Below are 144,179 nucleotides of genomic sequence, written 5' to 3'. Positions count from 1 at the left end.
AACGCTCTGCCATCTGCTTCGTCAACGTCCTGCTGCGCGATCAAAACTATTATTCGCAGGGCAATGCATGGACGGGCTTATATGGCGACCAAATTGTGCCTCGTGGAAGAGAGGAACCCCAAGAGCTGCTCAGTTATTTGCATCCCCAACAGCACATCTCAGGGGAACAATCGTATCAGTCCTCCCCAAGAAATACCATCGCCTCCAAAACAGGTCCTTCTTTGCTTCCGTACCTGTTTTTAGGTGAGCATGTTATGATGAATCGAGGAACAAGGTCTTCAAGGCGGTATTACTCGTAAATTAGATGTACTTCCAAACCTGATCAGGGCTAAAAACACATCGGTCATTTTATTATCATTGCTGTAGCTACGAATAAATGATAGGCGCGGGGTGTTAGAATAACAGCCGTAAAAAATAAAAGGAAATGCTCTTATGAAGTACTACCGAGCGTTTATTTAAGTCCTTAATGGTTCGGGGGAAAAACGAATTCCCATATCTATCCGTTCGGCAAAATATCTCTCTCAATTTATCGCTTCTGTCGGACCTGGAAATATAGTGGGGCTCTAATATCATGTTCTCCGTGTCGCTCTTAAAGATATGTATTCCCAATGGTTCAAGCAATCTAAGCTTAACACGCAGCATTCGAGTATCTAGGGACCCCCAGTCTAATTCGCTTAACATCTGGGTAAACGCTTTCTCCGCGCCCGTATTAGGAGTTTTTCCTTGTATTTCATTAACTTTCTGGAATAAAACTTCCTGCACCGTTCATCCCATTGGTTCATCTCACATGTTGCACATTCAAGGTGTGTTCGGATGAGTGCAAAATAGCACCTCTCTAATTTTGGATCCCCACGATAGTTCGAAATTATCGTAACTCCCACATGCTTCATTTATTGAGTATGGCCAACGTAAGGAACAGGATTTAAAAATTGGTTTTATTCGTAAGCTGTAAGTACGTGTACTGCCATACCTGATTACAAATGAGCACGGCATCTTTGATAGAACTGCCTGCATCGCATCTCGAATGAAGGAAACAGCCAAGAATCTCTCCGCGCTTAAAGGCAAATAGAGAAAAATTGCTACTGCTTTTTTGCAACTGATTGAAGGTTGTGCATGCCAGTGAAATTACATTAACAAATTTTGGGTAATTCATGCGTCTCCTTCATATAGAATAACGTTTCTCTCCCTATGCTTGCGGCTTCTTCAGGGTAACGCGTTTATTATAACTGCGTCAGTTATGGCGGAAACATTGATAAGGGGTGTGACTCTTGAAACGAGGAGTGTTCAAAATTCACTTTTGGCCGAAGAGCACAAAATTTTGTGTACATAGTTCACCTACCAAATGATAATAGTCGGCGGGGCGCAATCATTTTCAATTCGTCATGCGCGAAAGTTTTTTGGATTTTTCATGCATCGCGAAATGAACTGGAAATTTTACATCATAATTTTCTAGGAAAGAAATTTTGTGCAGGTAGCTGGTAAATTTTTGTGATAGGCTTACTCTTTATGCCCAAAACATTTCGGTATGATGTCATAAGTTTTGACCGTAAAAATTCCTTACAAAAAAGACAAAAAGCGACTGGTCAATAGGCAGTGATGCGATGACTGCATAAGTTTGAACGAGCGATATTGCTTATTGATTTAAATGCTTTCATTGCATATATCCGTGGTCTTTCTAAGCTGCATGGCTTGCCAGATACTCCAACACATTCTTGCATATCAAGGCATTAAATATGGATATAATTTATTGTTCATATTTCATTAAAAATGAAAATAATAATGATACTAAGTATTGCAAATAATACCAATTAAAAGTATTACAAATCGATAAATACAGAAAAAATTAAAAGGGGCAGGAAAATGTAAATGATGCAATAAAATTATAAGGGATTATAAATAATTTATTTCGCCTAATAACTATTTTTTCCTTACTGCTGCCTAGCCTTTCAAATGACAAAGTGCTCGGCATACAGTAAATAGCATTAGGTAGAAAACATTCGGGCAACCTTCTTTATCCTTCCTTTTCAATAAAGCTTACCTATATGCTCGTCAAATAAAATCTGTAATAGTACCTGTTTGCAATGAAATATATATTGACTAATGGAAATGCGATCAAGCGCAATTATTTTTTTAAGGAATCGAGCAGACACCGCCTGCCACACATCTTAAGAAAGAATCCGGAGGGGGGCGTTGCATCCCCACCTCACCCTCCCGATCTCGAAAGGGCTCTCTCCACCGCCTACCCTCCTGTCATTGTCCGTCGCCCGTGACGACGACTCCTCCTCCAAACTGCATCACCTCCTTTTCCCACAGCGACACTTCCCTGTGGCCGCTACCCCTGAACACACATTCCACTTCACGCCAACATCCCCTGTTTTTTTTCCTCCCTGCGTCCTCGCAACAATCCAGAAAACCCTCCCCAAGGATCAAGGGGTGAGTTTAAAAAAACGCACCACAGTCCATCCCTGGATGGTTTTATAAGAGGATGCTGAAGCCACCGACGTTGGTCTGGAGTTGAAGAGAAGAGACGAAGTGCATTCTGAAACCATGACACAATTTAGGATAACAATTTTAAGACAGAGCCTCCAAGGCAGATCTCAAATACACTAACATTTTTCTTTCTAGATTGCGTTATAAGAGACTGAAATTCTTTACCCGATGAACTGTTGGAGCACTTCCCAATTAATACTCAGATTTTTACACCGAGGCTGATGAAAATTGAAATGTTTTTGTATTTAGGATTTCCTATTTTGTGTTCTGTACTTTACATATTTTACCACCCGGAAAACTGGCCAGCTTACAACAATTTGTGTAATAAGAATAATGGGGATAAACTTGGGGAGGTGAAGGAGCTCTGCTACTTGGATAGTCAAGTGACTAACGGTGGGCGAAGCAAGAAGGATATAGCAAGTAGAATAGCCCAAACGAAGAACGTTCCCAAAAAAGTCTTGTAACTGATGAAAATGACATGCATTGATGACACAAGTACTTTGAAGACAGGAAGAAATATATTTGGACTCACATCCTGTATTATTGTGAAGCATGGACGATGACAGCATCGGAGAATTTAACATTGAAAACTTTCGAAATGTGGTGTCATAGAAGAATGATGAAGATCTTTGACGTACTACTTGTTTAAAACTTAAAATATCATCTTCAAATTGGCTAGTTCAGCAATTTTTTTCGATTTTGTTTGTGATATAAAAACTAAGAAATATTTTTTATTAAGAAATATCTTAAAAAATTACTATATTACCCCATTCTTATTCTCGATTCGCGATTCTCCACGAAAAACCGATGGCATCGCAGATTTGCCACCAACTCGCTCATTTTCCATCGGACACACTGTGAAGACAAATTTACTCACTCCGATTTATCACTGCATATTGCGTAGAAGTTTTTGATTAGTCTCTCTTGTGGGTTGGTTGACAGAGGAGCATATTAGGTATATGCCTACGTTTCGACCATTGCATTATCATCCTCAAGGCCTGGAATTCAATAATAAAACTGCGAGGCATAAATCTACCATTTATTATTTGCGAAATTATCAATAAATACATAAATTAAATTAGTTTTATCTACTGCTACAGGCTACCCTGACAGCCATCTCGAGAGGCACTTGGCGGGGGGTGTGAGGACGTCATGAAGGAATAAAAAGGAAATGATTTAACGAAGTTCCGTCAAGCATTTATTAAATTGGTTAATTTTTCAGGAAAAAACGATTTCCTTAGCCTATTATTTTGGCGTAGTATTTCTCTTCAATTAATAGCTACCCTTTTGAGACTTCTTTCAAGTCAAGTGACTAAAATTGGACGGAGCTGGAAGGAATAAGTAGAATAGCCCCGTAGAAACATTGTGAGGTTCTAAGATGAAATGCAAGTGTCGCTCTGAAAGATATCTTTCCTCAATAGGGTGGTTTCCTATTATTTTTTTATTGCCTAAATCGAAAGATTATTACTCCTGGAGTACGCATTTCAATTCACTCTGTTTATTATTGAAAGTGTTCTAGCAGTTAAGATCGGTGTACATGGAGCATTTGGGGAAGCGCTTCTGCATTCCTCCCCTCTCCAAATAGAACTATCATCGTTAATAAGATTTTTGTCGAAGCCCTTCATTCATTCTCCCGTCAGATTATCTTATCACATATTCGCCTTTCTTCAATTTCACATCCTTCTTTACCTGTTCCATCTTCCATATTTTTTCTACTGTATAGATACATTTTTCTCAACTTATACGCAACCAAACTCTACAAATGAAGTACCAAAATGCACAGAATTTATGAGAAAACATGCGACGGCATACCTTACTTCCTAAATATTGCTATTGTTTCCTAAAATTGGTTTTTAAATAACAAAAGAAAACGGTAAATATTCCTGACGTCAACGACGCACAAACTGGTACATTTGTTCATTTACAACAATATCTCGCATTCTTTAAATAACTTTTATCAAAATGCGGCTGATTCCACATTCAAGTCTCCTGTTGATACGTAAGTATGAGTCATCATGTGCGTTTAACAGAGGATAGTGTAATTACTTCCAATGTTGTGTTTAAAGAGGTCCTCTGACCTCAATTTGTACATGAACATTCCAATTAAATTTGGACATAAGACCCTGCCTTTTTTTCTGCATTTTATAATTAGAAACGCGCCTATCCCTCTGTGGACCTGCATTGAAAAGAGCGGGGGAAGCACGCTGGGAGCGGGCGCATCACGCTCGTATATTTTATTCGAGGTCTTACTTTTCCATTCTTGCCATCCACTTATTCCTCGACGATTATCTTCATCAGGCCATCATGTCTCAAGATATGTGGTTGTTCCGTCTTCGTATTAAGGTTTTCATTAGCCTTCTCTTCTCTCATGCTCTTGTTAGGACTTCTTCATTCGGCCGATCTATTTGATCGTCATCATTTTATCTATAGTACCAATAACTACTGTCAAAAATACCGTGATGAAACCCCTTCGGCTTCACCGTTTTAGTTGGTATTAACTTTTGAACGGGTCCTGTCATGCCTTGGAAACCATTTATAAATAAAGAAAAAGCAAATTAGCGTCATATTAATGTCTAGCCTTGATACTTGTGAAATACATTTTTACGTAAAATAACTACTGTCAACTCAACTGACTTTGCTGATTGGCTTTACCATTCTAATAGCTATTAACTTTGGTATGGACCGTGGTTTGCCTTGAAAACTATTATATCTATACATGTATAAGTGCCCAAAGAAAGTTGCAATCACCCGCTTTGGGCCTGTATAATCCACAATTTTCGTAAAATACTCAAAACAACAAACCCATCTTCCAGTCAGTTAAATCCATTCTCAGTTACTGTTATTTAAAATGATGGCAGTTCCAAATAATTGAAAACCACGTGCAATTACGGGGGAAATCTTACCTATAATGATTTATGTGGTCACTAAAAAGCTGAGTAAAAGTTTAAGGGAATGTCTCGGAGGTCGCTGGAACTGACCTAGTGCATCTCCGTACGTTTGCAATATCTCGTTATATTCATCTCATAATGAATGTCACGTACATTTTTGTGACTTAAAATACAATAAATATTTATTATATTACGGTAATTTCTAATATATCCAACTACACTAATGCGATCGATAGTTACTACAGTATCTTTGTCACCCACACTGACGAATTGCGCTGGTGATGCGAAGGATTAATCAGCAAGAACTACCATCACAAGAAATGAGCGCGCAAACTTTTCTTTTTATCAGCATCAAGAGGTTTGTAACGTTCACTTTCAATTAAAAAAATCAAATGAACACATTTTACAGACACACACGTCCAGGAAAAGTACTCACGAAGAAAATCGAGAGCATCGACACACACTGTTACTTCGCAAATCTAATAAACACTAATTGCAAATACACTTGTCCAGGAATAGTACACACGAAGAAAATCGGGAGCGACAACACGTACTGTAACTTCAAAAATCAAATGACACGATAAGCTACACTGAAATATCAATGACATTTAAGAAACTCAAGTTCCCGGCTTTGCAACTGTCTACTGAGTGTGTCTGGAACAGTTGGCGTCACAAGTATTAACAATTTATGGTTATGTCATGGGTAGAGATACGTGAAAATCGCACTTTCATTTTTATTTTATCGCACTTTCAATAACAGTTTATCGCATTTTGTAGCGTCTATTTTTTTATTTTCATAATGAGGTAGGTGACGATAAAATGTAGTTAAACACAGTTATATGGCAAAATACAGAATATTTTAAATAATTATGTTGTGGAACAATAATAAATTAAGCAATAAGACATATAGTGGCGGAGGTGTAGTTTGCCCGCGCCCACTTGTAGGTGGCGGCCACGTAGAGTCCCAGCCAACTATTAGCTGGCCAGTTGCTCACATGCGATGTGTCGGCGGAGCATTTAAACTGCGCTCGGCACAAAATGTACGAATTTTTACCGTCGAAAAGGCAAATTTGCGTAAAGATATCATAAAAGTCCAGTCATCGCATCTATGTCGCATTTATTTGCGCACATCGCATCTATATCGCATTTATCGCATTTGCGATTTTCACGCATCTCTAGTCATGGCATAGTATCAGTTATGATTAGATGGGGGTCGGAATTGATGAATTTACTCTTTACCACCCAGCTTGGTGCCTTTTCGGCGTGCGGGGCCTGGGGAATCGGCCAGCTTTCCGCGGCGGTAGATCCGAAGCCAGCCGGCAATCATCGGCGATCGGCACTAGTCGACACACTTGGTACACGTCGCGAGTTTTCTGAGCACGCAGATTCGTCAGCATGTATCAACAGGTACTCAAATATAACTTTGCCAATTTTTAGGGGCACTTATCACACAACGAATGGAACCAGATTCCCAGAAGAAACTTGAGGGGCCGGGAAAAAATCCCATGGAACGGAGAATAAATTCCGTGTGAGATATCGCTCCTCCGAAGGCACCATGTTTCCATGAACGCTATTGAGAAAGAGAAATTTTATTAGCAATTTCTGTTTCCATGAACGCTATTGAGAAAGAGAAATTTTATCAGCAATTTCCATTCACATTTGAAGAATATGACAAAAAATTCTTGCAAAAATTTGACATATAATGACATACTAATGTGCTTACCTTCGTCACGCCGTCGTGCCGATTAAATTCGACTTCCACCTCCTTCCATGCCGTAGTCTTTAAAGAAAGACCCACACCATCGGTTTTCTTGCACTCCAACACAGCTTTCCTATCAATAACTAATTTTAAAATCAAGTTGTTCTCCTGCACCGAAATTCTTCTTCCATCCCGTTTCCATTTTGCTTACAAACAAAGTCACGTTGAGACATCCGTTATTCAATTATCGCCCTCATTTGCTCCCGATGTCCGCATTTAGGGGCACATAATGTCGCTACATTCGTCTACGCCATCAATGTAGCCCAAAATCAATGTGGCAACATTGCCCACCACCAATTTGGAGCGATTTGGAGTAGCGGAGTTTCGGGATATAGCATGTTCAGCGCGGTTTCTGGATGCGGCCCTTAGGCTAGGAGCCGCTAGAGACTTGGAAGCTGCGCGCTAGACTTATAAGATTGCTTGAACAATGAGAATATATATAATTAACAGCGGTACTGAGGCAAAAATCATCTGAGAGCCTCACTATATTTCCAAGTCCGACACAAGCGATAAATTAAGAGAGATATATTGCCGAACGGATATATATGCGAATTCCTTTTTCCCCGGAACCATAAAAGACTTTAATAAATGCCAGTCCTAATTTTGCCCTAGATTTTTATACGTAAACTGCTGATGTCCTAACACCCCTTGTCACACGCCTTTTAGGCGGCTTTCGGGATAGTATGAAGATGTAGTTGTAAAAGCTTATTTAACAAAATCTATGCAATGCATTTAAGAGGGATGTTTAATATAATCTCATCCCTTATATGATAAGATTGATTCCATGGACTCTATTATTATTCCTTAATGACGAGGAACGTGTCGGACGTTGGATAAAATGGACACTCTCACCTGGATGAACACCCGAGAAAACCTAATTTAGTCTAATCGCTTGGAAAGCACCATATCTTTCTTCGAGTATGTGATACTTGAGTAGAGCAAAATTTTGAGCGGTATCTTTTCTTCGATTTTGCTCAGATCACTCAAATCGCTTAGTCACTCAGCTAATGCTGCGGTGGCTGTATGTCAGTTGTCATATATTACCTCACCGAAGCCTGTTAATTCATTAGTGAGTGTAGATGGTGTGTTCAGTTCCCTCATATTAAAGAATGCTTCATTAACTTGATGACGGAGAGTTATTTTGGGAAGTTTGTTAGCTTGATTTTGAGATGGAAATGTAATGAATGGAAGAGAGAGGATTTAATGAACAGAATGACAGAATGATTTAACAAATGGATTCGCTGCATCAGGATTTGTTTCGATGGAATATTTGTTTAGTGAACGCAAGTGACCATTCCAATATGCATTATGGACTTCCTCCTGATTAATGAATGCTTCAATTTGTCAAATAGAGCTGCTCGTTCAAGGTTTAACTGCCTGCTGAACTAAAATATGAAACATGCATCGTAGTTTTAATACATAATTTTCCCCCTTGTTTAATGGAAAAAATTGACCAAAGCGTTTTGAAGCTAGTGTGATAAAGTATCTCTGCACTTTCAAGTAATGCTATAATTACGATTAGTACAGTACCTACCATAGTGGCTTTGTCTAAAAATAATTGAGAATATGTAACCGTGAATTGGAATAAATGGTTTTCGATGAAAGATAACGTGTCTGCCTTTGCGGTCTGGAAAATGAGGCCAAGTAAACAAAACGATAAAAGTGAATCACCTAATTAACTTACTTACATGGCTTACTTTACTTTAATTTTAACGTTTCGTTCGTAATTAAATTAGGTAAATACACTTGCATCTGAATCCTGGATTGGAGTATGAGATGCAAATTTATAAACTTAATTTGTAATTGATTCGTTTTGATTTATTGTAAGTGTACGGCTGCGTCACTGTACGAGCACTTTGGTTTTCTGTAGTGACGTTCCGGTTTGCTGATTTAATTCTTGAATTAGTACTTAGTAATTAGTACGTGGTGCATACTAAGGAGGTATGCTTGGATTGATATTAGCTCCATGTAATCATGGCAATAATGATGGTAATAAAATGAAAAATGGTGGCAAAAATAATATATGTCTTTATTTAATTCATTTACATAGTTTATAGCATTCAAAATAATCATCAACTACAATAGAATGGAATTAGGCAGCTCAGAAGAGCACTCACTATCTTGGTGGGGTTGCCGTCTGATGATACATTTGGAAATTCAGACAAGCAAAAATATAAGCATCAAGCCAAGTTTGTGCACAGGAAAGTGCTGATTATTGCAAAAATATCGAAATCAGTGCACGGTGACAACAAAATAGAAATCATTATGAGAAAATATTTTATGAATACATACTTAAATTGCTTGTGTATCCGCTCCGTATAAGTTCGCTGCCTAAGCTTGTTGTGTGTCCCACGGCCGCTGTTCGTTATGCAGCCCCTCAGGAGGGACGAAAGAGAACTATTCTCATTCAGCGCAGGCCTCACTCTTTTGTCATCCATCCCTATGGTCTACCCCGCTTGTGCTGTACAGCTGGGATCTCCTTTCTTGCCCCGTCCTCTCCTTGGCACCTCGGCCAGAATTGTCCTCTCGAATCTTCGCCCTCTGCTTCTCCTTTAAGATGCCGAAGGATATCTTCCCACCCCTCCCTCTCAATCCACGCGAAAGGTGCACACTCTCTCGGTAAGCAGTGGAACTCATTTTTGAAAACGGGTGTGAACGCAGTCCTAAGGGGGGTTGCTAGGCAGCCCAGTGCAACAATGCCTTTCTCCTCCTCCGGAAGGCATTCTCTCCTCTCTCAATTTTTTTCCCTTTCGAGTCCGTCGCCTTGGTGCCGGTAAAAAGGAGAATATTTGGGCCCGTTGTTTGTGCAAACAAGGTTTCTATTTGGCCTCGGAGCAAGTTCCAACGTGTCACTCGTGATGGGCCCGCGATTGTGCGACCGAGCACAAAGGCCTTGCGGTGATGAAGGCGGCTCGCACCCCCTGCCACAGCCCAAAAGGAGAGCAGCCCAGAGAGAGAGAGAGAGAGAGAGAGAGAAGACTATTTACCAGTCAGGTACCTACACGGTATCCGAGGGTGCAGTACGAGACAGAAAAATACATTAGAAATTCCATATCCGTAGTATATGATCGTGCTGAAAAGACCCTTATTTTTCCGTTTTTAATTAATTTATTTTCCATCAATCCAAACACAGTCAAGCAGACATTTTTCATTGGAACCATAAACAAAGAGTTAAATAAAAATCGGGACATGGAAAAAAAAAACAAATTAAATTGATAAAATAAACTCAGCTATCACGTATAATTTTCCATATATGACTGCCTAATCTGCTCTTTTTATAATGTAGGGAGAAAGGGGAAAAGGAGGAAGAGGAGGAAGAGAAGGGGAAAAGGAGGAGGTTTTTAGGGTGGAACTGCCTTCTGATGGCGGTAGTAAATGATTGAGTTGATTATGTTATATGAACAGAAGGAGGTTTGATGGAATTGTGGGTAAGGAGAGGTAGCCGGCAGGGGCGCAGCTAGGAATCAAGGCTGGGGGGAGGGGGTTTAGGCGCAACTAATACTTACGGGTGTGGGGTATTGCATACCCACCAGGGTAAGTGGGAGTTGCGGGGGCCTCCTCCAGAAAATTTTAAGATTAATGGTTCAGAATGACTAGTTTTACCGCTTTATGAGAGATAGTTGATTAATTCTAACACTATTCTGTAAGCAATACTAATCCATTAAGTAAAATGGAAAGTAAACTTAAAAATATCTTTGAGCACTGGGGTGGGTTTTATCCCCCAAAACCCCCCCTCGCTGCGCCACTGGCAGCCGACATGGAAGGGGTCTCTGAGTCACAGATGAACGGTGGCGAGATGGATGGAAAGAAAACGAACGAGTTCCGTGTTTTACGGGAAGGGAGGGAGAACATTTGGAGTCCTGAAGAGACCATTCATGGTTCGGTGGAAAAACCACTATGTGCTCGATGTCGTTGTGAAACCGTTAATGTCACAAGTATGCTGACGCCTTATGTTTTGTCATAGCTTCATAAAATGTGACAATCAGAATGATAAGAATGCGATAATTGTACTCAAGTCACACTAATAAAAAATTCAAAATTACACCAAATTATTTTCCATTTGCAGCCAGCTTCCCATCTGAAACGCTTTAAGCTTACAGAGAACTTAATAATAGGGCAAGTAATGTGAACCTCATGAGTCACGAGTGACCAAAAATCCCGCCTAAGAGAACTTTTCGGATTTTTAAGAAATCTAATAATGAAATTCCGGCCGAAACTCTTTTAAAAAGCTAAAAAAAGTATTACATCATGTAAATGGACAAGAAACCGTAGGGTAGGCTGACACAGGGACAGTATTAGTGGTAAGTATTTAAGAGGAGAAGCTTTTATAAGTTCAACAGATTCAGGGCTCAACTGGTGGAAATGAAACATATTTGCATAAATAAATATTGTAGCACTTTTCCACAATTTTTTCACTGCGTACAACGCGCTTCGGCTCACAGAGCCATCATCTGGTACGAGAGTTCATTTACATGAAAGTGTGGCTCAGTGAGCCGAAACGCGTTGTACGCAGTGAAAAAATTGTGGAAAAGTGCTACAATCTTTTATTTATTTAAAAAAAAGAAGATTTTGTGTTTGAAAGAGTAAGCGAATTTAATTATTTGGGTGTGAATGTTGACCAATCAAACCAAAGGGTGACTGAAATCAACACTAGAAAAACAAATGAAAATCGCGTGAAATATGCTTCTTGGACTTCTGAGGGCTTCTTCTCTGAAGGATTTAAAAAACAAAAATACTCTTAGTCAACATCAAAATACCGGTCTATAAAACCATTCTATCATCCCGTTGTCTTGTATGCGTCAGAAATATGGGCAATGGAGAATCCGAAACAACAACTAACTGCGAGAGATATGTAAAGACCTGGACATAGTAGCACAATTTAAAAGCAGGAGGGCAGGATATGCACAGCACGGAAACGACAGCCACTTGTTTATATAAACAGAGGAGATGGATGTTGGTATATGGAGCTATAAACATGATAAATCATTAAATAACAAATAAATGTGAATATTAAATACATCCAGCTGCTTTTGTTGCCATATAAACTTGTGAATGTCGTTTTCGTGCTCTTCAAATTGACACATGGAGGTCTCTTTTTGTGGTCCCATGCTATTGACATCATGCTAATGTCTATATAAAGTTTCTCCTTATATTTCCACTTACTATAAGTGATGGAGAATTCATCCATTTTTTGAAGTAGCAATAATTACACACTCATCGAGCAAATTTAAAGGTTATTATCCTTCTGAAAATATTTATCGATTGCGTTAAACAGGCAATTGCGATAAATAGAAATTTCGCCCTCGTATGATTCTTTCTTTGCTGGTAGCCCTGAAGATGGAATTCACTTGATTCCGAAGAGTTGAAAAATGAAGATTCTTTATTCAACCAAACTGAAGCCCTACGATCGATATTTTGAATCGATATATAAAAGAATAGGTCGAGAAGAAAGAGTTTGTAATATCAAAAATATTTTTTAAAAACTGCCATAGTCTCAAGTACTTATTGGATACCTCTACCTTCGGATCGTTAAGGACTCGTGCTTGTGTCCTTGTGAGTTGGGGGTAAAAAACGCATTCGCTCAAATCGTTTGGTGATTTAGAAATTGCATTTACATCCGACCACTCCAGAGACATCTCTTGTCAGCAAAATAAGCCGGGAATAATCGCCGATGCCGAAAAGATCGTAAATGTTAGGAGACCTTGGAAACGATATCACATGAGCCATCGATTCCTCTCCTTGCCACTTGATGGCACTCATAACAGTGCAAGTCCAAGGCTTATTTCGAGGAAGAGTCGCATCGAGGAAGAATCCTTCACTTAGACGGAGAAGGTTACACTGGTCCCTTATACACTTGTTTTGTCATAATTGTCCCGCGCACGCACTTTACTCACCGGCAGCAGGACTATCCACGGCTATATAAGCCGGTAATTTTTGATCGTCGTCGAGGAAGAATCTGCCAACTTTGAACGGCCGCCATTTTCGCGCCTAAAAATTTAATCATTTTAATTTTTCATTTTTGACCACCTTTCCGGCTGACATTTTTGACCACCCTTTCCACTTGCCGGCCTCGGTGGCGCCGGGGTAAAGCCCCCGACTGCTAACCTAGAGGTCGCGGGTTCGAATCCCACCTGGGCGGATTGACCACCATCCATGGCATGGATGTTTGTGATTGTCAATCAAGTTAATTGTAACAGAGGACAATGTCGTCCTAAATTCGCTTAAAAATAAAATTTATTATTATTTCCATCCGACCCCACACGATCGTGCGGGTTCGTTTAAAAATTTCCCCTGGTCAACTCAGATTACTCTTGTGCGTCGAACCGAACTGCAATGATGATCGTGTCAAGTTCGTGCAAGTTCCGGTCTACGATCCTATCTTTTTTTCGTCTCGCTGAGTGACCTACAGATGGTAGCAGCATCATGTGAACATCGGTATTTCGGGGAGCAGGAAACAAAAGTTCAGGGTGGAAAGGGTTAAATTTTATTAATTTACCTAGGTACCTTAAATGGACCAATATTACGTCAATTTGGATATAAAAATTTTATTCCGGGAGGAATCGTAATATATCGATGGCTAAATTCTAACAACACGTACCTTACCTCAAATTCGGCCGGTTTGGGACAGATATCTTAAACAAAGTGTAATAATATTAAAAAAGTAAAATAAAAGCAAAAAACAACTCTTTATTTGCAAATGAATGCTTCTTTTTCAATTCATGAACTTTTGGTTTTCATTTTCAGTGTAAAAGTAAAAAAAATAATCGTTTTTTTTCCTCTCCTGAAAATTGTCTTTTTTTGAGATACGTGTTGTTACAAGTTAGCCATCGATATTGGAAATATAAAACTATTGGCAATTTACTTATTATACTTTATTTTTTTTACACGACCGCTGTCAATACATTTCGTGTAATCGAAACCTGTCGATAATACGGAATGTATTGTAATCGGTTTGGTGAATAAAAGTGTTTGTGGAAAATTGCTAGTAAGTTTTAATTTACGCCAGGCAAATTTGACTAGGAAAATTTTATATAAGGTTAGACTGCAATCTATTTTCAATCAACGTTCATCAACGATTCTCCAAAGCGAGCTGTTTAAATTCAACGCCAAAGATGAAAAATTAGAGAGAATTTCTACGCCCCAAAAGCTCTCGTTTCTTGGTGACCCTTCTTAGCTGCCGGAACCTTTCTCCAATGTTGCCATGGTCTAGCGTTTAAATCAACTTCTGCGTTCCGTTCTATTAAAGTAGCTCTCTCTGGTTTAACCCGCTATTCCGCACACTTACTTATTCTTTTCTTATGATCACATTGCATGAATGTTTTTTTTTTGCTATTTCGAGAGATATCGAATGTTATTTCCTATTCGTACATATGAAAATGAGGAAAATATGGACCTTTTGACCTTTGGACATGTCCTAAGTTTTTCGTGACTGATTACTCGTTGAAAATTATGTGGTATCACCAAGAAATTACGTAGATGTCTGTAAAGTAAAACCTTTTCCATAAAATGCATTCATAAACTATAATTGCGATTTCACGCCTCAAACTATCCATTTTATATTCACATAGTTGGAGGTTAGGTGCCTATTTTTGGGGTACCAGGAAGCCTATTCACTTAAATTGCCTAGGTAAAAATTAAATATTAGAGTATAGGTAGCTGTATCTCCTTCAGTGTGGCTTTCACCATTAAGAGTAATTGGTCTTCATAAAACGATTTTTATTATTGACAGTCATCTCGCATGTGTTAAATGTGTGATTCTGTATGATTTATTGGTTCAGTTACATATTAATGCCGTGTATTTCTTCGTGAAAAGTGGATATCGATAACTGTTAGCGCCGCGAGTGACTATTTTGAAATCTGATTTTAATACGCGCGGAGCGACAACAATGCTAGCGGCGGACTTGAGAATCCTGTAATGTATTATTCGTGGATAATATCCTGAAAACTAAGACTCATTGGATACTTTAGCAAAAACATTTTATCTTTAAATTTCCTAAAACACTGCGATATGGTGGTGAACCTCGGGTACTTTCCCTGCTAAGCTGCCGAAACCCTGGCCGTTTCATATTTAAGTAATTGCCTAATATTAATATCATGTTTCAAAATGAAAATTCCATGATGGCATGCATTAAACTATTATTTTTCCCCCTCAAATGCTTTGGTTTGGAATATTTCGGTAACGTCTTCCTGTCTTCTATCACTTACAGTCTTGTGCTAGTCTCTCCCAAACAGAACATTCGCTTTTGTCTAGGCTCCGCATTTATTTTTTATTTTTAATCGGAGGATACACGGGTACACTCACAAATCACGAAAGATAATGGCACATTGCACCTGTGCGACAATTTCCGTCATCAATTCACCAAAAGGAGCTGTTGAAATTGAAGGCTTTAAGCAGAACAAATAGAAAGCATAAATCAACCATTTGCACCAAAATGTCGACTGTTCAAAGTTTTCAGTGCCTTTTTGTAAGAATGGCCATGGTTTGGGGTTTAAATCAATTTATCCTTCTTGATCAGTTTATATGATCGTGATTTATACCACTATATCGTACGCTAATGATGTAGGGAACGCTAGTTTGCATGCAGTGCTTGCCGTGTTCAAAACTTTCGAAAGAACTTTCCTCTAAAAATAATGAAAATGAATTTAAGGTAACACATCAGTTCCTCTCCATTTTAACTAAATGGAGAGGGACTGATACGTCACCTTATCAATCGTATATATTCTTTTTTCACGACAAACCACTTGTTTCAAACTTGCTTATAACCATTTTGAAATTTCCATGGTGCCTATTTATGAAATTTTTTGAAACTTTCATGTTATAAGGTGTCATATCAAGACAAGAGAAAAAAAAGAAAATCTAGTAATAAGGCGAACACGCACTCGTCAAAAAGTAGTTTTCGATATATTTTTTTTAGCTTTTAGTTATTATACATGAAAAGATAATAAGGTCAAATTCTCAATGCTATGTACCAGCAAATGTGTATATATCCATGTTATATTATCGTATTGTAGCGATAGAATTAACTAACTTATCACTACTTTTTTCTTTAATTTATTTATTCTTCCTCTTTTTCTTTCGTACAAAAGATTACGCGAACTTCCGTGGACTCCTCTCTGTCTAAACATAAACAACCACCCATTATTGGTTATTTTCCATGACGACTTGGGTGGAGTTATTAAGGGTTTTCTATAACATTAAAACATACACGTCACTGTTTATGCTGGAAATTACATAATGAAAGCCTACGTTTTCAATTAGTAATCCGCATGCGAAAATTACCGTTAGATTGAGATTGATGCTCCCTTTTAATAAATTAAGCCACGTATTGTTTTCGTTTGCATTATTGGTAATTCAAGGGGATATGACGTGCTTTTTGACAATGTTTCCTGTTTTTTCTCCTTCGTCTGCGCTGCTTTTGAATATCTCGCCTTCCTCCTATTCCATCCTATTCTCTACAGCCTTGAGCGAGTCATAACAGAACGATCGCTTTCGTCTCCTCTTTTGTTTTTTTTCCTCTATTTGTGTGCGCGCGATACTTTACGCCGTGTTACGCTACTGGTGCTTGTGGTGGTCGTCCGGGGAATATGTCCGCGCGCGCCGTATACGTCAGCGAAAGTTACGTTTAGCCGATGATGTAGTGGTGCCCTAATCCGAGACTCGCTCTCTCTGTTAACGGTATACACGGCGGCTGCCCCACACCCCTCCCCTAATCCCCGTCGCAAATCCCACCCCATCGCAAACACCCCCTTCCACCCTATTTCAAACCCAAACCAGGCGTGCCAACTTCAAAACAATCTCATTTCTCTCCCTTAACCTCACCCTTTGGTCGTTCACCAGGCCTGCCACATTGTGTGTGAACACGCGCTCGATAAAAAATAGTTTTCGATATATTTTATAGAAAAGAATACTATTTTTTTAGCTTTTAGCTACCTAAGATGAAAATATCCCGATATATTTTATAGGAAAAAGTTGTAACGTACTTTTTCTTTTAGCTGGCTTAGGATAAAAATGGTTCTGATATATTCCAAATAAAAAAATTAATGACGTTTTATAGCTTTTATTTAGCTTTTTTTCAAATAAAGTTTTTTTTCACGTATTATATATTTCGAGAGTCGTATTTTCTTTTAGAAAAACTCGTTAACTTTTTTTTTAAGTTTTGGGATATTGCTTTTAAAAATACATTTTTATTTCGTGATTTGGATCTTTCTCAATAAAAAATATGATTTTTTATTTTTTATGGATCGAAGTTAAATTTTTGGGTTGGCTTAAAAAGTTTTGTTTCCCATTTAGTTTTATTCGAGTCGAATAAAAAACGGATATATTTTTTTCATTTTTATGGGTTTAAGGGCGTTTTACCCATCCACCTTCATTCTTAATCCGTTCTCATTTCAAGTCATCTTTCCACAAGGATCGGTGGCATGTTATGGGTGCTAACAAGTCTGAAATAAAAAAACTACTCTACTCTTAAAATGATGGGACGCTGTCGGATACTTATTTTAAACCTTATTAGTAACCTTGAATTCGCCGTTTGCTATCTCATCTGGCCGTGTTCTGCGGTGTGAGTTTCTGATCTAATGATACGATCCATGTGAACGCTAGCAATTTGCATTATTGTATGGGAGTACATTCTGTGTATCCCCTTATTTTGTCAGGTGTGTCGATGAAGCTTTCGTTGAAACAGTAAAACAATTGCAATTTTTTAAGAGAGGGCTTTTTTGGTTGTCCTTATTTGAAAAGTTTCCTGTTATAAAAACATGCTGTTCCTTTTAAATGCATAAAAGTTGCTCGTAAATAATTTCCCAAAACATTTAATGACGGGGTGCAGGCAAGTGCACCCCTTGCATCCGGAGCGCCATTTGACCACCATTACTGACTTTGACTGAAGGGTTAACTTTTCATTTGTTTCTTTGATAACCCCAATTTCCCAGCACTTACCTCGGTGACCTATGTTCACGTAAAATCCCTCTATGTCATCATGCAGTTAGGATTACCTGGCATGTTATGGATCGGTGGACCTTAGTTTTTAATTGAGCACCCTAAAAAAAACCCATTGTTGTCAAGCATACCTATTGATTGTCCCCGTGATCTGGTCAACTATTGGGAAATCTAAAGATAACTAAATCGCATTGTCTTTGGAACGTTTGACATTCACATTTGACTACCTATTGTGCTGGATGCCTATCTCAACTATCTTTGACCCCCACGTGAACCCTGGTGGTCAAATGGTTGCCGATGATATCTAAGGACATCTACATTGCCTAAATCGAAAGATTATTACTCCTGGAGTACGAATTTCTCACTTTTACATTTTTAAATGACGATATCTATTTTTCGCGATTAAACGAAAAGTGAAAAATTTCAAGCGCGCGAAAACGCGACGGCTAAGTAGGAATGATGGAAAAAAGTCCGTGTGACGTATTTCTGGTTCCCCCTGCCGCCTTGTGAGGTGACCTTGGGACGAGGCTTGAGCGCTGATGCGACGCAGGCTGCTAGCTGGTAGCTGAGTACCCTGCTTGCTGGTAGCGCTTGGCTTAACTAAGGATTATTATTCCCCTATCAAACGAAGGAAACTTTTCGAACTTAGGTATTTTTAATGTGCGATTATTGAGAGATGTTTCCCTGAGCTCTGTGCCTCACGAATGCATTAGTAATCTCAGGCGATGTAAAACTCCTATCCACTCGTATAAAAACTAGGTCCCTGTGACGATATGTGGAGTGGCATCGCAGGGCCGCCAATCTGGCCTTTTTCAAATGAGGAGAATATTGACCGTTGCCATTCATCTAAACTGGGATTTCTAAAACCAAATAATTTGTATATTATGAATACACTAATGGTGGGTAAGGAATCGCAATCAATGCCTTTCGTTTTCTTTGATGACGGAAACTACCCTATTGCTCAAGCAAATCTAAGCTTACGAGTCTCTAGTGGCTCCCAGCCTGATTCCTTTAGCATCTATGTAACGATTTAGGTATGCCGGTAGCTGTTGTTGACAAATCGCGCCGTTTTCTTTGGTGTTTTATTAATGTTCACGGATTAATTATATCTCCTCCGAGTCCCAGATGCTCGCTGCATATTCAAAGTGTGGTCGTACGATTGCGAAATAGTACATTTCTTTTACTCTTTCATCCGAAATACTTATCACAACACGCTTGAACAAATCATCAAGGCTCTGCCACAAATATTTATTACATGCGTGTGCCATAATCCCCCCCAAACGATATTGAGGAAACCTATGTATCATCATCACAGGTCAACAATCCTAGGATTGGTTTGATGCAGCTCTCCACTCAATTCTCCTATCAGCTAATCTTTTCACACCTACGTATTTCCTCTCTTTCACATCTCTCTTTACTTGTTCCATATATTTTGTTCGAGGTCTTCCTTTCCCGTTCTTGCCATCCACTTGTCCCTTGAAAACTGTCTTCATCAGGCCATCATGTCTCAAGATGTGGCCTATAAGGTTGTTCCGTCTTCTTGTTGAGTTTTTCATGAGGCTTCTCTTCTCTCCTACTCTTCTTAGGACTTCCTCGTAACTAACTCGGTCGATCCATTTGGTTTTCATCATTCTTCTGTAACACCACATTTCGAATGCCTCTATCCTTGCTTTCTCCGCTGCGGTCATTGTCCATGCCTCACTTCCGTATAGGAGCATACTCCAAATGTAGGTTCTTATAAATTGTTTCTTTACTTCCATATTTAAGTTTCCCGCTGTAAGCAGGTCTCTCTTTTGGTGGAATGCTCTCTTCGCCTGGGCTATTCTGCTGATGATTTCTTTCTTGCTTCTCCCGTCACTAGTTATCTTGCTTCCAAAATAACCGAATTCATCCACCTCCATCAGTTTTTGCTTCCCTATTTTAATGTTAGTCTTAACTTCTTCTCTTCTGCAGCATACTAATATCTTGGTTTTCTTAGTGCTTATTTTCAGTTGATATCTACCTATTACCCTACCCATATTAACCAGAATATTTTTCAAATCCTTCTCTAACTTATGTATAGATTTCTTTTAATCTCAGCTATTATATATTCAGTCAGTTCAGTGGTGTAGCAGGAATTTCGTTCGGTGGGGGGGTCTAAAATCAGGGGGGGAATTTTTGAAAAACAGGGTACTAAGTAGAGGGCTTTAGACTAATTTTAACACTTTTCTTAATCGAAGAAAAACTTCATTTGTTGACGAAATATTTTGTCAATTCACGAAGGAAAATAATTATGTTTTTATATTTGGGGGGTTTCCGAAGCCCCGGATCCCCCTTGGCTACGCCACTCGATCAGTTATTACCGGAATGCACCACTTCAGGAACGAGTGTCTGCACCTTGTACGAGAATGGTGGACGAAGTGATCAAACGCCTAACCTGACCGCGGTCGCAATCCACAAGATCCTTTTGGATCAACATTTCATCATCACCGCGGTAACCTAAGCACGGGCTCACTATCCAATGAAATATTGATTTTCGCTGCATTGGGGCTCGTAATCGTAACGTGGACATCATCGCCCACCCCCTTCCAACCCCATCCCCTCTCTTTCCGATCGAATTGCGAACACGGCAGTCGAATGCTCTTCTTCTCTTTAACGCTGAATCCGACCTCATCCGACGAAGTGAGTGTCTCTTGGGGTTTTCCTCTCTGTTATGGTCATACGAACACTGAATCGGTGCCTTGATGTTCAACCATCTCCTGTAGGGGTTATTCTGTTCATCCGAATAAAAAATGACAACATTTGGAGAAATGTTAGATCTACAAATGAATCTTTCATTCAATCAGTCATTCATTGCTCCGTTATAAAAGGGCAATGCCATTAGTGACGGAATTACCTTTAGCGAAGACCATACAATAATATATTTCGATAAAATTTTAAAATACAAAAAAATGCAAAACTTCTAACTGTACATGACCAAAAAAACATTTTTGCAAGTGATTTTCATACACAGAAACAAAATTAAGTATCGAAATACCTTCTAAATATGCCCAAAATCAACATGTGACGAAATTACTGCCAGGTAAACGTCCTATGTGTAATGATTTCAAACATCCTCAAAGCTCTGTGAATCGAAGCGTAATTTGAAAACTTTCAATAAGGCTCTGAATAATGTTTCAAATACCGATTTCATAAAATTCAATCATTTAGCTGTTGATAAATCAAGATAAAATATTTCCAGCCTAAATTTTATTTTGAGAGTGAAAGTTGACATTTTCATGAAAACGCCCAAAAACAATTACATTATGGAAATGAGCCGTTGGAAGTACTCAGGCGCTTTTAGTGAGCCTTTACTCTCTCGCCGTTGGTGGTCACTGATTAAACTCCCGTATTTGGCTAAATCTGTGACGTCATCCGAATTTGAGCCAAAATTCGAAAATGCATTACAACCCTTCTGAGCGAAACTTTCATCCCCCAACCGCCACGTCCATCAATGGAAATCGATCTCTAAGAAATTTGTTTGCTACATTTCCTTCATCATAGAAAACGAAATGCAATGATTGAGATTCCTTACCCACCATTAGTGTATGCATAATATACAAATTATTTGGTTTTAGAAATCCCAGTTTAGACGAATGGCAACGGTCAATTTTAAACTCATTTGAAAAAGGCCAGATTGGCGCCCATGCGATGCCACTCCACGTGACGTCACAGGGACCTAGTTTCTATACGAGTAGATAGGAGTTTTACATCGTCTGAGATTACTAATGCATGAATGAGGTACAGAGCTCATGGGAACATCTCTTAATAATCACATATTAAAACTAGCTAAGGTCGGAAAGTTTCCTTCGTTTGATGGGGGAATAATAATGCTTATTTAAGCCAAGCGCTACCAGCTAGCAGGGTACGCAGCTACCTGTTAGCATCCTGCGTCGTATCAGCGCTCAGAGCCTCGCCCCAAGGTCACCTCACTTGCGGCAGCGGGAACCAGAACGACGTCACACGGGAGTTTTCCCGGCATTCATACTTACCCGTCGCGTTTTCGCGCGCTTGAAAATTTTCACTTTTCATTTCATCGCAAAAAATAGATATCGTCATTCAAAAATCTAAAAGCGTGAAATACGTACTCCAAGAGTAATAATATTTCAATTTAGGCAATAAAAAATAATAGGAAACCACCCTATTTGAGCCAAAATTCTAAAATGCATTACAACCCTTCATAGCGAAATTTTTATCCTCCCAACCGCCACGTCCATCAATGGAAACCGAACTCTAAGACATTTGTTTGCCACAATTAAACTCTCTTCTTATGCTCTCCGAAGTATGCATAAATGATGCCCTATCGCATCTGAAATATTCTAGATCACTCGGCGTGTGGAAACAGCCTTTAACGGAGCGCCACTCTGTAGTGAAGTAGGCGAAGACGTTCTTTCTTTTACCTGGAAATCGCTGTAGTTCATAATTTTATTCCTTCCTCTAAACCAGTGGTTCCCAAAGTGGGCGCTACCGCCCCCTGGGGGCGTTGCTGTAGTCTATGGGGGCGAAAAGTGCCAAGGGGGCGGCAGGGGGGCGCCGGAGGGTCCCGACAATGTGACAAATGCGAAGGCTCCGTAACCTTCCTTTTGTCTTTATAGGTGATAAATCCGTTCGTAGATATTGAGGAAGTTGGGGTATTAATGGGACTACAAAATAACATTGAACTGAAACCATAGTTTAAGATAAATTATCAAGAGTTTTGGCTACAGAAGGAGATTTCCAATCGTTATCCTGCATTATGGATGGTGGTTAAAAAAAAGTTCTTGCATTTCCGACTTCATATATGGTGGAACGCGGTTTTAGTGCAGTCACTCAGCTTATTTCCAAGCAGAGAAACAGACTTCAGGTTTACGAACGCGGTGGCTTAAGACTTCTGCTAAGTGACATTAAACTGGACATTGGGAAACTAGTATAATGTCATCAAGCTCATCCTTCTCATTAAAATTTTATCTGATGAAAATATGTAATTAATTTTAGCAATATAATCTTCTTAAATGACTTCTAGACCATGAAGAACTACAATAAAAAGTCACTTAATTGTTAAAATAATTTTAACAAAACATGATTGGTCATGACTGTAAAAATGAAAATTTTCATGCCGTATAATTGCTTATTTTAAGTAAAGAAATGACATGTATAATTCTAAAAAAGCTTTCTTAAAATTATTTATTTTTATGTCAAAAGTATATTCTCTGTTAAGTTCCTTTTATTGTGTATTAGATCATTTGCATATATGATTAAAAAACTAAACTAAACAAACATTTAATTAGTCCTTCTTTTTAATTTAATTATTACAATGTTCCTCATTTGGTTAATTAATATATGATTCTGATTATTATTTTAAAGACCTCGATTAGGGGGGCGTTTAGTATAGGTTTATGGACTCAAAGGGGGCGGTGGCTCGAAAAAGTTTGGGAAACACTGCTCCAAACGATGTCCGACTGAGCCCAATTTTTTTGTTCTTATTTTGGTCCTCTTTGGAATCAAGGTCACAGAAATCTCGATGACACTTCGAAACGTTTTGTGTTTTTGTGGTTTTTCACTCAAAAGAGTTTCTGTCTTTTCTCGGTGAACTTAGGGCTGCGCATCGGCGCCTTTGATGGCTGTGGCATATTCAAGGGGAGGCGCCCACTCCCGGCGTAATAGGGTGGTTTCCTATTATTTTTTTATTGCCTAAATCGAAAGATTATTACTCCTGGAGTACGTATTTCACGCTTTTCGATTTTTATTAGACGATATCTATTTTTCGCGATTATATGAAAAGTGAAAAATTTCAAGCGCGCGAAAACGCGACGCATAAGTAGGAATGATGGGAAAAACTCCGTGCGACGCATTTCTGGTTCCCCCTCCCTCCTTGTGAAGTGACCTTGATCGAGGCTCTGAGCGCTGATAGGACCCAGGATGCTAACGGGTAGCTGAGTACCTTGCTGGCTGGTAGCGCTTGGCTTAAAATAGGTTTATTAATACCTTATCAAACGAAGAAAACTTTCCGACCTCAGCCAGTTTTAATAGGTGATTATTAAGACATGTTTCCCTGAGCTCTGTGCCTCATGCATGCAATGGTAACCTCAGACGATGTATAACTCCTATCCTCTCGTGTAGAAACTAGGTCCCTGTGACGTCACGTGGAGTGGAATCGCATGGGCGCCAATCTGGCCTTTTTCAAATGAGGATAAAATTTGACCCTTGCCATTCGTCTAAACCGGTATTTCAAAAACCAAATAATTTGTGTATTATGAATACACTAATGGTGGGTAACGAATCGCAAGCAATGACTTTCGTTTTCTTTGATGAAGGAAACTACCCTATTTCCCTGTAAAATTGAAAAGATGGTAATTTTTGAGGCCCCGACGAAAGTTTTCAAGTAGTGTTAAAAAATGATCGATCAGTCTAAAATACACGCCGTAACGCATATGAAACCTGTACGAATCAATGCTTTGATGTATTGCGTACTACAAAGGCACTGTGGAAAATAATGAACCACCCCCAGAACAATGTCCTTTAACCCTTAGAGGGGTTGCAGGGAAGCGATATCCCGCTACTCCTGTGCAATGTGCCTGGAGGAGGAGGGGATAACCTTCCTCCTGCAAATCAATGTTAATTCATTTAAGTATCATACATATTTTTAAAACTTTAACGAATTCATATTTTGTATAAAAATCGTCAAATAATGTATTTTAAAGGCGAATATTACTTATAATCACGTTTTCTTTGAGTTTATGAATATTTACCCCCACTTGATTTTCAGGCATGATTTTCCCCCTAAACTACTGCAAAATCAGTAAAAATACCTCGTCAATATTAGCATAGTGCCTATAAAATAGTGATGCGTACTCAAGGTGTTTATTCTTCCCTGCATCGCTCATACTGAACCTATATTTTTCTCGCGACGATCATATTTTTCTTGCTATAACTATCACCTTAAAATTTAGGTTGCATAGTAGACTATTGTTAACATACTGTACTAAGAATCTGAAATTCTAAAAGTTTACCGCAGCGTTTCCTAAGAGGTAAACATTTCATGCATTGGATACCTACTGGAAAAAATTCTGAAAAAAGGGTAAAAATTTACACATCTCGAGCATTTCTAAACAAATAGTTAACTTTAAAGGAAGTAATTTCAGGAATTTAAAAAATACGACAAATTGAGCGTGCGTGATGCGTCGTCTGAGGAGGAATAATCGAGACAGTGCGTCTCAAAACACGCTCATCGCATGAAAAAAAGAAGCACCCCGGCGGGAGATATTTGTTAATTTATGACTATTGAACCCTGATGAAGGTTAAAGAGTCACTCGCGGAAACGTCACCCCTTCCCAGTGAACAGAACCAGAGAACAATGCAATAAAAACATATCGCTTATTTTCTCATGAAAATTTTTGCATCAATTTTTGACATCCGTCGAGGAAAAAATAAAGGAAGTAGTAAGCTCAGATGATGCAGGTCATCCATACCATACGCTATTTAAAGCAGCACTTTTCCCAGCCGATCGCACCGCAATTTTAATTAAAAGCTTAGATTATGATGGCAGCACTCGTTGAACGTCGAGGTGCTGAAATGAAGCAGAATCACACGATCATTGTTTCCATCCCTTTAGAGGGACAGCCACAGCGATAGCTCCAATGAAAGCGGAAAAATGACCATTACACGCTATCATTTTACGCGATGGCTCCAGGGATGAAGATTTCATCCCCTTTTTCCATTTCCAGCGCGCCCCTTTTTTCAGAATGCCAGCCAATCAAAACGCACGGCCGATAACAGCGATTGTAAGGCCACGCGTGGCTTGAATGACGGTTGTGAGTACGCAAAGTGACGGAATAAGCGATGGAAAAAGGGACAAGGGTGGGAATGATTGAGAAAATGAAGGGTCAATGAGCGATCACTCTTTTGATCCGTGAAAAACCTATCGCTGGAATTATCATTCTGAAGGACGAAAAAAATGGTCGTCTGATTCCGTCTCAATAATTTACCTTGGAGAATCACCTTGAAGATAACAGTCTTTTCAATTATTCCAGAAATTACGGTGGGGGGGGGGTGTAGCCCCTTCGTTCCACCTCACACTTACAATTAGTAGAGTACACGACTCAAATAAGAGGGGGAATGAAAAACTCGTTATACCTAACCACCGGACTGAGAGTATGAGGGTTCTAGGTGAACCCTTCGAAGGATACAACGCACCGGGGCCGGGAACCAAGCCGGTAGCTTATTCACCGAGACACCCGGGGAGGGGAAGGAAGGGAAGGAAAGAGGATAGAGGCGCCGCCGCGATGGGAGCCCGCCGACGCCTCTGGGAAGGGATAGGAGCGGAAGGGCCGGGACGAGGGGAAAACACCCCAACGCTATAGAAGCGAAGGAGGCCCTACTATTAGCGAAACCAAGCATAAGCAGTTAATGTTCTAGCGATCCTAGAGGATTTTCCTATGAGGAAGAAATCGAATCGCTAGATCTAACCACCGGACAGTCAGATTCAATAAATCATCCATTGTTACTGCATGCCGCGAATGGAACAACACTGACCTGCCGCTACGTAAATCATCATCACTCGCCTCCTCCAAAAAGGCACTACACGTAAAACTTCTTCGAGAACAACAATGAGATATGTAACATCATGGGAACAGTAGGAAAGATTCATCACTTATCTCCTACGGCTTCATCTAATTTTCTTCTTCTTTACAGGTCCTGGTTGTCATTTCCTTGTAATTTATTGTATTTGTAGATACCCAGGTTTACATTAGCTCTCTCAGTAGGTTTTCGCAGGTTTTTTCCAATAAGGACGACAGTCAATATACTTATGTTTTTCCCACGTTCACTGACATCTTTTTACACTTGGAAATAACGAAATAAAACTTTGTAAGGTTCCTTTGTAACCTTACAAAGTTTTATCTCTTTATTTCCAATATGGAGAGGTTTCACATAGTAAAGCCTGAAGTTATTAGTTATCTTTTTACACTTGGTCAATGGTAACTTAGCTAACTTATAATTTTATTTGTTGATTGAAAATGGAACTTTTTCTCTGTATGTAATTTCATGAGCAACTTAATTTTGTATTTAACTGCATATATTTCATGTTTGACGAGGGGTTAGATGGAAGATGGGACTTTCTAGTCAATGGTAACTATTACTTTGGAATAATTTTTTTAAGAATAATCATCGGTGTCGCTTGCCCTCGTGAAGGCTGATTAGAAAAAAATGAAGAGAAATAGGTGGAAGTACTAAATTTCCATTTATTTCTCAATAGATGGTGTTAGTTTCTTGTATAACTTTTGACACTGTCGGAGGAATAGAGATCAAGCCAAATCCATTCAGAATTTTTTTTTTCAAATTTTATCAATTTTCATGTATCAGAATTATTAGTTATTAGCAAAAAAAATTAAAATATTTTTAGAGTAGTACGTTTTTACCAAAAGCAGTATACACTAATGTAGTTTAGTGTACTAAAAAGTAAAAAAATAAGAATTTCGTCACTAGGAGATTAATGAATTAAGAAGAACTTTAACTTTATTAACTTTAAGAAGTGTTTCTACTTTTACTAATGGTTTCTACTGCTGGGTGCTGCGTCGTCTTAAAGGGAGTCGCGAGTATTACACGTGCTGGGCGTGAGGTCTCCCTCCCCACCCCTCTCAACCTACCTCCCCCATCCCCCTCCGCCCCCTCCGCCAGTTTACTTATATATATCCCTCGCCCCGCCCCCAAACACCATTCCTGCCTCCTCTCTTCCCGACCAATCAGTAACCTCCCATTCCGGAAGGGGAGGGAGGGGGGTGGGGAATCGCAGGAGGAGGAGGGGGCGTCACCACCCTCTTTTGTTTCTCGCTCCGCGCCCCGTTCATAGATGGCGTCTCATTACTCCCCTCCTCCCAAATGGGCGGAAGATGAGTTATTACGCGACTGGTGGACCTCTCGTTTTTTTCATGATGCCACGAAAGAGAAGAATTGTCGCGAGTGTGGAAACGCAGAATGTTTTCGCGTCGGAATTTTATTGCAGTGGGCGCCGTCAACGATGGAGAGTTACTCGTAAGATGCGCTGGGCATTCCGCAACTTCCGTAGCGGTTGCCAAGGCTGCTGATGGACTTAGTGAAACTCCCATGATGAAAAGCTTCAAGCTGAGCAGAGTAGATTGACTTCTGTGTGATTAAGCTGTAGTTGAAGTTAAGGCAGAGGATATTTTGAAGCTTCCTGTTGCTTGGCATCTTGGATCACCCCCTGCTGTATGCTATGCTGTATGTCCCTCGAGGTCTTGAAGTTCCGCTGGAAGAGCAGAAAGAGGAAAACGACTACAAGTGGATGAAATCGTGCGGAAAATGGAAATATCTACTAAATCCCCTATATTTCCTCCAAACTAATACAGTTAATTTCAAAAGACGTAATTTTCTTGTGAGCTTCCTACTCACTAGGTGGTATGCGTTTCACGCATGGCGTTGACGCTTCTTAAAGGGGAAGCATCACTTTCAAACGACCAGCCTCCATTCATCGTATGTAACTTGTACAAGAAAGCCCCCTGATATTAAAGTATTATTGAGCTCGATGACTATTATTGCCATTTAACGCCGCCTAGCGGAACAATACGCTCACAGTGCGAGGATCATCGTAAGGGAATGAGGTCTACATTCAAAAGAGATCGTCAAACAAAATTAAGCAAAGATAAAATGCACAAATTTTCAAAAATCTGGATAAAATTCACTAAAATGGTAGAAATAAGCTTTTCATCAGGCGGAGGATGAAGCGTGTGTGCTGATTACATTTAATAGAAATGATTGTGGAAGAGACTGATACGTTAGTAAGTACTGACAAACACGCATTAATCTCCGAGTGACGAAATGCTCATTTCTTACTTTTTATTTCACTAAACTACAATAATGTATACACCTTTTGGAAAAGTCGTGCTCCAAAAATATTTTAAATTTTTTTGCTAATAATTGATTCTGGCATACAAAAATTGTTAAGATTTGAAATTAAAATTTCAGAATGGATTGGGCTTTCACTCTTTTCCTCCGACAACTCTCATTGTTAAAAGTTGTATGAGAAACTAACGCCATCTATTAAGAAAAAAATGGAAATTCAGTCCTTCCACCTGTATAACTTCATTTTCTTCTAACCAGCCTTCACGAGGGCAAGCTAAACCGATGATTATTCTAAAATTCGCGGAAAAAATGCGAAATATGATTCCTTGCTTTAAATTTGGTTTCTATGAGAGCGATAACCATAATTTCAAAGTAAAAAATTGAATATAAAAATTTAAATCTCTTTCGCCATTACCACTTGATATCCTTGAAAATTCTCTTCTAATATCACTTATCTTCCTGATCACCTTTAGGATTCCCATTGCCTTAATATGGATGTCAGGTGTTGCCTTTGCATGAATGTGGAAGTATGATTTGTTAGTATGCGTAACATTTTTATGGCCATGTGGTGTACATGTGGGAATCCTCTTGCATGCTGGTGATTGATCACCCCCTGCATATCACCCTAGATGTGGCTAAGAGAGCGTTATGCGGTAGTAGATGTAAATGATTTTTATCATTTTTTTTGTCTTATTCCATTCTTTATTTTTTTGTTTTCGTCGCCTGCATTATCTCCTTTCTTATCCTGATAGTTTTGCACGGCTGAATATTTGCATTTTCACTGGTTGGATTTTAATGGTGAGGGGTAATTTCGCCTGCAGGGAAGGTAATAAATAGGGTATAGGACTCAAAATTTGGCCGCATCTTGAGGTCCTGGCCTCATCCTTACCTAAAATATTGAAAAGGACGGCAATATTAGGTATTCATTAGGTAGGGGAGACTGGGGCGCAGTGGGACACGGGGTACAGTGGGACAATTGATTTATTTAAACAATTTACTCGGTCAAAGGGCAAATGCATTTAAATTGAGGAGGTCATATCACGAGGAATAATGCACAAAAATCTTATTTCATATTATTGTGTAACTTGGCGTAAATGTTATGAAATATTTTTTTTGCTATAAATTTCGTAACTTTTAAGTTGTGAATATTAATGCGATTCTTCTAGTTATAGCGAGTTTCATCAGGAAAGACTTGTTGAATACATTATTTAGAGACTTTGTAATATTTTCCTAAACACATTTTACGAAAGAAACATGTTTAAAAATTTTCCTGACAAATATAAGACTTCAGGACATGGGGGGCATAATGGGACAGCTGAAATTGGGGCACAGTGGGACAACTTGGGTAAGTGTACGACGACTTACAGCCCAGGTGCTTCGAACTATCAACCTCAAAGAAGTTTCATCAAAGAAGAAACTTAAGTAATTCAACTATTTTAAGTTGATTGTATTACTTACGGAATTTTTTATACGTTTTAAAATAAACTCTCCAAGCAATGGCACCAAAATTTTTCATTTACCAATAATTCTGTGGGAAATAAAAATGAAATGCTAAAACTGTCCCACTGTGCCCCAGTCTCCCCTACATGTGATTCTGGAGCTTGGGATTCGACGCAGCCTTGCTCAATCAATTTTCAGGGGAGGACTGAAGAGGGAGCGGTCGGAATATTTCTCGATACCACCTGTAGGAGGACAAAATGGAATACAATTTATATTTTAACATACTTCATCATCATCAGAAGTCAAACACCTTATGGTGATGAAGATCCTAATCCTTGCGACCTATTCCATTTTTACATCCTCTATAATTGGTCCTGAGTTACTCATTGTGAATAAATGGTTAACCAAATTTAGATTTGTGCTAAATCACAGTGCTATCCTAATATTATAGTTTCTTTAAAAAAATGTTTGCTTGACATAATAATCACCTTAAATTCTTGTAATTAGTATGTTATATCTAAGTGCGATTATTTATTTTTTTTGTTGAAAATATTTTATTGTTTTTTCATACTCTTGGCGATCTGCACTGATTGCATTTGTCTGTAATTATATATTTATTTACTTTTTACTTCTATTTATCTACCAAGATGGAAATGTAGAAAGCAGTACTTTTATTTTCTCATAGGCCCCAGTACCTACGAAAATAAACGACATTATTATTATTATTATTATTACTGTGGGCCGTCCCTTGCCTTTCTTCCCTTCCACCTGTCGTCGCTTTCATCAGGCGTTGAAGCCTCATGACGTGACGTTTTCTCCTTATGATTTTCAGAATACGTCTCTTTTCTCCCACTCTTCTTAGCACTTTCTCATTGCTTTAATTTTACTTCAACACCAATTTATCTTCATCATTCTTCGATAGCACTACATTTCGGATTCTCATTATAAATCCTTCATGTATGAATTCATTAAATATCGAAGCTCTGAAAAAGTATCAGATTAACACATTTCCTTAGCTGGATTTTATTGCATATTTTGAGCTCAACCATATCCATGTATGATTGGATTTTATTGGCCACTTCTTTTTATGTGAAATTATTGAGGGTATGACCAGCAACTTGCCTAGCCATGGTTTTGCTTATTGAGACAATATCATCCGGTCATAAAATTCGACTATAGAGTCAAAACAGCGGATAGATGCTACCGGGTCCTCAAGGGCGGATCAGGATTTTTTTTCTCGGGGGGGCACTAGGGTCTGAAAGGAAACAGGTCTTCTCATATTACGCTATTTAAAGCTGGAAAGTAATTCATTGATTGGGTGATTCATCAAAATTAGCAGCCCAAACTGTGATATGTGTGGGTATATGGAATATTGGACGTAAAAGTAAAAAAATATTCATCGGGAGGAAAAATCTGAAAACTTTAAAAAGTCGATAAGTTTTCGAGATATATCGACTTGAATTAACATGGGAGCCTTATGGGACTAAAACTTTTTCGCTTTTTTAATGTATTTTTAAATATGTGAGGAACATGAGATTCCCTTGAAGTAAACTAGATTTTTTGGTTGATTTTTTGGTGTGGTTGTCAATGCGATAAATTAATATTTAGTATTTTTTATGATTTTTTGAAAGTGCCCCATGCTTTCCTTATGGCACTACGTAAAGAATTTTTTTGACCAACTTGCAATCATCGCAGGACAAATTCCTTGAAACGCAAGATACTAGATTTTTTGGTTGATTTTTTGGCTATCTCGGAATTTTCATATGACGAAACAATTCCGAGGAATAAACGATTTCGATTTTCCATTGTAGAGGTGGTCGAATTTTCAATCTTGGATTTCGGCGTTGAGACATGTGCCATATGAAAATTTGGAATCTCCAAGAAAAACCGTTAGAGGGTTCTCCGAACCCTCACGTTTGAGCTTACTTTCGCCGTATCCCTCTTGGTTAATTAATAATTAAATTCCGAAAAATGTCCTGCAAGCGAAAAATCATTGTCGCCATTTTTTTGTGGAGCATGCAATCTTGAATATCTTAGCAACCGTTTAAGCTAGAGGAATGAAATTTTCAGATAAATAATATTATTAAAATGGTCAACTTTTGCAATGATGACCATTCCGCTCGATCGATTCATGTGCGAGTTATATCGATACGAATCTCCTTGGATACGCTTTAATCGCTAATAACTTTTTTATTAATCAAGTTTTGAACATGAATGTCATACAAAATACGACTGAAAATGTCATTCATCCGACAAAAGTTAAATCAGGCGAATCGATTGATTAGACTCGAAGTTATGATCGATACAAGGTTGTATTCGATTGAGCCATTTTTTGGGCTTATTTACATAGTTACGGAAATAAAAATTTTAACAATATGTAGGGAAAAAAATGAAATATGCGCACACATAAATTATTTAGATGAATTATGTTTCCTAATGAAGATACATCGATTTGAATTTATATCTTTTTGTATTAGGCCCCCGTAAGAAATACACGCATCCCGTCTGTCTACGTCACCAATATAAGAACATAGGCTAAATTTTGAAAGCGGGGATATTACAGAAGGGTGGGATAAGGGAGTGACCATAGAAGGGATATCAATAGGATTGCGGATTTTACAGTACAGATGTCAGCAGTGTCTAAAGTACGATTCGATTAGTATAGCAAATACGCAAATTGGCATAACTTGATAAGTGTGTACGTTGGACCAATGAAACTTGGTAAACAGGTACATCTTGGTATTCCTCACGATACTCTATGGTAGTATGTTTTGTATTCAGTCTCACGTTCGATATATATCGAATCTACTTTTTCTTAAAATATATCGAATTGCTATAACATGTAGGATTTAACATTCAAGGACATAGTTTACTAGGGATTAAATAGTAGATACCCATAGACTGGATTTAAAACCAATAGCATTGCGGATTTTACAGTACAGATGTCAGTATGATCGAAAAATCGATTCGATTATTATAGCAAATACGTAAATGGGCATAACTTCCATAGATTTACCGTTGGATCAATGAAAATTGGTGATTGGGTACATATTGGTATTCCTCACGATGCCCAATGAAAATTTGTTTTGTACGTAGTCTCACATTCGATATATATCGAATCTACTTTTTCTTACAATGTATCGAATTGCTATAACATGTAGGATTTTACATCCAAGGACATAGTTTACTAGGGATTAAATAGTAGATACCCATTGACTGGATTTTAAACCAATAGCCTTGCGGATTTTACAGAACAGATGTCAGTATGATCGAAAAATCGATTCGATTATTATAGCAAATACGTAAATGGGCATAACTTCAATAGATTTACCGTTGGATCAATGAAATTTGGTGAATGGGTACATATTGGTATTCCTCACAATGCTCAATGAAAATTTGTTTTGTACGTAGTCTCACATTCGATATATATCGAATCTACTTTTTCTTAAAATGTATCGAATTGCTATAACATGTAGGATTTTACATCGAAGGACATTGTTTACTAGGGATTAAATAGTAGATACCCATTGACTGGATTTTAAACCAATAGCCTTGCGGATTTTACAGAACAGATGTCAGTATGATCGAAAAATCGATTCGATTATTATAGCAAATACGTAAATGGGCATAACTTCAATAGATTTACCGTTGGATCAATGAAATTTGGTGATTGGGTACATATTGGTATTCCTCACGATGCCCAATGAAAATTTGTTTTGTACGTAGTCTCACATTCGATATATATCGAATCTACTTTTTCTTAAAATGTATCGAATTGCTATAACATGTAGGATTTTACATCCAAGGACATAGTTGACTAAGGATTAAATAGTAGATACCCATAGACTGGGTTTTAAACCTATAGGATTGCGGACTTTACCGTACAGATGTAAGTATGATCGAAAAATCGATTCGATTATTATAGCAAATACGTAAATATGCATAACTTCAATAGATTTACCGTTGGATCAATGAAATTTGGTGAATGGGTACATATTGGTATTCCTCACAATGCCCAATGAAAATTTGTTTTGTACGTAGTCTCACATTCGATATATATCGAATCTACTTTTTCTTAAAGTATATCGAATTGCTAATACATGTAGGATTTTACATCCACAGGCATAGTTGACCAGGTATTAAATAGTAGATACCCATAGACTGAAAATTAAACCAATGGGATTGCGGACTTTACCGTACAGATGTCAGTATGATCGAAAAATCGATTCGATTATTATAGCATATACACAAATTGGTATAACTTGAAAAGTATACCCGTTGGACCAATGAAATTTGGCGAATGTGCACATCTTGGTAATCCTCACACTGCCCAACAGAAATATGCTTTGTATGTTGTCTAACGTGCGATATATATCGAATATGCTTTTTCTTCAAATATATCGAACCGCTATAACATATAGGATTTTACATCCAAGGGCATTGTTGGCCAGGTATTGTATAGTAGATACACAGACTGAAAATTAAACCAATAGCATTGCGGATTTTACAGTACAGGTGGCAGTGTAATCGCAAGATCGATTCGATTATTCTATCAAATACGCAAATTTGCAAAACTTGATTAGTTTATACGTTGGACCAATGAAATTTGGCAAATGGGTACATCTTGGTATTCCTCACAATGCCCAAATTAAACATATTTTGTGTATAGTCTCACGTTCGGTATTAATCGAATCTACTTTTTCTTAAAATATATCGTATTGCTATAACATATAGGATTTTACATCCAAGGACATAGTTGACCAATATAATTATGTGGAAGATAGCCATAGACTGTAAGTTAAATCAATAGCATTGCGGATTCAACAATACAAATGCCAGTATAATCGAAGAATGGATTCGATTATTATAACAAATACATAACATTGGCACAAGTTGAATAGTGTATCCGTTGGACCAATGAAATTTGGTGCTTGGTACATCTTGGTATTCCTCACAATTCCCAAAGGTAATATGTTTTGCATGTAGTCTCACGATTGATGCATATCGAATATGCTTTTTCTTAAATATATCGAATCGTTATAACATAGGATTTTGCATGCACGCACATAGTCGACCAGGAATTTTAGTGTTGATGATCAAAGATTGGAAGGTAAATCAATCCGATTGCGTATTTGCGTAATGCACGTGTCAGTATACTTGATAATTCGATACGATTATGATAGCAAATATGCCAAATCTTTTTTGCAAATTGGAATAACTATTTTTAAAACCAAAGAAATTAGAGGAATCGTTACAATTCAGTATTTTACAAACTGCATTATGGACATTCGTTTTGCAAGTGGAATATCTTTATATATTTTTCTAAAGAATCTGCGTTGTATTTTCAAGAGTGGCTTATCACAATGCTTATGGACTTTAACAGTTGAAAAATAACCACATAATCAACACTCTCTTGAAATTTTTAAAACCTTATTCCGAGTATGTGTCAATGGTTAACTTAATGGGTCAAAGAATCAATTATCCGTCAAATAAAATCACATTGAAAATAACAAATATTTCTAACAGTGAAAAATTTAGTTCCTTACCCTTTCAAAAAACGGCGGGGAATTTTTAGAATATTAAACCACTTATGGGCACATGACTCGAAAATATGTGACACAACTATGTTTCCACTCCCCCTAATTACCCGCTTGATGAATTCAAGCGCCAATCGACTCGTTTGAGATTAAAAACAACTCACAACAATTACTGCCCGAAATATTCTCTTTGTTTTAATATTAAAGTTATGGAAATATGGAATTAAATTATTGAGGATCCTCAGCATACAAAACGAAAAGAACGTAATGATAACCATATTTAAAATCTTGCCTATTTTTTGAGCATCTAGGGGGGGTGCACGTGCTCCCATGTCCCCCTAAATCACTTTATGTGAGTTCTAAAGAAGCTGCTGAGTAAAAAACCAAAATCAGGATCTATGAGACTCAACTAGATCCTGTAATACTCTACGGCTGAAGTTTGGTCACTAGCAAAGTCTCAAGAAAGAAAGGTCATAACCTTTGAAAACAAAGTGATGATGAAAATATTTGGACCTAATTATGAAGCAGAAGCTCGGAAAAAAATGGAGAGCAGAAAGATATTGATAGTGAGCCGGATATAATTGCAACGATAAAAAGCAAAGCGGCAAAGATGGCTGGGCCGCATATTGAGATGGGGCAATAGCGGCAGTATATAAGAGGTTTTAAAATTGTAGACCCAATGGTAGAAGACCTTTAGGAAGACCAAGACTGCGTTGAAGAGTAGTGAAGTGGAAATGAGGTAAATTTGGGAAAATTCATTGCTTGCAATTTTTCAATTTTTTCCTTAGCAATCTTAAGCAAAAGTTTAATTATTTTTGCTTGATGTACTTGTCTTGACTACTTCAATTATATATTTTTCTCTTCATATGTTTTCAGAGTTTCGTCTGTAATTGAATCAGCTAATTATTTTATTTACTGACGAATCTATGAAAACTTGTCGAGTGATTTCAATAATTACAGTAGTATGTTACTTTCCTAACTCTGAAATCAATGAAGGGGGAGAATTTATTCTCAGATACAAGAGGTGACCACCGGCTGTTGTTTTGCTTATCCATCTTTCATTCGATAATTTAAACAGAAGATATTGAAAATTCAAGTCCAAAGGCAATTCATTAGTCCCAACATCAAAATATTATCATTGAGAGCTCGCTCTGGCCCCCAAGCGTCACTCGCTGCGTGATTTGTGCAACACCAAACGACATTTCATGAATGAGGTCTTGTGGTGAAAATACGAGCAGCGAGACTTCAATTGCCCGGATTTTATTAATTTATTTCTTCGGAAACATATGATTTGGGCTTTACATTGAATATAAAACTTGTGATCTGTAGCTTAAAAATATAAACAAAAAAAATCTGGAAAAAGAATAAAAATTAAGATTCAGGCGAAGAAGGCTTCCCAAACATGGGCGTACCCAGCGAGGAGCAGGGACAGCCGCCCCCCCCCCTCTAGAAGCAAAAATCGCCAAAGTCTTTAAGCAAAATCAGTACTGAATTGAAACGAAAGTATTCAACAAATTTTCTTTAAACCCACGAAAAATGATATGTATCAGTATAAGATATGTAACTAAAATAAAACTATTTTCAAATGTCAAAACTTGGCTTGCCCCCCCCCCCCCTAGACCATGGCTTGTCTCCCCCCTCCCCTCCCTTGTTTCCAAAGATGCCTCTTAAATGTTCCGAAGGGCGTTGAGAAATCCAGAGAAGGGTAGGTAGATTCGTAGTGGAGTCGAAGCTCTTCCGACGGAGTCGACTATAAATACCAACATTGAATGGAGTCAATTACCAAGCAAAAAAAGGAAAATTTTACCTTCACCCTCCTGTGATGGTAGTTCTTCAAAATAGACTGTCCAGAACAGGCGCCCGCGCATGAGCCACCAATTTTTAAACGGACTTGTACATGGTCGAATCATTTCTGCCATCGCGAAGCATCGCGAGGCACTCTGGAAACCTTTTCGTGTTGTATCAGCTTTGAGATATCGTTCTTGGCATAGGCGAATCTAGGGGGGGGGGGGCACGTGCCCCCCCAGACCCTTTAAAAATATGCAAGATTTTTAATACCGTCCCATTATCATTGCTTTCGCTTTGTATTACGAGGTATCCTTGTGCCCCCCCAGAATAAAATCCGGGATACGGTCTTGCTTGTGCCCCCCAGAAAGAAATCCTGGATCCGCCCCTGGTTCTTGGTGTACTCTTTCAAGAGTCATCTTCGACGTGTTGGCCAACCCGTCAAAGGGTTGAGAGACTGGGGTTGACTCTGATGCGATTCCTCCCTTTTCAGCAAACCAGCACGGTAATTTGTTTCGTACCTGTGACGTAATCCCGAACAATGCGGCCATTGGAGACTAATTTTCCGCAATGCCCAGTTTAACTTTCAATGAGAAACGCGATGCGATGCGTGCGTCCCGTGGCTTCGAAGCCTTGCCTAGAAGGCGTTGTTTCGCAGTGGGCGGCCGCTTTCATAGGGGGCGCGCGGCGTGCTGCTCCACACTTCTCGGAACCATTTCGTCAAATTCACTCACGGGGGGGGGGGGGGAAACTTTGGCAGGAGCGATGGGTGGGGTAAAGGGAAGAGGTGGAGGTCAAATGGGGCCGAAGGGCGAGAGGGGGGGTTCCGTTTGGCTCCCCGCCGTGCCCCCCCTCCCCCTCGTATCATTGGCTCGTGCTCTTTTTTTCCTCGTCCATTTCGGATATAATGCCATCAATTTGAGGAAACAATTTGCCCGAGATTTATCTCCGCACCCCATACTCTCGTAGCGTATATGACTCTCCATCCCCTCAAACCCTTTTTCTCCGTGGATGGAGTGAGGCATTGAGCCCCCTCGCATCACGCTCCCCTCCCCTTCGATTATAAGGACTTCCCCTCTCCCCCCACCCCCTCCAAGTAAACAGGGCGATCGCAGCGCCGCACCTGCGAAGACAAGCGAACCCCCCAACGCGTGGTCTGGGCGCGATGGCAACCGCCCCCTCCATCTGAATACCTTGTCGTTGTCTCCCTAATGGCACGGAAAAAACTTTGTTAGCGTTCCCTCCTCAACTCCTAACTCGACCGAGGAATGTTCTACTTAGGCGCAGTTTTCCTCTTATTTTAGGGCAACATACATATTCTCCAGCCTCTCTGATACCCCCGCTCTTCCCCCCGCGTCCCGTTATACGGGTTGAATTCGAGTGTCGGACATCGTAAGCTCTCCAGCCCGCCCGTGCCTCTCTGACCGCTGTGGAACCGGCTAGCCGACCGCCACGAATTCGAAAGCAGACGAGGTCTCCATCCGCCCCCGCGCCGTTTGCCGAGGGCGGCCCGAAGAGAGTGTGCGCCGACGAGGCCGAAGAAGCCGGGGAAGAGATCCCGCCGACGCCCCCGGAGGTCACGGCTACACAGGCGGCCCACCGCGCGCGAGCGAATTGGAGAGATTGTGGATTTGCAAGTGGTGAGTACCCTTTTATCAATTAGAGGCATCTTCATTCATTCAAATTTTTTGCGGTATTTGAACGGGCCCTTGTGGGTGACTCCTTAAAGGTAAACCCCTGGCCAATGCGCGATTGTTTTCATTCAATGCCTTCGTTCCAAGTTGTGGCCTGAGGTCCGTAATTAGAAAAATGCTCCCTTATTAGATTCATGTTCGTACTTACACCAGTCCTGGCGAGTGACTTCGAAAAGATACGCTGCTAGCTTATCCGCGGTTATATCCATGAATTATGTTTATGTTGAGTAAGTGTGGCTTGGTGTGCTAGTATTGATGTCATGGTCGATGATAATTATTATACAGCATGGTACGCGCAAAGTTAATTTTAATTCCCTGCATCTTGGTAACACAAAGTTAAGGCGGAAACCTTATACAGTGCTGCTGTCTTAGGCCACTTGCGGAAGTGCCAAAAAGATTATCCTCGCTACGTGCCAACCGAGACTCATCATTACGCCAAAATCATATCGTCAATAATTATATCAGCCTAGCAGTGCCTATCAATTACGCGCTTTTGACGTCTTATAGAATCTTATGTTTACTCAATGACGATAGCAGCGTTGGAACTTTCAGAAGCGTCCTCACCAATCATTTGGCTGTTATGCCTCCTTGTATCCAACAACACTTCGCATGCGAAGAAGTTGCATTGGAAGGCAAGTGGTAGAGCGAATTCTCCAAGACCTCATAATACGCTGCGAGACTCCTCTAAAAAGAGACAGCTCTTGAGAATGTTGCGTGAGCATTGAAACCGGTTGAGTAAGACTAAAAAGTGTGGAAAAACACTACAGTTGCCTCAATTATTACTATCTAAAAAGGTAATAGCAGGTAGAAATTCGAGCAGGTGGTGTGAGCTCCAACTAATGTGTATCGCCTCATGCAAAGCAAGAAATGTTACACAAATGCTCTCATATTGAAAAAAATTGTTTACGGTCAATAGAAAAATGAACTCTATCCACGAAATTTTATATTCATACTAAGAGATTAAGTCGGAGGCATTGCGGTCAAGCAATCCTCAAAAATAGTATCATGAAAAAGAAAATACAGTGCAAACGAAGAAAGATGAAAAACATTTAATAGATAAAATTAATCGTGGGATTGGTTATTGTATGGAGTGCCAAGATAAATTTAAGACCTTTTTATGATATCTTATATCTCTCTGTTCTACTGTCTATTTCCTGTATCTTCTCGTGATTCCGTCTATTATAGTACGAAGGGTAGCGAACGATATTTTCACTCCGTCAAAGAAAAACTCTCCGCTTTAGCGAAGCAAGTTCAGCCTGTATTAATCTCTATTTTCCTGTAAAGATTCCCATCGTAAGTCACCTAATATGATTGGGAATACCGCTGCAGTTTTTAATGTTAACAGCTCATCACGAATGTGGAAGATCTACGCTGTACTCTATTAATTTCACCTATCAGTATTACCTCGCTAAGGCTTCACAATATAGCCGCAGAATTCCGGGATTTCGGATTTAAATCATGGTCAAAGCGAGTAAATTTTTCTCCGTGGAATTTTTCCCCTTGCGTGCACTTGTTAAATGTTTTTTTTGTATGCTAATGTGTCTCACATTTGCACATGCGCAATGTCTGAAAAGAATCCACCCTCACTGCAATTTAAAATATACCATACGATAAACACAATTATTCACTTTTAGTGTAATCAATTCAAAATTTTTAAAAATATATTAAATTCCTGCAGCTACGACTAATCAAATTTACCAAAACACAATGCAAACAAATATTTCACTTTTTCTCCGTCAAAAGGAAGTTCGCATTTTCCCCTTGTTTTGTTTTGAGCCACAAAGCAGACACAACACAGCCTCACCAAACAATATCTCTTACCTCACTGATCCTTATTCACATATAGGGCCGGTTTTAAAATATCTGGTTAGCGTTAACCGGAACATATTACAACCAAAAATTCAGCTGGAGAATGTTAGTAAGTTTTAGTTAGTAAAAACAAGGTAGAAAAACGTTTCTTTAAACTCGTGATCTCAAACGCAAAGATTAGTCACCTCTAGTTTTTATACTCGGCTAAATTTTAACCAGACATTATGAAACCAGCCCTCCACAATCTCTAAAGTGATGCCTTTTCTTTCAAGTACTTCAATCCATTTTCTTTCTGCACCAACGCCACAAACAAACTCCCAAGCACAACTCCTCGATTCTCGAATTCTTCAATTGTTTCGTTAATTACCCAATTCGCCCCTAACTGATGGTTCCCATTGGCGTCACCATAGAAATAGACATTTTCCTCCAATTCTGAAATATTAAAGTGTTGGTTTCGTCAGCTCTGTTTTTATGTTAAAACCAAATCTGAAATATAAAAATCTTACCCCTGAGAAGTACCAGAGAAAATTTTACAAAATTGATATACAAGAAAAAATGTAACGCATTCTCAGGCTCTGAAGTATGGAATCTCATTTCTGTATTTGAAAATAATTTCAAATTTTAATGTTCCATGCATACGTTTTTTCAAAATACCATCCAAAGTTTTTACTTTTTTCAAGAAATAGTAGTGATTAAATATTGATAATGACTTGAAAACAGTTGTAATTTAGGTCGATGCATTGAAGACTATGGAATGTGTGGAATATTTCCCTCTCCCTTTCCTAATTATTCCAGTTTCACACTTTTGTCGTTTCCCTTCACACTTTCCCACTTTTTTTAACAGTTTCCCTTCAGCTCGCTGAAGAGGACCACAGTGTGGTCGAAATATGCGCATCCGAAGCTCACCCTCGTCGTTTTGTATTGTGTTGTGTTTGTGTCACCATTGACCACGCTCTCTTTGAGCAGTTCTCTCAGAAACTTGTGCCTTATCGTGTTAGTGTGTGTGTGAATGAGTAAAAGGTTTGAGTGCTTGCGAGTGTGATTTTGGCGATAACTTGACGCCCTAAGCAGGGTCCCATTTGCTGTGCGAAGGACCACAAGGTGATAAAGTCTTCTCGGGAAATCAGCCGGGTCAGGATGAATATTGCTGCCAACGTTTCGACGGCCTTCTCTTCCATCGTCATCAGGGCGAAATCATCGCCATCATTCGCCCTGATGACGATGGCAGAGAAGGCCTTCGATACGTTGGCAGCAATGTCCATCCTGACCCGGCTGATTTCCCGATAAGACTTCATCAGGAAGATTCGCCGGGAAAGCAAAAAATCCTTCATCGAGGACCACAGGTTTTAACCCTGGCTACCTTTGCAAGATCAATACAGCCTCGCAAAGGGTAACGCATGGGTGGCGTGCGTAGTCTGTGGTGGTCCCCGGCGTGGGACTAACATTCCCGTAAACCACCACAAAAGTGTGATTGTGGTAATGACCCGGCATCTTTAGTGGGGTCCCATCAGCTCTACGAAGGATCGAAGGCTACAACACAAGATTACCTCAGCGAGTTCCCTACAGCCTTTCAAAGGTCTCCAGTCGGTTGGTGTGAATGCGGCTGTGGTATTCCCTGGCGAGGAAGTTATGTTCCCGTAAACTGTCACAGGAAAAAATCACGTCGTCAGTAATTATATCAGCGTAGCATTGCATGTCAATTACGCGCTTACGACGTCTTGCAGACTCTGTTTACTCACTGACGATAGCAGCGTTGGAACTTTCAGAAGTGAAACTTTCAGAAACACCAATCGTTTGGCTGTTATGCCTCCTAGTATCCAACAACACTCCGCATGCGAAGAAGTTGCATTGGAAGGCAAGTGGTAGAGCGAATTCTCCAAGTCCTCATAATACGCTGCGAGACACCTCCAAAAAGGTATAGCAAGTAGAATTTCGAGCAGGTGGTTTGAGCTCCAACCAAGATGTATCGCCTCATGCAAAGCAAGAAATATTACACAAATGCACTCACATTGAAAATTTTTGATAGTCAATAAAAAAATTAACTCCATCCATTCAATATTATATTCAAACTAAGGAATTAAGCCGAAGGCATTGCAGTCACCCGTAACTATATCAGGAAAGTTATTGTTTTGACGACTGGTGCCAAATTTTACGGCCCTTGGAGACCCTTTCTTCAGCTGTTTATCAGGCCATCATGCCTCATAATGTAGCCAATAAGTGAGTTATCTTCTGCTTTAGGTTTTTAGAAGACTAATCTATCCTCCCACTATCCTTAGCACTCTATCATTGCTTTCTCGGTTGTTCCATTTCATCTTCATATATTTGAACCAAATTTCGAACACTTCCACTCTTGACTTCTCTACACCTATTAACGTCTAAACCTTTCTCCCGTAAAGAAATATGCTCCATACGTTGCATCTATTGAATTCTGTCCTCACTTCTACGCTTGTTCCGCTGTAATGAGATTTTTATTTTTGAAGAAAGCCCTCCTCGCCTGTACTATTCTACCGGCTATCTTCTTGCATCGTCCATCGTCGGAAATTTGGCTTTCTGGGTAACAATAAGTCTTTATTCTCTTCAATCTTAATCCTCCTGCGTCGCCCCTTATTGGAGCATATACACAAGTTTAGCAGCGAGTCGTGTACGTGCTTCTCAAGTGAGAAGGATTGCCAACCTGCCTATAGCTATTGACAAAATGCGACCCAGCTCTTTCGGGTTGGTTAGGCGATTTATACTTTCCCCCATCGCGAGGTATGCACTTAAATGTAAATGTAAGAGTCTAAGTGGTAAAGAGGGTAATGTCTAATGCAGCGGTTCCCAAACTTTTTCTTTCTGCGACCCATTTTAGCCCATACGTTTTAGCCGCGACCCCCTAAAAATGGTTGTCTAAGTTTAAGTACATAGTTCACTTTATTATTCGTATACATCTCGCGACCCCTTTCCGAACGGCCCGCGACCCCGCTGGGGGTCGCGACCCCCAGTTTGGGAACCGCTGGTCTAATGTATTTGCACGAAAACACATTTTTCATATACGTTGTCATGGTTACCACAGCTGAGATTATCTCGTTGTCGTATTCCAATGGATAAGTTTGTTGCCACTAACGTTGGTACCTATTCAGATATCTACATCTATATGATACACTGCGAGCCACCTCTAGGGTGTTTGGCAGGGGGTGACCAATCACCAGCAAGACATGCAAGACTATTCCCACGTGCAAACCACGCGGTCATAAAAATATTACGCAAAAAAATATAAAAAAACGTTCTCATTCATCCAAAGGTAAAACTTTCCAAACGGTTATTAATTCCAATGTGAAAATCCATGCAAAGTTTGAGCTTCGGAAAAACATGAATATGCAATGAGTTGTCCTAGTGTATGACGCCATTAATTTTATTAATCGAGACACCTTTATTATCCCTAATAGTTCGAGGAAGGAACGACATTTTAAATCTCTCTGTTTTGCACTCCTTCTCTGTATTTTCATCGCGTGATCACACCTACCATAGTACGACGGTAAACGAAGGATATTTTTCACGTCATATGAGAAAAATTCTTCCCCGAGATTACTAACAACAAGAAAACTTAGCCTGTAGTTTGCTCTATGGTGCTCAAAAGATTCGCATCCTAACTCGCATAACATATTGGAAACACTGCACTTCTTTTCGTATAACAGCATTAAAATGTTCAACATACAATTCGTTTATATATGATATGTTATTATGCTTTCAGTTACGGAAGCAGTAGCGACGTTGCCGTAGCAATACATGGGGCCTAGCATCAAAACTTTTTCATGGAGAGTTTTTACTGTGATCACTATCGTCACAGGCCTAATGCGTCGCGCTGCATATGCTCAACACGAAACAACTGACTTAAATCAGGTAATTGATGGAGTTCTTTGGTGAAAATATGAACGGCGTGACGGCAGCGGCCATTTTTGATGTGGATATCAACTGCCTAAAACGATATCTGTGAAAACGAAACTGTGGATATCAACTGCCTAAGTGTAAAACGGGGCGAATATGCTTACTCATGAGATGGAAGTCTTCAACAACATCAGTATGGTGTCCTGGAAACCTCCTATGGGGTATTTGGTAGGGGTTCACTGATTCCAGTTTTTTTGAGAGTAATCGTGTTTTAGACAGTGACAGTTATTGAAAGAGATCACAACTATTTTATTTGTTTTAAACCCGCCGAAAATGATATGCGAATGGTGAGTAGATGAATCGTAAATTACTATATGCATCATTGATCTTTCCTAGCCTTTGACTTTGTACGAACTCTTCTTCATGGGACATTTGTCTTCAGAGCGTCTGTCCATTTTATGCTTGCCTCCTAAGCTGTGTAATCATTTTTTTATGCGAAGGAAGAAAATTTACCGTCTTTGATTGCTGCCCCAAGGCTAAAGTATGGCTCGAATAAAAATGTACTTTTTTGATTCCAGTCAGTGAGATGTATGTCATTTTCATGAAAATTTCAAATATATCTCAGTAATTGTGCTTCGTCGACTTTTGGTCGCTAACGCAGATTTTCAGTGACATATTTGCCGAAAATTGCGTTTGAAAAAATTCATTCTAGCCCCTCAGAACACATGCCTAGGCATTAAAAAAATGTTGATGCTCAAATATGAGTGTTGTCATGAAAAAAATGATGTTATGCTCGTTTTACCTTCATAATCATTGTATAAGCACTCAGGCCATTCACTGAAAAACATTTTGGGTGACTTTACATCGAATGCTTGAATTTAATGCTAATCACGTCAAATATATGAATATATAAATGGTCTGCTGTGATAGCAGGAAAAAGTGCTGACTAGACATAATCAGGACTGAATCGTCTACATTCTCTGCACACGTAATCTGCTTTTTTATCTCGATAGTGTGGCAAGGGCAAACAAAAAAATATGTGCGAAGAGTATTTTATTTGAAATGCTAGGTCGCGATCCTAAATTAAATTAACAATGTATATGAAAGTAAATATAATTTCATAAAAATGCATAATAACGAATAATTATGTGAATAAATAATTAGTAAAAATGTGCTAATAAAATGAGTATAATTTCATTTAAAAGTATACATTTCATATATAATCAAGCACAATAATGAACAGAGTTTGCAACTTAGATAATAGTTTCTAAGTAGTCGCGTGGTTTGGTAAAGTTGGAAACAGGTGTCAAGTCTTTGTGATTCATTCTCAGAACGGCTTTGACCTTAAAATTGCCGACCGGCCTCGAAAAATTGCGATATGAGTAAATGAATGGCGATATTGCAATCGTGTGTTCATGAAATGTGCTCTATGGAAGGCATAGCGACAATTTACGGTGCGTGACGAGTTTTTGCGCTCGAAGAGTATATTTTCTAGCTGTCGCAGGTGTAAGAGTACCCCCCCCCTTGCCCCAGTTCGTTAGCGTTTACGATCTCCCATCCGTACTGTGAACTTTGCCCCGCCCTATCGATGATTTAGAATGCTCATCAGCAAGTCACCGTTGCATATTAGCAAAGTGGCTCATTTACCACGCGTCACTCTTACCATTGAACGGATTTTGTTTTTTTTGCGACGAATTACTCGTTTTACACTTTCGTTGTCATTCCCATGCTCACTAATCCACAGCTATATCTACATGCTGCCCTGCAAGCCGCCTCAATAGGTGTGTGGCGAGGGGTGCTAAGACGCCAGCCTTTAAAAAATTAAAAGGAAATGCTCTGATGAAATATCGCTTGATATTTATTAAATTTCTTCGTTATTCTCGGTAAAAACGAATTCCTTTACCTGTCCGTTCGGCAAAATATCTCTATCCATTTTTTCGTTTCCGTCGGACCTGGAAATATATTTATCCGGCGTCGAGGGTGTAGTTTCGCTTTATGTGTGATGCATTTAAAACTTGGCGAGTGAACAGAAATCTGCCATGGTATACAGCGTGAACTAAGTTCAAAGCACTAATTTTATTCGCAGAAATTTAATCATCCGTAAATCACTAATACAATTTAAATCATTCGGTTGAAGTAAAATGTCATACAACCAAAGTTCAGACCGTTTAAGGAAAATATTGTTTTCTTATACTTCAAATTTCAAAGGAAAAATGTCGTCTCATTGATCTTGGCTCTGTAGTCTTGACGATTCTTGGATCTATGCCGTTTTGGGATTTATACATAATTGCTCTCTTAGGAAATACCTAGAGATTTCGAGGTGACTGAGAAGCTCTAAACAAATACTTCTCGCGTTTCTTGTCAAAAAAATACTTTTGCTCATAGTTGATGACATTCATTGGTGTAAATACGCAGAATGGAGTAACTGGAGTACATATTTTTTTAATTGTTTCCTGTTTATGAAGTACAAAAGCATTCATGTGAAGAAATATGTCGGCGTCGTCAGCGGTGAAGTAAAGTCCTCGGCTTCCAAACTGAAGGTTTTTGGTTCGATCCCGCCTCGGTAGGTGGTCCTCAAGGTTCATAGAGTACAAGGTACATACATTTTAGAACCTTGGGTGATCCAAATCCATGCGATGGAAGCCTGTGTTATGCATTTTAAATGATGGAACTGACGTCGTGAAGGCCGTTGTATGTGTAATGTTTTCGAGTAAGTTGTAAATAAGCAGAGTTGTCATGGTGCCGGAACGCCGCACCGGCACTGGTTAACAAAAGACATAATAGCCAAATAACACTTTTATCGATTTTGGTGCCTCAAAATTTCTAATTTATGCATTCGTAACCAAAACAAAACATTTAGTAGTAAAATGTAAATAATGACTTGTAATGAAGAACCAGACAGACTAATATTTCATTTCTAAAAAAAGTTAAGGAAAGTGCGTTCCGGCACTGCTATTTTTGCCATGACGTCACTATAAATAAGTAAATAATGAAATAAAATATTATTGAGGTATAATTTTCATAGTTGACATGGAGGAATTTTTTTGAAAAGATCTGGTTTAATTGCTCTGGGAATCTTAAAATGATTACATCCATGTGTTTTCAAGGAGTTTTCAAGAACGCGTCTCACGAGAAAAGACGAGTAAAAGGGGAGTGACGCATTCCCTTAAGCTATCCGGCGATGCTGTGGATACAGGAAGCTGCGTGGACCGTTGGCTGCAACCGTGAGCATCGAGTGTTTAAAGGCATCGATCGAACTGCTTTTCCTTCATTTATTGACAGGCCGTGTTTTCGACTGACCCCGATCTCCGAATTGCAATCCCGCTGCGTACGCTCTCATTTCCGGTTTGATTTCCACTCCCCCCTGGAGGGAACCGCGGGAACTAAACCTCTCCCGCTTATCTCCAGTTTGCAAACTCAGCAATTTGATCCTCAGCCGCCGCGGCCCACCCCCGCGTCGCGCTTTCCTCTTTATGCCTGCCACCATTGGGCCAGGATTTTATTTACCCCGTTTCAACTGCTGGGGGAGTGTTCTTTTTAAGCGTCTAAACGTTATTTGGATCAAAAATTAAATATTCATGCTTGGTTCGTTTCCTGCTTTCATTGAAATATCATTGAAACTGGTCGTAAACGATCCGCTATGAATAATTCACCTCATTACGTTGTGTGGTGTCCAGTGTTTTCTAAGTATGTTTCTGGGTGACCCCGAGTGAAAATAGCTTCATTTATAGCTACGATTATAGTCGCTGCAGTGTAATGTGCCCCATATTTACAATTTATTTCAGAATAAATGTATCACTTATGTCTGTAGACACCGGCAGTTGCTATATAATTTGAATAATGTTAAACTCCCCTGTATTTTTTTGAACTTATTATCCTATCTAAATTATGGTAAAAGCTTTTAGATATGCTACAAGTCTCGAACGAATTTTTATTTCATCGAAAAATCATATTTTATCTTCATTTTTGCGAAATTTCTTGCGTTATAAGATGTGTGGTTATTGATCGAATAGCTAAACTCGTATCCCTACGTCGGCCATTCTCCACCCCGGTTTCTGAGATACTCTCGCGGCGTCATCGCTTATAATAATTGTGATAGATATTGGGTGACTGAAGTAATTATGTAAAGATGTGAGTAATAGTTTTCAGCCGTATTTATTGCATTGGATATTGATGAAAATTATCTGAAAAACTCAGGCATTGTGAGAGGAGAAACAGAATACCCGATGGTTCGACAGTTTCCTTTCTGAATGAAAGGGCCTTGCCTTGTGGTGGCGTAGGAGTGGACCTTATTGTCAGTGAAATCCTGGGTGAAGTCTTTGGGCTATCTCAATCATAAAATCCTCGAAGTTTTTACATGACCCGATCCTGAATATTAAACTAAAATGTAATTGCACTTTCCACGGTTATTATAACGTGTCATACGCAATTGAATAATCGTAGAAAAGGGTAATTACACTTTAATTTTACATGTCGAACATCCACTATATCACCCCTGAATCGGTTGAATTTATTTCATTCCTCCATGGGTGTGGTTCACAATCTGGAATGAACTCTACCCTCACCTATTCAAAGCACCGCTAGGGTTGATTTAATGAGGGAGTGATGTTAGAAATTGGAGAAAAAAGTCAGCGTGTACAACCATTTGAAATGGATTCTCTTTCCATCGTTGCAGCACATTCGTAATGCCTACTAAATTTTTATATCTAGCTGAAGCATAATGAGGTCTGAATAATACAGACATTAGTATTAAAAAGGAAAAAATAAGATAATAAAGCGTTGAAAAACATAGTATTTCTTGTCTGATACCAATTATTTCTCCTAAGTCCTAAATTTAACGACAGTTTAACCGACCTCGAGGATTAGGCCGGTCGTGGAGCCTGGGCAGCATCGATCCACCATCAATGTTCGTCCACCATCAATCTTAAATCCTCGAAGCGAATCATCGCATGATTCTATTGAGGAGGATAAATTATTCACTTACTTCTATGTTTAAGTTTCCCGATACAAATAGATCTTTCTTTTGTGGAATTCTCTCTTCGCTTGGACAATTCTTCTCACTATTTCTTTCCTGAGTCTTCCATCGCCGGTTATTCTGATTCCTAAATAACAGAATTTATTCAAGTATTCCAGTTTATGTTCGCTCTCTCATTTAAATGTTATTCTCGACTTCCTCTCTTCTTCTTTCCACTAATATCATAGATTTATTCGTGCTAATTTTCAGCCGATAATACTCATTATCCTATTCCTATAAACCGCAGTTATTTCCAAATCCTTCCCTGTCTCTACTTTAAAAGCCATGTCATCGGCAAGTCGCAGTAATCGTAAAAGTTACGCGATAAGTACGTAAAAATTACATGACATATACGTGATAATTGTATGAAATGTACGTAAAAATTACGCAATTAATCAGTGCAAATAAATACTTTTTTGAGGCCAATTGGATAGTATTTCCATCTAGATTCCTTCAGCTTCGCCTCCGTTTTCTTGCGCTGTGAGTATGTATGTGAAGAACGGTTCCTCCTCCTGCTCGTGAGACCATTTGGTCGTCGGCCCGTCGGAGCATTCCGAAATCAAAGGGAAGGGTGGATGAGACTTCCACCCTCGCCCCCGCTTGTCATCGCCGCCGCTGGACGAGAGCGCACACTTGTCGGCTCACATCAATCAGAGACAGCCACGGCATTCCCTCGCCCGTGACTTGCTGCTCCCGTCTCATCTCCTGATGTCTTCTTCTTCCTCATATCGCTGCCTTTTCATCTCCACCTCTCCTTTGTGTCTCCCTTCCCTATCTCTTTCTTCTATCCACAATAAATTCCTTCCTTGATTAGCCAACTCTTTTCCGTGGCTACTCTTGTGTGTTCGCCACCGTTTCGGCTTCTTCTGTTGCCATAGTGAGAGGGAGAGAGAGAGAAAATGAGTGGTCCACAGCATCTAAAATGTGCGCTTCAGCCTCCCACGACAATAATGACTGCGCTTCCGTGACAAGCGTGAATTATTGAAAAACTTGGCACAAATCATCCGCAACTCGAGGAATAACACGATTGCAGGCGACGGTGGCGGTGGGGAGAAGTCCTCGCCTGCCAAACCGTAGGTCGCGGGTTCGAGTCCAGCCTGATTAGGGTGCCCCTATCCATGGCAGATGTGTTTGTGATTATCTTACAGTGTTATACGTTGGATTCCCTCGTCGTAAAGGCCCTAAATGCGCTGTTTTCGGGGCAGTTAAGGTAAATATTATCATTATCATCGCTTGTCAACAATTCAAAGATTGCAGAAAAGTTTCTCGGGTATTCCACCAGTTGATTTTTTTCATGTCTCCCGACATTTCGAGCAACGAATTGCTGTTCATCCTCAGGGGATCTTCTGAATGAATGAAATCAGAAGATCACCTGAGGATGAACTGCGATTCGCTGCCCGAAACGTCGGGAGACATGGAAAAAATCAACCGGTGGAAAACCCGAGAAAATATTATGCACATGATACACCGGTAAAACCTAAGACCATACAAAATTCCAAGATTGGCTTGACGCAGCTGTTCTCTAAATACTTCTATCAGCTAATCTTTTCACACCTACATATTTCTTCTCTTTCACATCCTTCTTTACTTGTTCCATATATTTTGTTCGAGGTCTTCCTTTTCCGTTCTTGCCTTCCACTTGTCCCTTGACGATTATCTTCATCAGGCCATCATGTCTCAAGATGAGGCCTATAAGGTTGTTCCGTCTTCTTATTAAGGTTTTCATAAGGCTTCTCCTCTCTCCTACTCTTCTGAGGACTTCCTCATTACTTGATCGGTTGATCCATTTAATACTCATTATTTTTCTCTAGCATCATATTACGAAAAAATCATTTCCAGGATTAAAGCTGTACTTAGGCTGCTATTCTGGATAAGCGTTGCAAAAAATAGCATATGCTATTCTGCGGGTCATTATTGCAACGACCCCGTATTCAGAATGAAGCGTAGTAATAATTTTGTTCGGAATAGCAGCATGCTATTTCTTGCGCGAGCTATTTGGAAGCTCCGCCCCTTCCCGTATGAAAAACTTTCTGAACAGTTTGCGCAACCAATGAGGGAGAAGATATTTTATATATTTTTCTGTATTTTATGGAATATTGACTTGCAATTACAAATAATTGCTTCATTTGCATTTAAAAATTATATTAAACCGTGGATTTATATAATATGCTTTGAAAATCTCGTTTAGGAAATCAGCTGATTGTTGTTGTTTTGATAATATCACAATGGCTTCAGACAGGTGGGTTAGGTCATAATTTTATTCTTATAATGATGATTTATCGGGCATAAATATTGAATCATTTACCTATATCCGATCGGTCCTTTATCGTGAGATATATGTTATGCGAAATAATCATTGAAACCTAAATATGTTTGATTTTCTTCGTAATTGTCTTAGGCTTCGAAGTCTGTCTGTTCGTTGCATGTCAAAATAAATATGTACCAACTTTTATTGCTTTGATCGTGACGATATAGCTTTACTGTATGAACTAGAAGCTTTCGTTTCTAATACTAGCTTTATATAATATGACACCCTAATTTCAGTATTCATTCTCTGTTTAGGAAATGAAGTAGGTGGCAACGTCACCGCTATGCTTTCATGTAATATGATGGAATAGTATCAATATTTCAGCTGCAGATTTGGAAAAAGCAGAGGGATGTGATGGTGAATTTGAGGATGGATGGAACAACTGTGAAAAAGTGAATCGTGTGGAAAGTGCTGTTGTGTCACTTATTATTGTTTTCGTATCAGCTGATTTTAATATGCTCACTGAAATTTTTGATAGACCCTGAACTGTGCCGATATACTGAAACTTAATTGTGTGAATAACTTACTTGCCTATAGAGGAAACAATTTTTATTGAATTCCACATGATATATATTGCATTAATGATGTACATGGATATTCCATTAAACGTTTGTGGCGAATCATATTTGTTCGGAAACTTTATTGGTGTTCGGAGAAATCCTTTGTTTTCAAGCAAGTAATTCAAGTCGACTGCCCGTGTTATAAGTTTGTAAATTTTAAGTTTTAATTGTAGAAGGTAGCGAATAGTGGGGAAAATAATTTCGACTCGTTGCATGTTTTTGTATATACTGTCCAATTGAGGAAATGAACGGCTGATCAAAGTATATGGTATTATTATGGTAGTATATGGTTTTCATTGAAAGCTATAACTGTTATTATATTTGGCGAGTTAGTGTGTTCACACAAGCTTGAAAATTTTCAAGAATCGACCTTACATTGAGGATATTTTTAGTAGCAAGTCAAGTGATGAAATAAAATTATGAGTTGTAAATATGAATAAAACACGGAAAATTTGGGCTAATCGTAGTGATTCTTTGCATTAATTGTTATTGTTTTCGTACTGTCGATGAAGCAAGCTTGAGCTTCATATATTAAGCTCGAATGTTAATTTCTAACCAATTCACTTAAATAGTTAAATATTCATCACTTATGCTACTATTATTTAATTAAAATAAAGCAGATAACATTTTATTTTTGGCTATTATTACATTTTTCAATGCTTGATTATGTTACTTTAACCTCAGAAAAACAATTCGACATCGCAATGCGCACGTTTTCAGGGTTGCAATACCGAATAGCTCGGCCTCGAAGACTGCGTAATATTATAGCAAGCCTACCGGTTGCAATTCGCCGTTCAGAATAGTGAATTGCTACGGGCCTATGCTATTCTGAGAATTACGTCTTCCGGTGTAGTAAAAACACGAATTGCAACCGTTCTGAATACCAAATAGCATAGGCGTTGCAATACGCTATATTATAGCAACATCGGTTGCAATATCGGAGAATAGCATAATGCTATTCCATCCAGAATAGCAGCCTTAGAGTCAACCCCAGAAATATCTGTTCCTTCTTTACGCGAGGTCCACACATGCGCTTCACAGTCTGACCTAACCGTGTTTGAGTGGTGGGTGGCGATTCCGACGTCAAATTCTCTGGAATGACGCAGTGACGGCGAAACTATTTCCCTCTCTAGGTGTGGCATCGCACCGAACTAATCACCTGACAAACGACGTTCGATTAATTTTTTGCGCGTTGCTTTGGGAACGGAACATGCCAACGGCGAAACGGTTTGTTTGATGTTTTCACCGGCTGAATACCTGAATCAACATGGATACCAAAGGCTGAGAATGATTGTGTTTTACGTCGGATACCAGGCTTATCGGAAAAATTAGGAGCAGGTAAACATGCTTTAAGTAATTCAATATGCGAAATCACTCCTCAGAATCCTTAGCGTGGGCATTTAAGGTTGGCCAACTTGCCCTACATCTTTTGGAAGTCATTCTTTTAGAACGTTCTTCCCATTAATTACATCACAAAATGTTGGATACGGAGAAAAAAGTACTATCATAGTATATTTGTGCAGTTTTGCGCTATAGATTAATGTTTTATAGCTATATAATAATACGATATGCTCTAGCAAATTAAATTTCTAACAGTAGGTAATCAAGTCTTCCTCAACGTATAGGTCCGTAAATGCAGCCACAGGTGTTCTTATCTAAGGCAACGAGGCGGAGGTATTCACTTTGTCGACATCAACTAATATTTTAAATTTACTCCTTAAATTTTTAAGGAAGGGAAAATCAAGTAGTAGTAATATTTTGATTTTAGGGTGCCTCGACAACTAAGGTCATATGCAACGCTGACAATCTATAAAATCAAAATTTTAAAAGATACATTAAAAGGCATTTAAACATTCATAAAAATTTTGAAATAAGAGAGGTCAGATGATAAAAAGGTTGGAATTTAAACACTGCTAATTAGCCCGGTCTCTATTAAAAACTTGATGACTGGGCTGATACTATCAGGGTCGTCTCCTAGAATGTGCCCTAGGTCTCCCCGATGTTCATCCGATGGCGCAGAGAACGGTATTTCTCACACTCTGTCAGGAGATGTCTTACAGATTTTGGAATCAAATTTAGAATACTTGGCGTATAGAATTCTCACAGTATATAAGTTTTATTTGGTAAAATTTTACAGCTGTTTAAATCGGAGATAACGCGATTTTCACTCAACTAAAGTATTTTTACCACAGTGACAATTTGTTACAATGATTGTTAATTTATGTGCAACAACGATGATAATACTCGCCATGGAAATATAGTTTGGCTTGTCTGGGATCGAACCTGAATCTCCCGATTGCCGATCAGGTATGCTACCATTTAAACCACCTAATCATCTTGTTTCAAGGCGAATTTCAGACTAACAATAAGTTTACCAAATGAGGTGTTGACTGAACAAGGTGCTGACGACTGATTTTACCGAACAAGATCAACATCTTGATGGAAAAACAAAAACTGAATTTCTCCTTTGGAATAGATGGTTTGGTGGTGTAGCTGTTTGGATACCTGACCGGTAATTGGGAGATCCGAGTTCGAATCCCTGTTAAGCCGAATACTTTTTTCATGACAAATTTCGTCCTTGTTTCACATACCTTTGAACTGTGCGCGTGACCGCATAAAAAGTAACCGGTTTCTTGCAGTGCTTTGACCATCAATTTCCTTATGACTCACTGTGTTATGGGATAAGGAGTCAACTTATCAAACAAAGTTTCGTAATGTGTATGGTACGACACGTCGATACTCACATAATATTATTATTTTTCTGAGCGACTTATAGTCTCCACTGATCATGTATATTTATTATGCAAAACAAAGCCAGATGACAAGAATAATTTATTTTCACTGCGTGTCATCTCTGGAACAACCTGCCTAAAAACATACAAAACTATTCTTCTGTTGCTAGTTTTGAGAAGAATTACTATAATATGTTAATTTATGACCAATTTATGTGTTTATTATTTTGAATATTGTAGTAATTTCTTCTAATAGTTGTTTTTGCATGTTTAATAATAGTATTACAGAGCATTTCTTTCATTGTTAACTTTGAAAAGTATGCGGATGAATTTTACTAAATGATTCCCAAAATACTTTGCATTCAGCATCTTAATTGTGAAAATTGTGTTGATATATATTTAATTTTTCGCTATGTTTGTTTCAATTTGTTGATTTTTCTATTTATGTTGTTAAAAATGCATATTCTTTTCTTGAGAGACAGTTAATAAATTATCCATTCATTGAATCGTTCTTTCATTTGTTATTTTTGGCATATTGAATGTAAATTAAAAATACTTCTTGCATTTGCACTAATAGTGCATCAATTGATGATTTTATTTTTAGTTAGGCTCTGTGAAATATTGTGTGAGTTGTTGATGGAGACAGTCGCCTTGGAGGCAACCGTGTGTTCATTAGCACTACGTTTCCATGAAGTTCCTCTTCTTCCCGCTCGATTCAGTGGCGTTCTATTCTTTCCTTTGACATTCCCGCTTCCAACCAATGACTCTCCCGATTCCATTCGGTAGTCCGCGGCACTCTTTTCCTTTCGCCCACTGTAGAATAGCATCCATCACATTGGTTGGGCTCGTCCGCTTTTGAACGCCACCGGATAGCCGTGGCCGTCATTGTTCAACTTTTCTCTCACACCACTCAAAGGCTATAGAGAAATTTGTTCAGTATTAATGCGGTGGAATTTTTGCCAATTAGTAAATTAAACGTCACTGACAATTTCCCAAAAATACTTGAATTTCCCTTCACTACCAGTTTCAATACATTTTCCGTTAATTCCACTTTTTATCATCCTTGATGGACCGCGAGGGCCTAGCGTCTAATGCCATGAGCCTCGATACGCTTTTGCATTGCTTTATGCTAATGAAAAATTGATAATTAAAAATAGTGATTCATTATTATAGTGGGGATATCCTTTTTTCAGCATTTTAATTTTGTAATGCATTAATGATGCATTGTTACGTACTAATTTAAAATTGAAGCTCTTCGTCGACACATTTCATCCTCCATCCCATGTCATTGAGATCATGACTAAAAAGTAAAAACTGAATGCTTACGCCTCAAGAAAGTCTTCTGTTTGTTTTTTCGAAGCGTTTCTCGTTCGTTCGTTCGAAAATGAAGTGTTTCAAGATCGAGCTGGGATGGAGTTAATAAGTTCGTTGAGAAATAACTAACATAGAAACGAGGTTAAAAAATTAGTTTCCATGAGAAACGGAGTCACAGTCTATGGATAGCGCAAGCACTTCGCAGCGGTTAATGCTGGGACTGGATTAATCTATTTTATTAACGTCGGTATTCGCGGGTGTAAAGCCTAGATCACGCGATCATTTTTTCTGTCAAGTGATGGCTCAAGCGATAGTAGTCAGGGACCAAACGAGTGATCACTCGACCCATCATTTTCTCAATCACATGGTCATTCCCACCGTCCCTTTTTTCCATCGCTTATTTCGTTACTTTCATGACCTGGTCCCGTTGGCGCCTTTCGATAATAGCAGGCTGGATCCGACACCGGGTCTCTCCACCCTTCCTACCCCACCTTTCCCAATTGCGCCTATGGTCTTAGTCGTCTGTCGCCTCTTCCAAATACCATATCATGCCCTCCGATTTCTTGTAATTGTTAACATCTTCAGGTTACACCTGAAAGTAATTTATTTCTTCATAAGACAGATTTCACAAAATGGAACGTCAAGTTATCGGTTACATATTTTCAGATTATCATCTTGAAAATTTTTAGGGTATGTAGGGTATATCCTTGTCAACATGTTAATATCTCAAACTTATTGAACATCTGTTTCTATAGAATACCCTGCGAGCTACCTCTAGGGTGTTTGGCAGGGGATAATCAATCATCAGCATGCAGTATGCAACAGGATTCCCGCAAGCACACAACACGGTCATAAAAAAACGTTACACATATAAACGAATTAAACTACTACATTCATGCAAATGCAAAACTTGCTAACTACTCATTAAGGTAATCTGACAATGCAGAAAGAAATCCGAGAAAATTCGGAGTTGGCATTTTCAATTTTTCCTTAGATAGTCTCTAATCATCCTGAAAACTTTTAAATGATAACTGAAGTTCTAAACAAGCAACGCCTTCATCATGATTGGAGAGGGTGCCATATTCGTCCTCTTAAGGCCTTAAATATTTCCCCCATTTGAAAAAAATAAGTCATTTGTGTTGGAAAACGTTAGTTCTCCAAATGTTGTGCCTCCCGCGTTTAGAGGAAAATGGGACTTTTGGATATTTCTCGTGTTGTTTTGAATGAAGACTAAAAAGTATGAAGTTATCGATTATATTTCTGCTATCATCTTCAAATTCCAGGGCGCATAGAGCATTATTATTATTATAGTATTCTACCGATTAAGATAGGTTTCCATGGAGTACTGAAGAAGTGATCTGGGAGCCTCCCTTTCCTTCCAGCACTGCCCTCTTTAATTCACTGAAAGGCCTACTCCCTTTCAATATGCAGGCCACGGTGGCGGCGGGGTAACGTTCTCGCCAGCCAAAGAAGAGGTCGCGGGTTCGAGTCCCGCCTGGGTACGTTTCACGATCCAGGGCATGGTTGTTCGTACCTGTCAAAATTTGTTAAATACCCCGGTATAAAATGGCCGATAAGAGCTGTATCCAGTGGGTTGAGAATAAAATAAAAAATAAAAATAAATCTAAAAAATCCAATTCTTTTCTTCCCCTCCCTCGTTTCCCTAGCATTCTACCCTCCAACACCATTTTCAACATCCCCTTCCTGCTAAGTACTCCTCCCATCCATACCTTCTGTCTCCTTCGTATCTCATCTAAAAGCTGCCTTTCCTCGCCAATCCTTCTTAAAATTTAACTATCTCAAATTTATGAATTTTCAACCAAGAAAATACTGAGGCTTCATTTGTACAGTTTTAACTAGATTCTACTCTATACAGCATTTCAAAATTATGAGCTATACTTTGAACAAGTAACGCGTCACGAGTCATGTGGGTGTGATGGATACGCGTCGCATTAAGGGAGCGAGTTTTTTTTCTGTTGATAAAGTGCGCTGTTTGTCTCGCGAGAGGGTTGTTGCCCAGGTGCTTTGCCTCCCGTGTTTAGCGGCAGAGGGTTATGACACGTCCCGTGTTGCTCAGAGATCGCCGTGAGCTCGTGGAGGTGTTCCTCTCCCCCCCCCCCAAGTCAGCGCCCCCTGCTGCGCGGGCTCCCAACCGTCACACTTCCATCACTGTCCATCCCGGACTTTCTTAACGAATTCCTCCTCCCCTCGCCTTTCCGCCGTGGACGGATGGATGTCTTGAGAGTTTAATCGAAGTTGCCGAAAAACGAGACGCGCGGAGGTCCACGTAAATATTAGAACTAAGGCTCTCGCGAAAGCATACTTCCTCTTTATGCGAAGGATAGGGCGAAATAAGATGTGATATGGTAATTGGAGGAGGCGACTAACAGCGCATGTCATTTTCGCTTTAGGTAGCGGTGGAGAAAAACCTGGCGTTTGCATTAGCTTGCTCTTAAGGCCGTTTTACATGAGGCACGTAATTGCGCAGGTTTGAACTGCATTATTTTCACGTTATGGCGTGAAATTGCGCGACTGCATGAACGAAATTAGAACAGGTGCTATTTTGCCATCTAACGTCCATGCATTACTGCATGCTTTCTAGCAATTCATCGCTTTACACGACGAAATTTGACTGCGCCTTCGTAAATGCGTCAGATTGTGCAATTGTGTGCCCCGTGTAGAACGGCCTTTAACGAAAGGCGGCAAATGGACCGCGTCCACGGCCGGGACTTTACGTCCCATACGACGGACTAACTGCTTAGTGTTAGCGTTCTCAAGTACGTGGTAATACGATTTTAAATGAAGTTCATGTGTAAGTTCACGCTTTCATTCAGCATAATAAAATGATTACCTTGCGCCTCTGTCAGGGCTACTAAGGTTGGATTCCAAGAGCGATTTCAACGGCATAACTTAGTATTATATGGATGTAACGTTTGCGAAACGCAGGTGGTGGTATCTTTATATTCATAAATTTTGCACCTTGTCAGTCATTCTGTAATATTTTTATTTCTTCTCTCTTAAGTTTTGAGCTAGAGAATTTAACTGATAACTTCAGGCTTTACTTTGTAAAACCTCTCCATATTGGAAAAAAAGGAGTAAAACTATGAGTAGGACCTAAGGACCTGACGTTGTAACCAAGTTACGAAAACCGGGTCGTGCCAATAATTAAATAATAGTGAACCCTTCAAAGTTTTATTTCTTTATTTCCAATAGAGAAATTAAATTAAATGCATTTAATGTGGATGCTTTGTCTGCCAGATTTGGTTGTACTTTCATTATTTCAACCGTTGATGGGTCAGAGAAAACGTAAAAACGAGTTTTTTTTTACGGTGGGAGACGCTATTAATTAAGCCATTTCTTTTCATATCCATGCAAAAAGTTGGCGCAAAAAAGATAAGTCGACGCTGAAAAAGTGGAACAGTGAACACTACTTTCAATCCATGCAGCAGCAGCATGCAACCATATGATTGCGTTCAGAAGTAAAACACTTGCAGAGATGTAATCCAAATAAGTAGTTTCCTAATAGTTCGAGTGCATTTTGAGACTGCAGTTGTATTTCCTGATTGAAATGCATACAGATGGAGTGCTTTTGTATTTAGCCAACAGATGCGGCATTTTGTTGAGCAGGAAGGATCTATAAAAAAAAGTCTCAGCAAATATATACACATGTGTACAGTTTTCCCGTCTGCATTTGGCTACAAAATTCAACCCTGCTACAATTGGTAAGCACTGCACGAGCTAAGGCATGTCTGCAAAACAGGCAGTAACACCGCTGGTCCAGAGAATAAGGAGCGTATATTGTATTTCTTATTCTTCAAAATAATAAAAAATGACTTTTTCCCTCTCCGGATCCACTTGGGCTGGGTCGTCATTTGGTGACTGTCGTCAGAGGTCGTACGTTCCACTTCGCTAGCTCGCTCCTTCGTCGGGCATTCGATTGGACAGCGGGCCTCAGCATCTTCGAGTGATATCCCGTGTCATACTTATAGTGGAGGGAAGGAGTGGATTCCGAAAGGACTCCTCATACCACTAGTAGTCCAACTCTTTCGCGTCATCCCCGCTTCACGTTCCGTCTCCAAGCGACCGTGAATGTGTAAAGCACAACGAAGTGCTTCCCATAAATCCGAGAACGCGGTCGCGGAAATCAGATACCATCTCTGTAGATATAAAAGTAAGTCACCCGAATTCGAGGAGCTATATATATCGTTCTAACTGCGAACATAACAATAGAGTTTGCTCCGGTTTGCCTCTTAATGTCTTGTAATCTACCGCGCGTATTAATGTGTTTACAAAAGTCGCCGGTAGAGTCGCTGACGGGCATATCGATCCAAATTTCACGAAGAAATAATGCATTATTAGGGTTGTTAACGAAATTTATGACTGTGGTGATATGATCCATCAAATTAATTACTTTCTCATTCTATTGCTCACGAGTGCATTAGAGTGTAGGTCAGGAAGCTGTATATTAGGACGTACTTTCGCCCTAATAATCTGCTTCTTGACTTCAAAGCTCATACTTTCAGATGCGAGAAGACTCATCTTTTTGCGGAATGGTCTCATTAGGCTATTCTACTGACTGTATCCATTTGGTTTCGTCCATCGTTGGTGAATTGGCCCCCCGAGCAATAGAAGTCCTTCACCTCCTCAAATATATATGGTTTTGTGAATTTCCATTATCATAAATTTCCAAAAACCATAGTTTCAGGTTACCATTCGTCTCTTCTATTGCAGAAAAATACTTTCAAAAACTAATTAAATGATTAGTTAAAATACTGCCCTGGAATTTATCGGCGCAGCAGCTCAAATGAGATGTTGGATATGTCCCTTCGAGTCCCCATCGAGTGGCAATCATCCACTTTATGCTCAACACGGGTTTGATTGGTACGTTCGCGAAAACCTTTCCCAGGGTAGAAATACTCGCACCGCGGATCAGAACAGTTCACTCTCTCGGTCTTCTATCGTTGATTTTCCTTTGATGAAGTACTCTCTTCCATCATTTAGAAGTATTGGAACAAACTGCTACTTTATTCCAAGTAGCTTTAAGCGTATATTCGTAATCAATATTTATTTGTGGGAGTTTTTAAACATTAATGACTATAATTAGTTACCAAAGGACAAAAATAAACATATACCCAAGAGAAATCTCCGTGCTGTGTGTGCAAAATGACGTCACACATCCGAGAACATGGAGGTCGTGTGTTTCAGTGCAAATGCAATTTCTTAGATTTTGATGAGTAAATAATAAATTAGCGATATCTCCTATCGACATTAGACTTGAAATTCAGATTTTTAGGCTGGTTAAGATATTTTTCCGCAGTTTAACAAAATTGAGCAAATTGTTTAATATTTAAAGTTGGTAATACAATATTGTATGATGCTCCTTTTCCCTCGTTGAGATTTCTTTGGGGCGGATGGATTATGGAACGTTGTACATGAATTTACATCTACATCAAGGAGTGGTTGGGGAAGGATAATGTGGTTGGTGTGGGGTATTCTGGATTGTTCGTGCCATTTTATGGTTATACTAGAATTCGGGAATTACTCATCGTTTGCCTAAAGTCTCTACATAAATTCTTTTTGAGGCTTCTTGTATCTAGGGCTTCCCTTAAATTCTATCCTCCCTAAAATTTCTAAAATAAAAGAGTAATCATGTTTTCTAACCGGGATTAATAGGGTAGTTTCCTTCACCAAAGAAAACGAAAGGCATTGATTGCGACCCACCATTAGTGTATTCATTATATACAAATTATTTGGTTTTAGAAATCCCAGTTTAGACGAATTTTAATGGTCAATTTTAACCGCATTTGAAAAAGGCCAGGTTGGCGCCCATACGATGCCACTCCACGTGACGTCACAGGAACCTAGTTTCTATACGATTAGATAGGAGTTTTACATCGTCTGAGATTACCAATACATGCATGAGGCACAGAGCTCAGGGAAAAATCTCTTAATAATCACCTATTAAAACCGGCTAAGGTCGGAAAGTTTCCTTCGTTTGATTGGGTAATAATAATCCTTATTTAAGCCAAGCGCTACCTGCTAGCAGGGACTCTGCTACCTGCTAGCAGCCTGCATTGCAGTGGCGCACATATTCTCGCCCCAAGTTCACCTCACTTTGCGGCAGCGGGAACCAGAATGACGTTACGCGGGCTTTCCCCACCATTCATACTTAGGGTGCCTTCATAGCTCGGCGTTGCGTACTTGGGGGCGGAGCTAACTCATCGCAGCAAGTTGGAGCCCTTCACAGCTCTGCGTTGCGAAAACAAATGAAAGGCAAAAAGCGTTGGCTCCTAAAAATCGGCCTGTGAGCATATCATCTTATGATTTCGAACCAAACGCACAATACATATGTTGTTTTCTGCATGTTTACCCAATTTTATTTCTTTAAATGTTCTTCTTAACTATAAATAGCATTTTAAGTTAATATGGCGACCATAAAGTCGATAATAATGCATGTAGTGATGGCCCTTGCCTATGCATTATTATGACCTTTAAATTTTATTTCTTAACTCGGAATATTCGAAAAATAGCTAATTACATACACTCAATGAACATGAGTAACGTGGAATGTTATCAGGAATATTTATTAATGATAACTGTTGTTCAAACAGATTGTCCTAGTCATGTTATCTAAATAGCTCTAACTGAGTAGATCATGAGGGCACAATTATTGGATATAAAATGGAATTTAAACGACTTTAGTCACCAACAAGCACCTCTCACGCTGTATTTAGCTTTTGATACCATTTACGGGTATGTGTAACGCTAATCGTTGCTCCTCAGTGATTGTAATCTAATTTAGGGTTAACATTTGTCTTATGTTTAGGAAAGATCCGAAATATCTGGGCTGAACACTTCAAAATAATAGTAAATAATGAAATAAATAGCATTTGCCACTCCCATTAGAGCTAATCTTGCATATGTGTATACCCAGAAACAAACACCAATTCGAAATCGTCGGCGTACTGCCGCCTTGACGCAGAGAAAATCCGACAGGTTCAGTTTTTCTGCGACGACGCAGCGAGCTGGAGACGTGACGTCATCAATTCTCAAAGACGGGCTCTGATTGGCTCGCTAGCCGCGGCGTCAACGCAACGCCGAACTGTGAAGGCACCCTTAACCGTCGCGTTTTCGCGCACAAGAAAATTTTCACTTTTCATTTAATCGCGAAAAATAGATATCGTCATTTAAAAATCTGAAAAAGTGAAATGCGTACTCCAGGAGTAATAATCTTTCAATTTAGGCAACAAAAAAATGATAGGAAACCACCCTATTGAAGTGTAGTGAATACATATTTGAAGAAAAATCCAACGCGTAGGTCTCAAACTAGGCAAGTCTATCACCTGAGATAAACAAAACCTTAAACCACGTCATTCCCCTGCATAATATACCCTTAATCATTTCCAATCTGTGGTATTATCTACTATATTTGCCCACCCTTTATAATTTGCCTTGATCCGCGTGGAATGCAAGCATGCATGACATTGATTTATTTCGTTCTTCTTTTGTTTTTCCTCCGTGGTGCGCCGGCAGCGCTATCTGTGAACTCGACCGTCCGTGAGTGGTGTGTAGGTCGCCTTAATTCCATCGCCGTCTTCATTTTTCATTCATGCGACCGGCAGAACTCGGAACTAACTCTCGGGGCCGTTAAATATTCGAGTGGGACGCGAGAGACATCTGCATTCATCCGCGCGCACTACAATGCCCTGGGGTCATAATGTGGCGATTGCCTCCGTCTGCGTCTCATTTGGACCCCGTTTAGCCTTCTCCTAATCTCTTCTATAAACGCCCCCTCCCCCTCCTTCTAATCTCCATTGTATTCTAATGCGCGCCGACGACGGAGAGGCCTTGTTCCTCGACCTTCCGCCAGGCGACGCCCTAATCACCCCCCTGGAGACGTGATGAAGGAGATTCAACGCTGGTGCATAATGAGTGGCAGTAAATGAATACGAGACGGAAGGCGACGAGAAGAAAATTTGTGGAGTGGTCCTTAAAGAGTAAATATAAACAGAAGAGCGATCCAGGTGTCTGCGCAGCCCGCAAAACCTGAGACCAACTTTAGTATTTTCATCGAAAATGTGAAAAAGTTAGCAACTAAAATAATTAACATTAATTTTTATTTAAATTCTGACTAGCATTCTGCATCTTGACAAATATAACATGACACGAGCCTTTGAGTGCTGGTGATATCTTCCACCGAGCATGTATCTCTCCGTACGAAGCACATCCAGAGTGCGGATGCGCATGCATTCATCTCTCGCTTATCCGGCTCCCAATTATCCGATTTACGGATTATTCGGGCAATACCGCTTGTGATCGACTACAATCGCGAAAGACCGTCATTTACATCTACATCTTCATAATACCCTGCGGGCCACCTCCAGGGTGTTTGGCAGGCGGTGATCATTCACCAGCATGCAGCATGCAATTGGACTCCCACATGCACATCACACCGTCCAAAAAACGCCGCACATACTAACAAATTATACTACCACATGCTGTTAGAAATAATAATAAAATTAAGAAACATGCATTAAGTTTTACATTGGTTAGTTGGCTACACTACGAGTCATCTAATCTATTTATGAGTTCTATCGCTGCCGCTATAATATCATTAATCGTGGAAAAAAGACCTTCTGAATCTGTCTGTTCTACAGTCTATCTATCTTATTTTATTTACATGATCTGATCTTCCGTAGTATGTTGGCGTCCCAAAGATGTGGCTAACTTCGTTAGAAAAGACACTGCTCTTGAATTTATCTAAAAGTTTTATTCTATTTTCAATCTACGATCTGACAGAGATTTCCATCCGAGTTTATCTAAAAGGTCACTTACACTAACAAAGCTATCGTAGCGATATTTCACATACCTGGCAGCTCTTCTTTGCACGCGTTCTAACTCTGTTATTAAGCCTTTTTCATGAGGGTCCCAAACACTGGCAGCGTATTCTAAATGGGGTCTAACGAGGGACGCGAGGACTTCATTCGCGAAAGACCGACCATAGACTTCGGTCACGGATGACTGACCACCGGCCTCAATCGCGAGTTAGCAAACGGGAAAAAAGATTGTGTCTTTAGTCGGGTGATCTAGTTCATCAATCGTCTTGGAGAAAATTCTCGATCTTCTTCTCCTCTTGAGTCGCAATACGCATCCATTTGTTTTTGATCGTGGAGTAACAGTTCCAACACATCAATTCCTTTTATCTGGTGCAATGAATAATCGCTTGCGATGCAATTTTAAACCCTAGACCTCATTTGCTTACATTGTCTCCCCAATACTTCGTACAATATTCGTGCAGAAATATCTCCGCTGTAACTGTTTCGCATTGATACGAGGATAATCGTTGTGACAGCACATTACAAAGAGTTTTTATGTGCTTTTTAAATGAATTAATTCCGGATAAGGGTTTCGGATTAGCGACCCTTAGGATAGTGTACCACGCCCATCCTGGGACTACCTGCTCCATGGCCCCACCGAACGCATTTTCACCGAATTATTTTCTCAAAATGTACTCCTCTTTGCCTTAGTTTTCATGGAGTCAACTGATTGCTTTTAGAATGTAACTTTTACCAGCATTGGCTTTATGCTTGAGATGCATGCGCATTAGTATACGAGTTGAGAATTCAACCACGTCTCTTTCTAGCCGGTATATCATTTCCTTTAATTGTGACTGAGTACTTCCGGGCGTTTAATGGCGGCACTCGTGACTTGATGTTCTGCATGAGCCTTGAAGTATTCGGACGCGGTCGTGAGGAGCTTTTTAATGGACAAAGTACTCATGAAATTGAGGGTGTTCGTGTCATAAAAACCTTTTTAAAGCATTTACATTAACTCTTGCGGAAATACGATTTAGATAAGTTTTAACTCCTTTTTAAGTCGATAAGCCATCTCGCCTCTGAGCTTTTAAGAGCCGTCAAGTGATTCTCATGGCTGGATTTTAGTGGAAATCGTTTTGTAGGTTGAACGCGTGTTGGTGGTGGTAATATAATAGCAGACAGTTAATGTGCATTTCCGCGAGATGGCGTTTTTATGGTGTCAGTCTCCTAAATCTCGACAATCGCGTGGTCATTGACGGAGGTTCCACAGACAGGCCAACAAAATGAAAATATGGTGAAAATTCCAAAATAGACTTTCTGGTTGTACTAAAACAACTGACGATAAAAATTTGCAATTTCCATTCTGTATTCTCTTAAAAATATTATTTGAAAAAAGGAGTTTTGATGTAGTCCCAAATGAGGATTTCGTAGCAAAAGGAAGGAGGACAACGTTTAGATAAAGGAAAACAGAAGCGTGTAACGGTGAAAGAATATTGTTACTTACAATTAGACAGCCGATTAAATATGGATGGGCGAAACAAGAAGGAAATGGTCGGCGGAATAGCACAGGCGAATAGATCATTCTGAAAGAAGAAGACTTTACTTGTAGCTGAGGATACAAGCATAGAAGTAAAGAAACACTTCATCAGATGCTACATATATGGAGTATGTTTCTCTATGGAAGCGAGGCTTGGACGTTGACATCAGCAGATAAGAGAAAAGTGGAAGAATTCAAAATGCGATGCTTCCGAAGAATTATTACGATAAAATGGATCTACCGAATAAATATTGAGGAAATCCTAAGAAGAGTGGGAGAAAAGTCTTTTTGGAACCTTGAGCAGAAGACGGGACAACTTAGCAGTGCACATTGCGAGACATGATGGCCTGATGAAAATAAACGTATAAGGACAGGTGGAAGGGAAAATTGGAAAGGGATGGTCCGGAATGAGTTACATAGGACAGATTATATAGGATGTAATAGAGAAGAAATACGTAAATATGAAATGAAAGTAGATAGGAGAAGTGAGTGGAGAGCTGCGTTGAACCAAGTTTTTGGATTTTTTTTTACTTATGATGATGATAAATGGCTATGTTGGTCTAATACAAGTGAAGGAAGATGCTGATAAAAAGCTAGCAAATATATAGTCCTTTGGAAAATAACACATTCTCAATGTGTAGTTAGGTATGTAGAAATTTGCAAAAGAAGTTATCTTCCAAGCCTTTATTCCGGTGAGTCTATCTCCACGGGAAAAGTTTTCAATAAGAGTAGAACGATTGCATAAATACCATATTTAAGTATTCACAACGGAGAATGATCATTACTGGATATTTCTACAAACCTGAGAGCTGCTGAAGCTGAGCTTCACTGACAGAAGAACTAGGGCTGGCCCTTTTTGGAATGTGAGGCCTTCTTCCACCTTCCCTAATACACAACATGACCAATTCTCCATCATTGCATGCTTGTCCTTTGTACAGCTATTTTCAGTTATGCATGCACATTTAGTTTGAGAAGATGTCGGTGATAGAAATTGTTGGAAAAATTTTCCGTTTACATGCGTGCTACTTGTATATCATAGAGAAAAATTAGGTTACTGCAGATAACAATAAGATTAGTGAAAGAATATGTTTGAATTAGGTAAATCTGAGCTCGAATTCCTTTAATTTTGAAACAGACGTTATTGATCACCTTCAGCTAATGTTTTGCGCAATATTTTTTAAAGTTATTACCTGTCATTTTTTTGAATGAATGAAATTAAAACAGTTTTTTCATAATCATTTGTTTCCTTTATTTATCCAAAACGTTCAGCAAATTCCACAAAATATTGCCGGAAATCGCCAACATTTGTCACCAAATTCGTGGGTTGGGTGGAGAATGATGAAGAAGTAAGCAAAGGAAGGAAGGCTCCGAGCCTAATTTGTTTTACATCTGACAATACAAATTGAATGGGCCTTAGTTTGGCTGTAATTAATTAATTTCCGAGTGGTATTTTAAACAAGCGTTATATAATCCCAAAATAGCACCATCATGGAACCACTATCAGTTCAGAGATGTGTTCGCAATTCCGAATGCCATAAATAATACGGCATTGAAAAAGGCGGAGCAAGTTTCGTGGTCTCCCCCTGTGAGTAGCGCTTTCCGTTCACTCCTAGCAGTTTTTGACAAATCGGTTTTCTTTTGTATTTGATCAAATACACAGGTTGTCTATCTGCGCCGGAACCCATATGCTCACGCAACATGACAAGCTCATGGATAGAATACTAAGTTGTGATGGTATGCTGAAAACTGCGGGACGAATGTTGCGTAATCGGGTAGGGGAAGGGAGGGAATGGTATTTGAATAGCGGATGAGAGGGAGTAGGCCTAATTGTGAATTGGAGTCCCATTTGGGAGGGGAGACAAGAGATCAGCAAATTGCTGAATGTAGACCTACCTTCACAGATGGAATACCTTCATAAAGGTAACTTTATTATTCGAGGACCTATAAAACAAAACTTATTTGCATCCATATTAATGTTGCACTCCATTTTGCCTTGCCCAACGTTTCTAGCATGTCAGAGAGAGAGAGAGAGAGAGAGCGCGCGGTTATCCTTTGATTGCTCCATCTCGTGGAAAGCGGCGGCCCTCAGGGTTGGCCAGAGGGCTGGGATGTGCCATTCTGTGATGACCTGATGAAGTAGTGAGGCGAGAGTTGCGTGGCTGACGGCCACTACATAGTGGCCACTATAAGAGAGTCCACCCTTTGCCGCCGCCGGCGCGTGGCGTGGCAGTCGCTCTTAGGGATTAGCGGCACTCAGTTTGATTTGGCGGGGGGACTTTGATAGGGGGAGGGAGGGGTCTCAGCCTCGATACGGTTTCCATGACTTCCTCCCGATGGACTTTGATGCTTTGTGCTGCCGCCTGGTGGTGACCCACTCGCGTGATTACTTCCCTACCTCCTCCTTGTTTTTTGGCTTCGCCAGAATACTCTATCTCCAACCCTTTTGAGACTAATTCTTCCTTAAAACTTTCGCGGGTACTCGTCATGCCGCTTAAAAACTTTTGGGCTATGTCGCCGCGTCAATTTGGGGGTGGTCCCAACGTTTCCCAACCGATGCTGGTCGTCTTTTCAAGTGAATATGAAGAAGCGACCAGCATCGGATGGGAAACGTTGGGGCCACCAGGAAATTGACGTGGCGACATAGCCCAAAAGTTTTAAAACAACTTGTGAGACTGTTTCACCCGCAACTAAGGGGTTATGAGTGTGGCTGATTTCTCGCAGTAGGTATTATTTATACATGATCTCTGCATTCTCTTCGGGTTTTCACCGCGTCCGTTGTGTTTTGGCGACAACAGTTTCGCTGACATTGCAGTCAGCGTCATCAGGTCGAAGGTGAGGTAACTCGGAAAATTTTCCGCCTTATATAGGCAGTTTCTGATGAGCAGGAGGGCATACGTGATAAGAGTTTAGAGAAATATATTTTTATTGTGAATTTTACGACTAAATGTTACCACAATTACTCAAGCTTATGTGACTATAGTTGGAATTAGTCCCTAAAATACGAACTCAAACTCGAGTGTCAGATTTGAATCACCGATGCAGAGAGAGGAATAAATGTTGAGTCAGGTCCTGGAATAGGACCTGACTCAACATTTAGATCAGAGGACTCGGGTCCAAGTGAAACACCCGCCCCCGCTCTCCAAGTATGCGTACCTCGTAGTATTCGAGATGTGTACACGCTCTTTATTTGTTGAGCGTGCGTACTTAATGGGCGCAAGTGGATTTTTCGCTTTGGCGACGCCGGAAGATTCTCATCCGTCCAACCATAACTAACACGGCCACTTATGAATAAAGTGTGCCTTCGCACTACACGAACGAGGGGCGAAGGACGGCACTTAGTGGGGCGAAATAGTAGGGTGGGGGGGCAAGACTTTCATTTGCCGCCCCTTTGGGTGGCGATGCAAGGGGTGATTCCGAGTGAGAAGCCATGTCACCCTCCCCCCGACATCCTCAATGCACACGCACGCCCCTTGTGGCGGTTTCCCAACTGCAAACGAACGAGCGATATTCCCATGCCCTTACGCAACTCCCCTCCCCGTGCTAGCGGCCCAATTTGAACGATGTCGTTCCTGGACGAATCGTTCATTAGGGTCGTTCACTCGAAATCGCAATTTATTAAGGTAATTCGGAACATAGATAGGAAATATCATAACGAAAGTTTAAAGTGTACCGTGACTAGCCACGGTGATAACTTTTTACGGGAGTCACCCGCAATGCACTATCGTGCGAAAGATCCACAGAGAAAAAATCATCCGCCTTGACCGGGATTCGAACCCGGATCCCCCGATTTCCGGTCCAGTGTTTTAGCCAGTTAAGTTACTGACGCGTCATTCTTCCCTGTGGATATTTTTGGACACTACCGGACAAGGTGTTGCTGGACTGCTGAGCATATGATGCCACAAGCAGTCCAATCGTGCGCACAGCGCCACAGCCGGAGAGCAGGCCCGGACATAGACCACATAGAGGTGTTCGCTCTTGACTAGTTTAGTTTGGACTGCTTGTGGCATCATATGCTCAGCAGTCGCACGATTATAACGAAAATAAAAGTCCTCCTGATTCAATTTTCTCATAACTTTAAATTGAAAAAGTTGCCGCCCACTTTTCTTGACTTGGTGACGCCATTAAAGTTCTGGTTCATCAAGTTGTTCAGAGAGACCGCTGTCCGTGTCGGAGAGAACTGTTTATTAGAGTTTTAACGACATCGAACAACGGGAGACGTTTTGCGCTTGGCAGAGAGTAGGGGGGAAGCTGTGAGCCGATCAGAAAGAGTCAGTGACGTAATGAAATTTTCAGTGATAGGAGCCAGCCCGTCGATATTTCGCCGATAATAGATCGAGCATCAAGCGACGGATCGATAAGCGGAAAGATTTGTCTCTCTTTATTTTTAAAACTCTACGGCAATCGACAATAATAAGATGGTGATTAGCCCATTTGAACAGTTCATTGCAATGAACCGAATGAATTGCATCACGTTGTTCATTTTGAATAGTTCATGTAATTCACTTCGATCATAGAAAGATCCACAGAGAAAAAATCGTCCGCCTTGACCTGGATTCGAACCCGGATCCCCCTATTCCCGGTCGAGTGCTTTAGCCAGTTAAGATACCGAGGTGTCATTCTTCCCTGTGGATATTTTTGGACACTACCGGACAAGGTGCTGCTGCACTGCTGAGCATATGATGCCACAAGCAGTCCATCACTCGGTTCATATTGATCACTTTGTTCGTGAATAATAGTCACATTGTGGGAAATGGAATCACGCTGAAAAAAACGTAGGATCATGGTATTATGCCGCACTAAGAAATGCCGGCCTTAACTAACTCGGTGCTGTTAAAAATAATATTAGCCAATATATATTAATGGCGTTTGGAGAATCTCACTCATGGCACGAAGAAGACTTAAAAAAATAATATTCCAGCCAAATTTTTGCATCAGTAACTGAGGTGAAACGTTTAAAAGCTTGAAAATGGCATTGGTAACAATTTTTTATTTTTCTCTCGGAAATACTCAATCGGAATATTCATTTAAGTATACCGGGACTAGCCACGGTGATAAATTTTACGGGAGTCACCCGCAATGCACAATTGTGCGAAAAATCCACAGAGAAAAAATCATTCGCCTTGACCGGGATTCGAACCCGGATCCCTCGATTTCCGGCCGAGTGCTTTAGCCAGCTAAGCTACTCGGAATATTCATCTCTTACATTCTGTGCATTATTTCTGTAATTCTGGTGATTCACCATAGTGCAGCAACGCGAAGCGTAGTCTCCGATGGATTTGATATTCGTCTTTTTAATTTGGATCGCTGCTAACATGTGGCTCGAGGTGTTCGTTTTCGATTCTCCAAGTTCGTTCGTCCGTTCCTTTCTAGTCACATAACTACTTTATGAATTGCCATGAGGTAAAATTCCCCTGGACCGGGAATCGAACCACGGACCTTTGGCTTTCCGGGCCAACGCGCAGACTACTACGCCATCCAGGTTTCTTAATTATCATGGCAATTGTACCTACATGGTCCTCACCTGCACATCGCTTTCTCCCTTTTACTTGATTCAATATCTCTTTCAATGCTTCCCATTTTCTCTTTTCAATCGTGTAATTCCTATAATGAGCTTCTAGCACCAACCCTGTTAGGCCCGGAAAGTCAAAGATCCGTGGTTCGATTCCCGGTCAAGTGGAAATTTTTTCTCATGGCAATTCATGAATATTTCACCGACGTTCAAGCGGCAGGATTTGAAATATTACACGTCGCTCCTTTAGTTCGACGAATTCATTTTGATCGGAAGTGCTCATTGGGTTCGCGAGGTTTCATCGATCCCTTATGAACGATTTGAAAGAACGGATCATTTGACATGGACCAAATCACATGACCCGAATCAATTAATTGAATCGAAATTCCCACCCGCCAGGGTGAGTCCTCCCCTCCCCTCTCCTGCGATAACAACGGGCACCCGGAGGCGTGTGTAACCACGGGAACGCATGTGACGAGAGTCGTAGCTTCCCCTTTCGGTCCCCAGTTTCGTCCACACCCCCCCAAACCCCTTAGGGTGAATTTTCGCCCCGTAAAACCAAATAGGGTTTCCCTCGAGTGGATGCCAATTGATTTGGACCATTATTCGGGGGCAGGAGAGGACACTATCCATTACGACATGGGCGCTCTGTACCCTCGGTGGCCACTCCTCCGAAGATCCACGCGTTGGCTACGTAAATACACATTCCGTATCGATCCGAAAACGTGTTGTTACTAGAAGGGTCGTGCGTAGCTGTGATGACAGAGGGTGAGAATCTGTTGAAGTGGATATAAGGATGCGTGAGAAATGTCCCCGACTCCGCTCAAATGAGAGTGACGCGATCCACTAGCAAGCACAGAAATGAGCAATGGAATAACATTCGCGACCGTGGCAATTTCTTCTTTTACTTCAAAATCAAAAAAGTAATAACTATAACGAGACTAATCGAGAGTGTCGATGGGCATTTCCATGAAAATGTCAACTTTCTCTCTCAAATTAAAATTTAGGCTGTAAATATTTTATCTTGAGAAATCAACAGCTAAATGATTGAATTTTATGAAATCAGTATTTGAAACATTATTCAGTGCTTTATAAAAAATTTTCAAAGTATACTTCGATTCACAGAGTTTTGGAGATGCTTGAAATCGTAACACTTAGAAGGTTGACGTGGCAATAATTCCGTCACATGTTAATTTTGGGCTTATTTAGAACGTATTTCGATAACTAATTTTGTTTCTGTAAATTTACATCACCTTCATGTACGTTTTTTGATCATGAACAGCTAGAAGTATTGCATATTTTTTGTATTTTACAATTTTATCTATATATCCTATTGCATAGTTTTGTCTAAAGGTAATTCCGTCACAAATGGAATTTCCCCGATATCAATACCAATCACTTAAGTTAAGCCTCCTTTAGAATGTAGACGGATTCTTGGGTTCTCCACCAGATAATTGTCTGCATGTCTCCCATGCAGAGAGGCATTCACCCGGTCGAGAACCCGTGAATTCTTTCTGCACCTGATACGCCGATAAAATCTAACATCTTACGTGATCCTCCTTTATTTTTGAATTTACTGGTGGCATGCAAATTTATGTCAATGCTAGCAATAATTTCATTAAGCGCTCGTAAATATAATTCCAGTATGCATTTTCCTGTTTTCCGGCCTCATGCATCGTATTTTAGTCTTTGTACCAACAAAACGAATTGGTATACAAAAACATTCTTCCTCTTTGTAGAACATGGAGGTGTCTAGAAACAGTCTGGAAATGTTATGCTATTTTGCTCATTAATATTTCAGTAGGTACGGATGGAAGTGTGAAACTTCTTTACGAGGTGTGTTCAGAAAATAACGAGAACTAAAATTTAAAATTTCTGGTGATTTTTGAGAGTCCGATTGTCAAATTTTTTTATTTTTAAAAACATACTTCTAATCTATGATATAATTTTCAGCTGCATTCAACGTTTACTTAGTCTGTGGTAGTATTTAGGCTTAGTATTTTCCTTTTTCCAAAAAGAAAGAGAACTTTAAATGGCCATCGTTTGACAAGCATAGGTGAAAAAAAAATAAATTGCTGACAAGGCAAAAGGTTATCCAGAAGATAGAGATTGAGAAATGTTTCGAGAATTGCAATAAGCGCTAGTGCAAGTGCATAATATGTTATGGATACCATTTTGAGGGCGAAAACATTGATGTAGACGAATAAATAATTTTTTCGCAATTAAATTTTCTGAACACACCTCGTAGGTATGTTTGGTACCGGGAACTCTGATAAGTAGTCCATTTGACAGCATTTTTGCTTTCAAATTCACCACTATTATTTGTTTTTACTGATAATATTGTTACGAGAGTTGATGTTACTTAGATTTCAGTGATTTTTACATTTATGTTTGGGGTTCCTGCGCGCTGAATGCCGGGAGCCAGACGGAGAAGATTAGGAAGAGGGGCGCACTAAAGTTTTAGAAATTCGCCGCTCGGCTTTTGTCCATGCTAATGCTTCGTTCACATTACGATTGTCCGAGCGATCGTCCTTACGATAGTTGTCCGAACTAGCCGTGTGAATTCATGTCTTGACAATAGTTGACGTAGTTCCGAACGTTGCCACTTTACGATGGTTAGGCGCTGGGAGACCGGAAACGGAAGCGACAATAGAAAGACGAAAAAGCTCGTGAAGCTCTATTTTTTTTGGATTTGTCCGAGGAAGGAAGAATATGGGCGGAAGAAAAATTATTCGTTAAATACACGTTGAACACAGTAATACCTTGTCCCTGCATACCTCAACAGCTTTGCTAACCATCAATTTCTCATTCACTTTAGATGTCTGCACTAGAGGGCAGCACAGATTTTAATAATCGTTTTGTGAATGTATAATAGTTCCAATGGTAGCGGGAACAATCGTAATCTAAGCGAGGCATTAGGGTAAAATAGATGCGTTCCACGGATGTTTCCGTCAGTATGAAAAGGCAAGCGGAAAGGAGAGTTGTATTGAGAGCTGCGTCAAACCAATTTTTGGATAGTTGACTTATGATAATTTAGCGAAATGTATACTTGCGATCTTACAATCCATCTAAATTATAATTTCCCAATTATATCCCTCGTTCATGAAATTACTTTATCGCAAATATTGAATTTACTGTCGACCACCGCACATTAGTGCGGATGTATAGAGTTTGCCACTTGCATTTCCAATCAGAAGCCAGCTTTGTCGAGTCCTAGCGGCCAAAATAAGGCCATTGAAAAACATCCGGTTTGGCTGGTTGGTAAATACCATGGTTAAAATATCAGTTTTGTTCCAAGAATTCGCTTGAAATTTCTAAAATGTGGACGAAAGAAGTTCTTTCAATATAGATGGAAGCGTACAAATCACACGAATGCTTATACAACGTCAAGTCATTGGAATACAATGGCGTTCTCTAGCGGGACATTAAAACACTATTTCGGCCAATATTGGTGTAAATATAGATACGTGTCGTACGGTATGTAACGCCCAATATTATATACAATATTGCGCGCCGATTTATTGGCCAAGAAATTGGAAAGAGTAATACGGGCTCAAAACGCGCCCGTGATCAAACTTCTACGTGAGGGACTGCGGGCATCATCACCCGTGTATAGTCAGCTAACCCCATCGACCGAAAAATCATTGACGTCTGTTACTGCTCGTTTGCACTCGTCCACTTCGGCCGATCTCTCCCGAGAAAGTGATCAGCTCAATTAAGTCCCTCTGCTACTTGACTTAATCCCAGAGGTCGTGGAATTCCCTCTCGCTTGTTGGTTACTGCCGTGTCATACTATTTTGTTCCTCTCGAAGCGGAATGCCACCGTAAAGTGGTTTCGAGAAGTCATCTCCGCGAGTGTCATTAAATTCGCGTTAGACACCGGCTGGTGCCTTTGTACATTCGGTCCACAAAGTGAGCGAATGGCATATTCACTGCCTCTTTTAGTCCACGCTTCGTTTAAAAAGTGACGATGCCTTTCTATTGTCTACCATCCTTCGCTTTTGGTTTCGCAGACGGAATGACGACGAAAACAGATGGCCCCAGGTAGGCCTGTTTGATGTATCGTTTAATGCCATGGCATTTAACAAAATCGCTAGTAAGAGGGCCTTGAGTTTGGAAAGTTGACGCTACATCGCCGTTAAATTTTATATTATTATATCGTCGCGTGGGTTCGTATGAAGATACCACCGAAAAATTTGGCAAATAGTGTGTCTCATAAAAAATGAAGTTCGTAAGTGTCAAGGGGAGCATGATCAGGAAATTGAGAACTTTAGAATCAGCACGTCTCGCAACAGGCAAAATTTTTATCGTGTTTTAAAAGGTACTTCCCATGGAAGGTATACTCGTTACATGTAAAATTTCAGGATTATCCTCTGCACTTTTCTTCATTAAACTTACCCCGCAAAAACAAACCCCACATACCCACGAAATATGTAGTAGTGCACAGTCCATCGAAAAAAGCTGGGCAAAAAATCTATTTTTTTGCAAAGGATTGAAGTTTTTAACACAGAATGCATGTTAAACATAACAAAATACGATGAACCAGGCTATGATATAAGAATAGATAACAAAGGGAGCAGTTAAGAAATATTTGTACGCAGATCACATGAACAATAGGGACAGTCTAAAATGCTGGAGTGAGGCGGTTAGAGTAACATACGATTTCTTAGATTAATTTAAGCAGGGAAGCTGATATTTAAGGAAAATATAACCCGGGAAGTCAATGCAAAATTGCTATTCAATAATGTAAATATATTTATTTATTATAGCCTCCAAATATTTCGAAAAAAAAGCAATTTAGGCGAGAAAATGGCACAATAAGAGACTCCGTAAACTTTCTTCCTGACTGTGCAAGCAAATGAAGTTTTGTAGAAAAATGAGCAATAAATTAATCGCTGGGTGCACTTAGCTTCAGATTCCAGTACCTGTGTGTCAGAGGCCTTGTTCATAGAAAAATATAGTGCGAAACGTGGTTAAATTGACGTGAAAAGTAGCGTAAATTTTGGTGATCTTGAATCAATGGTGAGAATAATGAAACACGCAGTATTATCATCATTTGTTTTGTGCGCTTTCCATCTGTTTTTTTTTGTAAATGGGATCGTTCACTCAGACTTCACTCGACGAAATCGCAATTTAATTAGAAAATTCGTTTGATGCATGGGAAAGATCACAGGAAATCATAAGTCTTCCTCATTCAGCCATTTTCTCGTAACTTTAAAATGAAAAAATGCTGATGTTGCCTCCCACTTTTTACGAGTTAGTTACGTCATTAAAATTGCGGTCCATTAAGTCGTTCAAAGAGTTCGAATCCTTGACGGAAAGAATCGTTCATTAGAATTTTTACGTCAACAAGCCTCGTTGGACGGATGCGCGTGGCAGAGAAGCAGTGCAGCAGCGGTGAGCCGATTCTCAAGAGTCGGTGACGTCATGAACTTTTCGGCGAAATGAGTAAGACCGTCGATATTTCGCCGCAAATATGTTTCGAAGTGGGCGGATCGAAAAACGGTGAAAAACGGGTCTCTTTATTTTTCAATCTTCATCGCAATCGACAATAATAGAAAAAATGTTTCCCTTATTTCTTCTATTGCTGTCGCTCCCAATTCAAACAATCAACCATGGAAGAAGGCATGTAGCCGTGATGTAAGATAACATGATTATGATATCTCTCTCGTTGATGGAGAGAAGACACTGACACGCGTAAGAAACAACTCAATCATCTCAATTTCAATTCTGTGTGAGCAGCATTTCGTTTCCATTTCTTTAAAAAAATGACAGATGGCATACAGTACGCTTATATGTTTTTTTTTAAAGCGATCACGCCAATTTTTCGTGAAGATATTAGTTTTATTTTCCGCTTATTTTTTTCTATGAACTAGGCTTACAAGTATAGCAATGCATCACGCCGATTGAAATCTGACAAGTTTCAAGGGTCAGTGAAGTTTCGCCTTTGATATGAACTGAGACCGAAGCCGGGGTCCGATGCTTTTGAAAGTGGCGCACCTTCTGCATGCGCTTGGCCCTCCGCCATCTTGCATCACCTCCATTCTTTTTCCTTCGCTCTCTTCCCTTTCTTTTGTCCGCCTTGCGCTTCGCTTTTTTTATTATTATTACTTCGCTGACTCACCACCGCCGCACTCCATTTTTGGCGCTGACGTCTTCATCTCGACTCCTCCGCGCTATAGAATAAATTTATACCGCTCGCGAACTTCAGTTTTTTTCCCTCACGGTTGTCCTGAGGCGTAGCAGTTAATCAGGGGTGGTTCTGTGCGCAAGGGGCGGCGTTTTATGGCAGCGTTGTGTGGTATCCAGAGAGTAGGCCGGTAAGACGGCGAGCAATGTGCTGCTATAGGTGCGCGTGATCTTTGTCGCACTTAATGCTCGTTCTTTCTGCTTATATCGTCACGCTAACGTCCGAGTACTGCTCGCTGGTCTTAATGTCACCTCGCTGCGTTTTCGAGTCACTCCCTCCAGGTCGCCGAGTGAAATGTCGCATCCAGGATGTTTCTTACGGTTGGTTCGTCCTCTTCCGAATAAATTCAATCCATTCATCTACATCTGCGTCCACCCCGCAAGCCGCCTGGAATGGTTTATGGCAAGGGGTGTTAGGACACCAGCCGTCTACATAGAAAAAGGCAATGCTCTCACGAAGTTCAGCCTGGCATATATCTCCTAAGCCTCAATCACGCGATCATTTTATCCGTCATTTCCGAGTGATCACTACAGCGATCACCAGAGTGATCACTCGCAAATTATCGTCGCCGGCAATTGTTTTTCGCGATCACGATCGCGATGAGGATTCCCATCGCTATTTTTCATCACTCGCCCGGCCACTTTTTCCGTCGCTGTAACCGTCACTAAAACCCCATATCAGCCAATCGGAACGCATGCCCGTATGGAGCGATTGCAGCGCAACGTTTGACAATTGTGGGAACGACATAGGTAAACACAAACACGCTATATGTATTCGTTATGCGGGTCCCATGACAACGAGCTGTGATATCGGAAGTGATGCGAAAAGCGACGGCGGGAGTGACCCTGTGATTCAGAAAAATGATCATTTGAGCGATCACTTTTCCCGTCGCGAAAAACCATCGTTCTAGTGATCACCTTTCGCGACGAAAGAAAATTATCGAGTGATTCAGGCTTAAGTCCTTTGTATTTCTGGGGAAAAACGAATTCCCATATCTCAACCTTCGGCGAAATATCTCCCTAAATTTATCGTTTCTGTCGGACTTGGAAGTATACAGGAGTTCTAATATGATTTTATCCGTGTCTCTCTTTAAGATATCTGTCCTCAACTGCTCACACAATCTAAGCCTAGCGCACAGCCTCCGATTCAAGTGAGATATCGTATAGTGGCATATATTAAAATAAAGCTTATTCGCACTTCTCCTCAACTATTTTGCCGCGCACGACGCGTTAAAATAATTGTGGAAAAGTGCAAATATTTCATATTTTAATAAAACCATCTTCTTCCCTTTTTTACGGCCTCGAATACTTCCTCCTGAACGAGTTTACTTGCTGCAAGCATTGTTTCATGCTGTGATTAAGGCTTGAGTTGCCGTGAGTTGTGGTGACCTCCTGCATTATCTAACGATTTGATCGTTGGATTATTCTTCCTCATAGGATAATTCTCCAAAGTTGTTAGAATAGCAATGGCTGATGCCTGGTTTTGCTGGTGGTAGGAGTGTAGGACCTGCCCGCCTTTGTGACGGTACGGGATTCCTCGTCCCTTCCTTCCCTATCCTGTCCCAGGAGGCGCCGCGGCGCCTCCTTCCTTTCTCCTTCCTGTCCTCCCCTTTCTGGGTGCAGAGGTGAAAAGCTCGTGCTTAGAGACCCTACCCCGGGAGTGTATCCTAGCGAGCCCGCCCTAGGGTTTCGTTCCATTTCACCTCCTGCCTTGGGTTGACTTTGTTCCGCCAGTATAGGAAAATGATAAAAGTGTTGATGAAGTCTTCTCGGGAAATCAGCGGGGTCAGGCGGAGCGCCCTGAAGATGATGGCAGAGAAGACCGTTGAAACGTCGGCAGCAATGTCCATCCTTACACGGCTGATTTCCCGAGAAGAGCTAATTCTCATGAGTTACGATAGGTATATTCAGTATTTAAATGAATTTTTTCTTCTTGTCTTGGCCTCTATTATATAATGATCTTAAGATCTTGGTGTTGATGCATGTGTCTTTATGACCAATATCACTTTTGTATATGTTTAGTTTATTTTCTGTTTTTAAGTTCATTTGTTGTTTGTTTTGTTTATTCGTGAGCATGTATGTTTTTTTTTGATTTCTTTAATTTCTTTGTTTGAGGCGATGCTATGGTGATAAAAGATAAACAATGAATTGTTAAGGAGAAAGCCATCTCGAAGTGGATGTAAAATAGGATTGAGAATAAAACAGAGCGTCAAGTGATATTTACATTGAATTTAATCGCTGTGATACGTTAGCGTTTAGGCCAAATAATTCAAAATTGATTAACCTAAGTTTCGGTTTATTTTAAACTGTCCCCAGGGCTTTAAATGAAAAAATGATTATACAATATTGATACATAAATCAAAGGTTACAATACATATATTTTTTTACAATTGACACTTCGAAATGTTCCTCGACGAGGTAAGTAACATAAAAATACCCCAGGTTGGGCAGAATCACAGTTACAAAAAAAAGATAAAAAACACTCACAGTACAAAATTTTCAGTGGCGGATTACCACCTTCCTCAGAGTAAGGCAGGAGACTCACTCACTCACGCACTGTGTCTCCTACCTAACTCTGAGGAAGGTGGTAATGCGCCACCGAAAATATAGTACTGTGGGTGTTTTTATCTTTTTTTGTGTACTGTGATTCTGCCCAACCTGGGTTTTTTATGTTATTTTTTTACAATAATGTAATAAAAATAAATAAAAAATGGAAGACACAAGAATTTTGACATGCCTTATTTTCACAGGATTGATTATTTATAGTAACTAATTGTAAGTTATTACCTAACATAGTTACCATCACTTTCCATTAATCAAATATAAATAAATTTTACTCAATTTCTCGATGTCTGATCTTTTATTACAGCTGTTATTGGATTTAGGTGCATGAACCATTTCTTTGAATATTTTTTTTTCAAATTAATGTCATAATCTAAAATTTCGGTGTTGTCAAAATCGAAAGTATGGCTATTGTTTATGCATTGGTTAGCAAGGGCACATAATGGGCACATAATTCTATTTTTCGTAAAATGAAGATAGACCGAAACGTAGACAAATCACTTTTGAATTATTTGGCCCAAACTCCGAGAGCTTAAGATTATTAGTATTTAGATGTTTACAATCGCATATCATTTTGCCGGATGATGAATGAGCCGTAAAAAAATAGCAAGATCTATTTTAATAATATCAAGAACTACCACCATATCGTGCCCAACATCATACAAGATATTAGCATTCACTTTGTTCGCAGACAGTTTATAATCTTGCAGACTTTTTCAATGATTAAAAACGGTAAGTTTAGCGAATTTACATAATTTACATTCAATTCATGCTGATTGTATCTTATTACTAATAGCTTTCATCGAGTTTACAGGTTATTATTATTATTATTTCATCGTTGTACATACCATGGGCGTACCCAGCAGGGGTCAGGAGGGGTCAGCTGCCCCCCTAGAAGCAAAAGTAGTAATGTTTTGCGAAAGTTTTGAACAGATTTTCTTTAAATCCAAGAAAAGTGATATTATTGTAAAGGATGTAATAAAAACAAAAATATTTTTTTGCGAACAATTTAAAAAATAATAAAGCGCTATTATTCTTTTCTTGAATTTTTAGCTTCTTTAAACTTTTCTGTGCTATAACTTGAACAACCACTGCTTTCCCCCCTCTAGTTTGGAACCTGAGTAGGCCCTTTGTACATACGTGCGATGTATTTTCTTATATGATTAATTCAGTTGCATTTATGCATATTATTCCCGCATTTACATTTTCCACAATAGGGTGGTTTCCTATCACGCTTTTAGATTTTTAAATGACGATATCTATTTTTCGCGATTAAATGAAAAGTGAAAATTTTCAAGTGCGCGAAAACGCGACGGGTAAGTATGAATGCCGGGAAATCTCCGTGTGACGTCGTTCTGGTACCCGCTGCCGCAAGTGAGGTGACCTTGGGGCGAGGCTCTGACCGCTGATACGACGCAGGATGCTAGCAGGTAGCCGAGTACCATGCTAGCTGGTAGCGCTTGGCTTAAATAAGGATTGTTAATAGCTTATCAAACGAAGAAAACTTTCCGACCTTAGCCAGTTTTAATAGGTGATTATTAAGACATGTTACCCTGAGCTCTGTGCCTCATGCATGCATTGGTAACCTCAGACGATGTAAAACTCCTATCCTCTCGTGTAGAAACTAGGTCCCTGTGACGTCACCAGGAGTGGGCGCATAGGCGCAAATCTGGCCTTTTTCAAATGAGGATAAAATTGACCGTTGCCATTCGTCTAAACCGGCATTTCTAGAACCAAATAATTTGTATATTATGAATACACTAAGTGTGGGTAACGAATTGCAATCAATGCCATTCGTTTTCTTTGATGAAGGAAACTACCCTATTGTTTAAATGCGTACGACGCGTTTCGGATCACCTAACCATTATATGATACAAGATACAAGCAAACGTCGCTCTAGCGCGACCATATTTGATTCATTTTCTAATGGGAATAAAAAAGCCAACCTTATTTGAATATGACTTGCAATCAATTTTCTGTTTGATAGTTTATACATGTGGGGAGTATCGACTTTAGAGGGATGTGAAAGTTTTAAAATAATTAGAGCGGCTGAGTCAGATGTTTGCCTCCTGTCTCATGCTTTCGTTTCAATGAAATTTATCGCCTGCCGTAAAGGGGTGGTGTAATAATAATTACGGGTGGGGTAAGGGGCGGTCCCTGCGTAAAACGCATACGAGTTCAGTCTCATTTCTCCGGATTTCTTGAATTTATGAGCGAGTGTTCGATTTCCTCCGAGTACCCTTCGCATCGCCTCTTGATGAATCGCTGGCCGTAACAGATGACGTCCGTTCGGCGCTAATAATGATTCATTTCCTTCCCACCACTCCCCATGGCGTCGCTCTCTCGCGGCCGTGAAAATAAGATGATGCATGTGCTCTCGACTGTGACTGTGGAATCAAACGATATTTTTCTCTTTAATTTAAACCCTTTCGTTTTACATGAATTGTACTGAAAGTTTTCACGGAATTCACTCGATTTAAAGATTGGAATCTGGAGGTTTATCTCAGGATTAATCTGGTAAAATATAACATATTATCAGATGCTTTGATTAAATTCAAGCAATTGAAGCGTGCTATAGTGAAAGTTCGATGCATTAAAAAAATGTTTTGTATATTTCCACGGTTATTTTAATGCGTATGACGCGTTTCGTCTCACCTATCTATCATATGACACAAGAAATCGCAGTACACGAGAATAAAACATTTGAGACAAATATACGGAAAACATACATTTGAGGAAGAGGTTGGAGGAGTACTTGAAAAGTTTTGTGAGAGGGGTAGGAAACAGAAGTATAGTAGGGAGACAGTGAGAAAACAGAAAACCACGGAGGTATGGAAAACCAATGGGTGGATGGAGGAATATAGTAATAGCTAAAGAAGGACGACGACGGAAAAACCATGGAAACGGAAGGCCTAGGGGGAAGGGAAAGAATAGAAAGGATAGGGTGAAAGATAGGCATGGATTTCATTGGAAATGGAGAAGTGGAAGTAAGTAGCCAGGTATAATTGTGGAAAAGCGCTATTACATATTATTTTAATATTGTTATTTTAGAAGTTACGGGCAATTTTCCATAAAATACTTTCATTTCCCGTCACGACCAATTTTAATTCATTTTGTATCATCATCAGGTGACTTTTACTCAAAATATTTCGATTAAATATTAAGACTACCATCTTTTACCACCCTCCTTTTTACCCTCCAAGATAACTAAACGAAAAAGTCACATCTGAAGGTGATGCAAAATGCATTGAAATCGCTCGTGAAGTGAAATTTAAGTATCGGTGGTCAATTTCTAGTACCATTTCTTAATAAATTAACAATGTATGAATAGATGGATACATTCAGAAGAATGATTAGTGATTTAACTCATCCGGAAAAAATAAATATTCTGAACAAAACGAGATGAAAAAAGTCATCGAAGATTGAAACCAAAGGAAGAGCATTCATGTGCAATATCTTTTATCTTGGATGAAGATAGAAAGCGAAATTGAGTGAAAATTGTTTGTAAAAATGGTCAAAATTGTCTGTTATTTTGTTTATTACTTCTTTCAATTGCATTTTGTTTAAATCAATGAGATTCGTGAATGATTAGGCGTTGATTATCCAGGCAGTGAGAGGGCTGCAGACTTAAGCGTATGCGTTCGAAAAGCGTTGCAAGGAGTATGGTATAATTATTAATTACAAGATGACCAAGGTTATGCGATTTTGTAAAGCATATCGAGCTAGGAATGTGACTCTAGGTGAAAGTAGGTTGAGGAAAACTTGAGCAGGTAGATAAATTCAAATAATTGAGCAACACATTAGAGGGTAACGGATACAGCAGTAAGGACATCAGGAAGAGAATTGCGTTAGCAAAGGAGGCGTTCGTGAAAAGGTAGGAGCTTATGAGTGGATAGTTATTAAGAGTTTAAGGTAAAGGTAAAGGAGCCGCTGGAGACTCGGAGGCTGCTCGAAGTAAGATCTGCTGTGTAGCGCTTTACAGTGCAGAATCGTTCGATCCATTTGTGGACAGATAGGAAGGAGGAGTTAAAATATTGATGTCGTATAACATGCTGGATGTATCTTTTCGTGGTTCCTAGAGACATCATGTCAATGTTTTTTAAATTCTATTGTGGACACCGAAGAAGGAGGACGAGAGATGACTGAAGGCGTGTGATATGTGGATGTGGAGAATAATGGAGAAGGTGAAGTGTACAAAGAGGAGGAAGAACGACGAAGTAGTTGACATGGTGGATGAGGAGAGGCAGCTGCGGGATGATGACAAACAGACAGCGCTACCCAGACATACAGACGGCGTCTTTTTTTTCATAGTATAACAGCCGTCTAGGCTCCTTGTTGACTCTAAAAGAGTAGATTTTAATGGTCATTTGTTTGCCAGAAAAGGGATCTTCTTTGCAAGCATAGCTAAGTCCTGATAAAACTTATTTTGAAGGAGAAACAAGAGAAGGAATAACGCGGATGAAGACTAGATGTGGGTCGTAACGCTGATTGAGTTAATGTTCGAATCTGCGTGATGACTTAAAAACACAAACCACCTCAACTGTATCGCTATTTTTCGTTTGTTAGGTGAGGAATTTCCATCTAAAGTAAATATTTTCTGCATTGCATTTTAAACTTGAAAGCTTTTGTACACTGTGAGTGATTTTTAAGTAAGCTAATTTCTAATCACGAATAAGTAAATTATTTATAACGATTACTTTAACCTAAAAGCCCAGAATTTCACATAATTTTCTTCGTAATAGCCGGAAAATCAAGGTGATTATAGAATCAACCAGTAAAATTTAGTACTCCATCCTCACAAGTCACCCACCGCCTGATTTGAAAGCCAGTATAAAACGACCGTTTTGATTTTATCGTCATCAACGCGACGTTGACATTTGAGATGTTTCTTCAGTTGTAGGAACATGTTGCTATCACTGAACAATCAGTCAAATATTTTTTGTTGACTTTCTGCACCATATCTGCAGTGATCATGGGATGTGATCATCCGTTCCTCGTCATGAATTTCCTTTGGGTCATTTTTAACTGCTCTAACTTACTTTACAACCATTCCATCGGTCAGTTGGTTTTGTTCGAAGACCTGACTAATCAATATCCACACAATATCCCGGAAGCCTCCTCAATAAGATTCAACAATTGATTGTTTGAGGCGTAACTTTGTGAAAGCGATTCATTATTAAAATTAAAAATAAGAACTTTGTGCATTCACATGTATTCATGAATACATGTGAATACACAAAGTTCTTCTTTTTAATTTTAAGATTCAACAAGTTTTATCGGGTAGTTCAACGAGTCAGGGCGTCAATCCAAGTTTGACGACAGCGAAGTGCAGCAACACCGCCACTTTACTTCGGTAACTACATAGAGCAGGCCAATGGCGTGTCCATGGAATCTCTCCGTGGTCATGGAACTGTCCCTGGCCACTGCCGCCAATCTCTTCACGGAGTATATTGAGGAAAAGGTCCTCTACTCCGCCCGAAGTACTTCTTCCGGTACGTGGACGATATTTGAATGGCCTGGCCTCATGGAAGGAACGAACTCCACTACTCCCTTCAGCTCATGAACTGTTTTGGCCCGAATGGACGCAATTGACCGGTGAACGACCTGATAAAACTTCTTTTAGCAGATACCCTTTCTCAAAAGGCGAGTGACACGAGATGATGATACAAGAATGATAAACAATTTAGACGCGCGCTGTAAGAGATTTCAATGCCCGAGGACGACATAGCACTTTTTGAAGTCTTTCATTGACCGGGGGAAAACGAATTCCTGTACATATCTGTTGGGCTAATTATCTCTCTGATGCCATCTTTTCTGCCGGGCTTAGAAATATTTTTCAACCCCAAGTGTTCTAACCATAGCTCGTAGCCTCCGAGTCTTCAACGTCTCCGAGCCTAATTTGTGTTCCAGCTCCGTAGCGTCCTCTATTCGCTCACAGCAATTTTTGATGAGTCGAGCAGCTTTCCATTTAATTCCTTGTTGTCCGCGGATTCAAAGTTAATGCGCTCGATTCCATTCGCTTGCCGCGTATTCGAGGTGCAGCCCGACGGATTTCGTTCACTTTTACGTCCGAATCGGTCGGTGGATTTCATCTGCTTTCGCGCCTTACGAAGCTCTAAAAAAACGATTTACAGGGAGTCGACGAGATTTTCCATCTGCAGTGGGGTTGTGAACAAAATTCGCCTCTTACATGATTAATGCTTCTTTTAATCGAATGGTTCGATTGTTTCATGTGGACACTTAAGGAACAGTGGTAATGGCAGTCTCAATTCTTAAATTACGTTTTTTCCTCTCAACTCGAATTCACGGAGGGCCAATCTTCGTGCATCTCATCTATAGCCCCTATAGTCATATTTTCTTGTTTGAATATCAATATTTTTGTCGCAAAAGTAGTTGATAAACTAATATACCTGGTTTCTCATCCAATTAGGGGAGGGGTCCCGAAAATTTTCTATCTACCTATCTATCTATATCTACCTATCGATATACCTAACTATCAAACAGCAGCACACCTATATACTAGCGGTCTAAAAATACAGGCACTGCTCTTTATTATTTAGTTAATTATTTCTAGAAATCTCGTACTTAATAACGCATTAGTAAACAATGCAGGAACACTAATGTTGGTGGGGAAGGTGAAAAGAGAATCGTTGATGCCAAAACTAAATATTACTGACTTAAAGTGATATGTCCCTATGTCATGAACAATGCCTAATAGCTGGAGAAGAGTGGGGTTAGTGAATGAGAATTTTAGGTTGAATGTGGGGCTTATTGTGAGTTGAAGAGGGAAGTCCATAATGGAAGGGAAGGCGGCCGGAATAATTCGCAAATGCCCCATGCAAACCTACCTTTATCGGTAGAATACTTAATAAAATATGCCCACAATGGCATCCTCAGTCATCTGATATTAACATCGAATAAGCTTGTTCTCAAAATGCCTTTCACGCACTCCGTTCTTGAAAAGTTTCACCCAAATTCATTACGTTGTTCTAAAAGTTGAAGTGTAGCATGATGCAAAAAGTTTAAGAAGGGGCCGGATGAGAGGTCCTCAGGGGCAGCATCTGGTTCGCGGGCGGTTATTTTGAATTAGTGAATAACTGCATTGTGTTAAAGCAAGTAGGTGTTGAAGAACTGGATTTATTCCGTTGGTATGATTACACCTGCAAATTTGTATCGAGGCTTATCCTTTATCGCCTCGCATGGAATGGATCCTAGTTTGCACCTGCTTCTCAATGTCTCAGGCTTTTATTTGTCTCCCTCCCGTAGTTTGATCCAATTTTCAACGCCACCATTAGCGGGTGCCATAAGATACAGCTCACGCAATGTGTCCATAAAAAAATGCCCACGGTCACAATTTCAACGGATGCTGTGTGGGATTTAAACCTCTCCCACTCTTAGCTCGACGAAAAAAATATACATGCCCACACTTACTTACAAACGTATATTCTTTTAGTGGCCAAAGGCACGGCCAGTCATCTAGGCGTCGGGACTGCTACTGGTAATTCCTTGAGACTCGGTAGCTCGCGAACGTCTCATAAATAAAGAGGCAGGGAGGCGGTGGGATGGGGAGAAATAAAAGAACAGCGAAAATTAGGCGTCGCTAATGACAACCGTTGCCACTAAGCGCGTGAGATATGTAACCCTTTTCACGTCAACCTCTTCCCGAAGACTCCTTGCAGGAAGTTGAGATGGAAGGGGGGGGGGGAGGATTAGCGCCCCCCCCACTGTGCCTATGGAGGGGGGGAGGGGATCTCAAGTGGGAGTGTGGTGGTGTTTTGGAGGAAGACGCGGAGGATTAGAGCGACACCGCTCGAGAGGTCTTTGAAGCGGGAGGGGACCGAAGACGGAGCCTTGTGGTACTCCGCCTTCTTCTTCTTCTTTCGCTTTTGCGGCCTCTGCTGCTGCCTGGTAGTAGCGCGACCGTCCCTGTTTTGGCTTTTGCTATTGTCATCGTGCCGTGTTCATCCCCCCCTCCCCTCTCAAACTCTCTCGCCACGAAAGGTCACCGATGACGTTGAGAAATGGCGTCTGGAGGCTCACTCTCTCGGCCCGCCGCCTCCAGATTTTATATTTCCCTCGACACAACAAGAGGGAAGGAGGGGTCGTGCTTTTGCTTCCCTCTCTTATGTCGGAGGCTCATTACGAGGCGGTCGTGTCGTCTCACTCACATAACACCTCCCCCCGAAAAGAGCCAAACTGCTCATTCGACCCCTCCCCCCCCCCCCTTCTTGAACCGTCCTTGGACCAGACTGCGCGGTGACTGACCACCAATGCCACGTCTCAGCATCCACAAAATATTTACAAATCCGAGTCGAGCCGGCATGCGTGCTCATATCTGCAAATACGTGAATCTGGCTACACACGATCCTCTCTCGAGTACCTAATCAATTGCTCAATATCATACTTGGCCAGGGGTAAAGTGGTTATCTAAAGACCCAGCCGGTGACGTGGTAAAGGGACCCCGACTTTGCCGTTTCATGAAAACCAAATGATTAATACTGAACAGTTCAATTAAAATTTGAAGCTACACTGTTTCCAGTTCTACTGATTCTAAGTGAACATGTCTACTATTGCATTCTTGTCTACCTATAAAGATATCAATTCTCTCAACACGTAAAACATTCTCAAAATTTCAGGAGTCAAAGAGCTATGCAACCTGGAAGTTAAAGAACTATAAGTTACTATTCAACCTTGAATTAACCCTTTATAACCCAATGATGCTTCTAAGCATCATTAAAATTTTTTGCACTTTCAGTTCTATTGAGGAGATATTTAAACTACGTGTTCTTTTGTGCCGTGAAGTTAAATGGCGAAATATGTAACTGCCACAATGATTATGATTGAGTAAAAAAATTTCCTATTTTTCAAGCGAAAAGTCTTAAATTTTAATTTATCCCAGAAGCAGCTCTGAGTTGAAAAGGGTTAAAAGATAAATCGCTCACAACATATTCGGCTGAATGAGACGGTACGTCCAAATGCATAATACAAGTTGAACCCATGGGCCCTCGCGGTAGGCTGGCGCTGATATTTAAAAAAATGATCCGATTTTAGAATTCGAGGTCCCAAAATGTGCGAATTGGTGAGAAAAAATATAAAAAAGTTCCAGGTTCATGCAAAGGTCAATGCTAAAGACCCAGGGCCTAAATGCAGTTAATTTCAATGCTGAGTTTTTCGATACGGATATAAGATTTTCTGGGTTGAAGAAGAAATTTAACATTCATACCGGCAAATTTTCAACCGTTTTGTCGTATCTCGATTCCTTCATGTCGAATCGCTGCCTCAAAGGTGCACGCTCCCCCCCCCCCCGCCTCCCAGCCACCAGCCGCGCCGCGCGTTTCATGGTTCGCGCGACACTCCTCAGTCCCGTGGATCTTCCCTCCCTCCCCTTACAAGCTGGAAGAGTGGACCTAGATTGAATAATAATCACAAGCCGGGAACAATATGATTCAATACCACTTCATAAAAAGTACACTTTAAGCGAAAAGTCGGAGGAAAACTAGGATTTTCATTAGATAAATACAGCACACTCTCGATTATCCGGGTGCGGTTTATCCGGGTTGTGGATTATCCGTGCATGATTTTCACTCTCGCTCAATTTTTTCCGCGACCTTTATTTATAAAAATAAAATCGGACGCAAAATCATCGCAATTACGGCATTAATGCTAGGATACAGCGATGTTTATTATTTCCGCTTGGAACCCCTTCGAATAACGGAAGCGATCACGCGTTAGCTGCATTCATGGGAGTACCGTGTTCCTGTTTTCCAGTGCAGTGCGAGACCGTGCTCCTTGATCACGGATACACGTCGCGCAGAAGTTGCAACCCGGGCTACTAGTGCGAGACGCGACTTCGTGGCGTGGAGCCTGACAGTGTAGTTTATGACGTTGAGCAGTGGTTTTGAAGCATTCGTGCAAACCACTTTTCTGTATCCGTGATCCCACAGCCACGGATGGGTGGTTTTCGAAACCAGGCCTTACATGGAGCATTAATAATACAACATTAATAGTACAACCATGTTATCGCCGCTAAAAAGGTCTCGAACTGGCAAAGAAAGCTCTCAATGAGTCCGGGAAGCACGCTAAAATAACAGAATAACGGCATAAATAATAATATATTGCTTGTTTTACGTAAATTATTAACATTAAAAGACATTAAAGTGGTAGTTTGGGTTATCTGTGTTTTCTGATTATTCGTGCCGTCTCTCCCCATCATTAGCCCAGATAAACGGGAATGTACTGTACGTTCAAACAAGCAGATGAGGTCTCATATCGTTATTTTACCCATCCTGTCATCAGAACGTCAGTAGGACCTTCACAAGGATGTTTTCCATCAGTTCAACGCTGCCCTGCAGCGAACACGCGGAGAAATTATGTCGAGTTTGGTCTATTCTTGGGTAAGGTAGGCCATTTAATTAATACTGGAACCTGTTAAGATGCCGTGTAAGACGAAGGCGACTGGAGGCGATTCCTCATATCATCCGGGGGAGAGGGCAGCAGCTCATCTTCATATGTGCGATGGTGGAGAACATATTGGTCGGTGCATTGACACACATTTCACTACGAGCGTGGAAACATTTACTTTAACGGCTGTAGTACTGCGATGTGGAAGGCAAGGGGAAACCACCACATTATCATCCCGAGGAGTCGCAACTACTCCACTCAGTTTTATATCATGACACGATGGAATTATCTCGTGTAAAATATTCCGGAGGTGAACTAGTTCCCCATTCGGATCTCCGGGCGGGGACTACTCGAGAGAGTACAACGGTCATACGAGATGGAATTTTAAGGATAGAAACATGGAACGTTTGGTCTCTTCGCATCTGCGGTAAGCTAGGACACTTGAAGGTGGAGATACGAAGAATGAACCTCGTTGTATTAGGCATCAGCGAAATGAAGTGGCCCCAAGAAGAAGACTTTTGGAGTGGGAGCTACAGAATGATACATACAGGAACGCTAAATGGTAAATCTGGAGAAGGGATAATGCTTAGAAAGAGCGCCGCGATGCGTGCTAAAAGCTACCTGCAGTTTAATGAACGGATAGTAGTGGTGAGGTTAGAGACCAAACCTGTAGCTACTGTAGTGGTGCAGGTTTACATGCCAAATCAGATTATGAAGACGAAGAAGCAGAAGACGTCTGCGATGATATCAGGGAAGTAATCAAGCAGGTAAGAGGGGAAGAAAACCTTATCATTTTAGGGGACGGGAATGCTGTCGTCGGCGAAGGTCAAGACGGAATAATAACAGGAAGATATGGATTAGGAAACCCTAAATGAAAGAGGAGAAAGGCTACTTGAATTGTGCACTGAACACAGACGAGTGGTTGCCAACACTTTATTAAAAAATCCCCTGCGAAGAAGATACAAGTGGAAGATATCAGGAGATCTTGGGATATTCTAAATCGACTACATTCTAGTGAAACAAAGATTGAGAAACCAAGTAAGGGATTGCAAAAGCTACCCCGGGGAAGATATCGACAGTGACCTTGACTTCAGCACAAAAAAATGCCGCCTAAAATGGAAAAATTGAAGAAAGCCGTGAAAAAAATCTGGGAGGTTGAAAAATCGGAGGAGGTTAAGCATGCACTGGATTTTTTAAGAAGCAGTGGAAAAGAGAATAGGAGAGGATGTGACTAATGAACGAATTGCGATGATAAAACAGAAGTTAACGAAGGACTAATGGTTAAAAACGAAGGCAAACTGAAGAGATGGAGAAAATATCTGGAAGAGTTGTACAGCGGAAACAGCCGAAGAAAGAAAGCTATCAAAAAACGAAAGGGTAGCAGATAATGATGACTCGGGAGCCCCGATTTTCAGATCAGAATTCGATGCGGCAGTCAGAGACCTGCGGATGAATAAATCATATGGGGCGGAATTCTGTACTCGTTGCCGACTATTGAATCAAAAAACGTGCGTTCATTCTTTGGGGTCAATCTCCAAAAAACGTACAATTTCTACAAGCAGAATTTAAAAAAATATTTTTTTGTTTATTGAGAACCAAAATTGTGCAATTACAGTTTCGTCGAGAGATCCTTAGTAATGATTACACTTTTTTATTTTTACTTTAGTGCTGTCTACAGACATGGTATATCTGTCCACGGTCATAGCAGAAGAGGAATATTGTGTTTACTCACGAGAATTTTTTTTAAATTGTCATTTGACATTCTGTGACTAGTCATAGTGTATGTATCATCATGCCCGTTACCATCTGTCATAACCATGGACTGCAGTTTTCACGAACATAATGTCCACGGACATGACAATTTCCTCTAAATTAAGTAATAGTTGGGACTTAATGTAAGTTAGGACACTGTCCTTGTTACACTGAACTTGCACTTTATAGCTGCAAAAGATATCTTAATTGTAATTGGTGAAAGATTTTACTTTTACTAATTTTTACCCGTCCACGGACATGACTGCTGATCTTACAATTAGTTCTTTCAAAAAACTGAACCAAAATTTTTCTTCCGGCGTTAAAACATTCACTAAAGCAAGTATACGCCCAAACAACCCAATATAGCTGACAATATCTTTCTCTACACACTGGTTGTTCAGGGCTGCCAGCATAACCTATGAATAATTCCGCCTTTCTCCTTTGTGTCGACAGACATTGATTTTTTCCGTAGGACAAATGTTTTTCTATTTTATAATGAATATTATGAAATAAAAGCAACCAAAATAGACTATTTTGGAATGTTTATATTGTTGTAACTTTTTGTTTCTAAATAGTAATAGGGTACATAAAATAATATGCCACTTTAGTTTTGATTTTCCAGTTTTTTTTTATGGCAGACCATGGACATAATTTTGTACGATTGTGGGAGATTGACCATGCCGGTGTCGGTAGCGGGTCATACCGACGCGATACGCGCGATTCCGGGGACACGTTCTACCGACGATTGCCGGTAATCCCACCGTCAGTTGTTGGAAAACCTATAGGTAGCTACTGACGAATTCCAAACGCTCGGAAGGACCTATCGACTCTTTTTCAGGAAGATGTCGGCGTTTTGTTTACACTTTTCCTTCCATGCTGACGGTTGTAAATTATAATCAAAGACGCTAGAGACTTTGAAGCGCTCTAATTGTATTTTATTTTTAGTATAAATGATTGGGTGAACACATGACACGGAAAATTTACGTAGTGAGAGCAGTATTTAACTTTGCCAATATTACACTATTCGTCCCAACAGTTTTGGGTATGGTACCAACATTATCTATATTCCGTCATTTTACGAATGTGACCTATTGCTTTGCTTTCAAAGTACTCATTACAAGAGGCGATAGGAATCCATAGTTGACTCTCGAAGTTTGGTTCCGAAGTCAAATATATTGAAATAGGGTGGTTTCGTATTATTTTTTATTGCCTAAATCGAAAGATTATTACTCCTGGAGTACGTATTTCACGCATTTGGATTTTTAAATGACGATATCTATTTTTCGCGATTAAATGAAAAGTGAAAAATTTCAAGCGCGCGAAAACGCGATGGGTAAGTATGACTGCCAAATATATGTAATAATGCCAAATATAAATAATCAAAGAAAACGAAAGGCATTGATTGCGATTCGTTACCCACCACTACTGTATTCATAATATACAAATAATTTGGTTTTAGAAATACCGGCTTAGACAAATGGCAATGGTCAATTTGATCCTCATTTGAAAAAGGTCAGATTGGCGCCCATTCGATGCCACTCCACGCGACGTCACAGGGACCTAGTTTCTATACGAGTAGATATGAGTTTTACATCGTCTGAGGTTACCAGTGCATTAGGCACAGAGCTCAGGGGAACATCTCTAAATAATCACCTATTAAAACTGCCTATGGTCGGAAAGTTTTCTTCGTTTGATAAGGTATTAATAAAACTTATTTAAGCCAAGCGCTACCAGCTAGCATGGTACTCTGCTTCCTGCTAGCATCCTGCGTCGTATCAGCGCTCAGAGCCTCGCCCCAAGGTCACCTCACTTGCGGCAGCGGGAACCAGGCTGACGTCACGCGGAGTTTTCCCGACATTCATACTTAGCCGTCGCGTTTTCGCGCGCTTGAAAATTTTCACTTTTCGTTTAATCTCGAAAAATAGATATCGTCATTTAAAAATTTAAAAGCGTGAAATGCATACTCCAGGAGTAATAATCTTTCGATTTAGGAAATAAAAAAAAATAGGAAACCACCCTATTTAATGTAATTTTTCTTTCAATTTCTTCGGTCGCATTTAGTTTGAGCATTTCCTTCTATTGTGAATGGCTGGTGTCCTAACACACTCCTTTTGAGGCGGATTTCGGGTTAGTATGTTGATGTAGACATCTGGGACATAATCGCCACCGCTCAAAAACCGTTAAAGGGATTAAAATTTTAAGTCATATTGCCCATACATCTTCCATCTATGGATTTATTTAGGTATATTAGAGTGATTTTCATAGTTATGCTTACTTAAATTGTCTCTCATTCTCTTAATGAAATTGATAGCCTAGATTTTATAAAACGGCGCAGATTAAACGGGTTTTTTAGAGATGCATTGGAACTCTTATGAAAATTCTTTAATCATTTGACTTTTACTCTGTATGCAAAAGATACAGAAAGGCTTTACCTGTGAGGAAAAGCATTGTTTCGTTTTTGCTTTTTGTGCTTTTGAGTGCCATTTTCTGAGCTATGAGCTTTTTAGTTTCGAGGCATAGGCGTCAGTGCTGCAGAAAATTAGTCTTTCTTGATTAACTCAATGATCAATATGCTTCTTAAACGATTCTTTCGTAAGCTCTATTGCGTCAAGTAAGTACGTAGATGAACATGGACAAACTGTTGGAAACGAAGAACCACAGTTGGCTTTTAAAACTGCAGGTATAACTTCAAAGATGAGTAACGCAGTGTATTGGCAAATTGACGTAGCACAATATCCATGTCAATTACCAGCCACCGTAATACGCTTAAGTCATATCATTTATGACTGTTTATAAATTATCAGCAGACTTAGGGTTTGAATGAAAGACCTATCATTGACGTGAGACTCTCCTGTGTGTGTAAATTTCAACCACATTTTCCATAAGTTGGGAGCTTGGTATACCAGGGGGGGGGGGATCGCTTGGCTGCATACATATCGGGGGTTGCTTTGGTTCTTGGATTCAAATTCTAATTGTAGCCTTCAAACACTCCCAAACAAATCCACGAAGTTCGAGGTAGCCCAGTGAAAGTAAATGACTCACCTACGAGAAATGAAATTCACAAGCCAGTGTCCAATTTTTCCCATTTTTTACCATTCTAAGTCGCAAATCAGCATAACTTATTGATCATCGAGGATTTAATGCTATTCTAAATCATACCACTGTTACTAAATCGTCCCTTCATTAGCCTTCGATCGGTGTCGCCATCTCCATTTGCTATCGGCCCACGAAGTGGAAGTACGCTCACTTGAGTTTCATCTACATCTACATAATACTCTGCGAGCCACCTCTAGGGTGTTTGGCAGGGGGTGATGAATCACCAGCATACAGCATGCATTTGGACTCCCACATGCACACCACACCGTCAAAAAAACGACACGTATACTAACAAATTATACTACCATATGCTGTTATAAATATTAATAAAATTAAGAAACAAGCATTAAGTTATACTTAGGTTAGTAGGCTACACTAAAAGTCATGCAATCTATTTATGACTTCTATCATTGCCGTTATAATATCTTATTGATCGTGGAAAAAAAGACATTCTGAATCTATCTGTTATAAAATCTCTCTTATTTTATTTATATGATCTGTTCTTCCGTAGTATGTTGGCGTCCGTAAGATATGATTAACTTCGTTAGAAAAGACACTGCTCTTGAATTTATCTAAAAGGTTTAGTCTACTTTTCAATCTACCGTCCGGCAGAGATTCCCATCCGAGTTTATCTAAGAGGTCAGTTACACTAACAAGACTATCGTAACGACCTTCCAGTTTGGGGGGAAATATCAAAATAACGGAAAGAGACACTCATATCTAATATCATCAATAATTTACGCTCAATTCCACGTTGTTTTGGACAAAATGTCTAGTTTTTGACCTCATTTTGATCGTAAAGTGGAGACACGCTATTCCGAACTAATTGGAACCGAACCCAATTTGAATAACTTGATTGTTGGAATTGACCGAAATATTAGTAAAAAAATCGGTATTAATCGGAAGAACGGATCGCAGGCCTACGTAGTTCGTAGGAACGCGTTACTGGACAAAACTAACCGTCTTCGACGCATCAAACTCACACTAACAACTCATGGCACGTTCGGCAATCATCAATCCCACTTCACCATAAATGACTTGAAATACAGTATTACATGTTGAACGTAGTTTATATTGTCTACTAAATTTTAAACTTTTCACATAAAGGAGTTTTTGAACGTCAAAATATTAGGGATGTAAACTGTACTGTAAATAGCAGAAGGCTAATTTTCTTTGAAAAACAATTCGTCTCGGAGCTAATAGGATTAGCGGAACTCCACTGCATATATCGCGAATGCTAAGACAAAAAATATCCTTTGGTGAGAGTGTGTGCGCGAAGCACCATAGTTGGCAAGTGCACACCCAAAGATGAATGAATTATAAAAGAAAACTATTCCTTTGCAACGAGAAGGATAACAATCCTGTCTCCATATGCAAGAAACATGAAGCTCCGAACGCTACAGCTATCTTCTTTTCGAATTCACCGCTCTACAACTGTGCGATCCCGTGGCATCGCGCCGGGCGCATTTTCGGTCTATGCTATCGCTTGAGGGTGCTCTGGCGGGACGAAGTAAGCGGGGGGTATGTACAGTTTAAATGGGTGATGGGAGCAGACTCAAAAGTAAGTACTGCGATGCGAGTGCGCACGCGCATATTTTTGGTGAGTGACTCGCAGGTAGTGTAGTGGTGTAGCCGCCACCTACACTACCTGCGCCCAGGATCCTAGTCCGTGTACAGAGTCATCTGTATGGCCGTTTTCTACACTACTTCCTCATAGGGTGTAAGGAAAAGAGAATGAATTTCACTTACTGTCACTTGTGAAGGTGTGTTTAGAATAATTATTTTCATTCATGCTAATATTATTTCTGTTCGTGCAATTTTAAGGGTAGAATATACCAGTGATATGTTTTGCTTGCTATGTATTCTATTACGACGAAATATGATGCTCATGGATTAGTATTAGCATAATATAATTAAATCATCCTGTATCTGCTCTAATGCACACCCTAGATAAATTACCACCAGCCGCCACTGCCCAGGTTCAAATCCCAGCGGAGGTGGAGATTTTTCCGAGATTACCCACTATCTGCTAGAGAATAATGTGGGGCTCTTCAGGAACCACTCTCCGTCCGTCGAATGGGACGTTATGCTGCCCTCTCCTAGGCATCTTTCGTTGAGAGTAGGCTGATGATGGCGCCGAGTTTCTCTCCACCCTTCCTTCCAAACCATACCTTCCATACAATCATAGTGCTAAGGAAGATATCATACCAAACAAAAGGTCACGACAATGAAAACATCGATATTCCTCGAAGATTATTATTACAGTATTCTACGGATTAAGGTAAGTTTCCATAGAGTGTTCAAGAAGTGATCTGGAAGCCTCCCTTTCCTTCCAGCACTGCCTTCTTTAATTCACTGTAAGGCCTCATCCCTTTCAATCTATCTAAAAATCCTATTCTTTTCCTTCCCCTCCCTCGTTTCCCTAACATTCTACCCTCTCACACCATTTTCAACATCCCCTCCCAGCCAAGCAAACATATTCCTTTGAATTGATCGAATCGACTTATTTTAGAAATAGTATTGTGAAAACACGATGGCATTTCTAGTGAAAATCGATGAAGGTAAAAAATTATTCTAAACTCCACTGCTTGAAAATAATTGAACTCGGCTATGAATCACATGACCGCTCACTTTGCACCATGACTAGAGATTCGTGAAAATCGCAAATGCGATGTGCGCAAATAAATGCGACATAGATGCGATGACTGGACTTTTATGATATTTTTTACGAAAATTTGCCTTTTCGACGGCAAAATTCGTACAATTTGTGCCGAGCGCAGTTTAAATGCTCCGCCGACACTCGCCGCTTAGAGCAGGGCTGCCCAACCTACGGCCCGCGGGCCGGACACGGCCCGCGAGCCGTAATTGTATGGTCCGCCGAGTTGCAAAAAAAAATAATAAATAATAATTTACAAGCGTTCAGAGTACTTTTGTATTTAATATTTACATTTACCCAGCAACATGTGTTCTGAGAGGGTAAAAATTCTAAAATTTTCTGGGGGGGGGGGGCCCAGACTCACCTTTCACTGGGGGGTATTCCATACCCCCCGGTAGTGCACCACTGGCCCGCTTCACCTTTCATTATTGACAATGTGGCCCTTGGTTAAAAAAGGTTGGGCACCCTTAAAGCATGTGAGCGACTGGCCAGCTGACTGCTAGTTGGCTGGGACTCTATACGTGGCCGCGAACTACAAGTGGGCGCGGGAAAGCTACACCTCCCCCACCATATGTCTTATTCCTTAATTTATTATTGTTCTACAACTTTTTTATTTAAAATATTATTTAAAATATTCTGTATTTTGTCATATAACTGTATTTCACTACATTTCATCGCCATCTACCTCATTATGAAAATAAAAGATAGACGCTACAAAATGCGATAGGCTGTTATTGAAATTGCGATAAAATAAAAATGAAAGTGCGGTTTTCACGTATCTCTAACCATGATGTTATCAATTTTGTTAAATGTGGGAAAATATAAACTGCAGCGCTGTACTTTTCTATCGTACTACTTCTTCGTATGCAAACAGCATATTAATAGCAGTCGACACTCTTAAGACGCCCGTTGCGAAATACAGTTTGATCGCGGGCGATGTGTGAGGTGGTGGTTTCAGAAGGCTGCCGCAGTGCCCTTCCCCCGCCGCTGGCGCCTCGTGCCATGAACTACTTGGACGCGCATGCGCAACGAAGCCTGATTCTCGCCCTAATCCCCTTTCATCTTGGCACTGCGAATAGTTTCCGTGGCGGGGCTAATTCTGCCTTAATAATAATCAGTCGCGGCGCATCGTCTGTCGGATCGGCTGTCGAGGCTCGGCTGTTTTAACTCCGAGCACCACACAGGCAGCGAGCGCTCCACCCTCGCACTCGGAAATTAATCGAACTAGTTACTAAAGCCTCCTTATTCCGATGTTCGTCACGGCGCGTCGGATTTTCTTGGCGTTTCAGTAAATTCAGCCGTGTGTAAATATGCTCAGATGTGGCGATTATACGACGAGATTAAGTCTGTGGAACAAGCAGAACACGATGAATTTCGAAATACTCGCTTTGAAAATGATAGTTGGTGGAAAAACAGGAAGTAAGAAAGGTTCCTAACGTTGAATTAACGCTTTTGGAAGCGATAAGCTATGAATTACTCTGTAGCAATACACCTTATGGTTGCCTTCCTTCCTGTTTGAAATCCTCTTCACATTAAAAAATCTTAAATAAAAGATGGTAGCACTTTTCCTCAATATTGTGGAAAAGTGCTACCATCTTTTATTTAAATATGTCAAACTTCCAATGTATAAAAACTGCATTTGTTGAAATTAAAAAAAACTTTCGTATATTTCCTACTTTGACAATGAGAAAAGTTTGTTTCGTTAATTTCATTGCTAAAAAAATTACGTAGTTGTTAGATGAGGTAGCAAGGAAATATTAGCTTTATCGAAGAGCAAAGTGTAGGTTTAGTATCCCACTCCAATGTGTAATGGCTGTCAAGACATTTTCCCATTCTGAAGCCTAACTGAGAGAAGCCGAGGAAAGCTAAAAATGATAGATGCATTGAAGGCAGGTGGGTTCGTGAAGTCAAAGGAAGTGACATGGGGTAGGATACACTGCAGACAGCTTCGGTGTTTTTTAAGCTTGCCAATTTGAGAGAGATCACTTCAAGGTGATAAATTTCTTCCAACTGCTACCTCTCTCAGTTAAATTACACGGTGGAGAAAAATTTTGTCACGAAATTTTATTCCTAGAAGGCTGATGCCGGAAGGAATCAAAATTACTAATTATGTTTAGGTCGAAAACGCACCATCTTAAAACTTCAGGAAATTTGAGCCAAGCGCTTCCATTGACCGCAAGTTTGCCCTGTTGCCGGCTGCTCTGGACAACTCATGACTTCGCATGCTTAGCCTGCCGGAGATGGCGATGTATCAAAGGCATCTGACAACAGGGCAAACTCGCGGCCAATCGGAGAACTTTGCTCAAAGTTTCTTTAATTAAGGTATGGTGCGTTTCCAAGGGAGACATTATAGGTAATTTTGGTACGAACTAGCATCAGCTACCCAGGGTTTAAACTTCGTGACTTAATTTTTTTCCACCATTTGTAAGTTGCAAAGTTGCTCTTGTGCGTATGTGAAACGCTGAATTCAATAATAATAATAATATAATGATGATCCCTCCCTCTCCGATAAAAGCCATTAAATAGTGCATAAATTATAATTGAGCGCAACTTGGAAGATTGAAGAAGAGAATAAATTACTTACTAGTACTTAGTAGGATCCAATGAGACAGGTTTTCCACCTCAAAAAGCACTTTCCTCAAATTCGCATTTAGCTCATTTTCCTATTTGAAATAATGCGTGGACGTCGGCCACGTTTGGGCGACCCGTACGAGCTTCATCCTGGCTTTTACTTCTCCAGTGCGCAGTGCTTAGCAACTAGAATTTCATTGTGATTGAATTTGTTGATTATAGGAGGGAATAAGCACAATCGGACTTCAATGCTCCCTGCAATGAATGTCCGCAAACATGCTTAACGTCATTCATGAAACCGAAAATACCAATGACATCGGAGCTCTTATCTATAAGGTATCAAATAAAATGCGTAAAAGTCAACGTGCTAGCAATCGTCACGTGAATTCATCCCTGTCGTAGGTAAGGTACGTGTACGATAACAGAATCATAAGAGGTGAAAGATTTTTATGCAGGATAATGTACTTGGTTGAAATATTTTGCTCAAAACATAAGTTATTTCATACAACATTTCAAACATATTTATTATTTATTATATTAAGAAATGGGCTAACGCCTATAAAGTTGACGATTTTGGGCCAAGAAAAAGTTTCCAGGCGGTCATCGTAATGAATTTTTGTTCTTTACCGCGTCAAGGAATTGCTTTCTCATATATTATTTCATATATGAAATGCTTTCGATGTTTCATCACCGAGAAAGTGCAACGGAACAGTCACGGTGGCAGTGGCAAAAAATAAAGAGAGGCAATAACTGAAGAAAATTGCAAAACACAAAGAACCTTTTACGCATTTTATTCGATAAAATTTTGGATTCCATAAAATTTTGGAAAACGGAAAAAGTCAGTTAACTAAATAATGAAATGGCAATTAGTTTTGAAATTGAAATTAATCACATGGATTCCTGTGATCATGGTGATACATCGTTTTCGAGATCCTATCACCGCAGTTACGTTCGGCACGTAAAAGTATCTTAAGAGTGCCTGATGATCTCGATAATTCGTTGAAACTTGTGTGGCGTTTTTACGTCACATTGTAGTATTGTAAAATTTATCGTTTTCAATTCGGTTATTAATCTTCACCGTCCCGAAAACAGCGCATTTTACACCAACGGAATTTTAAGGAATAATAACATCAGACGAGCAAGAACACCTATGCCGTGAATAGGGCCTTTCTACCCTAGCGGGACTCGAACCCGCGGCCTTCTGTTTGGCAAGCGAGGGCATTACCCCACCGCCACCTAGGTCGGCAAAACTAAATATTAATTCCCCTTTGAGAGTTAAAATATATTTTCATATCTCACCCAGGAGACATTATTTGTGCTTAGTGAAGTAGCCTTTTACAATCTTGACCAAATTAGCAGGAACCAAAAATTGGTCTCATTTCCGTTTTTTCATAACTGGAACATAACTCGTTAATTTTCTCTTGCTGGGATGACGACCCGTCGCCTCGCCTCTGAAGCCAAGGTTAAAGAAGCAATTGGTGGCCCCCCACCCCCAAGTGTTTTCTCTCCGGGGTGATTCAATTAGCGGCCCCCCCGCTGGGACCCCCACCCCCGAACCCCACTCACGCGCTGATGGGACCGTTTCGGATATTTATTTCGAAACGGACCTTCTCGCTACTACGGCTGCTTGGCGGCTGCTTTTTGCAGATCCACGCACAGTCGAAAAAAAAGCTGGCCAAAAGCTCAAAAATGTTTTTTTTTTTACGTTTGGAACTCGAGACTTCGTACAGTTGCTGTCAATACCTTAGGGTGTACTTCGAAGCATACAATTTTTCACTGGTAAATTTCTTTGACAAAATAAATGACCTCAATGTTGCACTTTCACAGGAAATGCCCCCGTTGAATATTTTTCGAAATTGAGCACGTTAAAACTAATGGCACACATTTTTTTTAGTTATTCAATTGCAGAAAAATTTCACAATATTAATAAAGGGTTTATTATTCCTAATTTCTCATCAACTTTCGCTTTTTTGTTGTTATAATGGCTGATGCAATACAAAACGGCGGACCCGGTACCTCGCCGAAGTCTTATGTTTATGAAGGATCATAAAAAGAGCATCACCAGTTTCCTCGAGATATTTCCACCACTTGTACAACAATCGCTGTGTGGTGTGACTCAAGGCGATGATCTACCACCGTGTAAGATTACTAAGTAAGTAAGAAATTAAGACTGATTATTCAAACGTAGTCCGCATCTGACTGCTGTCCATAGGGAATATTTGACGGATGTTGGAAGGTAAAGTAAATTAATTGAATAAAGCAATAATCTAAAGCAAATCAGTTGACTGAAGCAATAATATATTAGTAACAATTACTTTTTCATTTGTTATAATCTGATTTCATCACTGTCTTATCATTCATGGGCGTACTTAGGATCAAAACGGGAGGGGGGGGGGGGGCATGCCGTGGTCGTTCCAGACGCAACATTTTAGCAGATAAAAAAAAAATTATGAAATTAAAAACTGAAAACTTTTAAGAAATTTATGACGCTGACCTCGGTGACATTTTTTCTGGTTTGAAGCAAAATAAAAAGGACACCGAAATATTTACATCAGTGCTCACTTAGATATTTACTTCGCAATTTAATTAAACCTATATCAGTGTTCATTCAGACGTATCATCTGCGACCATTCGCAACAGCAAAAATAAAATACGCCAATCACACCTCCAAGCCATCTTCTTAGAGCGATCGTCGGGAAGGGTTTTACGTGGTTGTACCCGTTTTACCCAACATGGTGTTGACGGCCACTCCATGGCACATTTCTCCGACAGTGGCTTAGTAATCACGACTTCCGCCGCATGTGCCGAAGAGTGGTAGAGGCAAGTTAACTCTGAGTGTATGGACTGGTGGTGCAGTTGGCTTATACGCCTGACCGGCAAACGAGAAATCCTGATTCTAATCCCGGTTAAGCCAGATATTTTTTCACGGCAAACCTAATCCTTGGTGTAATCAGTTATTGCTTTTTTTCTCCGTGGTCCTGAGGGTGGAAGTTACATTGAATGATTTGATAGGTAATTTTCATAGAGTTAAAATCGTAAAAGTCTTCTCTGGAGGGGGAACGTGTTCACATCACTGTGATCGTATTGCCTTTTATCTTCTGTGGTTTCCGATAGGCGCCTCGGATTGCCTAGCGGGATCCTGATTGGTTCTCTGTGAAAGGAAAACGTGAAGAGGTGGAAGTTGGCCGTCTCTTCACGTATTACCGTGAACGGATCACAGCACTCGTTGACTTTGCTTGTCCACTGTTCTAATCAAGTGTTAAGGTGATATGTGAGCGAAGCACACTTCGGAGAATATGAGGAAGAATTTCGTAGTTGGATCATTTACGCGTTGTCATACTGTGACGGATTTGCTTAATTTGTCCGGGCACAAGGGATTTTTTGGTTTGAAAATTCCCGGTTGTAAGTCAGCATTATGAGGGTAAAAGTTTGGACGTCATGCGTTTTCTAGTGATTCCTAGGCTGGCCGCTTTCAGACGCCAATGAGCTTTGCGGTATTTTTTTAGCTACCGTAATATGATTAATTTTATGTTTATTTATAGGTTTCGAATATTTGCTGCTAGGTATCGATTTTTGGGCTCGATATATCGTCCCAGCAGCCAGCAAGGCCTCATTCGGGTGGAGTGGAGGGAGGATGCCTTCGGGGGGAAAATAGTTTAGGACTCTGATGAAAAATCTGGTGCTTTCCTGGCGAAAAGACTAAGATTATCTCGGGTTCCAAGCCGGGTGAGTGTGTCCATTTTCTCCAAAGTTTCGAGATCCGACACGTTTCTCGTCATGAATATGGAACCCGCCTCACGAATATGGAACTCTCTCCCAGCCAAATGAGAAGCATTACAAACATCAATAAATTTAAACATAGAACATATGGGTCTCTGAGAAATGCCTCATTAACTTCATGTTGAATTCCTCTAGCCTTCATCATTATTATTATTATTATTATTATTGATACACATGTGAATAAATGGTTGGCTAAGTTTTGACTGAGTTTTAAATCACAGTTTTATCCTAATGTTTTGTTTTTCTTTTGGAAAAAATATATTGTTTATGTGACACTATTGTCATAACGAATTAGCACCTTAGATTCTTGCAAATAGTCTGTTATATCAAAGTTTAATTATCTTTTCTTTTATTGAAATTAGTTCAGCAAAAAAATAGAATTACAGACAAATGCATTCTGTGCAGATCGCCAATAGCATGAAAACAATTCAGCTAAACAATGTTTTCATGCTATTGGCGATCTGCACAGAATGCATTTGTCTGAAATTCTATTTATTTATTTTTTTCTATGAATGTATCAATGCTGAAAATGTTAAAAGTTGTGCATCTATTTTCTCATGGGCCTCAGTACTCACGAAAATAAACGAAATTATTATTATTATTATGAGGGAATAATATAGTGCCAAGACCGTGGCCTGCATTTATACTTTATCGCATTGGTGATCTCTTCCCATTGGTTGGCGCCGATTATCAACAGAGACGTCGTGTACGAGCTGAGCAACACTTTGGGGGAAGTGCGGAAAACTATTAAGTCACTGGAGGAAAAAAATCGGCACCAAACAATGGGAAGAGACCTCAACTGCGATACAAATATAATTACGCCCCACATTCGTGGCACCATCATCATTTCCTCATGATAACGAACGTGTCGGACCTCGATATGCTGGTGAAAGTAGACATTCTCACCCGGATGGAAAACCGAGAAAACCTTATTCGGTGACTTTCCGGGAAATCAGCAGATCTTTCCTCACAAGACTCTACGGGGAGGATATTTTGCGAGGCATGTTGGAGGGAGGGGGTGTTGGATATTTGGCGCATATTCCTATTGCCGGTGGTCGGGTTGTCAAGTGGTGTTGGAGGGGGTGGGGGGAGGAGGAGGAGGTGGGGGGTATTCACGGTCACAGTCACCGCCTCCCTCACTCACTCACACACGAGCACGAGCACGACGGAGAGGACACGGGTTTCCCCTTTGGGACCGACCGACCGACCGACGGCTCTTATCTGAGCGCGGGATCCTCCGCTGCTGCTGTTGGATGGGTTTTGGGGGGGGGGGGGGTGAGGGTGCCTTTGGGTGCCGCTGTCGTCCTTCGTTACCCCCCATCTTCATATTTTTATTTCCATCTCTCTCTCTCTTTTCCAAATGGAGCTCACACCTGCGACGACGATAAAGAGAGAAGAGATGTGACAGAATATATGTTCGTGGAGGGAAGGAGAGGTTGAAAGGAGGGGTTGGAGGTGGAAAAATTGATCCGTTTCCGAATATTTGAGATTCCTGCGCTTAACGCTCTTCACGGCGAAGGAGAAGAAGAAGGAGAAGAGAGAGCGCTACCTGTTGTGGTTATGATGGGTTTGGGGGTGGGGGTGGGGGAGAGACAGCTGAGGTCGTATTCTTCGTGATGGGGGTGGGGTGGGGTTGAGCTCGCTGTAGGGCGGGGACGCTATCCCGGAGGAGAGGCGGTCGAAATTAGATTCTCTCTTCGAGGAAAGGCGCCGAAAGGAATGAGCAGAGGAAGCGAGTGTGCTCAACGCGAGAAAAAGAGTTGCATTACGTTCTTAAGCTTGTAAGAAACTTATGTCGAGTACGATTGATTCCATGCAAGAACTGCATTCAAATTTGCCATGTATGCAGGGAAAAATCCGGAAAAAAATACAAAAGGGAATGAACTGGATATAAAATTATTTGCTTCTACGCATTTTAAGTATCATTAGAGACTCAAATTTGTATTTGTTTTTTTTTATCCGGCTTCCTTTTCCGGCTTTCCCCTTCTGCCCTTTCGGAAATTCAAGGCAATTGAGTCTGAAGTGCTGTATTTGGGTGATATAATGATTAATAGGAAACAGATTAATTGGGAATGAAATAATATTCAATACTTTTAATTTTTTAAATTAATTTTAAATAATTTAATAATTTAAAATATAAGAACGGAACTTATAATTGTATATTGAAAATAAAACTTTGAAATAAACGTATTGAAATATTGTTGTTATTTGAAGAACTCGGGAAATTTGACGCATGAAAAATGTTACATCTACATCTACAAAATGGTTATTATGATTATTAATGGCTATTATGATTAACGTAAAGGGATTCGAAATTATATTCTCGCTTTGAGGAAATTCACCGGAAGGCCTGAGCCAAGTTACCGAAAGTGCTAAGTGCGGGAAAAGGGTTGCATCACATTCATATATTACTAATGCTAAGTTCACGTTCACGGAAGTTTGAGAATGCAAGATGGAAACAAAAATTGACTTTAAAATTTTCATTAATATTGGTTCCACCCCAGAGTAATTTCGCTCTTGGAAAAAGAACGGTCCCATTACCGAACCTTGAGGAACTCCATATCTCACTATCCTGGCAAAAAGTCAAGATATTCATATTTTTAGGGGCGTATCTCAGTAAATAATATATTTTGCTGCAAGGCAATGAACTGGATATAAAATTATTTGTTTCTACGCATTTTAAGTATCAATAGAGACTCAAAATTCTTCAAAAATGGGCACCATTTTGACACTTGAGAAACGACTTCCCCCCCTAGAACGCTAATTTATTTATAAAGTTTCCATGCATCGATACGAAAGTCCATAAAATGAAAAAACAGCTCACAAACCTAAATACATATTGTGAAGAATAACTTTTTTCATACTTTTGTTGGCATAAAAAATCGCTGTTCAGGGAAGCTGCAGCAAAGACTCATGGGAAATGCCTAACGGATGAAAATGAGTTACACCTGTATGAAAAATACCTCGATTGATTTCCCGGTGAAATTCTGGTCAATTTAATGCAATACTAAATTAGACATTTAATGCACGAAATATTGCTGAACGATTCTGCTTTTAAGTATCATATGGTAGAAAAACTTCACTCTTCCTGTTGTTCTTCGTGGCAGGTTGGGGCGGCGGGAACGTTTATGGAGAAATAGTACTACTAAAAAGTATAAAATACTTAATTCCAGTTTTAAAAAATAAATATTACTAAGAACAGGGCTTTCACTGGTGTACAGAAGCATTTTCTGGTGATTGTTTATCTGAAATGGTCGAAAAATCGGAAAAATGAGCGGAAATTTGGTGAATAATGATCCAATTCGGAAAGGAGACAGGAGATAATTATGTCGGATATCTTCGATGAAATAAGAACTTCAGGCTTAATATATTTATGTGCGATCGTTTTGCCCCCTTCAATATATATCTCGTGGTAACTCGTTTAGTCATTTGTATGTATACGCACGTAAGTGAGGATTGACGATGGTATTTCTTTTTGTAAGTTTCTCCTGTTGATTGTCGCAGGAACAGAGAAAGATATTTCTCCTGTGGAATTTGAGCACTCTGCAGTATTTTTATGCTAATGGCTCAGAGAATGTTTCACTTGAAGACTGTTATACGTTGTATTTTAATCATTGTTTTCATGGTAAATGGAAATTTCCAGGTTTTATTTTCATTAACTGAGACATTCAATCACGAGTAATAACCAGCATTTTTTGCATGATTAGACGCCATTTGGACGCGTGTAAAAATTCTAATTTTTTAATGCGATTTCAATCAAATGTGGCTTGGAATACCAGATTTTTTAAGCATCAGTTTGTAACGTACAATTTCTGGTGCACATTGGGGCTTTTCATGGCAATGATATTTACTTCGATTATCAGCTGAACATCTTCCTTTGCAAGGCCTTTTGATAGGAGCTTGAAGACAATATTGCAAGTATAAATCAAACTTTTGACGTAAGTGAGCAGTAAAGGCTTGGAAATTAGATTCATTTGCTCAAGCACAACATTAGTGAAAAACATAATTTCAAAGTTAATAATTAAAATACACTTATGTTATCCATCAGAAGAAAAAGTTTTTTTCATCGGTTAAAGAATATTTAAAAACTGGAATCGCGCACAATTGCACAGATCCTTAAACTTCCGTTTTAAACTGTGATAGAGTGGAAATGAGTTCTTCAGCTCTCCCGTCGCCCTATCTGAATATATCCTTCCCTGGATCTCCACCGTGCCAATTTCCCCGTGTGGGTCAGGTGTGTCATGTTACTCTGAACGACCTGACGTGGTGGAGAACCCGAGAAGGATTTATGGCAACAAAATAATATTATGGATCCAAATCGCTAGAGCTACTTACGGGTTGAATTAAAACTTTTGGGCTATGTCGCCGCGTCAGATTTTGGGTGGCCCCAACGTTTCCCGACCGATTCTGGTCGCTTTCTCAAGGGAATCTGTTGGGGCCACCCAAAATCTGACGCGGCGACATAGCCCAAAAGTTTTAATTCAGCATGACGAGCACCCGCGAAAGTTTTAACGAAGAATTACTTACGGGTTATTCAACTCCAAACGAGCCATCATGTGCATTAAATACATGGCCTTATCAATCTGTGATTTAGGTATAAATACTCGCCTAGAAACGCCTAAAATGTCTACTTAATAACTTAAATATCTTCGCCATTTCTTGGAATTGATATTTTTGTGTTAGCTATCTCTTTCGATCAATTGACATTTTGACGCAAAATGCATATAAATAATTTGCCCCTTTTTATCTACTAGCCTTTGGGAGGACTCCTGTATTTCTAGCGGACGAGAACCCATCTTGCTATGAATTTCCCAAACTGCCATCCTGGGCCACAGGTGACTCTTCTAACCCATATCTTTTCCTCAAGGCTCTATTTTGGTTCCCGTTACATTGATCCGACGCTCAAAGCAGTTTCTTTTTTCTCAAATCCGTTCATTGATTTAGACACGCCGCCCATCGCACCACTAATATCTCTTTTCTTCCATTTTTATATTTTCTTCCGTTCTTCCCCCTTCTTTCAAGGTACACGCACTTGCCTTGCTCCAGATTATATGATAACGCAAAAATAAAATGAAACCAAATAACGCCAGTTATACTTTTGCTCCTATCAACGCATGCATGCACATCTACATCTACGACTTTATTAGATAGAGGAGGGTTAAACAGTTCATTTTGATGAACCTTTCACTTTTATCCTGTTCAGTAAAAAGAATAGTAAAAAATATCTGTTCCTGGCGAACACTCAGGGTCATTCATGGAAAAAATACTGTTTATCGGTCGTTTAGAGTATACGAAAGCTTAATATCTTATCATATGATTTGTGATGCTTGTTATAGTAACTAAAAGCAAATTCTGCCCCGGGCCTTTATTGGGTTATCCGTGTGTAGGAAAATATCTGCTGTCCACTTGTAGAATAAGCCGGAATTAAAATTCATCAACGCAGCGTCTGATGTTATTCGCGTATTTAGCACCAGAAAAGTTTTTAAATGCTCCTCTTATGAGCAACTTAGACTTTCATATACAGCTCACTGTTCTTTATAAATATTTTGACTATAAACGTCATTTGTGAATCTCTCTTTTAGACTCCTCGGTAGGTTACCAATTTTTTTCTCCTCGTTACAGCCTGTGTCAGGTTTCTATTGACTCCACCGATGCGATTAACAGGCAATAATGGCACGCTCAAGACTGGGAGAAATAACCAGTTTCATAGCCAAATTAGTACTTTTGGTAGAATGTAAAAATATGGTAAAATATGTTACAGCCATGGAGTTCTGTAACATATTTAAATATTAAATATGGAAAACAGAGGAAGAGTTAACGCAAAGTTAATATCGTAACGAATAGTTTAATAACAAAATAAATAGTGGATATAACATAATTTAACAATTTATGTTTGCTGAAACATTCACATTTCATATTTTTTTGCATTAATATAATTAATCTAAATAAAGTGTGTACCTAATGTTGAAATTAACTTTGAACAATAGCAAAGATTACGAACGGATAACCGACCCGTGAATTGACCGCGAACCTGAACCATCGCATCATTGTCATCGAAAGCAAATGTCCAAATGAACGCGAAATCAAAAAGGAACGGTCAGAGGAAACGAACAACCTCTGAAAAATGAACTCCCTGGGGAAATGAACGGCTAAAACGAACTTTATATTGTGAACACCCGTTAAAGATATTACGGCGTTCGAACAGTTCAGCAACTAAACTGTTCATAAGGCCATTTTACACGGGGCATAGAATTGCGCCGGTTAAAACTGCATTAATTTCTGAAATGGCGAGGAATTTTCGTACACACCTCAGATTGTGTAAGTACGTGCTCCGTGTAAAGGTCGATTTAAACGGGGAACGTCATTCCGAATAGCCTGCTCAACACTGCGGTGATGAAAGTAACTCCCACGGCTAAACGATTCATAATTGTTAGTTAAACATTACGACATTTGGACCTCCGTTACGGCTAGGCACAATATTTCGTAGGCTTGATGGTGTGGAAGTAGTGAGCTGTTTGGTAGTCTTCATTGTACCGATAGATTTCTTATATCCAGTCATTCCTTGCATTCTCATGTAAATAGCCGTTTAAGCCAGTCCTCCTTTGGAGCAATCACATGTGTCCGCATGGATTTTTTCTTTGTCTCTCCATTTCCCCTTAACAGCTGCATTTTTGTTTTGCAACATTTTTCAAGATGCGTTTTCTGGTTCAGTCGTGCCACACTGAAACTACCTGCCAGCTCAGTAATTCCATACCATCACGCCTTGAGCCTGTAGTTACGTACGAAATGCTGTGCTTAGTTGCACTGGTAAAAGCACCGTCGCGTGAGACAACATTATGATTTTTTTTACTGTGGATGCTAACTTGATAACTAGTGCAAAAAGCAGGGATAATCTCTCACATAATCATACGTTATTTCCGTAACATCTACATAATACCACACGAGCCACCTCGATATACGCTCCTGTAAAGATTCCCATCCTAACTATTGAAACCTATTTGAAATTCTGCACCTTTTATCGTAACAACTCATCACGAATTTGGCCGCCCTGCGCTGAACTCAATTGATTTCAGCTATCAGTCTTAATTCATAAGCGTCTCACACGCTAGCAGCATATTCTAATTGAGGACTAACTAGAGTCGCGTAGCTTATCTTGTTCACCTTTCTGGGGTATTGGCCGAGAATTCTTTTTACAAATCCCAGTTTACGGTTGGCTTTTCCACTTACTTCGGGAATGTGTTTACCCCACGAAAGATTCCGAATAATGGTGACCCCTAAATATTTTACGAACGCGCATTCGTTAGCTGAATTCCTTTGGCGCAGGATACATCTGCATCTGCATAAGACCCCGCAAGCCGCCTAAAAGGCGTGTGGCAGTGGGTGTTCGGACACCAGCCGTTTACACATAAAAATAGAGTGCTCTAACGATGTTGGGACTAGCGTCTTTAATGGTTTGGGGGGAAAACGCATTCCCGTTCGGATAAATACCTCTCTTAATTTATCGCTTCTATCGGACCTAGAAATTTAGATTGGCTCTATTATATATTATGTTCTCCCTGTCGCTTTTAAACATATCCATTCTCAATAGGGTAGTTTCCTTCATCAAAGAAAACGAAATGAATTGATTGCGATTCGTTACCCACCATAATATACAAATTATTTGGTTTTAGGAATCCCAATTTAGACGAATGGCTATGGTCAATTTTATCCTCATTTGAAAAAGGCCAGATTGGCGCCCATGCGATGCCACTCCACGAGACGTCACAGGGACCTAGTTTCTATAAGAGTAGATAGGAGTTTTACATGGTCTGAGATTACCAATGCATGCATGAGGCACAGACTTCAGGGATCTCTTAATAATCACCTATTAAAACTGGCCATGGTCGGAAAGTTTTCTTCGTTTGATAAGGTATTAATAATCCTTATTGAAGCCAAGCGCAACCAGCTAGCAGGGTACTCTGCTACCTGCTAGCATCCTGCGTCGTATCAGCGCTCAGAGCGTCGCCCCAAGGTCACCTCACTTGCGGCAGCGGGAACCAGAACGACGTCACACGGAGTTTCCCCAGCATTCGTACTTAGCCGTCGCGTTTGCGCGCGCTTGAAAATTTTCTCTTTTCATTTAATCGCGGAAAATAGATATCATCATTTAAAAATGTAAAAGATTGAAATACGTACTCTAGGAGTAATAATCTTTCGATTTAGGCAGTAAAAATTAAAGGAAGCCACCCTATTGTTCAAGCAATCTAAGCCTAGCGCGCAGCCTCCGAGTCTCCAGCGGCTGCCATCTGGGTAACGCTGTCTGTACGCCCGTAGCAGTTTTTGACGAAACGCGCAGCCTTCCTTCGTATTTCATTCAGTTTGCGGAATAAAGTGTTTCTGCACCGGGTCCCATACGCTCGCTGCATATTCAAGGTGCGGTCGGACGATTTCGAAATAGCACCCTTCTATTACTTTCTCATCCGAAAATCTTCCCACAATACGCTTGGCGAGTCCTAATTTCTTCAGGGCTATGCCACAAATATTCCTTGTACGTGTTCCCCACGAGAGATTCGAGGTTATCGTAACGATATGTTTCACGTCGTGTGAGAAAACGTTTTCCCCGAATTTACTAAGTAAATTTAGCCTATAATAGGGAAGTACACTAGTGTTTCAAATGCACCAAACACATTTTTTAAATTAGAGTTCAGAATAACATAATGTCGTAAAACCACAGTTTAAATCCTAATAGTGAATACTTGATTCGAGATGACCGTCCGAAATATGGAAAAATTCAAAGGCCGCGAAAACGGGTGTCCATGTTGAATATTGGCCGTGACGTCACAAGGCAGTAGCAGAAGGCAGCTTCTACACCGTTTAGTTCTACCACTATTATTGCATAGAAAAATTACAGAATTTGAGGGTATCCGTTTTTTGCTGTCATAAAATATCTTCAGATTATATATGTGGCTGCTTCTCTTTTGAGTAAACGACTTCATCATTGCGTAATATATTAATATTCATTTACGTGTCAACTTCAAGTTTGGAAAGAGTAGTACGAATAGCACATTGAATCTTTAATAAATGCATGATGGCATTTATTTTTCGCTGGGTATATTTTGGCACAATGCCGTTTATCATGCCAAAACTTTTTTTGTAAGAACTGAGTCAAACTAATAAACCTATTTAAGACGTTTGCTGCAAGACTTATTCGTTGCGTATGTATTCACGCCAGCCGGAACGTTCGCCCTTCACAACTAGAATCATGGGATGTTAGCCTTATTTCTGTGCTGGCTGGTTGTTGCAATGGTTCGTTGTCCAGGATGGGTTCAAGAAAGATAATCTTGGTTGGGAGAAGGAAAATTCCAACGATTTATAAATGGTATACCAAACTTTGATGTATTTATGGTAACTGAATTTTTGAATAAGGAGGACAGGTTCAACGCTCCATAGAAATGCGAGACGTTAAGGCTAACAAGGGGAGACCTCGTAACTTGCTCCATCTTTTTCAATTAGGGCCTCAGTTAGGCTGTAATTAATTAATTTTCATGCGTTACTTTTCACAAGCCATATATATAAATTTAAAATATCCCTCGTTACGTAATGGGTCGGATGGGGTAGTGGTAGCGTGTACGAATTCCCACCCTAAAGACCAGGGTTTAAGACTATGTCATGGCATCATTTTTTGTTGTCTTCATTGTGATCATACGGCATCAAGTTTATCATTAATTATAATTGCAGCAATCATTGACATAAGGCATTTTTTTAAATCATCATAATGGCCTTTAGGTATTTTAGCAGTGTCATTACAAACGCAGAGCTACGATGACTACAAGGATTGGTGTGCGCTAAAATGTTAATTTTTTCTTTGCTTATACTGACCAACTTCCACATTAAAAATGAAAACCACTCTTGCAAGAGCACATACCATTAAAAGCTCGCGGAAAGCAATAATATGTGTACATACATAATTAATAAGAACACAAAGTGAATATAAAACGCCATATATCTCGAACACTTGTAATTCACATTACTCCAAAGGGAGTTTACTTACTCAGTACCTACCAGTTTACCTCAGAAGCAGTGCTAAAAGAACCATTCCGAAATATTATTTCACTTAACAAATAGGATGAAATAAAAGTTGATAACCCTGGACCGGACGCGCTGGCGTATAAAATACGTCAATCTTTGAAAACCAAGGATTTCAACATTGTACGTACATTCTGGGCTAGAATGGTCTCGTGTATTCCTACAATGTACTTTGACTGCCTATATTGCGAGTTGTCAAAGTTCGAGGTATTGTAGCTAATTGTTTAGATCAGCAAGATGAACCCGTCACCAGTGGAGTACAAATTACGCCGCGCGACCTGCTGTGTACCTTTATAACTGTATCACCTATAAATGCACTAATTTCAACAAATAAAGATTAACTTTAGCAAAAATCGTTTGTTATCATATACGCACATATCATGGGCAAAGTACGCATTTTGCCCGGTCGTGTAAAATAACAGTCGCGCCACAATTCTTTAACCAAACTACTTTCAATTTATAAATTACGTAAGTCTACGCGGAAGATGCTATATTTTGACTTAACACACTTTCTGATGTGACTGAGGTACCTGCTAAGTAAATTATTATAATATAAATATCAATTTAATCTTACAATACCTTCAAATGAACTTTAAAACAGAATATCATCGATAGGTAAGAGTCAGGAGCAGTCTTGAACCATTTATTCCGTACAGATTGTGCTTAAGGCGCGGGAATGAATATCTTCTCCAGGCTTTTGTTTCGACGTCGAGATGAAATTTGGAACAAAAAATCATTTATAATTCTATTTTTAATTCATGTTTTCGGTACTAGACGACATTTTTAGGAAGCAAACTCCACCGATTCCCGGAAACTCTCGCCGCGCTAAAGAAGGCGACGTAATACAGCGATACTCCACTGGTGACTACTGCCTTGTGACGACACATCTCAATCAAGATGGAGGCACTGTGTTTCAGCGCAACATGAAATTTTCCGACTTTCAAAACGTTTTAAAGTGCATACCCCAGATGCAGGAAATAAAAGTGACTATACTAATGTTTCTTTTTTAGGCTAAACTTTCAAATTCAGCAATTAAAAAAAATTAGTGCACTTCCCTATTCGAACTATGCTCGTGTAAAGATTCCCATCCTCACTCGTTTAACATAAGTAACAGAAATCTTGTAATATAAGTAACAGAACTACCACACGCATTTAATGACATTCAGAAACAATATTAGTGGATATCTATTTGACCATGAGAGCAAGAGTGTGACTCGGAGGGTTTGCTCGTAGCTTTGACCCCCTTGACCTCTCTCTATCTCTCTCCTGCCTTCCCTTCCTCCCTTTCTGCGTCTCCGTGGCCATGCTCGTTGCCACAGCAGCGATCATGTGGTGGGGAGGGTGGGGTCCCAACTCCTTCTCCGCCCCCCGGAATGGCCCCTAGGGGAGGGGGGGATGGGATTCTTCGTCTCCTGTGCTACGCATTCATCATAAATATCCCTTTCCTCTCCCCCACCCCCTTTCCCCCCCCTCCACCCCCTCTCTCCCTCCCCTCGGCACGTTCAACTCTTCCCTCACCCTATCCCTGCCTTTACCTTCGCCGACTCCCGCCACAAATATTTACCTGCACGTAAACAGGTAGACCTGGTCGCCGGAGCGCGGATGGCTTTGGGCAAATTAACCCACGGATCCCGGAATGTAAAATGTAGGTAGGTACATGCAAATTTTGCATACCGGAATGTATGAAAAACTCATAAATAATATGAGCGCGCGTAACTGGATAATATATGAAAATTCATAAGTGACACTTTTTCAATGCTCTGAAGAGGAACTTTTGGCTAAGCACTCCTCAGGAAGTTAAAAATGCCGAACTCTGTATTTCCTATTAGTTTTATTGTTATTCACCTGAGTTCATGTCACTGGTCTGAGTTGATTTGTGCTTAAATGCACTAAATATATGTTAAAATCCTCTCTCTCTTAAGTACTCGTATTTTGCAATTTATGATATGCAGTGATTCTTTTATGCATGCATTATTTACAATTTTAACATTATCCATTCTTTTAGTTGCATTTAGTTGTATTCCCTCCTGAATGGTGGAATGTAGGAGTGGAATGCCTAATTTTAAGTTATTTTTAAGATTTTTTCCTGCAAGGGTTGTTTTTTAAAGTGTTCCTCAATTCCATTCTTGATTGTTGGCATTGTGATTCATTATGGAACGTTGGAAATTGGGTTATTTGGTTCAAATTTCATATGCTAGTTGTAAAGTAGGTATTCGTAATGGTGTATTCCATGTATACTATAGTTTTATGTCATGTTTCTTCCATTTGCTCTTAAGTATGTTGGTTTTTCATGCATTTCTTTTACTTCTCATGTTACCACAAGCTGATACCATGTTACCACAAGCTATCTTCAACAATATTTATACAATTAAATTTATTGTGGAAATTTAACTTTCACTCCATCCGACCCTTAATGAAAAAATGTTCGCGATGAAAAAATGACTGTTTAGCGTAGCGCGAATTACGTCAAATGAAAAGAGAGTTGGGGTGTTTTCAGCAGATTTACAAAATGAAATCATTCCATCAATTATGATTATTCCACAATTTAATTAACACTCCATTATCAAGTTAATCAATCCATTCATTGCCGTAATTAAACTGAAGGTGCGGAAAAAATTAATCCGGTGAACTTTCGAATTTCGAGAGATTTTCACGCTCGGATTCGTTTGGAAAGCAAAATTATAATTGGAGTGCTTTCAAAAATATATCCAACGACAGAGATTGATGTTTCACTATTTTCCTCATTATATTAATTTTGATTTCATTTCGGATGTAACGAACACTTTTTTAATTTTACCACGGTCATATCACCGTGCTAAGAGTAGTAATTAATGGAAGAGGACATAAGTTTAAGATTAATTAATCCTTTAGAAAAGAATGCTTTGATTTTATTGCTAAAAATTTAGATGATGCTTCAATTGGTAAAGTGGTTTATGACTCAAACAGGCCCGGGCTGGACCACCGGGTCGTGTCCCGGTTCGCCCTCTAGCCTGGAAATCTTTGGTGACCCCCGGTGGACCCCCTGCATAGTATTGGTGTCGTTTCGCTTTTGCCGTCCACCCCCCCAAAGAAGGGGCCCGGCACGGGCCTGGATTCAAAGGATAATTTTATCATAGGACTTTACCTGTAGATTTTACAAATGCGCACATGTTCTATATTATTTATTCTGTATAGATACATTTTTTTCAACTTATACGCAACCAAACTCTACAAATGAGGCACCAAAATGCACAAAATTTATCAGAGAACATGCGACGGCATATCTTACTTCCTAAATATTGCTATTGTTTCCTAAAATTGGTTTTTAAATAATAAAAAAAAACAAAAACCTGATATATTCCTGACTTTAACGGCGCACAAACTGATACATTTGTTCATTTGCAACAATATCTCGCACTCTTTAAATAACTTTTATCAAAATGCGGCTGATTCCACATTCAAGTCTCCTGTTGATACGTAAGTATGAGTCATCGTGTGCGTTCAACAGAGGATAGTGTAATTACTTCCAATGTTGTGTTTAAAGAGGTCCTCTGACCTCAATCTATACATGAACATTCGAATTAAATTTGTACATAAAACCCTGCCTTTTTTCTACATTTTAAAATTAGAAACGCGCCTATCCCTCTGTGGACCTGCATTGAAAAGAGCGGGGGAAGCCTGCTCTTTTCAATGCGGGCAGCCCGCTCTTTTCAGCCCGCCAGCACGCTCGTCAATTATAAATGATGTTCATTTGTAGTTAAAAAGATTGCGAAACATTTTTGCAAACAAATATTGCATTTTAAGCTGAATTACTTAAAATTGGCAGGAATTAATAAACTGCCTTCAGCATTTTAGAAAGATTTCTTCTCATTTCATACCATTTGGATGATATTGCTGCTTGTATCATAATACAGTGTCTCAGCGACAAAAGCTCTGAAAAGTAATATCCTGATAACATAATCTAAAATCATGATATAACTATACATTCCATTTTTTCTCATTTATCCAATTGAATAGAAAATGGTAAAGGGCAAAGTTTGCAGCTAACGGTATAGATGCGAAGAATTAATACAAGTAACACCATAAGAATACGCATCAATTATAAATCACATTCCTTTGTCGTTTCAAATATGCCAAAATATATTTTAAAACAAGAACTGAATTTTTCATGTAATTGACATGTATCAGCAAAAAAATATACGTAACATGGCTTCAGAAATGCAGAAAGTAAGTTTTTCACTTCGTATGATTCGGATGATGATGCAACTTGAATTCGCGCAAATTCGAACCACGGACCTTTGAATTTCGCAGCCACTGCGTGAACAACCTCGCTTTTCAAGCGCCTTGATTACCATGGCAACTGTACCGAGGTTCACTGATCTGCAAAAGGCCTAAGATTTATTACCTTCAAGGGCCACCCAAAAATGGACGCGGCGACATAGCCCAAAAGTTTTTATGTAACATGACCTTCAAGGAACATCACCAAATCCAAGGAACGTGGATAGCGTATAGGTCTCCCTTGGAAGTAAATGTGAATTTCAACGTCACTCACACGGTAGGCTCCACATACCTACCTATACGCCACATAAAATTTTGGGCCATTTAGAGAGATCTTAGCCTGGCTTCATTTTACCCAGGGCGCGGAATGTAGCGAACTTTATTGCGGACTTACGGACGCCAACATACTACGGAAGATCAATTTATATAAATAAAATAAGAGAGATAGACTGTAGAACAGACAGATTCAGAATAACTCGAAAGAAAACCAAGAGAAAAATCTGATGAAAAAGTACAAATATTGCTAAAAAGTACAAATCGAGTTCAGAAATGTTTAGACAGTTTTTTACGAGCAGTCTAAATCAAATGGTATTGCCTGGAGCAGTGGCGTTATTACGGTGGAGGATGAGGGGATAGCCAATCGTAAATTGGGTTTTGTAAAAAGAATATTAGGAAAGTGCGACGACAAAGTGAGAGAAATTAGCTTCTCATCCCTCGTTAGACCTCATTTAGAATACGCTGCCAGTATTTGGGACGCTCATGAAATAGGCTTAAAACAGAATTAGATCGCGTGCAAAGAAGAGCTGCCAGGAACGAGAAAAGTCGTTACGATAGTCTTGTTAGTGTAAGTGACCTGTTAGATAAACTCGGATGGGAATCTCTGTCATACCTTAGTTTGAAAAATAGACTAAACCTTTTAGAAAAAATCAAGAGCAGCGACTTCTCTGACGAAGTTAACCATATCTTAAGAACACCAGCATACTACGGTAGATCAGATCATGTAAATAAAATAAGGGAGATAGATTGTATAAGAGACATATTCAGAATATCTTTTTTCCACGATCAATAAGAGATTACAACGGCAGCGTTAGAACTCATAAATAGATTTAATGACTTGTAGTGTAGCCTACTAACCTATGTAAAACTTAATGCATGTTTCTGAAATTCTATTCTACATTCTATTTCTAACAGCATATAGTAGTTTATTTTGTTATTATACGGGACGTTTTTTGGACGGTGTGGTGTGCATGTGGGAGTCCAAATGCATGCTGCATGCTGGTGATTGATCACCCCCTTCCAAACACCCTGGAGACGGCTTGCAGGGTATTTTGTAGATGTAGATGTAGATTGCAACGTTAGAATATTAAAAAATCAGAATTCATTGGACCTGAGGAAGCCAACTGGAACGTTGGTGAAGTATTGCCCAGAAAATTGGATGAACGCGGAAGTTAAACCAGCAGAATCAATGCTTCCATAAATGTGAGCGATAATCTACTTTTGTGTTTCGGTATTCCGAAAAAAATCCCGGAAAATCGAGAGAAAAATAATGAAGCGTGTTGTGGTCAGATTTTCCGATGAAAAGGTGCTATTTCGCACTTTTGCACACCTTGAATATGCAGTCAGCAGTGGCGCAGCGAGGGGGGGTTTCGGGGGATAAACCCCCCCCCAGAGTTGAGAGAAACATTTAAGTTTAATATCCATTTTACTACATTTGACTAATATAATAATAGAAGAGTGTAATGATTAATAAAATATCCCTCATAAACCTACCATTTCGAACCATTTATCTAAAAATTTTCTGGGGGAGTCCCCGCTTATCCTGGTGGGTATACCACACACCCAAGGGCTAGTCTGCGCCTAAAACCCCCCCCTTGCCTTAATTCCTAGCTGCGCCCCTGGCAGTCAGCATATGGAATACCGCATAGAAAGACTTAATATATGAACTTAATAAAATACAAAAGAAAGGTGTGCGATTAGTTACAAACTGCCACCGGCGCACAATGAGCTGAAATCGAAAAATAGGGGGAAAAATAGTTTTTCTTATTACGGTATCCGAAATTTTGCTGAGTTTTTGTCGATTTAATGGTGCATTTTTTGATGGAAACAGTTTTTCATAGGTTACTTATTTAAGCAAATTACATGGCCTCAAAGTTTAATAAATCTCGCAGAAATTGCCAGCATTTAATTTTTTTCAAAATCCAACATGCTAAAACTAATTCCCCAGTTTCTTTATTAATTCAATGGCAACAAAAATGTACAATATTATTAAATTGTTAGTAATTGTTACTTTCATTAATTTTCACGACTTAGTTATTTGATATTTGTGGCCGATACGATTCAAAATGGCGGAACCTGTTTTTCGTCGAAATGTTAGTGTTTACGTAAGATTATGAAAAAAGGATCACCGAGTTACCTGGAGATATGTACAACAGATATACAACAAATCCTGTGGAGTGTGATAACTAAAGGATAATTTTGACCGCCGGCGATTCCGAAATTAAGATCGATTTTTCAAACGTGCGGAACAGTTCAGAGCTCGACGCTGGCCACGGGGAATAATGTGCTCAACGGATGCTGGAAATTGAAATTGGTTGCTTGAGCAATAGAGAATAGATATCTATCTTTCAGAGCGACAAGGAGAAAATCACATTAGACCCCCACTATATTTCCAGGTTCGACAGAAACGGTTAATTAAGAGAGATATTTTGCCGACGGGATGGATATGGGAATTCGTTTTCCCCATAATAATAAAGGAATTTTTTAAATACTAGGTGAAACTTCGTCAGAGCATTTGCTTTTAATGTGTAAACGGCTGGTGTCTTTACAATCCACACCACAGGCTTATTGATGTAGCTTGCGGGGTAGTATCTACATCTACATAGTACCCTGCGAGCCACCTCTAGGGTGTTTGGCAGGGGGTGCTCAATCACCAGCATGCAGCATGCAATTGGATTCCCACATGCACACCACACCGTCCAAAAAACGTCAGATATACTGACAAATTATACTACCATATACTGATGCACAAAGGTTAAGAAAAGAATTAGCTGTTTCACAAAATAAAATATATAGCAAATATATTTTATTTTGTGAAACAGCTAAATCTTTTCTTAACCTATGTGCATCATGAAGGAGTTTCACCATGTTACGCCAACCACCATCGCATTTACCGTATACTGTTATAAATAAGAATAAAATTCAAAAGCATACTGTAAGGTATACACAAGTTAATAAGCTACACCAAAGGCCATCTAATCTATTGGTGAGTTCTAACGTTGACGTTATAATCTCTTATTGATCGTGGAAAAAAAGACTGAATCTGTCTGTTCTACAATCTATCTATCTCTCTTATTTTATATATACGAGCGTGATGCGCCCGCTCCCAGTGGGCTTCCCCCGCTCTTTTCAATGTAGGTCCACAGAGGGATAGGCGCGTTTCTAATTTTATAATGTAGAAAAAAGGCAGGGTCTTATGTACAAATTTAATTCGAATGTTCATGTACAAATTGAGGTCAGAGGACCTCTTTAAACACAACATTGGAAGTAATTACACTATCCTCTGTTGAACGCACACGATGACTCATACTTACGTATCAACAGGAGACTTGAATGTGGAATCAGCCGCATTTTGATAAAAGTTATTTGAAGAATGCGAGATATTGTTGCAAATGAACAAATGTATCAGTTTTTGCGCCGTTAACGTTAGGAATATTTACCGGTTTTTGTTTTTTTGTTTGTTTTTATTATTATTTAAAAACCAATTTTAGGAAACAATAGCGATATTTAGGAAGTAAGATATGCCGTCGCATGTTATCTGATAAATTCTGTGCATTTTAGTACCTCATTTGTAGAGTTTGGTTGCGTATAAGTTGAGAAAAAGGTACCTATACAGTAGAAATAATATAGAAGATGATCTGATCTTCCGTAATATGTTAGCGTCCGTAAGATATGGTTAACTTCGTTAGAAAAGACACTGCTCTTGAATTTATCTAAAGGGTTTAGTCTATTTTTTAATCTACGTTCTGGCAGAGATTCCCATCCGAGTTTATCTTAGAGGTCAATTACACTAACGAGACTAACGTAACGACCTTTCACATACCTGGCAGCTCTTCTTTGCACGCGTTCTCATTCTGTTTTAAGCCTAAACAAAGTCCTTAAACAGTCCTTAAGCCCAAAAAGAGTCCAGAGTACAGTGTCGTAAACAGAGTCCTTCGAGTCTAAGGCACAGATCCGGAGGAGATGCTCCCACGTCGGGTTTGAAATTCTCCCCTGGAGATCTGTGGAGGCGATTCCGGTGCAAATAATTTTTTGAAAACTTTCGTTTTTTCTTTTTAAAGAGCGGTGGATGAGGTCTATTCTGGGAAGGGTGATATTTTTTTGGTTTATATTCTAAACATGAGTCAGGGGGACGGACATAAGTGCGAGAGACGGCCGGCAGAGGTCATTCCGCGCCACTGCCTCGCTCTTCCCAAAGTCTCTTTTTGCTCCATTGCCTTTTTATTTCCATCGGCGGCTTCGACTCGTCGTCTTGCGCCCCGTGATGGGCCATTATTGCGAAAACTTATTCGCGACTGAATATCTTTTTAAGTGGATTTGACTCCTTCCGAGTCCCGGAGCTGAGCAGAAATATTCGCACTTCTCCGGTTGGGGATTTCTTCGGCCTCACTCCCGCTATCTTTCTCCCTCGCTTCAATACGGCGGCGGCGGCCGGCAAGAATGCTGGCTTCCATTTTATCGTCTCACTTGTTTATGTGCAATTTTGAAGGCTGTTTTGTTTAGTTTTCCGTGTAACTCACTTAAGGAAACTTGCAATACAAAATGAAAGTATTCTTTTTCAATTCAATTGAAGAAAAGGCATAACACTAGATGTATTTCAAGCCTGAAAAGGATTTTAAGACCCGCTTCACCGTCTCAGAGCCTTCAATCGGGCGACTTGTCAGATCGCGGACTTTGCTTTTAACTCCCTAGTTTATGCATGATTTTGAGACTCTTTTATAATTTTTCCAAGTTGCCTATTGGAAGAACAATGCGAGACAAAATAAGAGTGTGATTTTAATTCAATTGAAGAGGCTTCGCGGACTTCGTTTTTATTTCACTTGTTTATGTATGATCCCGGAGCATTTTTTGTAAAGCTTTCCGTGTGACCGATTTGGAGAAACTTGCGAAACAACAATTTTTTAACTCAGGAAAAATTGCAATGGAGTGGTCCACGGGAATTCTTTTCTAATGGCAGTTGATGAGAATTTGACCGCCATTCATGCTGCAGGCATGAAATCACGCTCATGCATTTAACCCTCGCGTTGCAATCCTTGATGGACCGCGAGGGCCTTGCACCATGAGCCTCGGTGCAATAAGGTGGTTTCCTATTATTTTTTTATTGCCTAAATCGAAAGATTATTACTCCTGGAGTACTTATTTCACGCATTTAGATTTTTAAATGACGATATCTATTTATTTGCCATTAAATGAAAAGTGAAAAATTTCAAGCGCGCGAAAACGAGATGGCTAAGTGTGAATGCCGGGAAAACTCCATGTGACGTCGTTCTGGTTCCCGCTGCCGCAAGTGAGGTGACCTTGGGGCGAGGCTCTGGCGCTGATACGACGGAGGATGCTAGCAGGTAGCAGAGTACCATGTTAGCGGGTAGCGCTTGGCTTAAATAAGGATTATTAATACCTTATCAAACAAAGTAAACGCATTGGTAATCTCAGACGATGTAAAACTCCTATCCTCTCGTATAGAAACTAGGTCCCTGTGACGTCACGTGGAGTGGCATCGCATGGGCGCCAATCTGGCCTTTTTCAAATGAGGATAAAATTGACCATTGCCATTCGTCTAAACCGGTATTTCTAAAACCAAATAAGTTGTATATTATGAAGACACTAATGGTGGGTAACGAATCGCAATCAATGCCTTTCGTTTTCTTTGATGAAGGAAACTACCCTATTACCATCGGAAGTAAGGAATCTAGAAAGCGTAGTGATCTGGGAAGTGGCCCCGAAAATCAAGGGTCCGTGGTACCATTTCCGGACAAGGAGAATTTCTTCTCATGGCATTTCATTTAAAAGTAAACCACAGCTCTAAAGACCGTTTTACACGGGGAACGGAATTGCACAGTTTTGAACTGCATTAATGTCTCACGATGTCGTTGAATTGCGCGAATGCATGAACGAAATTTGGACAGGTGCTATTTTGCCGTCTCACTTCCACGCATTCTCGCATGTGCACTAGCAATTCATCGCTTTACATGACGTAATTTTGACTGAGCCTCCGTAGTGACGTGAAATTGTGCAAGTATATGCCCCGTGTAAGACGGCCTTAATATTTTTTGAGACATGTTTTAATTTTCACCTCACATTTATCCGGTAGGTAAATTTCGCTAGTCTTTGATATTTCTATGAACCATTCCTTACACCTTAACCTTCTATTATTATTACAGTATTCTACCGATTAAGATAGGTTTCCATGGAGTACTAAAGAAGTGATCTGGGAGCCTCCCTTTCCTTCCGGCGCTCCGAGGCTCATTTGGTTGTACTCCATGTTTACCGGGAAGAGATAATTGGTAGGGTTTCCCACTTCCATTCCAACAGTGTTTTTCACGTGACACCATCACGTGGTCTACCTTTCCTCTGGCTCCTACCCTTCGACCTATCTGGCATGGGTGGCCATACCGAGAATAATTTAAAATCAATCCCGTCAGTGCAGCTCTAGGGGTCATAGGAACGCGCAAGCCTTTCCACCGCGACAAGGTTGTAGCCCAAGGGAAAGGTTACTTTCTATAGCCTCAATTAATTATCAAAAACAACCACCGAGCTGAATAACTTAGTGAGTCATACAAGGAGGGGCGCGTCAATTCGTTATAGCCGAACGATGAAATTTTTATTATATTCTCCATCGTAATTAGTAAGTGTATGGACTATTTAGTGTTTTTTTTAATGAATATGACCACAGTCGGAGAGCTTTTGGATCTTCAAATGAATCGCTCTTTGAGTCAGCTACGACGAAAATGAACCGGTACCGTGGAAGCGTTGAGCGAATCGTTACTGGCGGCCTTAGGCGGCCACGTATTGAACTTCCATACAACGCCCGTATTCGGCTAAATCATCGGCGACTTCATCCGAATTTATCTGGAGTACAGGATAAGTAGTGAGGAAGGAGTGTCGCAGGTTGATTCTTTGTGCAAGTGAAGGTGTCCCCTTTCAGCGAAGGAAGGAGGCAGAATAAGTGTCTTCGCCCCACCGAGTTCCCGCTCTTCACCACATTCCACGTCACGCGCTCCAAGGTCAAAAGGCCCCGACGACATCATCGGGTCGGCTAATGGGTCACGTGACACCTAGCGCACGGACGGAGGAGGGGGGAACCCAAGCGAACAAGACAACACATCTATCTGTGCACATGTGGAAACTTTTTTTACTTGCCGAAGAGAAAAAAAACTTTATTACATTTTTTATCGTCATCATCATAATCATCATCATAACAATGATGGAGGATATTTCTCCTCTGCCACCTTAACCGCTGCCGCCGCCGCCGAAGCGACCGCTGCGCCATCTATTGACGACATGCGCACGAAGGACTTTTCGGAGTCGTGTTTTTCTGTATATATATACGAGCGGCTGTCCCTTCTCAAGTGATCTCTCGTGGAGTCGAGGGGGGAAGAGAGAAATAAATGTATTCTTCGCGTCGTGAGAGTCGTCGTCGCTGGAGTTGGTGGGCTCAAAGGAAGGCAGAATAAAAAGACGTAAAATGAAGAAGTGGGATTTCAAAAAAAATCTAAAAAAAAAATCTACAAAAAAAGAGTCTGCTTCACCCGCGCGCGGTAGCTGCTAGCACACACGCATTTAACCCTGCCGGTTGAGAGGGGTTGGGGGGTGGGTTGAAGTTTCCTCCCCCCACCCCCCTCAGCGCCTGGTCATCTGTAAGAAGGGGGTGTGGGTCGGGAATGGAACACACGCGTTTCTTAACCCCTTCACTGACGGATATTTCTCAACAAATATCACAAAAAATGTCATATTATTTTATTACGTTTTTTAATTATTTACAGGTAGATATTAAATAAAAAACCTTCATTTAAGTGTTTTACGAAGTCATTTATTTTAAAATTTACTCTTATTGTATCACTTTTTAATTTTTAAAAATGTATTTCTGCATAAAAATCAAGTAAAATATTTCACAATAAATATAGTCACAAAAATTACTCACTATAAAAACAGACGTTGGAGTTAGAAAATATTAATATTAACTCCAAATTTGAAACACAGTAAAATATTATATGAACTAAAAGTCTATTTTTGTGTGGTAAACTTTGAAACAAAGGGCAACGCAAAGACCCACATTACTGTCAGGGCAAAAATAGCGACTCTCCCTCCTCACCATTTTTCCACGCGCATCTCGCTTTCGGGAGCACACAGCACACTTCCGAGTTGGGTTTGACTTATTTTCCGTGGGTGGGATTATGTCAGGGAAATGCCTCTCGGTAATTCGGCGGGGATGGGCTTTTGCAGGTGGCCTACCTACCTTAGGGGAGGGAACACTTGGGAAGTACAGTTCAATCATTTTATCTATTAGGTCCAGCCTTGTATTGCAAATGTGTTTATCACCACCTGTTTTTCGATATAAAACGTATGAATTCCATAAGCAAATTTCCATCCAATGAAAAATAATTTTTTATTATATTTTTTCCCTCTTTTTCTTGGGATTGGATAGTCAGCCAAATGCTGATCTACCCTGTCAACACCCCCATTGTCTCATTGTAATCGATGACTACCTTTGGTTTCATAACCACTGCCCCCCTTTTCTGCACCTCTCTCATTTCCCTGTTGTGAACTGTAGAAGGTAACGTTACTTCCTTCTTGTCCTTCCAGGGAAGAACCAAAATTTTTCCTTTACGGAAAGCTGCCACATCTCCTTTCTTCATATTTTTCTTCTTCAGCCCCTCTGGCATCCCCTTATGTTCCGCGCACAGTTCCATAAGTATCACAAGAATGAGAAACTAGTTCCTCGGCTAGATGTGGAGAGGTATAAAAGTTGTCTGTCGTGACACAATACCCTTTTTCAAATAGTGGTTTCATCAGTGACAATACCGCTGGGGAGGACATTGGCTTACTTTCAAAGTCTTTGTCAAGAGTATTGCCTTTCCCGGTATAAATGATTGTTGACCAGACGTATCCAGTGCTGGCAGAGGACAAATTTTTTTATGCCGAATCTAGCTCTTTGTACAGTAATTCGCAGAGGAAAAAATGTTAGCTGTGAACACTCCAAAAGACTACGTCGAGCTGACACTAGAATTTTATGGAATGGGAGCGTAAGTAACCCAAAACAGATAGTGGTAAAAGGACCGAGGCAAAGAAACCAAAACATGAGGGTCAGAGGCATTGGGAAGGGAAAAATGTTGAGAAATAGTGTTTTGGGTCATGTGCGGCTGTAAAAAGGGAAAGTGGAGGGCAGTAGGGAAAAACCGTTGAGGGTGCAGTGGTTGCATGAAAGGGAGATCGGAGGGGAGGATGATGAAAAGGATGAAAGGGCGGCCGCGACAGTGCGTAAAAGGAAAGGCTGCGTAAAACGAAAGGTGGAGGGAAGAAAACAATGGATGAAGAGAAGGGATGGATAAACAAGGGGGTTGGAAGATAGAAAATATGCCTTCCCTGGAAGGGAGAAATTGCTGAATAGCCGAAGGTTCCATCTCAAATCTATGCACGGTCATAAATATTGACGAACTTACAGAAATGAAATAATAATCAGTTGTATTTGTAGCTAAATAATTAACTGAAAACTAAAAAACAAAGGTATAGTTAGTCATTATAAAGAAAAAAGACAATAAAACATCACTGAGTAAGTTGATTTCCGGTGCGAAGATTTTGACACCATATTGCTGAAAAAGAACATTATCAGAAAGTTCCCGACTGTTACGTAGTTTAAAGAAATGGCTTTCGAACACGCGACCTTTTTGGAATAGAAGCTTGGACGTAATTTATTTACGAGGTCGCGAAGACTACACTGAAGAGTAAGTAATGATAGTTTTGCTTGGTAGTGTTTATAAAATGTTTCAAATCAATTTATTCACTGAATAAAGATATTACAACATCCTTTCCGATAGCAAGATTCGAACGCGCGACCTTCAGAATAGCAAGACGGCACTTGTCTGCCGACTCACTTCGGCTGTTCCAACGATTGATAAAAAGTCATCGCAGTTATTTATAAAACGCATTAAATATGTTTCTTTGTTCATTTAACACATCTCGACATACATTAGGTTTAGAAACATAAACATTACGAGAAATAATAGATTTTTCCCCTGCTTTGGACCTCGAAAAAACGTAGAAGTTTGCAGGATATCATGCATTGTGAAGACACGTATGCACTCTCGCGGCAAAACTACGTACTTCTAATAAGGGGACGAGATATCTCGTCCAGATCACGAAAGAAGAAGCGAACTTGACATAGGACGAGTTAACTCGGCCGCGTCCGTTTTTGCGCGTCTTCTTAGGACGAGATATCTCGTCCGAATCAGGGAAGGGGTTAAACGTCTCCGTAGGGTCCAGCTGGCAGATTAATGCCAACGCCTCACCCCGCCTCCCCACCCTAACCACCCTCCCTCCCACCCCCTTCCTCTGAGCGATGCGCATGTCTCGTTGCTGAAACCGGTGGCGAGATAATTCCGGTGGTAATTGCGGCATCGTCACATCCGACGGCCGCGTGAGGGACCTCCGCCATTCAAAACAAGTGCGCGCGTATTGAAAATTGTAAAACGTAGGAAATAAAAAAATATAAATGGGGTAGTTTCCTTCATCAAAGAAAACGAAAGGCATTGATTGCGATTCGTTACCCACCATTAGTGTATTCATAATATTCACAAATTATTTGGTTTTAGAAATCCCAGTTGAGACGAATGGCAATGATCAATTTTAACCTCAGTTGAAAAAAGACCAGATTGGCGTCCATGCGATGCCACTCCACGTGACGTCACAGGGACCTATTTTAGATAGGCGTTTTACATCATCTGAGATTACCAATGCATGCATGAGGCACAGAGCTCAGGGAAACATGTCTTAACAATCACCTATTAAAACTGGCTAAGGTCGGAAAGTTTCCTTTGTTTGATAAGGTATTAATAATCCTCATTTAAGCCAAGCAGCTGCTAGCAACCTGTTAGTAGCCTGCATCGCAGCGGCGCACACACTCTCGCCCCAAGGTCACCTCCCACGGCGACAGCGGGAACCAGAACGACGTCACACGGAGTTTTCCCAGCATTCATACTCAGCCGTCGCGATTTTGCGCGATTGAAAATTTTCACTTTTTATTGAATCGCGAAAAATAGATATCGTCATTTAAAAATCTAAAAGCGTGTAATGCGTACTCCAGGAGTAATAATCTTTCGATTTAGGCAATAAAAAATAATAGGAAACCACCCTATTTCCATTCCAACCGTGTTCCAAGTTTGCAGCATCATCTCCAGGTGTCCAATACTCGTTGCTGTAGCGCTGAAACCCAGGTCGACTAAAAATTCATTAATCCGAAAATATTATAAATATTGCATGCATTTAACATTTATTTTTTGGTAATTTGCTCCATATTATTTATATGTGGACAGATTTTACTCCATCTCGATGGAATCTTAAGATTCAATACCTACGTGATTCCAAATTTTTCATTAATATTGCATTCATTCTTACATCTTGCTATTTCTACCAAGTAAAACAAAATATGTTTCGTAATTTTAGCAAATATAAGTATAATGATTGCTAAATTGATATTAATGTAAGTAATATGATTGCTCTATGAATATATTTCTTTAGAATGGGAGGTTTGTTTGAATCTTCGTGTCCTCGTATCTCTTGGGTGGGCGAGGCTGAATTATTGTTGATGAAGTCTTCACGGGAAATCAGCCGGGTAAGGATGGACGTTGCTGCCAACGTTTCAATGGCCTTCTCTGCCATCGTCTTCAGAGCGAATGATTACCCGGCATCGGCTTCAAGGCGAATCCTTAACCGGCTGATTTCCCGTGAAGATTTTATCAACAGCATTCGCCGGGAAAACACCAAATCCTTCTTCAAGGCTGAATTAATTTGACAAATTCCATAAGTCTGATCAACCCAGTGACTCAGACTATCAGCAGTGATTGGCTCGTAGGTACAATTTGCGTAGGTACTTGTGAGATAACAACTCAGGAAAAATTGTAATAGAATGGTCCACGGGCATTTTTTTTCTAATGGCAGTTGATGAGAATTTCACCGCCATTCATGCGGCAGGCATGAAATCACACTTATACATTTATCCCTCGCGTTGCAATCCTTGATGGTTCGCTAGGGCCTTGCACCATGAGCCTCGGTGCAATTACCATGGGAATTCAGGAATCTAGGAAGCGTAGTGATCTGAGAAGTGGCCCCGAAAATCAAGGGTCCGTGGTACCATTTCCGGAAAGGAGAATTTTTTCTCATGGCATTTATTTAAAAGTAAACCACAGCTCTAAAGACCGATTTACACGGGGCGCAGTTTTGAACTGCATTAATGTTTCATGATGGCGTGTAATTTCGCGAATAAATGAACTAAATTAGGACAGGTGCTATTTTGCCTTCTCTCCCCCATGCATTCTCGCACGTGCACTAGCAATTCATCGCTTTACACGACGCAATTTTGACTGAGCCTCCGAAGTGACGTGAAATTCTGCAAGTACATGCGAATATCTCTTTATTCCAACTATTTTCATCCCCCCTACACCCCACCCTATTCTCCCTCATCCCTCTCCCTGCCCTTCATGATGAGTCGCCGAGCGAGTCTTGTATTTCCGAGCGAGAGAGCGATCTCTTGTCACTGAAACCGATGGCGAAATTATTCCTGTGCTAATTGCGCCTTCGTCAAATCACGTAGGAATGACGCCACCATTAAAAAAAATACATTCGGGATGTTCTCGTCCAATATTTTCTCATTATTGCCGATTACGATAGAAGTTGTAAATTGAGAAGACCCTCATTTTTCCGTTTCTAAATCCGTCGCTTCCTTCTCGAACTATTCGCCACGAAATACAGTCGGGTTTAAACCCTTTCGCTGGTACAGTAGATTCCGGTTAATTGGGGCATATCGGGACTTGTGCACTTTTCCCCAATTAAGCGGCTGCCCCCAATTAGGCGAACTATCCTGCATATGGGCATAAAAAAACGTTGAAATGATAGAAAGGAGACTAAAGAATGTTAATTATGCAGCATAAGTGTATTAAACTATTAATTTGATTAATAAATCAGCGAGTTTAGTTAATTTATTATGATTTTTAAGAATTATAAAAGTTTATTAAAACACATTTTTCGCAGCCTCGGGTGACGCTGAATGAATGTCTTTTACAAAGTCCTAACCTCTTGCGGATAGTATAACAACAAAAGTTTTCAAAATAGGGCAAGGGCAAAATAGGAACATTTGTGAAAAATAAGAGTAAATCAAAGTAGGAAAATAAAAAAAATAGTTTTTTGAAAACAAAACATTTTTATTTCGTCGCTAGTATATAGTCTATGTCGCCGACTCATGGCCCAATAAAGCGGCATGCTGTACCAAATAAGCGGAGAATACTCTGGGATATTCCTCTATTGGGTTCTGTTCTTCAAGATCTGCCCCAATTAAGCGGCTGCCCCGAGTAACCGGTGGACCCATTAAACGGAATCTACTGTAATTTCATGACATCACTGACTCTTCTGCATCTGCACCTATCAGGTGTCGTGCAAGCCAACACCAGGGTGTGCGGCATGGGGTGATTACAGACCAAACATGCAGAACTCATCCTAACATTTCTCAGACATCGTATGTTCACCATACACAGGTTAAAAATTCATGCTGATAGTATTTTCAAAGTTGAGTTATTCACCGTACCTACAGAACCCATTTTACCTATCCTAGAGCAATTCAGTTACCTAGCGTCTCACCACTTCTTCCCTATTTATCGCCCTCGCGCATCCACTTCAGCTAAATCTACAAAATACCCTGCGAGCCACCTCTAGGGTGATTGGCAGGGGGTGATCAATCACCAGCATGCAGCATTCAATTGGTCTCTCACATGCATACCACACGGTCCAAAAAACGTCACGTATACTAACAAATTATACCACCACATGCTGTTAGAAATAATAATAAAATTAAGAAACATGCATTAAGTTTTACATAGGTTAGTAGGCTACACTGCAAGTCATGCAATCTACTTATGAGTTCTATCGCTGCCGTTATAATCTCTTATTGATCATGGAAAAAGACATTCTGAATCTGTCTGTTCTACAGTCTATCCCTCTTATTTTATTTATATGATCTGATCTTCCGTACCTAGTATGTTGGCGTCCCAAAGATGTGGCTAACTTCGTTTGAAAAGACACAGCTCTTGAATTTATCTATCATTTACATTCTATAACTACTTACTACTGTATTGCCTACCTATTACTAAATTATTGAACTTATAGTGAACGATTCTTTCTGCCACGGATCGGGTCTCTCACTGAACTGACTCTTTCATATTTTCCTCCCATATATCGAAATATTTTATGTGAATTGCGAGTTTTGATTTTAGTGAGCGGCACTGTTTCGATGGTAACGGCACCTTGATCACGTGACGTCTCTTGAGAAGCCAAAGCCGCATTCAGAAGCAAATGTGGTAGTCCAAATTTTCCTTAACATGGCATTTTACCTTGCACTTTTTAACAGGAAAATTCGGGAAAGCAGTATGCCATAAAGTCCATCAATATATTTTCAATAAATTGGAAATTCATTAAAATTCCATGAGCTTCAAATCGCTCGTTTAAAGCCCGGTTAAGTTGACCTCTGTGGCATTGTGTTATCGATAACGCGCGATTCGCAGGTGTGTTCAGTGCCTCCGAAGCATTGAAAAGAAAAAAATTGAATGGATAGGGGGCGTGGTCGATCTTGATTTATTTTATTTGCATGCTTGAAGCTGTATAACTTCGAAAGTAATAGAAATGGATTGCCACGGATACTTCCGCAAGCGGAAATTTTTTATTTCTTTATTTTACAACAGGTAAATTATGAAGCTACATCTCGCTTTCCTTAGATTATTACTCATCAGGATCATCAGTTAGCCAATATTTTTATTCATTTATATCACAAACCGGAGGTTATGGAAATATTTATGTTTCGCATGCGCCATTTCTTTTGCTTAACTACACTACATTTATCACTAAGAGTAGGTATTGTTAATCTTGGGACACTTATTAGCTGATAGAAAATAGACGCTAGATATCGTTTTGGAGCTACAGCTATTACGGTCGACCTCTACGAGTAAAAGTTTTCGAAGGTGAAGCAGATCAAATTTTTACGCAGTAGGAAGCGATGGTTATGGATTACATCGCAAGCAGAAAACGTATATTTAACTACGCAGGTAAGCTTGATTTTTTCTTCAATACATAACTTCCGATGGATCAATCTTTAGCCAAAATTAAAGTAAATGTACTCCTTGAGCAGATTCGGTGGAAATATTTCGCTTAATTTCTTCCTTTGCCGTCTTAAACAAACACTCGTACGTGTTGTGAAGCACAGAGAAGAGTGCACGAATTGATAGAGGACGTGATCGATTCCATCGGTTAAGTAGGTAATGGCTCCAAAGGCAATTTCCGGGAATTACGGCCGAGAAAGACCAATTTTTTAAAAATCACGATTTGATCAAGTCCCATGAAAAGACCATATTTTGGTATTTTCACGAAAATGGTATTTCCCAAGTTTCTCGACGGAGTCTCGTCAGCAGAGAAACTACCGTTTTATTGGATTTGCCTCGTGAGGTCTGTACATTTTAGTCCGTAAAATGCTGATCCTCGCAATCGATTAAAGATTGGAAGAGGTATTCAAAATAGGTTGACTCGGAAAGTGAAATGGAAAACATTATAATATCACTTTGAAAATAAATTATCCACTTCCGACACGCTCATGAATATGGAATGGTAACATACCTTGTCGGCAAGTACACACTAAAGCGTCCATCTCGCAGAAATTTCCTCAATCTTGGCACTTTCGTGAGCGAAACTCATTTCATTCCTGTCAACCTTTGGTTATTTTTTGAACATAGATTGGATATCTTTTTCCCGTTGGACAGGTGCGGAGATTTAGAAGCTCGATAGAAGGACTCTCTCTCTCCTTTACAACACAATTTATTTCATTTTGCGATGGAAATGGAATTATTATCATCATTTATTATCCAGAGTGCATGGTATCACATTCCTTTTCATAAGCGAATCCAGTTTCTTATGCTGACGTCCATTTCGGGCCTACATGATCATATAGATTGTATTATTTCCCACGAGTTGTAGCGGGGTTATTCATATTTTCTTTAGTGAAAAATTTTTTTCAAATGTTTTAAGAAAAAGTAGTTATTATGACTCCCATTTCCAGTTTTTTTTAAATCCTAATATCTTATATCTTGCCAAACATTGTTTTTTTTGTAGAAAAACAGATATAAATTTGCTAATTTTAGTTATGACTATTAAAATGGCTCGAAACCTTGTCTGAGATCACATATTTTATTAAAAATATACGATCTACGTTGCACTAATTGAAAATGATTTATTTAAACAATTTAACACTTTGAAGCTGGGAGTCATATGTTGTTGAAGTGGAGAATTTACTTCTGGTGGAGGTGCAATGTTAGGCTACCAACATATGAAAATAAAACTGTATAAAAAACTTGGAACACTTTAGGGCTTCTACGGCTTCTTTTAGAGCCTATATTATGCAGACCATAATTATATGCTGACCGGAAGTTCTCCATCTGCATACTAACCAGGAAGCTGTCTATCAAGGGGATAGGATGTGTGGTGGGAGGTGTCTGACACCAGTCGCTCACCTGTGCGAAAATTCTAAAAATGACTCTATCCACACTATCGTATAGTCTATGGGGAAAATTAGACGTCTCGCGCAGGAAATGAGCTTTGCTCTGGTTTAATTCCATTCTCCTCTCTTGGCTCGACGCATGGACGGTGTTATGTCCTTCTGTCCCTGTTACTCTGTCCAAAATCATGGCTTTGCTCTGAATCGAATGTATGTATTTATATGGACCCCAAAAAGGCAAAGGAAGTGCAACAAAGAATTTACTTCAGATTAGGTAATTGAAGTTAAAGCTCAAAGCTTAGAACTACATCGTTTAGTTGGTCACTTTGATAAATGTCACCAACTATCGAGATATACGCTTAGATGTTGTAGTCACTTAATAGAATTGTGTTTTTACAATATATTTCTGCGTTTGACTCGATTTGAGAAAATACTTTTGATTGAGCCCTTAGTTTCTGGGGTCCACACATGTTTTTAATAAAAATGCAACAGACGAAGTGAAGTACCTGAGAGTTGCGATAACATCGAACATATCGAGGTGAGCACTTAGGAATATTTGTGGCAGAGCCTAGAAGAAGTTAGGATTCGTTTAGCAACTGTGGGAAGATATTAGGATGAGAAAGTAAGATAAAGATGCCAAATCGAACTCGTCTGACCGCTTCTCGAATGTACAGCGAGCATATGGGACCAGAAAGACTTAATCCGGTAACGCCTGAATTAAAAATTTTGACAGAACTTTTTCGTAATTTTCAATTTTAAAATCTTATTAATTAGATGCAAATTTTATATTTTTAGCACAAACAGTCTCGAAGATACAGCCTAGTACAATTTGGTACAGCTAGGCCTTTAACACTAGAAGGACGGCAGGGGTCATTTGACCCATTTTCAGAATTAAAATTTATTTTTCTCTGATTAAAATATTTTTTTTAATTTTGAAACGTTTTGACTTTGTTCATTTTGGTCTATATTTTGATAAATTAGTGAAAATTAAACAACAATGTTTTGTTTTAAATTTTTATGACGTGTTATACCTAGAAGGACGGCTAGGGGTCATTTGACCCAAAACTGGTTTTCGCGTTATTTTCTTGCCCGTGGGCACTTTAGTGCCTTGTTTATCATATAATCAGCAAGAGGCTAGTGTGGTAGATGATTTGCTTTATTTTGAATCTGGAAGTACCCGGTTCAATGCCAGTTTCCTCCCAAGGGCTCCTATCTGTATTCGAAAACCTAGTCATAGCGACTTGTTGTGCACAATCTTTCGATATTTTTTGGACAGCAAACGGAAAGAAAACCTTTTCAATCCTTGATTTGCGTAAATTCATGTAATTATGATATTTTAATTTTGTTTTATTTATTGTTCAAAGATTATTGTATTACCCACACCGGAAAATCGTCACGTATCCCAAGAATTGTTTTCCGTCGTCCAAGATTCAGAGCTCTTAGAGACATTATTTTCAATATCGACTCATCAGGTTTACGAATAACTTTCATTTTTCTGGCCTGACGGCACTGTCACTTGACCTAGCCCCTTTGCCGTGTGTCCAGCATTAGTGCCGCCTGACCCCGTCAGGGTTTGGGGCGGGTTGACTGCACGCTGCGTCCTGGGGAAAAATCCTGTCTCTTTTTGAGAGAGCGGAGGAATTGGGTGGACTATAAGCTTCTACTGTAAATCCTACCCTTGGAATCCGCACGTCGGTCGGAGAAGAAGCATTACTGTAAGATCCTGGAAAATACGAATCAGGATACGGTTGGCGGTTGAGTCCCTGCCTTTCGAACGGCAATTAGCGTTACTTCTGAAATTTTTGTCCTTTTGTATGAATTTCTAATGCTCTCCAGCTCTCTCTACCTCCAGTGCAACCAGAGAAGATTATACCATAATGCGCTTTCGTTTTTAGATTTTTTCGCATGCATATCAGTAGCGAGTTGAGGAAGAAAGTAAGATGTCGAGAAATATATCAAGAGAAGAGAATCGTCGCGATTCAAATAGCTGTAGGGAATTTTGAAGATCAGTCTGGGAGTGAATCGTAAACATCAGTTCAAGGGCATTCTGACCGATCCATCAACATCTGCGTGTGATGGAAGCGACGAAGTCCAAGATAGTGAATCCGATGGCGACTTTGGCGTGATAGCAAATGCACAGCTCTATCCAACAAAATGCAGCTGTCCTTTTATGAGGTAAATTCCAAATAAACCAGACAAATTTGGAATCGAGTACTGGGTTTTGTTAGATGTGAAATGAAAATACAGCCTAAATGAATTTCCATATTGTGGCAAAGATGATGATTGGCCATCAAATCAAGCGTTGGGGAAATAAATAGTTACTAAAGTGACCGTAACATACAAGAATTCAGGGATAAATGTAACTTGTAACAATTATTTTCCATCCATCAAGATAGCAGAAAATTAGAAAAAAAATGGAAAACTACTCTTGCATGGACGATCTGAAAAAACAGGCGTGACGCACAAATATCCATGACCCCTAAAATAGCCATGTAATCCAATCAACGCGAGTGTTCAAAAATACCTTAGGGCATACTCTTACGTAGAATCAGGCAAACTAGAACAATAATGTACTTTCACTCAGCACCACGATCTCAGACGACACTATTTCGAAACGAATAAAAGAATACCAGATACCATCCTATTTCATAATTAAAACAAAGCGGGAATAGATATGATGGATAGCATGTATCAATTTATTTACACGTCTCCAAATCCAACAACCATATCTCCACGGGCACAAAAAAGAGAATAGTGCCAAAAATATTGCATCAATTTTCTTTCCATTTTCAAAATTCCTATTCATGTGCAAATGGCTAGTGTCCTAACACCCCCTGCCTCACGCTTTTAAGCGGCTTGCGGGTTAGTGTGTAGATTTAGATGTAGATGAATAAATCGGCCAATGAACGCATTCAGCGCAAAAAAATATTTGTGGAAACAGCGCTGTATATTTGTGGAAACAGCGCTGAAAAAATACTGTCTGTCTGAGATTTACAACAAAGTAATAAGTTTTAAAAATTTTAATACAAATTTTGTAAACCCAGTACCCCTATTGTTTAAACATGCAACACAACTTTTGTATTGAGTGTATGCATTTTCATTATTTGAATTGCAATCGACTACCACATACGATTCATTAAAATAATTGTTATTAACTTTTGACGATGGAAATAATATTTGATTATGTTAAATTGTGTTTTTAATGAACTGATTCAACATTTAATACGATTGAACTGAATATTGGTTGAAAATTAGGCGTTTTATTCCAAAATACATTTTAGGGGTCAAATGACCCCTAGCCGTCCTTCTAGGTAGCGCGAAACTCCCGTCCTCCTAGTGTTAAGGGGTAAAAAAATCGAAATTAAATAAACATTAGTAATTTCACATTTAAATGGAAAAAACGTTAAGCATTTTCTATTTTTCCCCAGAAGAGAGACTCATTCTTCCAAAATTACTCCAAAGTGTCAAATCTTGCTTAAAAAGCAAACTTTTCTGAAAAACGTAATTATAAACATGCTCATCAGTTTAAAACTCTCAAATTCCCAAAAAAATACAATAAATAACAGAAAAGGGTTCGCTTAGCACTGAACTACCAGCTGGTACCATATGGTACCGCTAGGCGTTAACGGATTAATCCGTGAGCTTAGTACAAAGGAAATAAATAACATAATAAAATACCAAGGAAAGCCGCGCGATTCCTCGAAAACTGCTACGGGCGTACAGAAGGCTTTGAAGGAATTGTTGAACGAATTAGGCCGGAAGAGGCTGGAGACTCGAAGGCTGTGCGCCTGGCATACGTTGCTTGAGCAATTGAGAATTGATATCTTTCATAGGAACACGGAGAACATCATATTAGAAATGTGATGTCATGCTCTCCCGGCGATGAATGAGGGTAAACTCTTTTCGGGATAAGATCCCGACTATGATCCGGATAAGAGAACCCATCATATTGGAACCCCACCATATTTCCCAGTCCGACAGAAGTGATAAATTAAGAGAGACATTTTGCGGAGCGGATGGAAACGGGATTTTTTATCACCTTTACAATAAATGACTAATGCACTGAATAGTAGAGGCCTTCACGTTGTAGAAATCCATCTTACTGATTTGTGAATGGAAAACTTTGCTGTTTCTACAATTTCAAATTGTAGAAACAGCAAAGTTTTTCATTCACAAATCAATAAATGACTATGCTAAATGCTAGGCTGAACTTTATTAGAGCATTTTCTTTTTAACTTGTCGGCTGCTGGCGTCGAAATTCACCCTGCCACACGCCTATTGAGGTGGCTTGCACTGGGGTAGTGTGTGGGTGTAGTTGAATATTATTGTTAGTTAGTGTGAAAGTTATAATATTGGCAACGATTGCTGTGGAGATTCATGGTTAATTCTCACAGAACTCGTTATTTTGATGCTATTCTCAGATTTCATAATCGTATGTGATTGCAGGAAGTGAAAGAAGTTTAGGGATCGTAGCTTAATATTTTTCAGAAAAACGGGGTTGATAAAGAAATGGAAATAGTGAAAAGTGCAAATATTTTTAATGGCTCCAACAATATTACATGTTGTTATGAAGCATTTGGAGTGAAAATTGTTTTGAAGGGCAATTAAATAAATGCAATTTTATATGTTTGGCACGCAGACTCAATGTGAAGGATTTACGATTCCCTTTCTGTTTGTATATGAAATGACTGAAAGGCCATGGAATATCCATATGTTATCCCGTTGTATAGGCAGCGCAAATGGTTCATGATATTTGATAGGTTTTCCAGAAAAGCCTTATGCTAACTTAAAACGAAAAGTTAGGTTTGGGTAAATCAACTTGGAAGGGTTGGTTTGTTTAACCTGCCTCGTGTGAGATGCACATTATTTTTAAAGCTATTATTTTGTAATTTTCAGGATCTCTGAAGCAAACACTTGTCACCATTAGCATGTTTGTAATCGACGAATTTATTTACCACGCGAAAATTACCAAAAAGGAAGTCATGTAATTAAAATAGTGTCGAACGGTCGTTCGCGTCGTCGCTCTCGAATTTTCGTCCTGAACTAGCTGTGCTCGCAATTTCCACATCAACATAATACCCTGCGAGCCATCTATAAGGTGTTTAGCAGGGGGTGATCAATCACCACCATGCAGCATGTAATTGGATTTTTGTGTATTTAGATTTGTGAAGTAATCTAACATGTCGCTTCCGAATTTTTTTCGTGAAGAATTGCCCAGGATAATTGTGTCTATAATTTGTGCTTATTTGATTTATTTACTATGGCAAAAGTTTTAGTGCCGTTTGTTTAACTTTTCAATTTTGTTTTCAATCAGTTTTATATTAGGCGGACGGAGGGATTTTCTCTTCGTCAATAGTTGTTCGCCATCCGTCTCGGCCCTGCATTATCAGCCCCTGCGTTACGTTGAACCTTTCCATATCTGTCTGTGCTTGATCTCCCCAGCGTAGTTTTGGGCTCCCGTAGTGGTCGTCTGCCTCGTGGAAGATTTTCTACCACCATCCTCTGCGTGGAGTCCAGCTGGACCTTTGGAGTCTATTTGTCGATCACCCTTGGATCTTAGTCATAGATTGGCTCTTCTCGAAACACCGAATATCTATCTATATCTTCGCTTTGTGACCGATTTTAGCAGGAACATAGTCATAAATTCTTACGGGGGGAACTAAGTTTAATACGTGTCGACCTCCACCTTGAAAAACCGAAAGTGATCGAATTATATTGACACATAGACAACTTTATTAATAGGCTAGCTCAAAATGGTAGATACATGAATATATATTTTAAAAATTGTTGTTTTTGTTGGCCAATTTAATATGTCAATTCTTATTTAGGTTAATTGACATATAGTATGTATTGGCAACTACATTTACTGTTTTAATATTAAAAATCTGTCTTCAGTCAACGAACTTGACCTCCATGGCAACTCTTATGAGTATTTTTTCTTATCTCAATGTAAATTAATATTTACGGTTGGTTTATGGTTCCGACACGTGTTTTTAGGTAAATGATCGAACGCCAACATACGTTTTATAAATTCGGCGGAAAAAAATATTTTTGGCAAAGCTGAACAAATTTCGGGGGGTTATTAATCCCCTATAGCACGCTCCCCAACTACCTCCCTGATTGTGATGCGGCCATTGTAATTCAGCTGTCGTCCGCGAGCGGCGTGAATTTGTCTCGCCCGCGCGCACGACATTATATTCCGGACCCCATAAGTATTGCCATCGGCTCCGCCCTGTTCCAGTGTACCCGGGTGACTTATTGCCAAGGCGACCACCTCCCTCCCTCCATCCCCCTCGCTCGTAATCTTCGCTGTCTCCTCGGAGAAATCCAATCCAAGGCCGGGGTCCATCTTGCAGCTTCTCAAACTGTGGTGCTGGCCCGGCCGCCCGCGCTCATTCCGAGCCCATTGTGAATCCGAGATGAATTGGGTGCGCATATATTTTTCGTGAGGCTGGAGACGGTAGCGAGTCAGCCATCCGAGATCATTTTGGCGCTCGTTTCTAAGCCTATTGTGGCTCCAGCGGTCACCTGCGGAACTTCATTTCGAAGATGGTAACGTCGCGATTTTTAAATTCCTCTTATATGGGTGGAATCTAGGCCGTACCCCGATAGGAGTGTGGCGGGGGATGTTAGAACACCAGCCATCACCGAAAAAAGAAGAAAAATAGATTCGCGTACCTATTGAGTTTCACCTAGCATTTATTTAAGTACTTTATTGTTTGGGGGAATCTTATTCTGTTCGACAAAATATTTACCTTCATTTATTGTTTCCCTCGGACCTGGAAATATAGCGAGGTTCGAAGATGATGTCGCTCTAAAATATGTCTGTGCTTTATAGCCCAAAGAATCTAAGCCGAACAGGAACCGTCTAAGTCTGTAGCGGCCCCCAGAATAATTCTTTCAACTGCTGTTTAGCGCATTTTGCTCGCTCATACCAGTTTTTTTTTTGGAGAATTACAATGCATTTCATACAAACCAAGGATGAAATTCGCCGATGAAAAATCATTTTGGCTTAGGCGGGAATCGATCCCGCATCTCCCTATTGCTGGTTAGGTATGCCAACCAGTTACACCACCGAGGTAACAGATTCTTAGGCTATTCTCAGCCTGTGGTTTACCGAACGTTACGAATTACTGGGCTTTAAGAATTTTTTCCGTAAAACGCGCCTCGAGATTCGCCTAGTAAGAAGATGCAGACGACGCTGTA

This window comes from Ischnura elegans, chromosome 10 (genome assembly GCF_921293095.1).
Source record: "Ischnura elegans chromosome 10, ioIscEleg1.1, whole genome shotgun sequence".
Taxonomy (NCBI): Eukaryota; Metazoa; Arthropoda; class Insecta; order Odonata; family Coenagrionidae; genus Ischnura; species Ischnura elegans.
The sequence above is the reverse complement of the archived record's forward strand: the minus strand, read 5'-3'. Positions refer to the sequence as shown.